Source organism: Mesoplodon densirostris, chromosome 14, assembly GCF_025265405.1.
Source record: "Mesoplodon densirostris isolate mMesDen1 chromosome 14, mMesDen1 primary haplotype, whole genome shotgun sequence".
NCBI classification, from domain to species: domain Eukaryota; kingdom Metazoa; phylum Chordata; class Mammalia; order Artiodactyla; family Ziphiidae; genus Mesoplodon; species Mesoplodon densirostris.
The window spans coordinates 66,940,980-67,081,909 of NC_082674.1; the positions used below are offsets into that span (position 1 = coordinate 66,940,980).

The 140,930-nt window shown below is 50.4% G+C and overlaps 4 protein-coding genes and 1 pseudogene across 7 annotated transcripts; 3 read left to right on the forward strand and 2 right to left on the reverse strand.

Annotated features, from left to right (window-relative positions):
- Positions 1-17,597: 17,597 nt before the first annotated feature.
- FHL2 (four and a half LIM domains 2) lies at positions 17,598-42,674 on the forward strand. Of its 2 annotated transcripts, none has more exons than XM_060117854.1 (6): positions 17,598-18,067; positions 28,858-29,035; positions 36,508-36,682; positions 39,377-39,546; positions 40,276-40,462; positions 42,440-42,674. In XM_060117854.1, exons 2-6 carry the CDS (start codon positions 28,880-28,882, stop codon positions 42,589-42,591), a joined length of 840 nt encoding a protein of 279 aa, XP_059973837.1. In that variant the 5' UTR covers positions 17,598-18,067; positions 28,858-28,879; the 3' UTR covers positions 42,592-42,674. The 2 variants fall into 2 exon arrangements, with proteins under 2 accessions (XP_059973837.1, XP_059973838.1); XM_060117855.1 differs by lacking the exon at positions 17,598-18,067 and adding an exon at positions 18,286-18,391.
- Positions 42,675-42,746: 72 nt separating this feature from the next.
- On the forward strand, positions 42,747-47,652 carry LOC132502054 (large ribosomal subunit protein uL22-like; annotated as a pseudogene).
- Positions 47,653-53,012: 5,360 nt separating this feature from the next.
- C14H2orf49 (chromosome 14 C2orf49 homolog) lies at positions 53,013-61,534 on the reverse strand. Its single transcript, XM_060117762.1, has 4 exons — positions 61,349-61,534; positions 58,956-59,122; positions 55,804-56,191; positions 53,013-53,530 (listed from the first exon to the last, which is right to left on the reverse strand). Exons 1-4 carry the CDS (start codon positions 61,448-61,450, stop codon positions 53,474-53,476), a joined length of 714 nt encoding a protein of 237 aa, XP_059973745.1. The 5' UTR covers positions 61,451-61,534; the 3' UTR covers positions 53,013-53,473.
- Positions 61,535-65,754: 4,220 nt separating this feature from the next.
- On the forward strand, positions 65,755-107,400 carry TGFBRAP1 (transforming growth factor beta receptor associated protein 1). 3 transcript variants are annotated; one of them, XM_060117091.1, is made up of 13 exons: positions 65,814-65,853; positions 71,645-71,797; positions 77,959-78,659; positions 86,294-86,488; positions 88,724-88,878; positions 93,471-93,553; positions 95,016-95,357; positions 97,055-97,112; positions 100,075-100,218; positions 101,786-101,929; positions 102,812-102,971; positions 104,065-104,498; positions 106,340-107,400. In XM_060117091.1, exons 2-13 carry the CDS (start codon positions 71,691-71,693, stop codon positions 106,514-106,516), a joined length of 2,700 nt encoding a protein of 899 aa, XP_059973074.1. In that variant the 5' UTR covers positions 65,814-65,853; positions 71,645-71,690; the 3' UTR covers positions 106,517-107,400. The 3 variants fall into 3 exon arrangements, with proteins under 3 accessions (XP_059973075.1, XP_059973074.1, XP_059973073.1); XM_060117090.1 differs by having other exon boundaries at positions 65,815-65,853; positions 71,633-71,797; XM_060117092.1 differs by lacking the exon at positions 71,645-71,797 and having other exon boundaries at positions 65,755-65,853.
- A 9,944-nt stretch (positions 107,401-117,344) lies between these two features.
- On the reverse strand, positions 117,345-118,579 carry GPR45 (G protein-coupled receptor 45). The gene has a single exon (XM_060117822.1). It carries the CDS (start codon positions 118,562-118,564, stop codon positions 117,440-117,442), a length of 1,125 nt encoding a protein of 374 aa, XP_059973805.1. The 5' UTR covers positions 118,565-118,579; the 3' UTR covers positions 117,345-117,439.
- Between the last annotated feature and the right edge of the window lie 22,351 nt (positions 118,580-140,930).

Below are 140,930 nucleotides of genomic sequence, written 5' to 3' on the forward strand. Positions count from 1 at the left end.
TTCCAGAGACACAGTTTTTGTTCTTGCAAACGGAGTATCCCACTGCCTGTTGTGAAGCCATTTTCCTCCTCTCTTTAAAAGCAATATTGAATTTTTAAAAATTTTTATTTATTTATTTTTTCTATTTTTGGCTGCATTGAGTCTTCGTTGCTGTGCGTGGGCTTCCTCTAGTTGCGGCGAGTGGGGGCTACTCTTTGTTGTGGTGCGTGGGCTTCTCACTGTGGTGGCTTCTCTTGTTGCGGAGCACAGGCTCTAGGTGCACAGGCTTCAGTAGTTGTGGCTTGCAGGCTCTAGAGCGCAGGCTCAGTAGTTGTGGCGTACAGGCTTAGTTGCTCCGCAGCATGTGGGATCTTTCCGGATCAGGGCTCGAACCCGTGTCCCCTGCATTGGCAGGTAGATTCTTAACCACTGCGCCACCAGGGAAGCCCAGCATTATTGAATTTTATTATTTAAAGACATTATTTAAACTGTCTTTGCTCTAATAAGAGATACCACGTTTTAATTTATTATTCTATTTTATTTAGTAGCTTATCAATGCACAAGGTGCAAAATTCGAAAGGTACAAAAGGAGAAATAATGAAAAGTGGTTCTTCCCCCGACCTCCATGCTCCCTTTCCTCCACAGAGGCAGCTGTGATTGCCAACTAGAGATATTCTAGACGCGTCTGGTGGGCATGAGTCCTTTCCTTACGTACATGGGGTGGCGTGCTCTGCACAGTGATTTGCACTGTGCTCTTTTCTCTCACACCCTACTTGGAGATTGTTCTGAGCACATATGCTCCATATGCAGTGAGTCTGCCTCATTCCTTACAGCTGTTGGATTCCACAGTCAGGATGAATGGTTTATGTGACTCTCCCCTACCTATCAGCATTTAGATGGTTTCCCATCTTTTGCTACCGTAAACAAGGCTTTAATATCTTTGTACATGTGTGTTTGTGTATAATAAACATATACAAGTACAACACAGGGTCTGTCATATGACATCCCTAAACTACAGTGCATCACAGAAAGTGATGTCCTAGGTCCTGAGAGTGATTGGTAAGCAGCTGCAGGGCAAGCAGCTCTTAGCTTAGTCGCTGTTAGCACAGCTCTGGGGACAGGAGGTGGTCTTCCCTTTAAAAATGCAGTGGGGCTTCCCTGGTGGCGCAGTGGTGGAGAGTCCGCCTTCCGATGCGGGGGACATGGGTTCGTGCCCCGGTCCGGGAAGATCCCACATGCCGCGGAGCGGCCGGGCCCATGAGCCATGGCCGCTGAGCCTGCGCGTCCGGAGCCTGTGCTCCACAACGGGAGAGGCCACAGCAGTGAGAGGCCCGCGTACCGCAAAAAAAAAAATATATATATATATATATATTAATTAATTAATTAAAACACAGTGGAAAGGAAAAAAAAAGAGAGAGTGGAAAGTGTCCTTCTCTGACTAGGAAGAAACATCAGGTTTTATGCTTCTGGATCTTGGAAAGCTTCTGTCCGCTTTTGCCAGGAGGGTGAAGGGAGAGAGGAGCCTTGGAGAGAACAGGGACGGGAGGGGCTTTGCCTTTCTCTTGGAGAGTTTATTCCTGTGCTGGTTGAGAAGGAAGAGGTGTGAGGAGAGGAGGTGAGCTGGCCCAGAAGGCGGCACAACGCGGGCGGAGGACCACAGGCCGTGGAGTCAACGTCTCCTGGTCTGAGTCCTGTCCACACCGTGACCTCCCATGTTGGGCACATCACTGACCCTCGGGCCTTGGTTCCTACCTGGGTGACCACCTCTGCTGCTTCTGTTTATTCCCATTGTTACTAACCCGGATTCTTGGCCTCCTTCATCAATAGAAATTGATGAGAGGCCAGACAGGAAACTCAGGCAAGGCTTTACTGGGGCCCCTGCTGCAGCATGGGGGAGTGAGAACAAACAACATCTTCCCTTGCTTGCTCCCTCCCTGAGTTGGGGACGAGCTGGCGAGGGTAGGGGTGTGTCCAGGGGTCGGGCCACCCCTTAGGTGGTGTTGAGTGCAGGGGCCATGCACAGTACCCTGTTTTTGTTCCTGACACCCTGTTTTTGCTCCAGGCTCTTCAAAAGTGGCAGTGGGGGTTTTTTGGTCTCTTTTGTATCTTTTGGGCCCAGAATTTGCCCGGACTTGCGCATGCACGCGGTTATGTTTAGTTCCATACAGTTTGTTTGTACTTTGTTGGTCAAGGAGAGGTGTGTCCATGTGCAAGCACTGCAGCACAGGGTCCCAGGTCCCAGCCTGTCTCAGTATCACAGCATGGCCACATCTTCGGTTGCATTGACTTCAGCCTACTGAGGCTTGGCCTCTGTCCCACTGAAATACAGTTCAGAAGCCGCCAACCATCTCCACGCGGCCACATCCAGGGACCCCTGGCGGCCTCAGCCCAACATCACTCCCGGCCACGACTCTCAGGGATGTGTCAGTCACTGGTGTACCGCCCTCTCTCCTGGTCCCCATCGCTGCTGGACAGCCCTCCTCAGTCCTGTGCTTCCTCTTCTGCCTGCCCCGCAAACCCTGGAGCCTCCCGGAACTTGACCTTTGACCCACCCTTCACAATCCACACCCTCTCTTGGGTGACTTCCTGTGTTTTTTAACTGCCATCTAGCCTCCCATCCACATCACCTGCTTTCACCTCCCCCAAGTGTTCATACAAATTTGGAAAACATTTCTATCTGGATGGCTGTCCCCAAAGTGCTTCCATTTCAATAGGTTAAAACCCAGGAATTCCCTGGCGGTCCAGTGGTTAGGACTCCACGCTTTCACTGCTGAGGGCTCGGGTTCAGTCCCTGGTGAGGGAACTAAGATCCTGCAAGCCACAAGGCAAAAAAAAAAAAAAAAAAAAAAAAAAAAATCAATAGGTCAAAACTGCGTTCATCCCCAACCAAAACTTGTTTTTTCTATTTTCCTGATACTGGTTCCTTCCAGTTTTCCAAGCCAAAGAAATTATCTTAGACTCATCCTCAGTATTATCATTTCTACTGAGTGGACCTCTTTAAAATTCTTGAAGCTGACACCCTCCCCCCTCAGTTACTCCCACCCTTGCTCATCACACGCCTTCTACCGAGCGAGCGGCAGCCACCGGTCGCAGGGTGGGTTTCCCAGGAGCAGAGTGTGGGCTCTGTGAGGAAGTGCCCCCCCCATAGGAAGTGGGGAAGCAGGACAGGGAAGGGGAGGGCTGAGCCAGGACGTAGTTTCAGGTCAAGTCCCAGCCTTAGCCTGATCCCGCAGGGATGCTCTTGAGTGTAGATTTTGCCTCTGGTTACCAGACTTGCAGGAGGAGGCTGGGCTTCCACATCCCCCTACTCCGGGAAATCCACACAGAAGCAGTAAAAGGGATCCAAAGGGACCCCAGGGGGTCTGAGCAGAGGATCTCCTGCACCTGCTAGATGGGCCACTGGTAGACTTCTACACCTGAGCCAGAGTCATGTGGCCCAGGGGTCCCCATCCTGTCTGCAGCCCACCGGGCCGCACAGCAGGAGGTGGGTGGTGGGCGAGCCAGCCAGGCTTGATCTGTATTTACAGCCACTCCCCATCGCTCGAGTTACCGCAGGAGCTCCACCTCCTGTCAGCAGTATGGTGAGTTGTATAATGATTTCATTATTTATTACAATGTAATAATACTAGAAATAAAGTGCACAATAAATGTAATGCACTTGAATCATCCTGAAACCATCCCCTGCCCCCAACCCCCGGTCCATGGAAGAATTGTCTCTCACAAAACTGGTCCCTGGTGCCAAGAAGTTTGGGGACCGCTGATGTAACCAATCAAAGAGCTGAGCAGGGCAGGCTCCACTTCAGCCTTTTCAGAGGCCTCCAGTCTCCCAGCAGCACCCTCTGGAAACTGGCTTTCTTCCCCATCTTAATAGGAATCAGAAGTAGACAAGGGGAGGAGTCCGTGTTAAAATCCAACATCCCCTCCTGAACATCTGCGCTGCACACCGGCTCATTAAAGGCTCTGAAAAATCCTGCAGTAAAGAGACCTATGAACCTTGTTTAACCTGGGAATGACCCCCCTTCTCTGACCTCGGCCTTGCACGCTAGCTCGCTGGTGTCTTGTGTGAGGCCCTGTTACACACTGCCGTCTGCAGACCTCGTGGGAGATGCTAGCCCACAGGATAAAGCTCCCTGACAGGGCACACGAGGTTCTCCATGGCTTGGCCACACCTCCACACCCTCATCCCTGGCTCCGCTAATGCTTGACGTGCTACAGGGGCCTTGGTGGGCCATTCATGTCGGCCAACTGGCCACCTCGTGCCTGTCTGTCAAGGCTCAGATCCAATGACATCCCTTCCAGAAGCCTTCCCAGGACCCTGTCTCAGTCAGTCAGTTAGTGTTCTCCAGAAATAAATCTCCAGAGATTGATTATAAAAAATTGGCTCGTGTGATTTTGGAGACCAAGAAGTCCCAAGCTCTGCAGGGTGAGTTGGCAAGCTAGACCCCCAGGAGAGCCTGTGTTTCAGTTCTAGTCCAAAAGCAGGAAAAATACCGATGTCCCAGCTTGAAGGTCATCACACAAAAAGAATTCTCTCTTATGCAGGGCAGGGTCAGCCTTTTTTTTTTTTTTTTTTTTTTTGCAGTACGCGGGCCTCTCACTGTTGTGGCCTCTCCTGTTGCGGAGCACAGGCTCCGGATGCGCAGGCTCAGCGGCCATGGCTCACGGGCCCAGCCGCTTCGTGGCATGTGGGATCTTCCCGGACCGGGGCACAAACCCATGTCCCCTGCATCGGCAGGCGGACTCTCAACCACTGCGCCACCAGGGAAGCCCAGGGTCAGCCTTTTTGTTCTCTGCAGACCTTCAGTGGCGTGGGTGGGATCTACCCCCATTAGGGAGGGCAATCTGCTATACTCTACAGATTCACATGCTAATCACACCCAAAAACACCCTCACAAAAGTCCCCAGAATAATGTTTAACCAAATATCTGGGTACCCCATGGCCCTGCCAACTTGACACACAAAATTAATCATTAGAGACCCTCAGGTTGGGCTAAGTGCTTTTCTTGTATTCCCATCACTTTCTACGCTTGCACTTTTCCGTAATGTTTTTTAACCATCTTTGTTTATAAGTGTACAGTTCAGTAGTGTTAAGTATATTCACTGTTGTACAACAGATCTCCAGAACATTTTCTTCTTGCAAAACTGAAACTCTATACTCATTAAACAACCACTCCCTGCTCCCTTCTCTTCTCAGCCCCCAGCACCCACCCTTCTACTTTCTGTCTCTATAAATTTGACTCCTCTAGGTCCCTCATATAAATGGAATCATGCAGTATTTGTCCTTTGGTGACTGGCTTATTTCACTCACATAATGTCCTCAAGGTTTATCCGTGTTGGATCCTGTGATGAACAGGATTCCCTTCCTTTTTAAGACGGAATAATCTTCCGCCATTTGTGTCGACCGTATTCTGTTTATCTACTCCTCCGCTGATGAATACTTGGGCTGCTGCCATTTCTTGGCTGTTGTGAATTACTTTGCTATAAACATGCAAGTGCAAATGTTTCTTTGTGACTCTGCTTTCACCTCTTATGAATATATACCCAGGGGTGGGATACACTTTCTATATCTTAACGCTGACCGATGGTATTGGGATTTCGTCTCTACCAAGCTGGCAACCTCCCTTCCGGTCGTGCTAGACTTTAAGCTCTGGGAGCAATGGCCCGAGCTTTACTCATCTCAGTGGCTTGGTGAGGATGACTCACTCAGCAAACAGCAAGTTCCTGCCTGATAACTTCCTCTGGCACGTCCTCTTCAATCCAATTGCTCTCAGAAGGATGTCATCTGAGCTTTAAATATCAAAACAGTGCCAAGTTCCAGGCACAACTTTTTCATTTCAAAGATTAGAATTCTGGGTGAGCAGGGAAAAAAAGATTCTAGCTCAAGCCAGGAATAACAGACAAGGGCTATTAAGTTGTGCTCCAAACGAATTATTGAGAAAGAAACGTTACACATGACACTTAGTTTTCTTTAAAAACTTGCTCTAAATGTGACAGCATTGATATTTGATAATACTCTTTCTAGAGTGATAATTTGTGTTTCCTTTTAAGTTACCCTTTTAAACTTTACCTCAAAGGTAATACCAGGAAATTATGCTAATGTCCTTTAATTTTGTCTACAGTTTAAGATATATTGGGTGTCAGACTGCCTTCATTTTAGGATCTGTTTTATTGACTGAAGTGAATGAGTTTAAATATCTATAGTGATGATATCAATGTGCATGTCTGTACCCCCAGAGGCCAATTTGGAATTCTTTTATGTTGGTTCACATTACTGCTTGCCCCCCAGCCTGCCCTGCCCTTTACATTTCATGAAGATTTAATAAACAAGCCATGGGTTCAGGGCCAAAATGGTGAACGTTTTGTAAATGATTAAATGGAACTTGGAAATATTAAAATAAAATCCTTCTAGGTACTGGTCCCGTGACATCTTACCTGAGGTTGGTTTAACATGCAGCATGTCAGGGCTTCCCTGGTGGTGCAGTGATTGGGAATCTGCCTGCCGATGCAGGGGACATGGGTTCGAGCCCTGGTCTGGGAAGATCCCACATGCCACGGGGCAATTAAGCCCGTGCGCCACAACTACTGAGCCTGCCCTCGAAAGCCCGTGTGCCACGTGCAGCATGTTGCTTCCTGAGATACCCAAGCATATTCATCACCTAAATTTTCTAAATACTCACCTCCTGCCTTCAGCTTTGTAGCGCTGTTAACTTTTGTCTGAAAGGATCACTCATATTTCACTGCTCCTCACCTAAGCCTCTCAGCATTTCTTTCCACCTATGTGGATGCCAGCATCACAGAAACACAAGCCGATACAAGAAGATGTGCATCCCACACTCCGTCCTTGGGCTCCAGGTGCCAAGAAAGCGTCCTGGTCTTAGTAAGACCATCCAAAGTGCTGGTTTCAGACACCAGCATCAACTCGCAGGGTAATACATGACCTCTCCCAGAGGTGAGCAGTGAGAACAGACTTCAAAAGGCCTTGTCCTCATACACCTGCTGGCAGGTAGTTTACTGCCACTCAGAGCAGTGTCTGCTGAGGACTGGCCTGCCAGGGATGTTCAGTTAAAGTGGTCGTGGCCCTGCCATGAATTCACGCAGACCAACATTCAGCTTACCCCTCTCCACTCCATCTGTCGAGACCGGCCCTGGACTCTCCAGATGCCAAGAGGAGAAAATCATTCACCCTACAGTTATTTGGGGTTATTTCCCTTCCTGGGGCAGATGCCTGCTTATCGTGAGTACCGTGGAAGGGGGTAGACAGGCCAGGATGCTAGAAGGTGAAGGATTCGTCATAAAGCTACCCTGGGTCTCCTTCCACCTGATGAGCTGCTTCCACGGTGGGGACAAAGCCCTCCTGCTCTCCTGTCCTTGCTGGTCCGGCCTCCCCGCCCCCAAATCACCAACTCTGCTTTCAGCTTCGCTGGGGGTTGAGGGTTGTCCGGGGTCCACCCCCTACCTCCCGTCTCCCCCTGGAATGTCCCTTCCCCTGGGTTAACTTGGCCTTGGGCCCCGTGGCAGGAACCAGGCAGGAGTCAGCTTGTCCTCCTGGCAGAGCTGCTGGGGAGGCCCCGCGAGCCTCGCTGAGTAACCTGCTCCAGGGAAAAGCGCAGCCCGGGTTCTTCCAGGCGGCTCCAGCCTCCAGGGGAGGCCAGAACAGACCTGAGATGCTGCAGGGTGGATTTTTTATCCCCGCACTGCCTCCTCTTTCTGAGACCAAGAGCCTTGATAGGCGTTAAACAATAATATCACCTGATTTACTAGCATCCTGAGCAGGCCTCTGTAAGAGCCGACCAAGGGCCATCAAACCTGGTTAGTCCTGCACACAGATTCATTAACCACTCCATTCAACAGAGATGTAAAGTTCACCATGAACTTGCGGCTGATCCAAACCGCCAGGTCTCGGTCCCCTTCCCCTTCCTTCGGCTGCTATCTTGCTGGGCTTAGTGTCCTGGCCTCGCTTGGGATGGCTGGAGTTGAGTGTGAAGCTAAGGGGTAGGGAGATTTGGGGGTAACTTCAGCTTCTTCCCCGGAAACCATCCCAACTGCCAGGCATCACCGGTGAACAGTGGCCTTATTTGCCAGCGTCAATTAAGCAGCCAAAGCAGCCACCTCCAGCTTCCCCAGCGGAAGCTCCCTGTCACCTGTTCTCACCACCTTCCCTCCTTCCTTCCCTCACTTCCATCTCTCTGTCTTTCCTGCCAACACCGTCTCTCTGTGCGTCCTTCCCAGGAGGCCCCTGCGGCCCCTTCACTAGGTCCCAAGGCCTTTTCTGACACCATCTCCAGCTGTTTTCTGGCCCCATCGGGAGGGCCACACCCCCCCCCGTGACGGCGGCTGCCGCGGGCTCCCACCCACGCTCAGCTCCCCCCCACCCACCGTGGATGCAGAGCCCACCTCACTCCGCCTCTCCTCCTGGGGTTTCAGGGGGAAAGGGGAAGCCAGGCATCTGCACAGACCGCGTCTGAATCTCAAGCCGAATCCGGCCTCTGTATCCTGACACCAAATTAATTTTTGGAGACAGAGTTTTGGGTGAAGTAGAAAAGAATAGCTTTATTGCTTTGCCAGGCAAAGGGGGCCACAGGGGGCTAATGCCCTCAAGACTGTGTGTCCCACCCTGGAGGGGGTCGTGAGGAGTTTCATAGAAATGGTTCAAAGAGGGCGTGATCAGCTCATGGACACTCTTCTTGGCTGGTGGTGTGGTGGTGAGGTCATCGGCAGTGGGCATCATCAACCTTCTGGTTCCAACCGGTCTGGGGTCTCCTGTGCTTGTGGGCAGCAGACAGTTAACTTCTCCCACCTGGAAGGGGTTTCAGTGTCTTAAAATAGCCCATAGATATTGTTCTGTGCATCCCTTGAGGGGAACCAGGACCCTGCCCCAAGGCTGCACTGTTATTTCCTGACTGCTCCTCCCTGGTCTCCGCATCCCCTCCCTTCCCTGATTAGCATGTGTTTGAACCTGCCCATTGGAACTCAGGGAAGGTCCTGGAGGCTGAATGAAGCCTATTTCCTATAGTCAAGAAGTGGGGGACACAGAAAGCCTTCCGTGCCCAGGAGCCCACACCTGCTCCATATCAAATCCACACCCACCTCACCTTTCTCTACAAAACATTCCGCCACATCAGCAGTCAAAAACAAACAGAAACATTTGTTGTAATGGTGATGATGAATCAGGGATGTCAAGGTGACATCCATCGACTCCAGCCTGATCAGCTCTGCCCCAGCAAAGAGAGGTGTCCTCTGTGTGCGCCCCGTGGCTGTGAGCAAGAGAGGTCTGTCCAAAATAAGCCACTTCCCTCTGCAGTCCCAGCTGGCTGTGGAGGATGTCCGTCTCGTAAGCACAGGCTGTCACTCTGCCAGTGAACGGTGCTGGTCCCAGTCCCAGTCAGGAAGGGCTCTCAGACCACCTGCTGGGCCCCCATGCTCACCTCTGGCCAGGTGTGGCTGGCCACGGCCAAGGGAAGTACCCGTTCATCACTCTGGTCCACCTTTGGGAATGTTTATACGTCAGTAAGATGAGCCGCACGACAGGCCCATGAATCGGAGACGAGGTGCTGAGGCAAGGAATGCGACTTTATTGGAAAGTCGGCAGACCGAGAAGACCGCAGACTAGCGCCTCCGATAAACCATCTTACCGGGGTCTGGATGCCAGTTTCTTTTATAGAATCAGAGAGGGGGAGGCGGTGAGGAAGTAAAAGGGCCACCAGTCTTGCAAAACACCTCCTGGAATGACCAGCCTCAGGGAGGGGATGTGTTAATGTCTTCTTTTCTGCAGCCAATCACAGGAGGGCAGGGTTCCCGGAGGCAGACCATTATGTATGATTATAATAACAAAAGCAACGAAAAGCAAAAGGGTAAAGTCAAAGAAACAGATCCAAGGTGGAGTCCCATTTCGCTCTTCCCTGTTACAAGTGAATGAAGACACAGCGGTTTTCTTTCTGAGCGATTCTGCCTGAAAACAGCCTGCTGGATGGAGGTGAACTGTGCACTCCTCTCTGGGCTGTGTCCCTGGCCTGCTCGTCAAAGGCGCTCCTCGAGGGTTGGGGCCCCTCTTCAAAGCTCCGGCAGAGTCGCTGTTGGTAAATAGGCCACTGATTTCAAAAAGACGTTCCCACAGACGGTCTGCTACCCAGGCTCGTACAGTTATGGAGGAGGGAACCTGGCTGATTTCTGTGGGAGGGAGAATTTGTTTTGTATGTTCCCATTTGTATAGATGGAGTTTGCTGAAAGCGTTTAATAGGAAATCAAAATGCCCCGAGTGTTATTTAAAGACACGAATAAGGCCAGTAGGGCGTGTGGGCAGGAGCAGGTCAGGAGGGACCGCCCTTCGTCCCTGGGGAAGAGCCGGAGTACCATCCCCAGAGAGGCCCCGCTGACCCCTGTAGCCTCCTTTTCAGTGTCCATACCTGCAGATGCTACACCCCTGGGCTTCCTCCAGGTAATGCAGGTTACAAGTCCTCGTGTGGCTATCTGGAAGGGCAGGCCCTTCTGCTTTGCTTAATTCAAGTTGTCTGCAAGTTGCATCTCAGCGCAGAGCCCTGATAACTGAGCTGCCCAAAGGGACCACGGGCCTGATTTGTTTGCTGCAAAGAGGCCCATGTGAGCCTGTGTATGGAGGCCCTTTATTATTTTGGGCATTTTCAGGAAACCTGATGTGAATTCAGCAAATATTGAAATATAGAAACCAATGTCCCTATCCTGGCCCATCAGAGGCTCACACTCTCTCCTCTGTTGTTATAAACGAATGCAAGATGAGACAGTGTGGAATGATGAAAATGAGGCTACTGATGGCACCCCACACAGCCTCCCCAGGCCAGCTACTTTATCTGGGTTATACAGGGTACACTGGAGTTTGCCAGGCAGAGCAGAGTGAGGAGAGGAGTTGCAGCAGGTCACAGGATGAAAGGCATCTTCCTCCCAGGCTGCAGGGGGACCTCTGGGCGGGGCCTCGAGACCTGCTCGCCAAGGTTCTCAGTCCCGATAACTTCCCAAACACTTTCTTAGAGAAAGGAAACCTCTCAAGCGTTTCCTTCAACTGATTTTAGCAAGTCCTGGGGACTCAAGGGACCAATATCGATGTAGGGAAATAGACACTCCACAAAAAAAGGTGGGAGAGAGAGCTGAGTCCACAGAAGGTTATAACAAGGTCGGGGAGCCCGGTTATGGTGAGGCCACCTGCCATGTAAAAAGAGAATTGCAAACTGCTGAAAAGAAGGGGAAAGAAAGAAAAGAGAGAAGGAAGAAGGAAAGGAAGGGAGAGGGGAGGGGGGAGGGGGGAGGGGGGGAAGGGGAAAGCACCTGAATGCCAGGACAGCTAGATGAATGTTTTGGACATCTGGCGGTTAACTTGCCCCTGGTCCATCCCTGCAGGAGGCGCATGAATAATCTGGTGCAGTTATAGAGTAATTGCTCAGTATCTAACTTTGCAGAAGTTTCCAAAAACTATTTGTGCAGTGAGGATGGCCCAGAATTTTAAAAGATGTTTTGAGGTACAAAGAGTACTGCCAGGAGAGGCTGAAGGTCGGACGTTTTAGAAAATCTTTTCCTGGTTTTTGAACAGTCCACTGTTGCAATGATGTAGGAAGAAGCTTGACTGTTCCAGAAAGCTCCGCCATGACTCTCGGGTTCAGTGTCAAAGCACTTTCTGAAATAGGTGGAAGATAGTCCTTAACTTGTTTTTTAGAGGAACGTAAATCAATTTAAAATACAGTTCTTCAGGGGCTTCCCTGGTGGCGCAGTGGTTGAGAGTCCGCCTGCCGATGCAGGGGACACAGGTTCGTGCCCCGGGACAGGAAGATCCCACATGCCGCAGAGCAGCTGGGCCTGTGAGCCATGGCCGCTGAGCCTGCGCGTCCGGAGCCTGTGCTCCGCAGCGGGAGAGGCCACAGCAGTGAGAGGCCCGCATACCCGCAAAAACAAACAAAAAAAATACAGTTCTTCATCACACGCAAATCCATCCCATGGTGAAGAACCATCCACAGGAGACATTCCAGAAATCTTTCAATCATTGATTAGCCATAACCGTGAGTTGAATAAAAACTAGATACTTAACCCTTTATGGTAAGAAGTGAGGTGGTACATCCTTTGTCTCACAGGTCAGGTGAGGTTGAGGTCTGTTACCTGTGGCCACGCTGCTCCATCAGAGGTCCTGGCGCCCAGGCTCTTCCTGGCTAGACAACCAGGTTTTCTGTTAATGACCCTGATTTAGGGGCAAATAGTACAAAAGGACTTTGGTGACCAGGAAGAGAGATGTTGGGATTTTAAAGTTACAGTGTTGACTCATAAAGTTACTTCACAAAGAGTAACTGCGATTTCAGTGTGGTTGAAAATCAACATCCTGAGAACTAAGTGAGGCATGAAAAGCTCCCTTATCAAGGATGCCAGGAAGGATCCAAACATGGTTCCTTTAAAACAGGATTTTGCCAGGTTTGCACAGACCTGGGACATTTACGTGTTCTTTAAATGGATTTTGGACAGGGAAAAAAAAAAAACACAAAAAACTGCTGGCAAGCAGATAAGTGAATTGACTGCTACAGAAAAGGACTGGAATCAGAGACCAAACGATCCCAATGAAAAAGCAAGAGGCAGAGTTTTTCTGGGCCCACAGTAGAAATAGTTTCATCTGAAACAGCACAGCGTTTCCTGATCTGAAACAGACCCGAAGGAGCTGCGGTGGGAACGGCTGCCTTTCATTGGACGTTAAGCCACCGGACAGAGCCGTTCCTACTGACTTAGCAAAGGCACCCTGGAAACTTGTGTCAGATGCTCAAATATGCAGGAACCGACGACGGCAGAGTCCGGGATCCCGGAGCTGCTTGTGGATTTGACTCCAAGTCAGATGTGTTTGGAGGTTTTACACACGACCGTTCGCACCCAGTTAAGTCAAAGTTTATGGAAAGGAGCACGAAGAAACGGGATGTGGAAACTCTGCATCTTGAGGAGGAAGCAAGCATCTTCCCTCCAAACCAGAGCGTGAGGGGCAGGGGCAGGAGCGGGGTTTGTCTTTTGTGAGGGCTGAGCGTTTCCTGAACGTCTACCAGGCACAGGAACAACACTTGGGTCCTTCACGAGAGAGCGATCGAGCCACTGTAACGAGACCAAGTTCTTTCTGTTTGCTCCGTGAGCACCCACACAGGGTCTCCTGCGCTTTCAGGAAAAGGGAGCGCAGGTGTCCTGAGCCCCCTCCCCTCCCCTCCCCTCCCGGGAGCCCTGCCAGCCTTGTGATCTGAGACATTCACTCCCTCTCCGATCACGAGGCAATTACGGATGATTACCTCTGAATCAGGGTCAAATCATCCACCGGCTTCCTGCCCAGGGTTGGAGTGGGCGGAACGAACTGCCTGTGAGAAATCCTCTCTGCAATGGGAGAAAAGTGTTCTGAAGATCTCCGCTGAGATGGCGGCTTAGGGTAACCAACCCTCTCCTCCTGGCGGTGGTGAGGGCCCGGGTACCCGTGGGTACCCGCCACGGGGGTCTGCAGCAGGCCCACACTCCGGGCAGCTGGCCGTCCTCTCAGGGCCGGGAAGAAAGCGTTCAGTTTCAGTTTGCATCACTGAGAGGCGTCTGGAACTTCTTGCCCTGTAAGGTTTCTACCTTGTGGCTCCCTCACAACAAGTGTCCGACAGCCTAAGTGATACTTGCAGTTGGATCTGAGTCCCTGGGCCTGCTCTGTGATTAGTCTACCCCCGTTCCCGCCCCCATAGAAGTTTCTGGTAAATTACTGAGTCCAGAGAGGGAGTCTCTGGCGGGTATTTCACCTCAAAGCACTATCAGTCATCAGAATTACCTGGAGTGCTTTGTTCAAACACAGAGCCGGCCTGAGAACATTTTCTCCTGCCACGTTTCCGGTGATCCTAATGCGTCTGGTTCCAGGTCACTTGGAGAAACACTGGCCTACCCCACAAAGCTTTCCCTTTCTTTCCTGTTCTCCCTGAAACCCCCAACAAGAGGGGAAGGAGCCATAAGGGCCTTGTTGGCTGGTGCAGGAATTTCAGGAGAACTGAAATAAACTAGAGGAACTTGGATAACCCATCAATATTGCCACTGGATCCCTCTCCCAGGAAATATAATTTCTTAATTTTTCTCCTTCTATGAACTAGACTTGTATCTATAGCAGAGAATTTTTCCCTCAAAAAGACAATCTTTTATCTTTAGAGAATAGGATCTAAACTGTAATCCTTCCTGATGAGAATTGTTTCCTGCTTTTTCTTTGTTGAGATATAATTGACTTACAACATTAGATTACTTTCTGATGTGCAGCGTGATTTGAGATTTGTATATATTGGGAAATGATGAGCACAGTAAGTTTAGTTAACATCCGTCACCTCAAATTTTTTCTTGTAAACAGAACTTTTAAGATCTGCTCTGTTACAACATTCAAGTATACCATACAGTATTGTTAACTAGTCACCACGCTGTACATTAGGTCCCCAGGACTTATTTATCTTATAACTGAAAAAAAAGTTTGTACTGTTTAACCACCTTCACATTTCCTTCTTATTCAGATTCATCTCTCCTTTACCCACAGAATAAAAGCTAATACTTACTGAGGGCCTACTAGGTACCAAGTGTGTACTAGTGGTAAGCGGTGTATATGCAGCGTGTCAAAGGATCTTCCCAACAATTTTGCAAATGATATGTCATTGGCCCATTTTACATATGAGCAAACTGAGGGTTAGGGAGGTTTTGTGGTTGCCCAGGGCCACAGAGCTAGTCACAGGTAGGACAAGGATTCAAATCTGGGCCTGATTCCAGAGATCAGCTATATAGCTGCAGATAGTTATATTTTCTATAGTATTCCATCTGCTATACCATGAAATAATCAATTACAAAATGAGAGACATCACGTATTAAACAATTCTTCTGTGACCCAACCATTCATTCAAATTCTGTATTTAATAAGCACATACTATGTGCCATGCCCTATAGTTAGGTCCTGAGAATACAGTTGGCCTTCTATATCAGTGGGTTCTGCATCTGAAAATTCAACCAATCTCAGATGGAAAATATTTAAAAAAAAAAAAAAATTTCAGAAAGTTCCCAAAAGCGAAACTCGAACTTGCCAGACTGGCAGTTAGTTACATAGCGTTTACAACTGTTTATACAGTTTATGTATTATAAGTAATCTAGAGATGATTTAAGGTATACAGGAGGTAATGCAAATACTACTCCATTTTATGTAAGGGACTTGAACATCCTTGGATTTTGGTATCCTCAGGGGTCCTCCTGGAACCAATACACCTCAGATACAAAGAGACAACTGTACAATGATGTACAAGATAGAACTTTACACAATATATTTTCCCAGAACGTCTAGTGAACTATTTTTTTAGTAGTTTGTCCTTTGGTTAAAATTGTTCAGAAAAGTACATATGTCATTAAGCTCAGAATGCATTCCGCCTTCCTCTATTTGTTTTCTAGCAAACCACTTTTGACTTTCTAAAAACTCAGTTTAACAAGTTTGTTTCCTATTTTTCTTAAAGAAGGAGCATGTGTTGCTTTAACTTTTAAAATACTTTTTATTTTTGAAGGGACAATACATACGTATAGCTCAAAATTTCAAAAAAGACAAAGGATTTACAGTAAAAATCAGTCTTCCTTGTACTCCTGATCCCCAGCCACCCAGAACTCCCCAGAGGCAACCACTATTTTATATATATATTGTCTTCCCCCTTCCATTCCTTATTAACACAAATGGTTGGTTACTATTGCCAAATTAATAAATATACTTACCTCGTTCTTTTTAACAGCATATAGAACAGCTGTTCTTTTTAACAGCTGCATGTAGAAATAATTCTAAAATGTACCATGTGATATTTAATTAGGCCCAGTTGATGAGCATATAACATGGTCCAATATTTTGCTATTACAATTCTACGATGACTACTCTTGTATGTATATGGATTTATGCATGAGCAAGTCTACCTGTAAGTTAATTTCCTTTAAGGGGAAATGCTGGGTTAAGGGCAAATGATACGTGCATTTGTAATTAAAATTCTTTTCATTACTGAATATTTCAAGCATTCAGTAAAGAAAGAGACCAGTATCATGAACTTCTACCACCTTTCAACGATTACCATTAATCTATGGCTGATACTATTTCATATATATATACCCTTCAGCCCAAATTATTTCGAAACAACCCCAGACATAATGTTTTTTTTTTTTTTTGTGGTACGCGGGCCTCTCACTGTTGTGGCCTCTCCCGTCGCGGAGTACAGGCTCCGGGCGCGCAGGCTCAGCAGCCATGGCTCACGGGCCCAGCTGCTCTGCAGCATGTGGGATCTTCCTGGACCAGGGCACGAACCCGTGTCCCCTGCATCGGCAGGCGGACTCTCAACCACTGTGCCACCAGGGAAGCCCCAGACATAATGTTTTTTCATTGGTAAACATTTTGGTATTATTTCTGAAAAGTAAGGGCTTTAAAAATATGTGTGTGTGTGTGTGTGTGTGTATAATTTCATTATCATACCTAAAATAGATTAATATTAATTTATTAATGTCACCATTTGTTAGTGTTACATTTCCCAAGATTGTCTCATGAAAACTTATTTTTCCAATAGTTTGTTCTTTGATTCAGAATCTAAGATCGATCCATCCATTCATTGCCGTTGGTTAAGTCTTTTTTTAATCTATTGGTTTCCTCCTCCATCTCTCTCCTTTCTCTGTCTTTTTTTTTTCTTTTTTCTGAGTGATATTACTGTAGAAACTGAGTGAATTTGCTTCCAGAGTCTCGATTTTGCTGATTACATCCCCATAGCGTCATTTAATATGTTCCGCTATCCTTTAGGTCAAAGGAAATATACAAAATTAAACTGTAGAATTTCTTAAAATAATAAGAAAACACAACATATCAGAGTCTGTGTGGCATAACTAAAGTAATTAGAAAAAATTTTATAGAACCAAATAACTATCAATTAAAAAATTAAAATAAATGAATTAAACATTCAACTCAGAAAGCTAAAAGAAAAAGTAAAATAAAATCAAGTAAGCCAAAAGAGAGCGAAAAGAAGATAAATGCAGAAATTAATGTTTCATTATTTTTTCAATTTGTTTTTACAAACTGAAACTTTCGGCTCATCATTTGAGAACTAGGAGATCATTTTGTAATTTGCGACTAAATAGACAACATACCTAGGTAACTGTCAGAGGGAAAGGCTTTTCTACACAGTTTGCCCTGGATTTCAAGATAGGGCCTGCTTTGACTGTCAGTGGGAAATCAGGTCCGGAGCCCACATTTCCGTTCTTGGTGAGAAGCTGCAAGGTTCAGGCAGGAAGCAGGCGAGGCAGAGTTCTGGGGTCTCAGGTCTGGGGCGAGTCTCAGCCCCTGGAGTGACTGACGGGACTAGGGGCACCTCCTCTCCTGTGAGATAACAGGGCTTGGCCTTGACAGACTCCAGGTCAGATGGCAGCTGCCATAATTATTGCTCAGCAGGCCTTGAGCAAACCTCTCGGAGCTGAAATTTCTTCACCATAAAACGGGGGAATTATTAACCCTTAACTTTTAAGGGGCGAGAATCCAATGAGATGCGCGGTAGAGCTAGATCTCAGTAGGTGGTAGCTAATAGGATGGCGCTCAGGTTCTGTGATTCCGTGTTGGAGGCCCATGGGGAGCCGCTAAAACATCACGGGACACAGAGCATCAAAGAAGGGAAAGCAATCAGATAGCTTCCCTTCTCTGAGGCCCATCGCTGCTAAACGCGACACGCCTGCCCACGGTCCTTCTGCCCACCTTGCGCCCCGGCTGCACGCGGTGGACGTTTCCATCCCGGCCGTCGTGAGCTCTCCGCCTCTGACCCACCCCACCCCCCAGGCCGGGCTCGGGGGCCTGGGCTCTGGTGTGGGAGGCGCTTTCTCCTCTGCTAGGTCTTCCTGGCCCGGAGGGGGCCACAGAACGTCCGAGCAGCCCTCGGCCTGCAGTGTGGGCGACTGGTCCTTCCCCTCCCCTCCCGAGAGGGACAAAGACCCGGCCTGCCCCATTCTTCCTGCCATCGGCAGGCTCACTTGGTGGCAGAGGGGCCGCGGGGGCCGCAGAGAGACGCTCCCCTCCGCAACCCCCGTCCTCGGCGCGCCTCCCGCTCCTCCGGACCTGGTAAGTGGCCGCCCCTCCGCCGCGCGCCCCCGCACCTCCCCGGCCGGGCCGCCGCGCGCTCGGGACCCGGCGGGAGCCCCGGAGCCGGCGCTCGCGACGCCGCAGGACGGAGGAAACGCCCGCGGCAAACAAAGGGCCGGGGTCCCCAGCGCCGCCCCGGAGCCCAGGGGCGCTCGCCCGCCCGGCAGCGCCGCCCGCGCCGCCCAGCGAGCGTCTCCTTATTTGGTCAAATGACACGCGGGGTTCTCCGGGCGGGGCGCGCCTCTCCCCGGGCCCAGCCGCCCGGACCTCCGCTGCCGTCCGCCGTCCGCGAGACGCCGCGCGGTGAGTGCGCTCCAGCCGGGCCAGGGCCAGGGGGCCGGCAGTGGGGGCCGGGGACGGGGGAGCCTGGGCGGAGGGGGACCCCGGGCCAGAGGAACCGGGGGCGGTGGGGACATCTGGGGAGGGGGTGCTGGGCAGTGGGGGGACATGGGGACAGGGGAGCTGGGCCACGGGGACACCCCGGGGGTACCTTGGGTGGGAGGGACCCCGCCCCATCCCGGAGGGAGGAAGGCAGCCGTCCTCCTGGAGAGGAGGGCCACCAAGCCAGTGGTCCCAGAGGGCTGGGCGCCCAGGCTTTTCCCTGCGGTAGGAAGGAGTGGAGCTTGCCGGTGGCCTCAGGCATCGACCCGTGGGGAAATTGAACTACTGAACCACCAGGGTTAAAAAAAAGGGGGGGGGGCTTGTTTTAGACGAACACGGTAGTAATCTTAAACTGTACTCGTGTGATACCTTAGCATACCTAAGATTGCAGGAAGAGAGAGTTAAATGTTTTATTGACAAATGAAGAGAGTTCTCTTTACTTTCGGATACCCATTTGGGTTTCCGTTCCCACTAGTCTAACCAGGTTAAATGAGCTGCACTAGGGCACTTAAATCACAATAAATCACAGCTGGGGCTCATAGCCGGGAGAACTGTGTTCAGAACCAATGCCAAATACTTCCCATCCCTTTGGCGCTAACTTACCCTGCTTGTGTGTGTTTTGTAATAATACGTTAGAGGGAGAGGCTTTGGTATCCTGAAGGTGATTTCGACTAAAAAACATTTGGGGCAAGTATGAGAAGTACAGGAATTCCTAGGCTGCCTGTTAAACTCCTATAAAACAAGCAGTGAAGAATATTTTATTGTGCATCTATATGAAATTTTTCACAGTGTTTTTCATTCTGAATTTTTAAGGCTTATCAGTTAATATATAGAATGGGGTTCAGTGTTTGTTATCCTGGCGTGCCTCAGTGCTTCTGCACAGCTGCGTGTTCAGAGGGCTGTGTTGGCTTACCACAGGCCAGGCAGTGCCAGGCACAGTGGGGTAGGCTCAGGTACAAACGTGCCACCAGGCAGGTGTGGCAGGTAGCCCGTGTGCTTGGGCTGGAGCTAGGCTGCCTGAGCTTACACATTCCCGTCCATCAGCCCCGAGCGGTGCAGTCTTGGCCAAGTCACCTAATCTCATGGTGCCTCAGTTTCAACAGCTGGAAAACACAGATAAGATGGTGGCTTGCTTTTCAGGGTTGCCTGCACATCAGAAACAGTGTATACAAATTGGATATTACCCTCATTTTTACAGATACACTGAAGCACAGAGAGATCAAAGTAACTTTTCTTAAGGTTTTCCAGCCTAGAAATGGTGACCCTGAGAGCTGACCGCAGGCAGCTTTTAACTTGAGAGCCTGAGTTCCAACCACTAAGCTATGGCGGATGCACCCGAACATTTCAGTGAGGCCTTAGTCTGCATACTTTCACCCAGGGTTGTTGTTAAACCACTTCCAGTACTGAAAAGACTCTAAATTGTAGACAAAAGGGCCCACCCAGCAGGATATTGAAAAAAATCATACTGGGCTCAGGAGGTCTGGGTTCTCTTCCTGTCTGGCCCTGGGCTGGTTCCCCAGCCTCTGGGGCTCAGGCTGCCTCGTTATCAGCAGGGGGCTGGAGTAGGCAGGTAACTTACCTAAGCTGCTCTGACTCAGCGCCAGGAGGTACCCAGTTCTGTGAGCTTCCATGAGCAGAAAGAGACATTGGATACTTCCTAGGTGGTTTTCTCAGGACAGTTTTATCAGAGCCACATTGGTCCCGTGGACTTATACTGAGCAGTCACTTCCTGAAGGTGGCCACCTTGAACTGAACGCACAAGCCCTTCTCTAGTGGCTGAGAGCCCAGTCTTCCGGAGTCCAGGCTGGCATTGTGACTTTGGGGTGAGTTAAGGGAATGGCCTCTCTTGTCCTGACTGGTGGATTTCGGTGTTAGCTCTTGTGATGGTTAATTTTGTGTCGACCTGACTGGGCCACCAGGTGCGGATCCAAGACACAAATGTTATTTCTGGTGTGTCTGTGAGGGTGTTCCTCGGTGTGGTTAACATTTTAATCTGTAGCCTGAGGGCTCTTCCCAAGTGGGTAGCCTCATCCAATCAGCTGGAGACCTGAACAGAATGAAAGGCTGAGCAGGAGGGGACACCTCCTGCCCTACTGTGGAGCTGGGACTCCGTCCTTTCCAGGCTCTGGTCTCAGACTGAAGCATCAGCTCATCTTGGGTCTTGAGCCTGATGGCTTTTGAGCTAGAACTTAAACCTCTGGCGCCCTGCTTCTTAGGCCTTCAGACTCAGGCTAGAACCACCCAGTAGCTCTGCTGGGTCTCCAGCTCGTCAGCTGCTTGGGACTTCCAGCCTCCATAATGATATAAGCCAATTCCTAATATCAATAATAAACCTCTTCATATAATATATATATATTTCTCTGGAGAACCCTGACTACTACCGTTCCCCAGTAACTTTGCTTCCCAGTTCTCCCCACCAGCTCTCAGTCTTGTTTTTTTTAAGATTCCATCACTCCTTTGCTACTGGTGGTCCTCACTTTCCTTTCGGTGTAAAAAGTGCTTGCCCACCCTCTTGGGTCTCTGATGAGAGGTTCAGGGCAGCCTCTGGTCTGTCCATCTTTAGTCCACTTCTCATGGGTGATTCTCACACACTGAGTTTGGACATCACATGTCACCCTGCTCATCCTTGGCCTTTGTCAGCCACACGTTGCCAGCCCTGATTTAGTCTGTGACTTACAGATCTCCTTTAGGTGTTTCTAAGTGTCTGTGCCCACAGGAGAAGTGGCTGCCGTTTTTGTTTTTGTTTTTTATAAAATTATTTATTTATGGCTGCATTGGGTCTTGGTTGCTGCGTGTGGGCTTTCTCTAGTTGCTGAGAGCGGGGTCTACTCTTAGTTGCGGTGTGCGTGTTTCTCATTGTGGTGGCTTCTGTTGTGGAGCACGTGTGGGCTTCAGTAGTTGTGGCTCGCGGGCTCTAGAGCGCAGGCTCAGTAGTTGTGGCGCAGGGGCTTAGTTGCTCCGCGACATGTGGGATCTTCCCGGACCAGGGATCGAACCCGTGTCCCCTGCATCGGCAGGTGGATTCTTAACCACTGCGCCACCAGGGAACTTCATCTGCCCTGTTTTTATGGGTAAATAAAACCAATGTAAAAGAGCATCCTTGAAGCCTGTAAACATTTAGGTTTCAAGAAAATAGGTCTGGGGCTTCCCTGGTGGCGCAGTGGCTGGGAGTCCGCCTGCCGATGCAGGGGACACGGGTTCGTGCCCCGGTCCGGGAAGATCCCACATGCCGCAGAGCGGCTGGGCCCGTGAGCCATGGCCACTGAGCCTACACGTCCCGAGCCTGTGCTCCACAATGGGAGAGGCCACAGCAGTGAGAGGCCCGCGTACCGCAAAAAAAAAAAAAAAGAAAAAGAAAATAGGTCTATGTTTGGTGGTACAACTTTTGGAACCAATAAGAATTAGCCAACTTAGGCAGCAAGCGAAGGCAGCAGCAGGAGGTGTGCACGCCTGTTGTGCCAGGGCCCTGATGGTTGTGCTAGAGAAACGCCATGGGGAGCAGGGTTTCGGGGACAGTGAGGGGCCAGCCTTTCCTGGAAGTTGGGATCATTGCAGATGGAAGGCCAGGCGGATGAGAGCAAACCGAGAGCTGCCTTTTGGAGATGGGAGGAGACTCCTGAAGGGCAGTGAGGGTTTTTCCTTTTGTTCTGTGTAAACAGACATGGATAACTGGACCGCATGTTCCCAGGAAGCAGAGGGAGAGAGGGTGGGGTACACGCCCGCCCTGCCACCCACACCACACACCCACCCACACCCACACCATACACACCACACACCCACACACAACACACACACAACACACCATACACACCACACACCACACACATACCACAACACACCACACACACCACACACACACCACACACACCATACACCCACACACACCACACACACCACACACACACCATACACACACCACACACACCACAACACACCACACACACACCACACACCACACACACACCATACACACCACACACACCACACACACACCACACCACACACATACCACACACCATACACCCACACACCCACACCACACACACCACACACCCACTCACACCCACACCATACACACCACACACACACACCACACCCACATGACACACAACACACACACAACACACACAACACAACACACCACACACACCATACACACACACCACACCCACACCAAACCCACACACCCACACCACACCCACACCATACACACCACACACCACACACACACACCACACATACCACACACCATACACACACCGCACACACCACACACACCACACACACCATACACCCACACCCACACACCACACTCAACCACACACACACCACACAACACAGACAACACACACCAAACACACACCACACATACCACACACACACCGCACACACACACACACACCCACACCCACACCCACACCACACCCACACCACACACCCACACCACACACCACACCACACACACACGACACCCACACCATACCCACACCACACACCCACACACCACACCACACACACACCACACATACCACACACCATACACACACACCATACACACACACCACACACACACACACACCCCACACTCACAACACACACACACCACACACACACACACACACCACACACGTGCTAGTTACGGACCTGAGGCCCATCGCCGTCCTAGCCCGTGTAATGATTCTTGTCCTGCGTAGACAGAACTGACACGTTTCGAGATTAAATATCCAGATAGTATCTTAAAGGTGATTTAAACTCTTTGGAGCTAGAACTAAACTCTTTCGGAGACTGTGTGTTTTATCTCAGTCTCCCAGGGCCTAAGACGGTACCTAGAAAAGAGAAGTTAGTTAATATATCCTTGTTGACTGGATTTAAAAGTCCGCAGGACATCAAAACAAGTGTCACTATTCTTAGTTTATGGTCTTAAGGTCAGAAATCTGACATTTGTTATTTCCCATTTTCAGTATCCAAAAGATAATTCCAAAGACAGCAGTTCACCTTATTCTAGCCTTGTCTCTCACACAAAACATTTCTTAACATGAGCATGGACAAATCAAGCTTGTTGAACGTTTTTGAAAGTTACCAGTTTATATATCAAGTTATAATACCTCCCTGATCTCTGCCTATATAGTCAGAAAAGGCTCAGTAAATGAAGCCATAAATATACAGCAATAGGCATAGTCATTCTTAGAAGAATCCCAAAATGGATTTCAAATGAATTTTAAATACACTATAATATGTTTTTAAAAATAGCAACATCCCTTAAGCTGGTGTCCCTCTCCCTTTCACCAGAATTTTTATTTAAGAGAAACAGTTCAGCTGGACTAATGGAGAGAGTGTCGGGGTAGCAAAGCTGGTTCGTGTGTTGATCCTTCTGTTCATAGAAAAACAAACTGGTGCAGAGTGTTCTCTGGCTTCCCTTCTGGTGTGAGAGCCCCTGCCTTTGGACAGAGGATCTCTGATTTATAGGCTGCTGCATCCGTGTAGGACACCCAGGGCCCCGCTGGTACCTGGAGCCTGGGTCAGGGGGGCTGGCAGTTCCGCACAGAGATGTTGGGAGCATCTCATGGTGAGGTTTGTGCGTCTTGGCCTGACCAGGCCTCATCCGGGGCTGTGCAGCTGTGTGTTCACATGGGTTTGGATCCAAACACAGTAAGAACAGTTCCACCCACTGTGGAAGCAGCAGTGTCTCTGGAAGGGGGAAGAGGCCAGAGGCGGAGGAGAAAGAATGCAGCTCAGGATCTGTTGCATTAGAAATTGTACCAGCATCGGATGCCAAGCCCCATTACATCTGGGGTTTGCTATGCAAAGTGGATTGTTCACATAAAACATTCCTCGTTTCCACTCTGGATGTTGCCTACATGTTTGTGCTCTGGGATATTTGTGTTCATCCGCCGCCCATCCATGTGTCCGTTCATTCATTCCCCAGGTGTTTATGAAGCGCCTGACCCGTGTTTGTCACTTGGTGTGGCCGCAGTGATCCTAGGGTCCACCTTTGCGGGGCTTACGGCTGGGGGCTGGGAGGTGCACAGGCAGTCAGCGTCCTGTGGTGTCATGAAAACACTGCATTTTCCAGTACATTCTTCAAAAGAGCAAGCCCACGTGCAACAGACCAATTTTCTTAATTTTCTCTAAAAAGCTCTGGATGTTGGTAAGCCATGGTGTTTCCCACCTGGGACCCGGGTGGCATTTAAAGCTGGGCATGGCTTCTTCAGCACTGACTTACTGAGGCTGCTTCCTGCCTGTGGGAAGGCTTTGGGAATGTTCACAGATTTCTCTGGAGGAATCAAGGGGGTTAGGGCGGTCTCCTGGACCCGCGTGGATAGAGACGTGTGGGTTTCGAGGGGCAGGAGGCAAATGGCATCTTTGGGGTCAGATTAAAGTACGTAGTTGAAAAAGGGAGCATTGAAGAGGGTGCTCCATGGACACTCGTGCGGCCCAAAGGGCCTCCTGTTCAGGAAACACCTGAAACTCTGCCCCTCCCTTGATTCCCAAGAAATGTTTCCGGTTAAAAAAAAAAATGCACCTGCTTCCTGGGCCGTAAACGCCCTCCTCCCATCTCCCTCCTCCTTCCTTTCTCTCCTTTTCCCACCTCTCCACTTCCTCTCCTCCTCCCTTCTTGTTTCTCTTCTCTCTTCCCTCCCCCCTACCAGCCTGCAACTCCAGACAATGACAGTTCTTAAACCTGAGAAGATAAAAATAGCCCACACGTATAAGCCTGTGGACCTTGCAGACAGTCATTATTTTCCATGGGGCAGCCCTGCGCGTTGCTGCCCACTGCGCTCTGAACCTGTGTCCTTGCCTCGGACTCAGCGCAGGGGGAGAATTGGTTTTAATCGGAGTCAACGCTCTGCACCCACCCCTCACTCCAGGACTCTTCTCTCCCAGCACCGTGGTCGGTGGCTGAGCCTTGTGGCCACATCTGCAAACCTGCCCCCTAAGATCCGGGTGCTTGTTCAGAGCCAAGGGGGATGATATCAGAGGATGACGTAACCACGAGCGAGGGGTGAGAACTCCCAGACGCTGGGATTTGGGTTTGGTTCATGAATAACAAGTCAGCAGTCACACCTGCGGTCCAGATGTCTCCTGGCTTGCTGCTGCTTCATGCTCCCAGCACTTGTGCACCAGGTGATGGGCAGGAGTGACAGGTAACTCGCGGGGAGGGATACGGCAGTTGAGAGAGGGTAAGCAGATTGTGCACAGTTAGGTTAAAAAAAACCAAGATGTTATGTTTGTTTTTTTAAAATTAACTAATTAATTAATTTATTTATTTTTGGCGGCGTTGGGTCTTTGTTGCTGCATGCGGGCTTTCTCTAGTTGCAGTGAGTGGCGGCTACTCTTTGTTGCGGTGCACGGGCTTCTCATTGCGGTGGCTTCTCTTGTGGAGCACCGGCTCTAGGGGTGCGGGCTTCAGTAGTTGTGGCGCACGGGCTCAGTAGTTGTGGCGCATGGGCTCTAGTGCACAGGCTCGGTATTTGTGGCACGTGGGTTCAGTAGTTGTGGCTCGCGGGCTCTAGAGCGCAGGCTCAGTAGCTGTGGCGCATGGGCTTAGTTGCTCCATGGCATGTGGGATCTTCCCGGACCAGGACTCGAACCCATGTCCCCTGCATTGGCAGGCGGATTCTTAGCCACTGCACCACCAGGGAAGCCCAACCAGTCATTTTATAAGATTAAAAAATGGAGTTATAGGAGGTGTCTAATGCAAGGCTATAGCTAAGTTTTTGCCATTAAAAAGAGGCTTAAGATGGATCGTATAACTTTAAGTACACAATTTTGTATAATAATTTTCTATTTGGTAGCATTTGATTAAAGAAGAATTGGTTTTAAACACCTTGTGGTGGAAGGGACGCTCTTAGTCTCCTCAGTAGCTCGTGGGCTACTGATTCTGATGCTCAGGGGTTTGTGCTTCTTGTAACTTGCCGGAAATGCGCTCAGATTTGTGTCCCTCTGCTCTGCCCCTCATTAGTGATGGCCTCAATTTCCACCCCAACTTGTTGGTTTAAGCATAAGTGCTGTCCTAGTCAATAAAACTGGAGTGACTTCTCAGAGGAGATAAGGAACCAGATGGGAGAGAGATCCACCAGCGTCCAAGACAGTTCTGCAGAAACAGGGGCTGTCGGACCCTCCGGGCCCGTCGCGGCCACACTGGTCCTCCTGGGAGTTGGTTTCAGTGATGGGGGCGTTGTCTCGGGGTCACCTCGGTCCCCTTCAGCCGATGTGGAGCCCTGTGTGTTCTCACAGTTTACTCTGTTAGATGATTTCTGTCCCAGTCCTGCAGAGTTGGAGGAGGTAGAAAGCATATCCCAGGTCTGTGAGCATCACCAGGGCCTTACCTGGGACGAAAACAGTTCCCCACTTTGATGACTCCAGAGCACAGGAATGGTGCTCAGTGGGGTTGGTGCAGTCTATGGTCTGTCGTCTCCTTTCCCCCGCAGGGCCTGTGCTTGTCCAAACCCACATGGAACCACCTTTCCATTTAGATTGGGAGTTTCTTTTTTCTAAGTGAGATGGCTGTTTGGGAATGCTCATATGAATCTTCTGTTTTCATTAACATTCCTGGCCTCCAGTTTTTCCATCCATAAAATGAGGTAGTCATAGATAATCTCCCAAATTGTTTCCAGATTAAAAAATTTTATGATCTATATATAGCCCTATCTCCTTTCCTTGTTCTTATTTCAAATCCTCAAGTCATTATTCTTAAATTTGTGTGACCAGAATAGGCAAATAAGGTTCCACAGGTAAACGGCAGCCTTTATTCGAAAAATCTACATGTTGGAGGGACGGCGCTTAACTGCGATGAACTAAACGATGGCCACTTTCAAGGCCAGTTAACTGAGGAATTACAGGAAAGCATTGCATCTTCTGCCAACATAGCCGCTGCAACCTGATGGTGGCCTTAGGACAAAGGATATTTACATGCTGTGTTTCAGAACAAAAATTCAAACGCTCAAGAGCCTCATCTTGTGATGTTATTGCAAGAATGTCCAGACAATGTTTTCTTTAACTCCAGGAAGAGCAATTCAGGGGGCTGGCTCTCGCCACATGTGTCCAGCTGCATGCTTTATACTTTTAGGAAAAAAACTGTCCTATAAACACAGAAGTAACCAAGTATGGATGCTTGAAAGTTGTCCATTTCTCTGCTTACAGTTGTCAGGATCTTATATACACAAGAGTACAAAATAAATAAACACTATCAAATTCGCTATTATCTCATAAACCAGACAGCAATATTTCATTTGCATCCTGGGGTATTATTTTGGAATTTCACTGTTAAGTGGGTGGAAATGACTGAAAATGGAATCAAGTTTAATCAGAGATTGTGAAACATCGCACAGAGTTACACAGTCAACCTGTCTCCATATTTAATCATTTATAAAGCTTTTTCACTTGTAGCAAATCAAATATTGCCACTTGAGAAGATATTTCTAAAGAAGTTGCACTGTGTTTCTAATGGCTCGGAGGCGTTTCTCTACACCTAGTCTTCCCAGGGTAGCCCGGCTCTTTCTGGGGTGGTGCTGACATGTTTGTGCAGGAACCACATGGGGAGGGGGGAGGGAGGAGGGTGAAACCTCCCGCCTTCCTCTGCCCTTTCCCTGTCCTTTCTGCTCAGACACACACCGCACTCATCCTGGAAAAATGCAGCTCGAGGTGTCGCCTGGACTGGCCATTGACTGCCGTCACTGTGTTTCCCACCGTGATCATCCCTGCCCTTGGAAGCCAGCCCTTCCCCTTCTCCTGCTCCCTGGATACCTGGGCTGAGAGGAGAGTCTTGTCCCCTGGGAGGAATGAGACCCCCCCCCCACCCCAGGGCGCCTCCTCTTGGGCAGGGGCCGGGCGTGCTTCCCAGTGAAGCCGGGTCGAGGCGATGCTCCCGTGGCCTCAGGTTTACCAGCTCTGACACCCGTCCCTTGGCTTCTGTGGTTTCTTCTTATTCAAATTCATGAATCATAAAGGGGAGCTCGCGGAAAGTCTTTTTATAGCAATGAGCACTATCCCTGCTGTGCTATTTTGGGGGCAGGGAGAACGGGAAGATGTGCGGTTGCGTCCCACGTTTGAAGCAGGCACTCCTTCCAGGGGATGAGGGCTCTGATGCCAGCTCTTTCTTGGGTCCAGAACTGGGATCACGTTTTCTGACACGGTCACCCAGAATTGGGACTTTTAAAGAAGTGGAATGTACTCAGACACAGAACTGCCCCCAGCTAAGTTTTTAAAAGTATCATTGAAAATTACACCCGCTTCAAGGGTGAGTGTCGATTGCTCACGCAGAGGATGTAGCCACCGATGGGAAAGGTGATGGGAAAGGTGGCCCTCACGGAGCAGGACGGTCACTGCCGTGTGCACGGGACATCGAGCACGCTCACTGAACCTGTCCTTTCTCTCCTCCCCGGTAGGTGGCAGAAATCTGGTGCCAGGATGACCGAGCGCTTCGACTGCCACCACTGCGAGGACTCCCTCTTCGGCCGGAAGTACGTCCTGCGAGATGAGCGGCCCTACTGCGTGGCTTGCTTCGAGGCCCTCTTCGCCAGCACGTGCGAGGAGTGCGGGAAGCTGATCGGCTGCGACTGCAAGGTACCCGCCCCTGGGCATCCTCCAGTCCCGTGCTCCCCGCCCACCCTCAGGCCTCCCAACTCCCCGGACACCCACACTGGACTCCCCAAGAACCACGTGCTTCTCAGCACAGTTGTGCTCACGTCCGGGTCCTCATCACCCTGGACACCCCAGAGGCCCCTCTGCTGGGCTCAGACCCTTCACCGGCCTTTCCCGGCCTCCTCCCCATGGACTTGGTTTCTGCCGGTCTCAGTCCCACTGCACCTGGTCGGGGCTTTTCCGGGACGTGTAGGCCGAGCATCCCAGGTCCACTTGTGATGGCCCCGTGGTCAGCATCCTTATCTAACCAGCCACCTGCCGCCCCGAGGGCAGCGCTCTCCCTCCTGGGCTGACTCATGGGGCAGGGGCGCGCGATCAGTATTGGCGCGGTGAGCGTGAGTGTGGGAGAGCTGGCGCCCACCCCCGGCTGGAGGGGCTGAGAGGCCCTGCCTGCACTGGGGCATTGGGGGGGCTTCTCTTCTTCGTGGGGAGGATCAGGATGTGTGGCTGCCAGCTGAGCAGGTAGGGCTGGCCCTGCCGGGGGCGATCCGGAGTGGTCCAGCGCGTGTCTGCCCCGTTTCTGTCGCATCCATCCTTCCCATGACGGTCAGTGAGCAGCCGGCTTACTGGCGCTAGGTGTTTAGTGACAGTCGAGGGATAATTTCCATGTTACAGGGAAGAAGCCTTTGCCCTGAGCAGAGACAGAGGGTGTGGGATGCCCCCACTTGAGCCCAGGCTGCAGCCACGTGTCGTGGCTCCACAGAGGAGTGTCACATGGAGCGGAAGGGAAATGGGACTCGGCACCTGTCCCGTGGAAGCCTTAAAACCTCCAGGGCTTTGGCTACGACCACGAGCAAAAGTAGCTGGTCTTGCTTGTCTGAAAGCCGCCTGCCCTCCGACCTCCAGCTCTGTGTGATGGGTGTCCGGGCCCTTCTGCGTTCATCTCCAGGCCAAGCACAAGAGCTCAGACACCAAGCTGTCCCGTTCCATCCTGGCTCTGCGTCTCACTGGCTGTGAGATCGTGGGCCCATGGCTTGAACCCTCTGTGCCGGTCTGCACGTTTATAAAAGGGAGCTACAACAAGGGAGCCTGCGTCATGGGTTCTCGTGGTGTATAGCTACCATGCACTCAGTGCTCTAAGGAGCGGCCGATGGTGTGGAAAATTCCACCCCCTCTTCTCTTCCGACTGCTTCCCTGCAGCTTGCTCCCTCCCCCTGCCTCTCGAAGCTTCACCCTGTCTCTTTATCAGTTTTCACTAGAGAAACGTCAATAAAAATGTCCGCTTTGAGGAAGAACTAAGAAGCAGGGAAAACAATTATTTTATAAAGGCTTTACCTGTAAAAGACATAAGTAGCTGAGAGGTTCAGATATCATTCTGACAAACAACTCTGGTTTAAAGGAGACGTTTTGGAGATTTAGGGCTCATCATCCTTGCCCGGGGGCTAAAGTAAAAACAAAAGCGAAGTCACTGATCATTTCTTCAGTATGATTTAGTGGACAGACCCTTGAAACTGGTTACCCTTCAGCACAGGCTTTAGGAGCAGATAAACAAGAATTCCCCAAATGGGGCCAAAATCAACAAGACTGCTGCAAAGTCAGGCGTCAATCACGCTGAACTTTTCAACCCGGATAACGGTTCACTCTGTGGAGTTAGGCCACGTGATTCTGCACATGTGGGAAGGAAAAAGATGTGAACTTGCAGTTAGACCTTGCCATTTGGGGCTTCTGAATGTTTGGAATGGTTTTCTTGGCTTTCAGAAGTAATTATGCAGTTGGTTTTGTGGAGGAAGTGATGGCAGGAAAAATGTGCCTGCACTTCGGGAAGAGAAGCCCCAGCCTGACAGGAGGGGCGCTGGGCAGAGCACCTAGGCTGGCGGGTCTGGTGGCTGTTCTTTTGGCTGAAAATAGCAGGGGTGCCATAAGCCCCACTTGGCTCTCCCTCTGAAGGACATTTGTGTATAACTGAAAATACTGCAAGCCACTGGGGATTAGGCTGATGTTGTGGGTATTGACTGACTTTCAAATAAGGTAGGCAGGACTTCAGGATGACCTGCTTCCATAGGTAGCTTATCTGTGTTTGAGCATCAGTTCTATGCGGACTCTCTTTCTGTTCTTTCTTTCTGTTTAGTTAACTCTGAGGAAATGCTGTGATCTCCAGGGGTAAAAATCATTCATTTTTATGGCTAGTGGAATAGTTGACAACAGGTAATACAAATAAAAATTTATGATCCTCTGACCTTATGCTCTTCCAGAAATTTTTCCTGGACACCTGTGGATACCAGCAAAAAAAATTTTTTTTTGCCTGATTACAGATGTTTTTCAGGGGATAGGTCTACCTAAGTCCCGGGCTTCAAAAAGTCAAGAAACCCAAAGAAAAGATAAGCTGAGCCAGAACTCAGAGATGGCTGCTGATCCCTCCCATCAGCAAATTGGTGCCTTTAGCAAACTCTGGGCCACATACCTGGCTCAGACTTTGGGTTTTCCGTGTCTCTGCGAGCAGTGCCATAAAGTCAGACGGGCCTCCAAACCCACCCACCCGTGTGCCTGGAGGGGGTTGCGAAGAGTAAGACGTGGTAACAGTCAAAGGACCTTCTGCAGGTCTAAAACCAGCATTGAGGGCTTCCCTAGGGGCTGTGCAGTGGTTAAGAATTCGCCTGCCAACGCAGGGGACAGGGGTTCAAGCCCTGGTCCTGGAAGATCCCATGTGCCGCAGAGCAACTAAGCCCGTGCGCCACAACTACTGAGCCTGCGCTCTAGAGCCCGCGAGCCACAACTACTGAGCCCGCGTGCCACAACTACTGAAGCCCACACGCCTACAGCCCGTGCTCTGCAACAAGAGAAGCCACCCCAATGAGAAACCCACGCACTGCAACCAAGAGCAGCCCCCGCTTGCCACAACTAGAGAAAGCCTGTGTGCAGCAACGAAGACCCAAGGCAGCCAAAAATTAAAAATAAATAAATAGTAAAAATAAATTAAAAAAATAAGTAAACAGGTCCCCCTCGAGGGCACACCTGGGACAGGGCTGCACAGCATCGTTCTTCAAGGGTTGGAAAGAATGTGCGGTTGGGGACATGGTAGCCTGACAGTCGCAAAGTGCAGGACACCTTTTCAGAGTGCTGAGCACGAACGACACGGCAGATCCACTGATGAGGTGAAATCCCGTGGATCTGAGGATTGGCTGGTTTGGGAATCAGCAGCTGAGCTTCTCCCAGCCCAGGAGGGATAGACAGGGTGTAAAAGAGGGTGAGGGACCCCCCTGCCCGGAGCTGCCCTCATTAACTAGTGGGCGGGGGGTGCCTCCAGGCCACTGACTCCCCCTGCCGCTCAGCTGAGGTCTCAACAAGGGCACATTCGGAGCAAAGCCACAAGCGCTTCCCATATTAGGAATATTTCTAAAATGGAAAAATATAAATTCTGAAAGGAAGTGTTTGGGCCTTATCTTACCTTGTTTATCAGACATTTTACTGCAATTTACGACGTTCTGTGTGCATAAGATTAGATTAGCATTGGTCTTTTTTCTGCGACGTGTCAAAGGTTTTTTTTCTTCCTTTTTTATGTTTCTCCCCTTCATGCTCTCTCTCTACAGAACCTTAAAACCAGGGTATTTCTAGAACATTCCCAAGTTCTTGAAAGTCAGTGCATCCATATGTCTTAGCCTTGAACCTCCAGCGTCTAAATGGTATCTCTGGGGACCACGTGGCGTACGCGACACAAAACAGAATTAAGTGAGACGAGACTAGCTCGGTACTAAAAACTAAAACTCTGTTTGGAGCCATGAACACCAGAGGTGGAAAGAGCCGCTAGGAACCCAGTTTTACAGACGAGCATTCAGAGCAGCCGTGCATTTCGGCTCAGGCACCGGGTCGAATCAACCTAACCTAACCTGGAGGCATGGCCTTTCTGTGCCATTTTCCGGTCCATCCCCACGAGCCCCGAGCCCCTAAAGCCAGTGGCATTTCCCACCTCCGCGCCCACAGGGCATGGACTCTGCAGAAGTGAGTTCAGGAGGAGGTGGTGACGTGAATTATCAACTTGACTCAGACTCCCTTTTCAGGACCCCACAAGAGAAGGATTACGGGAAACCCGACAGCACAGCAGCAGATGAGGGCTTCCATGTGTGGTCCTGAATGAGTTGCATGACGTGGGCTTTTCCGGGGGTGCCCGCGGGGTGGCACCAGGGGCACAGGGTCCTGCAGGGCCAGCATCACTCATGGCCACACAGGCGTCACCGAGCGGCTGGTGTCCGCGCGGGGCCTCACAGCCAAGGGGGCGGAGGGGCGGGCCTCCCAAGGTCAGGCACGGGCACAGGGTGAGTAGAGGACACCGGGGCAGAGGGTGAGGCTGGGCGAGCGCGCTGAGACCTGCCTGCAGAGATGCTCCCGGGCTGCAGGTCAGCAGGAGGGATGCAAGAAACGGGGTTCACGGCGTCTTAGCATTGTTACGTTAAACTTGCTCACCTATCAGATGGGAATAAACCTTATTCCGTGGGGTTATTGTGCGGCTGAAATCAAGTAAGAGGGGACTAAGAATTTTAGACTCAGAAGGGCTGCGGAGGCTGAAAGCACTGTACAGAGCAGTGACCGAGCCAGGAGCTCGGAGCTTAGATGAGGGCGTCCGTTCCATCCCCGTCTTCATGAGTAGATGTGATCTCAGCAAGAGACGCTTCGGGGCACCTGCTGTCACCACAAGCTGGCATCTAAGACTGACATGAATTGAGCCGTGTCAGTGTGCCAGGACCGTTGTCAGGGCTTCACCATCATCCCTGTCTCTCTGGGCAGATCTGAGGCTGGGAGAGGTCAGGTGACTCACCCCCAGCCCCACAGTGGCGGAGCCAGGGTTTGAGTCTGGAACCCTCAGCTTTAAGCACCGGGATGAAATACATCAGGCATTTTAGACACTGTGCTCCTGGGTCCCCAAGGGCACTGGTGGCACAGCAGGTGTGCAGGGCGGTGACCGGAGGGCAGTCACCGCTGGCTGCAGCTGGAACAGGGGTGGGACTGGTTCCAGTTCCCCACGGCCCCGCCCCCGACAGTGATGCTAGCTTGTTCAGAGACTGAGGCTTCTGAGAGCAGGGGCGTGGGTTGGTATTTATCTTGAGGAAAAACATTTCATCAGAAGGTTTGAGAATTATCAAATGCCCCTGAATGAACATTTCAGGGCTGCGGAGTGTTAATGCAGAAACGTGTGCGTGCGCGCGCGCCTGAGAGGGGCAGACAAGGGAGCAGCTGTGTGAGCGTCACAGTGCTCCAGGGAAGGGACAGCTGGTGACTCAGCTGAGCCGGCATCTGGGAAGGACAGAGACTAGCTCCCTGGGGCGGGATGGGGGTGGGACCAGGATGGGGGAATGTTTCCACGTGGCTGCCGTTACCAGCCTGGGCTAGGCAGAAGCCAGGGCGTGAGCAGTCCTTCCCTTGACTACGGGACTCGAGACGCAGGACAGCAAGTGACTAAGTGACCAGCAGCCTCGGGAGGGTGGAGGCTAGGAGCTGGGCCTCCAGAAGGTCTAGAAGTCCTGCCTGGGTGCTTATGGTCTCGTCAGGACAGGGCGGTGGTACCCAGATTTCTAGGAAACTTTCTAGTGTCAGATGTCTGTCAACAAATCAGCTCTTGTCAACCTAGCTAATGTGTTTTCATGCCGGAAATGTTAACCGCAGGCAAGTGGATTTCTGCAGTGCTTTTGACCCACGAGATCGTTTTAAATGAGCTTTTTTCCCCTGACCGTCCAGTCCCCTAAGCATGCGCGGCTCCATCCTCCTATGGGACTCGCTAACCAGGGCAACTGGTGACAGCTGGTGGCTTCGCTCTCACGATGTCATCCGTGGAGGGTCCCCCTGGGCTGTGTTGAAGGTCAGGACCCAAAGGCAGATGTCCTTGGACTTGGCTTCCTTTCTTCCCGGTTCACTCGCAGCCTTGCTGTCCCCTGCCCCGCCCTCCCGGCTCGCAGCTCAGCGGGGTGGGGCTCACGGAGGGGACCCGCGGAACTTCTGGAAGGGTGCTTTCCACATGCCACGTGATAATCAAAACTTATTTTTTAATTGTGGTAAAATACACATACATAAAATGTGCCATCTTAACTATTTGGAAGTCTACAGTTCAGTGGTGCTTAGTACCTACACTCTGTGTGCGACCATTTCATCTTGTAAAACTGAAGCTCTCTGTCCCCACTCACACCCGCACCGCCCCAGCCCCGGGTACCCACCCTGCTGCTTCCTGTCTCTGAACTTACCTCCTCCAGGACCTCATATAAGTGGAATGATTCAGTATTTGTCTTTTTCTGACTGACTTATTTCACTTAGCATGTCCTCAGAGTTCATCCATGTTGTAGCATGTGTCAGAATTTGTTTCCCTTGTGAGGCTGAATAATAGTCCATGTTTATCTGTCATCTGTGGACAGATGCTGGGGTGACTTCCCCCTTTGGAGCTGTGAATGTGGGTCTGCAGATTCCTTCTTTTGGTTCTTTGGGGCATATACCCAGAATTGGAACTGCTGGATCGTGTGGTAATTCTCTTTTTAATTTTTTGAGGAACTACCATACTGTTTTCCATACAAAAAAACTGTTAAATGCATTTATTCTATAATCAGTGTTATAACAGTGATCCCATGATCAGAAACTCCTCCACTTCTTAAATTAGGCTGATTATTGTTCTTAGTGGAAAGGGCATTATTTATTTAATTATTAAATTTTTTTGGCCACGACGCTTGTATCATGTGGGATATTAGTTCCCCAGCAGGAATCGAACCCGTGACCCCTGCAGGGAAGCATGGAGTCTTAACCACTGGACCACCAGGGAATTCCCAGCGGATAGGACTTTAAATGGTTTGTTCGACTTTCAAAGTCTCAACAAAGACAGTGCTGAGTTGCATTCATTCATTTGGCCTCCTTTGTCTAGCCGGGCAGGAACTCTCCCAGCCGGCTACCTGGAGCCACGGCACAGCTCCGCCCGGCGCCCCTCTGTCTTGCCCTCCTGGTCTGTGCCCTTTCTCTGCCCAGCTCACGTCTTCGATGCTCAGCTGATGGCACCTACTGGATCTCTCCTGACCTGCTTTCCACCAGGTTGACCCAGGGCCCCATCCTCAGGTTCTGTCTCTGAGCTTCCCAGCAGCCTGGCCTCCCTCCTGCGGGGATCACAGCCATCATCCAGCACAGTTGGGTTTGCCCAGCGTCCTCGCGGCCAGAGGACTCCCGGGGTCTGTGTGTCCAGGAGAGGCGCTGATGAGTTTCATGTGCCGTTTCTCTTTCTTACAGTCCCCAAGGGAAAGCCACTCGTTTTTCAGACGCATCTCTCGCACACACCCCTGTCTAAACAGTGACCCTAAGAACAGCAATAGAAACATCCTACCTGATTCATTCCAGCCCCTCGTTGCCCATTTGCCCCCCTCGCTGTGGGTCCAGCAGAGCCCACGCCCCCGGCCCCTCTCACGTCTCACGTCTCGTGTGCTCTGGGCCTGCAGGACTTGTCCTACAAGGACCGGCACTGGCACGAGGCCTGTTTCCACTGCTCGCGGTGCAGGGGGTCCCTTGTGGACAAGCCATTCGCTGCCAAGGAGGACCAGCTGCTCTGCACCGACTGCTACTCGCAGGAGTACTCGTCCCGCTGCCAGGAGTGCGAGAAGAGCATCATGCCAGGTGGGCACCAAGCCGCTGCCTCCCTCCCGCCCGCCCGCAGAGAGAGAGAGAGAGAGAGAGAGAGAGACATCGTCTGTGCGCGTGCGTGTGAATGTGCGTGTGCGCGCTTCCCCCGCCCCCTCTGCCCCCTTTGCCTCCCGCCCCTCCTCGCAGAGCTTGCGCGTGTGGGCGCGCTCCCCCCCCCCCCCCCCCCCCCGCCCTCTCCGCACTCTCTGCGCACACGCGGAATTCCTTCCCCGTCGGTTACTGCCGCAAATGGGTGCTGGGCCGTGGCTGGGTGCTGGGCCGTGGCTGGGCGCTGTGCCCTCGTGCAGGTTATGTTCCCGGCAGGCTTGGCGGCAGCTGGGTCCAGTGCCAAGGCCAGTGATGGGTGACCTGTTGGTGGAGGATGGGACTGTGTCCCTTGCTCTTTGGGGGGACTTTGGTTTCTTTGTTTTATGGGAGAGAGGGATCTTTCATTTTAAAGAACAGAGTGGACAAAAATACTTTATGGAATTTTTCAATACATAATTTAAAAAACGAATCTTGTTAGACACGCACACAGTGTGGGCGAGAAGAGCCTAAGATTTGGACCTTGGATGGTTCATCGGCTACTTAGGGTCAGTGATGTCCTCTGTGTGACCAGTAAGGGGTGGCTGGACGGTATAGCCTTGACAAATAAATAAATAAAGCAAATAAAATACAGGACTCCCAGACAAATCGGAATTTCAGCTAATCCCACCTGGGACCTCGTTAATCTGGCATCCCTACCAGAGAGCCACCTAAAACCGGGAGAGGACGCTGTCCATTGACCGTCTTTGGGGATGTGGCCCCCGAATCAGGCTCAGGCTGGGGGAGTGGGGGTCGGGCACAGGCTGGGACCCCTAGCTCTTAGGAAGCTCGATACAGCTGCACAAGGAGCCCTCAAATTGCCCTGGAAGGTATCTGTTCTCAGGACAGCTTCTTTGGTAGATACACTTCCTTTAGTCCTGGGAAGGTTTAGAATTAAGGGCACACATATAAAGAGAATCCAACTCAGAGCAATAATAGTGTGTTAAATAATCTGGTAAAGTGTGGGTGAAGTTTAGAAAAAAATTGGTCTAAAGAGTAAATTAACCTTATGATTCTGACTGAAAGTGTGCAATCAAGTAAGTGATTTAAGCTTGTGGTTTTACACTGGAATTTTCTTAATTTGTAAATGGTTTTGACGCTTAAGATATTTTAGGATTCATTATATTTATAAGTTTAATTCATTTCAACAACAATTACTTAAGAACTTGAGGGACTTCCCTGGCGGTCCAGTGGTAAAGAATCCACCCTCCAATGCAGCAGACGAGGATTCCATCCCTGGTTGAGGAACTAAGATCCCACATGCCCCGGGGCAGCTAAGTCCGAGCGCTGCAACTACTGAGCCTGAGCGCCTCAAGAGAGCTCGAGTGCCGCAGACTACAGAGCCCACGCGCCCTGGAGCCCGTGTGCCACAGCTAGAGAGAAGCCCGAGCGCACCAACAATAAGATCCTGAGAGCCGCAACTAAGACCCAATGCAGCCAAAAAAATGAAAGAAGTAAAAGAAAATAAAAATAGGGGTTACTTTAAAAAACCAGGGCTCAAACCCGTGTCCCCTGCATTGGCAGGTGGATTCTTAACCACTGCGCCACCAGGGAAGCCCCGGGAAGAAAGATATTAACTGCCGCTTTGACAAAGACAAATATATGTCTAAGAGTAGAAGGTGAATTTTTCTTGATTCTGGCAGGCTGATCTCAAGACGACGCCCTCCTCCTCCCCAGGGATGTGCATCTCACCGTCTCTGCTGTAGGGGGTTTTAGGTAAAAACTGTGGGGAAGCCTGGCTGGTACCTTCTGTGACAGAGGCACAAGCCCAGAGGAGGGCAGCCAGGAAAGGGAGCCTTGGGGCCGTCACGTTTGAGCAGTCTCAAAGGTCAAGCTGATTTTAACAGATGGAGAAGTCAGGAGAGGAAACGGACCGAGCACCAAAGGCAGGGTGTCTGGAAAAGGCCTGGTGTGTGGGGGGAAAAGAAAAAAAATGCAAGCACTAGATACTTTTTAAAAAAAAACCAAGAAAGAAAGAAACAAACAAAAAACAAACCTAGACCTGAGCGCTAGCTTCCTTCCTTGGTTTGATTTTAGAAAGTGCTACAACCAAATCAAGGTGAAAGCAGTGCAGACTGTCAGTGTGGCTTCTGCAGCGAAATCATATAGAGGACAAGAGGCCCCACTCAGTGCAAAGCTCGCCCCCCTGCCCACACCTGCAAGTCACCAACCGCGGTGCACGGCTCCGTCCCCACCCAGGGAGGCTGAGCCCCAGCTAGCAGGTGCACCACGGCCTCCAGGCAGGGTCACGCTGTCACCAGGCCTTCACCGGCTTCCTCGCTTGCTCCTTTGAATCAGAAAAAGACACCCCTTCCACCAGGCGGTGGACTCTGTCGGAGGCGCGTCCTCATCCGCAGCCCGTGAGAAGGAGCTTTGCCGCCCTCTGCTGGCGATGCTGCACAAGGACCACACGGTCTGCCCCCAACCCCCTGGGGCTGCGGGGTGCCAGCGGGCGCCCTCCCACGGACCTGGGACGGGACAGTACCCCGAGCTCTGGGGTGGACAGAAGACTGCCCTTCAGAACATGCAGAAGGCACACGTGGTCTGGCCTGGGGCCTTTAGTGAGAACCACGATTGTCCTCCTTGCTCCCCGACCCCTGACAGGCACCCGTAAGATGGAATACAAGGGTAGCAGCTGGCACGAGACCTGCTTCATCTGCCATCGCTGCCAGCAGCCCATCGGAACCAAGAGCTTCATCCCGAAGGACGGCCAGAACTTCTGCGTTCCCTGCTATGAAAGGCAGTATGCCTTGCAGTGCGTTCAGTGCAAAAAGGTACCTCTTATTCCCCCTGTCCCTTGCACACCTGTTGTCCTTTCTGAAAGAGCGTCCACCTATCCCTAAGGTGTCTTTGTTCATCGCCCTCCTTGAATAAACAAGAAACGGCCCTAGACCTAGTTGGGGTGCGGGGAGGGGAAAAGGAAACTGGAAAGGCCTGTCCCTGGGGTGGGGACAGATCCCTCGTCACTATCCAGGGCTGCGTCAGGTTAAAGAAAGAAAAGCGTCCTAAGACTACAGACAGGGTGGGAAGGCAGGCTCTGGGCTCATTTTTTCCACCCAGGAAGCCAGCCCCATGGTGTCTGTTAAGCCTCTTCCTTCCACCCGAGTAGCTGAGGAGGCTGTTGGAGCAGGTGCACCTGGTGGTAGAGATGCTACAGCGATCTGCCCGCAGGTGGGGCAGAGGAGGGGCTGCGTGACCTCAGATCCCGGCCCCTGAGCTGCGGTCTCCCTGCTTCGCCCTCCTGCCTGCCAGGAGGCAGTGCTGTCCCGGCAGACACCCCGGTACCCACGTCCCGAACGGGGATCCGGGGTCTGCAGCCGGGGCCTGGCAGCTTGGGGAAGGGGCGGCAGGGGTGACCTCGCCGTCCGGAGGACAGCATCTCTGGGACCCGGACGCCGGTGCGGCGCATCCTGGGCGAGGACCGCGCGTCCTCCAGAGGCGAGGGCCGGGACAAGGGCGCCGGGCACAGGCCCCTGCGGGAGCTGACGCCCTTCTGCCCGCAGCCCATCACCAGCGGGGGCGTCACGTACCGGGAGCAGCCGTGGCACCGCGAGTGCTTCGTGTGCACCGCCTGCAAGAAGCCGCTGTCGGGCCAGCGCTTCACGTCCCGCGACGAGTTCGCCTACTGCCTGGGCTGCTTCTGCGACCTGTACGCCAAGAAGTGCGCCGGCTGCGCCAGCCCCATCAGCGGTGGGTGTCCGTCCCCGGCCTGTACCACCCCCTGCCCCTCGTGTGGCTGCCAGGCTTTGGCTTGTGGATCTGTTCACGTGTGCAGACTCTGGGCCGCCGCGCTCCCCTCCCCCGCACGCTGGGCGCGCTTCCCTGCCTCCCCCCATCCTCTTCTCCACGGCGGCGGCGTTATTTCTGCTTTCGGCTGGATTCTCTCCAAACCGCAGGCTGTGAGTCTCTGACATCCCCGCACAGGCGCAGGGAAGCAGCTGGGATGTGCAGATGCTCCCCGGCCTCTGCTGGGGGCTCTCTCTGGGTCGGCCCTTCCCACCCCCCAGGCACTTGGTGGAGCAAGAGCCCAAATCTGGGTGAACTACAGGATGTGCCCCAAATTCAGAGTGGAGCGCAGATGGCTGGTGGGACTCCAGTCCTGGAAATGCTCCCACTTTCAACACCTCTGGGGAACTTTACACATGTCTGCTGCCTGGTCATGATTTAATTACTCTGGGGGACCACCTGGGTGTTAGAATTTTTAAAAGCTTCTCAGATGATTCATATATGCAGAAAATGCTGAGACTCTCTGGCCTGAATCACTCGTTTGGTTCTGCCTGAGGGCCCGGGCCCGGGCTGTGTGATCTGCGGGTCTCTCATAGTCATTGTGGGCCTAGGATGGGTAAAGGCAGTTTAAGATGTTTAGGGAAAGAGTTGAAAAGCTTTGCTGGTGCAGCTCCATCAGTAGCAGAGGGAGTGTGGTATCAGAAAACTGGCCTCAGTTGTACACATATAGATTCTTTGATATTCTTTTCCATTATGGTTTATCACAGGATATTGAATAGAGTTCCCTGTGCTCTAGGGTAGGACCTTGTTGTTTATCCATCCTATATATAATAGTTTACATCTGCTAATCCCACACTTCAGTAAAAAAAAAAAAAAAAGTTAAATTAGAAAAAAAAAAGTCCCTATCTAGGTTTCAGATCATTAAAAAAAAAAAAAAAAGAACTAGCCTTGGAGACCTGGGTTCACCCCCAGTCCTGTCAGTCACTAGCCCAGGGGATTAGCCTGAGGCCACCCACGTGTGAATGGATTTAATGCCAGACATCAGGCAGTTAAATTACAAAAGGAGCTAACTGCTGGGTGAATGACAGACTTCTCCTGCTACTCTGAGACCTCCAGCTATTAGCCAGTGTTGTTACTTGTTCTTAACATGGCAGATTGAGCCGTTCTTTCTGGAAAGCGTTTGTAATCGCAAATCATGATCCAAATTTCACCAAGGATTACCCCGTGTATTTGATTCCATTTTGTTTCAGGGGCCTTGGTGGCTGGACAGACCACCTGTGTTGTAACAGGTGGCCAACGTACCTTAAACATTTGTTAAGAAGTAGACATCAGACAGAGTCAGACACCCCAACTGAAACGAGTTCCTGCTTCCCTCGTTTCGATAAAGGATGGCTTTCTCCACTGCCCACACGTCCTCCTAACCCGCTCCCACGTTCCACTGGCCTCACTAGACCTCCGAGTCTCGTGCGTAGCTGAGGCTACTTCCTGCAGCAGGCGTGCCCATCCGTCTGCCCCCCGCCCACGTGGCGTCTCTTTCGTGAGGCCGTTCTGGGCAGTTCCAGAGACGGTTCACATCTTTCTCGTCTGTGCTCCCTTTGGCGCCTCATTCATTAATTGCCAAATTTCTGAGCACCAGACCTGAGGCACCCAGGGAAGGAAGGGGTGGGAGAACTGGGCTCCGTGACTCAGGCGTTTCACTCGGGTGGGAGGAACACACACACACCCCGCAGGCTTCTTATAATTACGGCGATTGTCATGTAGCTGTGGAGCCCTTCTGTCTTTCTCCTGCGATTCAGGAGCTCCCCGACCTGAGCACGGGATGGGATTTAAACGTGGAGCCCAGCACTGATCACATGGCACCAGCCGGGCTTTGAACGGGTCCACACAGGACTCCTCCCCCCCGCCCCCATCCTCATCCGTGTCCTTTTCCTCCGTCCACAGGACTGGGCGGCACCAAGTACATCTCCTTCGAGGAGCGGCAGTGGCACAACAATTGCTTTAACTGCAAGAAGTGCTCGCTGTCGCTGGTGGGGCGAGGCTTCCTCACGGAGAGGGACGACATCCTGTGCCCGGACTGCGGGAAGGACATCTGAGCCCCTCCCCGAGCCCCCTACAGCGCCCCCAGCCCCTGCTCGCGCTGCACCTGGCTCCACCAGCCACCTGGGGACGTGCCTCCGCGCTGCTCAGTGGTACTCACGTCTGTTTAAACCCTTCATCTACCCTGTGTGCTCATTCTGTTAGAGAAGGAGAAAAGCCATGGAAGCCTGAGGCGGGAAGAGGGTTTTGAGATTTTGTAATCAGGCGAGGCCAATCAAAGTGTAAAAATCCTTTTGAGTGATACCTTTATAAACGCTTTTCTTTCACTGCATATTTAATTTTTAAGTGCAATTAATGTGTCACGCACTTGAACATTTCCAAGCTACGTAAGGTAATGAAGAGTTGGCATTTACAACAGTGTAACTTCCTGTCGTGCGGGGCCCAGAGCAGGATTACATGGCTTACAATAAAGTTGCCCAGAGCAGAATCTTCTGCCAGGCGCAGCGTGTGAAGCAGTGATGCAGCATCAGGTTCTGAGTACGAGTAACACTTCACTGCGGGTGGCGGGCTGGGTGGGTGTCGACTGAAGCGGCACCACACCTTCTATTTAAGAGAAAGTCTCAGCTGGCATTTCTTTCTCTTGGAATTCAGTGCTCTGCCTTTGACGCAGTGACACAGGCCCCGCGCATGGGCTAACGGCCCCGCAGGCAGCATGGGGTCACTTTTCCGGACAGAGCTCGGTGCCCTCCCATCATCATGGGTCCGGACCTGACAGTGGCCTGCCTTCTCCTCCGTAAGTGGAGGGGTGCCGAGGGACACAGGCACCTCGAGGCCGGAAATGACATCTTGGTCGCCCGTGTAGTTATCAACACCCGAGCAACTGAGGGCATCCTAGGAGACTTCAGTGAGTGTTTCTGAAAAGAAAGACAGTAAAGAGAGAGGGGATCGCTGCCATCAGGATAACTCTTTTCTGGTAAACCTCTAAAAATGGTTCACTACTCACTTGACCCAGAAAACCCCATAAAACTGTGCAAATCAAGAGGTTCAAATCTTCGTGTTCACTTTAAGAACACGCGTGAAACTGCCCAGGCTGTTAAGGGTATGCATACCCAAAAAGCCACCAAAATATCTGAAGGATGTCACCTGACAGAAGCAATGTGTGCCATTCCGTCGTTAGAATGGTGGAGCTGGTAGGTGTGCCCAGGCCAAACGGTGGGGCTGGATGCAAGGTCGGTGGCCCAAAAAGAGTGCTGAATTTTTCCTGCACGTGCTCTAAAATGCAGGAAGTAATGCTGAACCTAAGGGCTTGGATGTAGATTCTCTGGTCACTGAGCACATCCAGGTGAACAAAGCCCCCAAGATGCGGCGCAGGACTTAACAGGGCTCACGGTGGGATCAACCCATACATGAGCTCTCCCTGCCACAGTGGATGAGCCTCACTGAAAAAGAGCAGATTGTCCCTAAAGCAGAAGAGGCGTCTGCACAGGAGAAAAAGGTATCCCAGAAGAAACAAGTAACAAAAGCGTATGGCCCGGGAATAAATGCCGTAAGAAATAAATGCAAAGAAAAGTAAAAAAAAAAAAAAAAAAAGATAAACACTCAGAGCCCCTAGCCTGGCAGTAGTCTGTAAACTTGTCTTGGAAAGGGCAGTTTACAGCTGCGAAGCACTGAGCCAACTTACGAGGTAGGGCACTGCATGCTTCTCTGTTTATAGTAACAGCTGTGACTTTTTGTCTTCCGTGTTCTAAGACAATGCAATGTGATAAAATGATAGGCTCCGCAACAGAAAAATCTGGTAGAAATCAAGTGCCATCTGTGCGGAGCGTGTGTGAAGTCAGTTTCTTGACCTGAGCGCTGGTCAGTGCGGGAAACCTTTGATCACGGCTGAGACAGGCCTCTGGATGGACAGTCAGCTGGAGGCTTTGCTTAAAACGAATAATGCCCACCATCCCTTGTGAGTTGTTTTGCCGGCTTCTTCTACTTTATGATACAAAAGTAAAAGCGTTCTTGCAGATGTGCTTTTTAAAATAAAAATAGCAAAATGTTTTTAGAACAGTAAAAGCTTTCTAAATCTTGTGATGGAACATCTTACCTGCCCCTCATGATGGCCACGGGCACACCAGCCAGCCAGCGTTCAATTACCCAACCTTAGACTAACGGTTAGGAGAGTTCCACGTCTAGTAAGTAGCTCCTATTGGAATAATCCTCCCACAAGTTAGAACCACTCTGGACAGAATATTTTTAAAAATTTGAGAACACTGGAGCATGACCCACAGCAGGAGGACTCTGGAGGGGCGTGGGCCCTGGAAGAAGAGGGCAACCGGTAGGTTCCCATTCTTACGGCTTTTAGGTCAGGGCAGGCCCCACAGGGCAGCTACAGCTCTGTTAGAAAACCTGCAGTCTCACCAGCTTGAAGAACCAGAGGCCAGAGTTTGGGACCAACAGCCTCTGGAAAGTGAGGCGGAAAATTCTAGAAAAGAGAGCCCCAAGTTATGTGTGTGAAATCCCTACAAATTGCTGGCTGAACCGCCAGACTCCAAGCAGCCCAGCCAAGCCTCAAGGAACTGACTTCTTTGAGGAGGAACTTCTGGATGGCGGTGTGCACCACCATCAGCCCAGGTCAGCTGGGCTCAGCGGATCCTCCGCCCAGTGAAACAAGCCTTTAGCTGGGGAAACTGTATACAACCTAAATAACGTAAAGTCTCTGAACATGTTCCTAGAGGCATATAGCACATGGAGAAACATTTATTCAGGAAACTCGACTGCATGTTAATGAGGCCCGTGAAGTGTGTGGCATTTGAGCCCCAGCTGATCCCACCCTACCCCCACCCCCCCAGTGTCATGTGACAGAAGCTCTGCTCCAGGTTGGTGCTGCCCGGAAGGGAAGGGCTCCACCCCAGGGGTGGCAGGCTGAGAATTCCGGGGCTCCAACCTCTCGTGGGGTGGAGGTTCCACATCCAGAGGGGCAGTCTGAGAAGACCAGGGGCTACCCCCGCACTTCCCCAGCACCTACCTGGGAGAAGGAGTGTTAACTCTAGGAGAAGCCAACACTGTCCAGCCCCAGGGGGAGGCAGGCCCTGTGAACTGGTAGTCCTGTGAACCTCTGCAGGAGGGCACTATTTCGAACCAAGAATGGAGAAATCTGCTGGAGGGGACTGTCAAAAACCCCAGAGATCTTGGTGGCAAGCAATCAAGAGGGGGCTGGTGGCTCCATGATAACAAATAGCAAAAAGCAAAATGGCAGGCAGGTCTGAAGTTTAACTGAAAGAATTGGGGAAAGAGTTGAGAAGAGCTGTCCTGGCATCCCTGGGGATCCCAGGAGACTGTGGGCATGGACTGGGCTGCAGCCACCCACTCAAGAGCAGTCAGAGTGGGACATGAACAGACTTGAAAGCATGCTCCAAGCCACACCAGCTCCTCAGCAAAGAGCAGAGGTCTTAACTAGCTCAAGGTGCTTACACAGACCCTCCAACCAAACACTGCTGAACGTGTGTTATAAACACGTTCAAAGAGGGACTTCCCTGATGGCACAGTGGTTAAGAATCCACCTGCTGATGCAGGGGACACAGGTTCGAGCCCTGGTCCAGGAAGATCCCACATGCTGCGGAGTAACCAATCCTGTGTGCCACAACTACTGAGCCTGCGCTCTAGAGCCCACGAGCCACAAATACTGAGCCCTCGTGCCACAGCTACAGAAGCCTGTGTGCCTAGAGCCTGTGCTCCACAACAAGAGAAGCCACCACAATGAGAAGCCCGCGCACCACAATGAAGAGTAGCCCCTGCTCGCTGCAACTGGAGAAAGCCCTTGCACAGCAATGAAGACCCAACACAGACAAAAAACCAAACAAAAAAAAACATGCTCAAAGAACTAAAGGAAACCACATTCACAGATTGAAGGTATGTGCGTGAGAACAATCACTCATCAGACAGAGAATAACCAAAAAGAAGATAAACATGATAAAAAAGAATCAAGTGGAAATTCTGTAGTGGAAAAGTATATTAGCCAGAATGAAGAAATTCACTAGAGGGGTCAATAGTAGATTTGAGTTGAGAGAAGATAAAAAATCAGTGAACTTCCAGATGGATCAACAAAGATGGTGAAACTGAAAAACAGAGAAGAATAAAGGCAAATGAACAGAGAAATGTGGACATCACTAAATGAACCAACATATGCATAATGGGAACACCAGGGAGAAGACAGAAAAGGGACAGAAAAAATATTTAAGAATTAATGGCCAGAAACTGCCCCCCGGTTCAATGAAAAACATTCATCTAAAAATACACATCCAGCACTTCCCTGGCGGTCCAGTGGTTGGGACTCTGCACTTCCACTGCAGGGGGCACAGGTTTGATCCCTGGTTGGGGAACTAAGATCCAGCATGCTGTAAGATCCCTGGTGGGGGAACAGCCGAAAAAATAAATAAATAAAAACACACATCCAAGAAGCATCACAAACTCAAAGTAGGAAAAATGTGAAGTGATCCATGCCCAGACACATCACAGTCAAAATGTTGAAAGCCAAAGATAAAAGGAAAAATCTTGAAAGTGAACCAAGGTTTGAGCTGTCACACCCACCTCTGGTCCCACCACACACAAAACTTGCCTCTTCCTAACCCGCACCTCCCACCTACCCTCTATCAGTGGAATCATTACAATGCAGAATATTTCTGACTGGCTCTAAAATAATACAGTTCTTTGATAATCCTTTACATTAAGCAAGACTTGTATCAAATTGTGAAATAAAACATACATAAAAGTGCATAAGATGAATGTTAGCAGGTAAAACTAAACTATGGAGATAGAAGTCAGAAACGAACGAACTGTGTATCGTTGGCCCACAGGCTAAATCCTGCCCACCACCTGTTTTCTTAGAACTTTATACTGGAACACAGCCATGGCCATTCATTTATGTACTGCATGGCCCACGAGGCCTAAAATTTTTACCATCTGACCCTTTACAGAAAGTTTGCCAACCTTGCTCTGTACCTTGATCTGGACAGTGTTTTTTTATATACATATATTCATAAATACATATATATGTAGATTCACTGAGCTGTATAAGACTTTTAAAAAGTCATAGTATTTTATGATATCTCAATCAAAATAAAATTTTTAAACATGTTACACTTTTTACAGTTTCTGTACTGAAGTCATTTTAAAGCTTGTCTTTCTTCTTTAAACACAGCAAGCCACTTGCTTGATTTCACCTGATTATTCTTTTTTTTTTTGCTGTACGCGGGCCCCTCACTGTTGTGGCCTCTCCCGTTGTGGAGCACAGGCTCCGGACGCACAGGCTCAGCGGCCATGGCTCACGGGCCTAGCCGCTCCACGGCATGTGGGATCTTCCCGGACCGGGGCACGAACCCGTGTCCCCTGCATCGGCAGGCGGACTCTGAACCACTGCGCCACCAGGGAAGCCCTCACCTGATTATTCTAACACATGACAGCTGTGGGTCAGTCTCTCCCACCTGATGCTTCTCCCTACCCCTGAAGTGTCTTCCTCCCAGAGTACAGTATGAAAAGGAGGAAAAAGACAAACTGTATTAACCTAACATATAGCACCTCAGCCAGGAGACCAAGATTCACCTCAAAAGTAGTAGGTCGTGTTGATAGTATGTACCCTCTATATGTGATGAAAGTGGCACTTTACCTCTGTGGTCTTTCCCCCAAAACCCATAACCCTAGCCTAATCATGAGAAACACATGGGACAAATTCAAACAGACGAACATTCTACAAAATACCTAACCAGTTAGCCTCAAAAGTGAAAATTTAAAAAGAGTCTGAGAAACTGTCACAGCCAAGGAATTACAATGACTAAATGTAAGGTGGTATCCTGGGACAGAAAAAGGACATTAGGTAAAAACTAAGGACATCTGGGGACTTCCCTGGTGGCGCAGTGGTGAAGAATCCACCTGCCAGTGCAGGGAACACAGGTTTGAGCCCTGGTCCGGGAAGATCCCACATGCCGTGAAGCAACTAAGCCCGTGTGCCACAACTACTGAGCCTGTGCTCTAGAGCCTGCGAGCCACAACTACTGAGCCTGTGTGCCACAACTACTGAAGCCCATGCGCCCAGAGCCTGTGCTCTGCAACGAGAGGCCACCACAGTGAGAAGCCCCACGCACCACAAAGAAGAGTAGCCCCCGCTCGCCACAACTAGAGAAAAGCCCGTGCACAGCAGTGAAGACCCAACACAGCCAAAAATAAATAAATTAATTAAAAAACAAAACAAAACTAAGGACATCTGAATAAAGCTATGGACTTTAGCCCATAATAACGTATCAATACTGATTGATTTCAACACATATACCACACTAACGTATAGCAGTAACAGGGGAAACTGGGTGTGTAGTATATGGAAACTCTCTGTACTATCTTGGTGATTTTTCCATAAATGTAAAGCTTACCTAAAATAAAAGGTTTATTTAAAAGAATTATATAGCAAGGGAGAATAGAACAGAAGGCTTAGCTAGATGATGGTGTTTTTATATTTATGAAAAATATCTTTTACCTTAACTGGTATTTTAGTCTCTCCTAAGGCTTAATTATTAGCCATATTTTTAAAATGAATATTTTGATTCAGATATGCTAAAACAAAAACAAAAACTTAGATAATTTCACTAGATAAAAAAATGCTTAGGGCTATTATATATACTTATTGAACTAGTCTTGTTTCAGTCTTCTGATTAAACTGAACGCTTGGTTAAGTCTGAACACAGCTAACAAAGAGCTTCCAATTGCTCGCAGAATCAAATCCGAAGTCCTTACACGGCCCGTTTAAGTCCTGTGTAATTTGGCTCCTGCCCCCCTGCTTTGGGGTCATTTCATACTAGCGTCCGCACTCTCTCACTGATCCTAGCCACACCAGCCTTTCTGCCATGAAATCCTGTCCAGCCTCAGGGCTCCACTCTGCCCCTGGCTGGCATCTGAGTTAACCAGGGCTAGGAGCCAAGCACTCCAACACCTAGTGGCTTCGTACACCCCTCACTCTGCTCCCTCATGACTGAGTCAGCTGCCTGGGCTGGTCTCACCTGGCAGCAAGTGGGGAAAGGTGACAAGCAGTCCTAGGTCTGGGGGTTAGTGCTGGCCACTGGCTGGGGCACGTCTCTCCAGCAGGCTTTTCCACGGCTGCTGCAGGGCTCCAAGAGTGAGAAGCACTGGTTTGATCAACGCAAACTACCAGGCCAGTCCACTCCCAGCAGTGGGACACGGACTCCGCTTTCGACAGGACGAGCAACAAAGACCACACAGCCCTTTAAAACCCACCACCAACAGGAAGCTCTTCCTGAAAGCTTTCCCAAACGCCTTCCCTAAAGCATCATCTCTTCTCGGAGGCCTTCCCTAACCACTCCCCCCTCTCCCCCCATCTCTCAACTGTTTCACCACTGATTTTCTTCCTGTCGTCACGATGATCCATCACTCGCTGAGCGGGAACTTACTGACTCACGTCTTTAACTCACTCTCCTGCCACAACAGGGCAGACAACCGAGCTCAGCGCCGCCGACAGTGCAGGGCACGTGAGCCACAAAGGGCGCTTCAGTAAAAAACGATCTGAACGGAAACGAGATTTTTTCATCTCTTCTGTCCAGACAAAAAATGGAAGATCTCCTTTTAAGTTCAAGGTATAAAGTTACCTGAGGCTTTTCCAAGTTAATTAGTTAATTTAGAGCTTCAGTCTCCAACAGTAAGATACCAGTAAAAAACATGAACTTTTTCAAGATCACTCCAAACACAAATAACCCCTCAACCGAATCTCTGGTCAGTGCCCCCCTGGGTAGGAAAGCTTCCACAGGACAGGTTCGGGGGACTGTGTCTTCATCGCACGAAGTGCAGTAGCCGCCAGCGAGTCAGCCGTGCAGGAGGCCTCCCGTACAGCAGGCTGCCCTGGCGACCCAGCACCTCCCGCAGGCCCAAGACGTGGCTGGACTACTGGCACCAGGGCTGAGCCCAACTGATCTGGGTACAGAAGGCTGTACTATGAAGAATAAATAACACTTTTTGACATAGTTTAGTGAAACAGAAAGAGATCAAATCACTACAGAGTGTGTTTCCATTTTATTTTTTTTGTGAATGAGAAACCTACTCAATAATTTTATTCCTTTTATTTAAATAAGGATAAGGCTCCTTAGAAGATTTTTTACATACAAAAATGTACATTACAAGGTTAAACTTTCTGTACCGAATTACAAAACCTACACAAGCATTTAATAAAAGAGCACACTTAAAAACATTTTGACCATTTTGGAGTCTCAGAATTACTGAGGTCCCACAGTAGTAAACAAAGGAAGCTCTTACATACATATGATTTAATCCACTGGCAGTTTCACTTAATGTAAGTTTTTAACAGGCTGTTGCTATTAAGTGAGTCTCTAGATCGGTTTTAGAACCACCTCTCAGAACCTAGTTAACCAAGACACTCTTTCAAACAATAACTGCAATCCTGAAGAATTTTAATACTAGCAGAAATACACAGCCTCCCAGCAGTAGTGAGCCAGCCTTGCCAAGTGCCTGGAAGCCGCCCAGACCAGTGAGCGGGCCCTGGTAAACCGCCCCGCCTCCAGAGCCACTGAGGCAATTCAACGCCCGGTGCCGCAGGGCCTCGAGACTCGCAGACCCCCGCAGCAGCGTCTGTGGTCCTCAAGAAGCACGGCGCTCGCCTGGCCCCGGCCCCAGCGATAAGCGGGCCGGGCAATACGACTTGTAAACCTAAGCCTGGAGCTCAGGGTCTACAGGGTGAAGGAGAAGGAGCAGAGAAAGTGAACTGTGGGGGAGAGGAGAGTAAGAACAAGGGAAACGGAACAAAGAGGGGGAGGAAGAAAAGAACGAGACCAGCTGCTACGGGCAGGAAGTGGACACGTGCCTGTTCCCTGGGAGCCGCCTGACTCGACCGACTGCCCTCCGCTGACCCCAGGAAGGACTCCAAGCCACCAGGTCAGCCCACGTTAGGGAGCGAGGGGTGGTCCAGGCGTGCGCCGTTCACACCAAGGCCTCGGAAGCTCGAAAGCCCACAGAGCACCGCCTCGGATCCCTACCGTGGCCCACGGAGCTGTGTCTGCACACCGCGAGGAGACCTAGCGCTCGGATGTGAGCGTACGTGACACACAGCACAGGGTTGAGGCTTCTCCACTTTTCAAACTCAAAATAGCTCAATAATATGCTGCTATGTGAGCACTGATTCTGAATGTTCATAATATAAACTTCAATTTGAAGCAACAATGTTACACAGTTCAGCTGTTACTACCAACCTACTCTGTAAGTTAAACATACAAATTAAAAATTAATTTTATTGAGTAACTAAAAACAAGTTTCCACTGACTTAAAACTGTCAAATGGCTAAATCTCTCTTAACCAAGAGAGAAATGCAGGTGGAAGCAGAAGAGACAACAGAATGTAGAATAAAATTTGTCATTCTACCCTGAAATCTGCACTGTTAAAATCTCCCTTAACACGCTGTTGTGTATAGGATTATGGCTGTCCTTCAACAATATTCCAAATATCAGCCCTGCAGACAACCAAACACTTAACAATTTAGCATAACATTAACAACTTATGCCACACTCGGTGTCTTTTCAGTTTCGTCTTACAGGTATGGATTTACAGTCTGGATAAAGGCAGAAAAGCTACAAACTGTAGGGTTAAAGGTTTAGTAAGTACAGTACTTACCTGCAAGGCTGAATTAATTTTTTGTAAGGCTATTCAATAGCTGAACTGAAATGCTTGTTTTAACGTATCAAAAAAGGAATGGATTGCTCTAAAAAGTGTTGAAAGGCAAACCCCATTCGAAAATCAGTCGTACAAGAGAAGAGTATAAAGTACCCTTGGCCTTGGTTAGAAATACACAGCAGGAAGCGGACACCAGAACTCGTGAACTTGAGGGCTACCCTATCTCCCCGCTGACTTCTGCTACACAACTGGAGCGACACCACTTAACACCAACGAAACCTCGGCAGCGCCTCCGCGGGTGCCGGCCCCTGCCCCCATGCTGCTCTCCAGTGACCTCCGACTCAGCAAACCCCCTTCTGCAGGCTGCACGTCATGCTGAGTTCCCCTCACTGCCAGGCTTCCTGGATTCTCAGGTTCTAGAATTCTACCCACCCTTCCTATCCTGTAAGCTTTCTGCCTTCAGGTACCACCTCTAAAGTGATCACTTCCCCTGAAGAGTCTGAAGTCGGCCTCATTTGGAAAAGATTAAGCTCCCAGGAGAGGCTGATACCGGAGCTGAGAGGGAGGTCAGAGCCACCGTAAGAAGAGGAGCAGGGCTGCCACGTGACAGGAGCGTCCAAGGGGTGGGCTGGTCTACTCACAAGAAATCAATTCACAATTAAAGGGAAGGAGCAACAGCAAGCACTGGCTTCCCTTTCGATGTTTATGGGAAGAGGCAACGTGAGCACTTACAGAACAGCAATTTTATCCGTATATTCCGCACAGTGTACTGGCAGCACTACTAACATGCTTTCCATGGGGAACCTGGAGGAGGAGTTTGGCAGAATTCACTAGAATACTGCAGTGAACTGTTATTTTCTTTTGCTTGGGAAAAGAAATGAAAATTGTGAACTTCTAAAATATCCGAGTTTCAAAAACCTCAAATTTCCCCAAAGACCAAAAGAGACTAATGCGAATAATTCCTAAAGTTCATCAAATGCTTTATACCTGACTTGCAGCTAATTATTTGAGGAGGACCAATATAAATGACTTATACTAAACCATTTGTTTAAAAAGAAATTCTTTCCTAATTGGAGCATGAAAGGCAAGATTTCTTCCTCCCAGAGGAAGGAAAAGGAGGGAAAAAGGAAAGGAAAGGACTTTATTTCTTTGAACCTAATTTAAACCTCTTAAGAAAATTCCACAATAATCAGGATCTCTGTAAATACTGTCAGTAAATGTGAACTCGTTTGAAAAACTAGTTACAGTTATATTTACATTTTTGGAAACTTTCCTTCACGGCCATGTAACATGCTGTATCTTCCTCTTTGCTTCTGGGGGCTTCAGGTTATTCTGAAAAGACATGAGAAGAAGTCAGTTTACACTTGCAGAAATGTCAGAGAACACCCCAAAGGCACATTTTAAACCAAGCCTGACCACTGAGGCAGAAGCGGTGGGGCACTGCTGCCATCTGGTGGGGAAGGCGACGAAGGAAGGCGAGGAAAGAAGGCGAGCCCCGGGCTCCCGTTTTGCCAGCTGTGGCTTTCAGATGTTTACCCTGCAGACTCACCCACGATAAAGGTGACCAACATGCCCAGGCCTGGGCCCTATCGCAGAAGTGACTCAGTCAGCGCCCACGGGAGGGGGCTGGGACGGGGCTCCGGCTCTGGCCAGGTTTTCTGGAAGCCCCTCGAGGTGACCTCAGGCACATGCAGAGTTGAGAACCACTGACTGCTCCCGACCTGCTTCCTCCCTGCCGAGCCCATCGCCTCCCAACCTCACAATCTAAGACCTTAATACAAGATTTAAAAGAGAAAAAAATCACACCTCTGAAACAGTAAAAGCTTTCTGGGTAGAAAAATGCTTTCCAAGAGACTGGGGAATGACTCCTTGAAGCTCACTCTTATCACAATATTCACGGTCTGGACCGCTCATCCCGCTCGCCCCACAGGAGTGACGGGATGAGGGCAGAGGCGGCGTGGTGCCGTCAGAAGTGCGTCCGCTGAGGCCACACAGACCTGGATTCAAAATGCAGGCTGGCCACTTACTGACTCTGGAACCTGGACAAGGTTATTTAAATTATTTAAGCTTCTTTCCCCTCATCTGTAAAATGGGAAAAGCTATTGTACCTCCTTCACAGGGTTGCTGAAAGGAGTCAATAAAGAACTAACACAAGAACTTTGGGTGGCTCAGATATGGAGCAGCTTTTTTTTTCCAGGGTCTGCTATTTTAGTTTTTTTTTTTTTTAATTAATTTAATTTTTGGCTGCGTTGGGTCTTTGTTGCTGTGCGCGGGCTTTCCCTACTTGTGGTGAGCGGGGGCTACTCTTCGTTGCAGTGCGCGGGCTTCTCATTGCAGTGGCTTCTCTTGTTGCGGAGCATGGGCTCTAGGCACATGGGCTTCAGTAGTTAATGCTCGCGGGCTCTAGAGCGCAGGCTCAGTAGTTGTGGTGCACAGGCTTCGTTGCTCCACAGCATGTGGGATCTTCCCGGACCAGGGCTTGAACCTGTGTCGCCTGCATTGGCAGGCGGATTCTTAACCACTGCACCACCAGGGAAGCCCCGGGTCTGTTATTTTAGAAGGTCTGAACCACTCAGTTTTGCTCCCTTTGACACACAACTTGAAGATGATAATAAAGCCAAAGTATACTTACAGGAATGCTATGGACGGAATGTTTGTGTCCCCTCAGAATTGTGTTGAAACCTGATACCCAATGTGATGGTACCTGGAGGTGGGGCATTTGGGAGGCGCTTATGTCATGAGGACGGAGCCTCATGAAGGGGATTAGTGCCCCCATAAGGGACCCCAGGGAGCTCCCCTGCCCCTTCTGCCATGGGATGACAGTGAAAAGCAGCTGACTCTGAACCAGAAAGTGGGCCCTCACCAGACACTGGATCTGCCAGCGCCTTGATTTTGGACTTCCAGCCTCCAGAACTGTAGGAAATAAGTGTTCATTGTTTGAGCCACCAGTCAATGGTATTTTTGGTTATACCAGCCTGAATGAACTAAAATAAGGAATAAAAGCTATAAAACTGCTGGATGTTTAAAAGTGAAATCACTTTTCTGAGAAGACTATGGGAAGATCAAATATATATAGATATGTAAAATCTCATAATTAAACTCAAAATAAACCATGCTAACTATAGAAATCTGCCGTACAAAATCCAAGCATCAAAACGGTAAGTCTAGTAGAGCGTAACAGAGGAGACTCCCGCCTTCTAAAGATAGGTGCATGTGAGGGGTAGAGGAGGCAAGAGGTAACTCCTAGAGATTCTGGTGCGATTTTAAGGTAAGTGCAAAACAGACTTAGGGTCAAGCTCTAAAATGCTACTTAATAAATGTGCGACCCTGGACAACTGAGTTAACGTTCTAAGCCTTGCTAACAAAGGACTATTTCTCTCTTTTAGTTCCAAGATAGTTAAAGGATCTAAGTGAGGAAACTCTAGGAAAAGGGCCTAAGAGACGCTCTCTTTACACATTTTAAGCAGAAATAAACTGAGTGCACTTCAAGAAACCTTAGCTTATCGTCATGGATTCCAGGGCTCAAACACACAAGAAATGAGATATACAAGTGAGACGGATCACTGACGGGCTGGAGAACGACTACATCTCCTGTCCACACTCACCGCGGCCGCGGCCTCGGCCTCGGTCTCCTCCTTGGGAGCGGCTCGCTTTAACTTCACCGGAGTAGTTCCTACAGGCGACAAAGGCGGCGACTTCACAGGGCCGGAAGGACTTTTCCTATGCGTTAAGTCATGGTTCTGTTTAGTGTCATTATTATTGTGTTCCATTCTATTGTTCGTAGGCAAATTGGAAGACAAAATTAGGGGTGAAACACCTGAAGAGGAATCTGACAATTTTCGAAAGGCATTACTGGTAGCGCCGGCCTGAGGCCGGGACTTGAGTCGGTCATTGTCTCCGTTCTCAGTCTTCTTCACTTTTATGCTTGTACTTGTTGAACTCCCATCAAACACGATGAGGGGTCTTTTCCGAAACCCGTCTGCAGTGCTACTCCTGAAATAGGAGAGATGTGTCATGAAAAATACCCTCTGGACAGCAAACCAGTTCCCTGGGACTCAAAGGTAAAACAATGACCGCAAAAGATTTATTGATAAGACTAATCTATTCTAAGTAGGACTACTGGAAATAGGGCTACCAGAAATGCAGTTTTCTATGATTACTTTAAGTGAAATGATAATTTTCCAGTGCTTTTAAGTTTAAAATATTTATTGACAAAAATTTAAAGTTACCTTTCATGAGTACATAGTTATTTTTAAAGCATCAATCCACCAACTAACCCCAAAACTTAAAACAGGATTTCCTAGTAACAAAAAAAATTTTTTTTTAATTTTTAAAAATCACCATCCTATTGATAGGGTTATCTTACCCGTGTATCAATGATTATTTAGAAAGGAAACAGATTATAAAACTATACTAAACTACCATAATGGCAGTCTACAAACAATGGGACAGGACATCCTGCTCCATTCATTAAAGGTCTTTAAAGCCATGGCATCTTCTAAACTAACTGTAACTGTAACATCTGTATAATTTTAAGCTTTTAACTTGGCAAGTCTTCACATTTAGCTTCCGAAAACCTAACTTCCACTCTTAGTCATAAAGGTTAATAATAAAAGCATTCATTTGTTCATTATTAATTATACCTCAAATGAAGCATAGACTTGTTTATTTCAAATAAACATGTTAAAAGAACTTGAGTCATCAGGAAGGACACTTCAGCTCTGCTGCTCAGGCACCAGCAGCACCAGCACCATCTCGGGAGCTCAGAAGAAATGCAGCACCTGGGCTGTGACCTGTACCGATTCAGAATCCACATTTCAGCCAGATCCTAGGCGACTGTCCAGACTCACCAATTCTTAGGTCAGCAGTGAACATCATTTGGTAGAAGATGAAAAACAAGCTCACTGTCCACCCACTGCCACCTCAGAAGGGAAACAGACAGCAGGACTGAGGGCAGGACACTCCGGCTGGGGAGAGGCCAGCCTAAGACTCAGGAGCGCGCTGAAGTTGGAGAAGCACTGCACCGAGAGCCGGCCCTGTGTGGTGTGCCCTGGGGGACATCACGGCACCTCCGGAGCTCAGCTCCTCCGGGGGAAAGCATAAGCAATTCACAAAGGCCTGATGGTCTCTTAGATCCTTCCAGCTTTAATGCTCTGATTTGAGAGTCAAACTGTGATGTTTACAAACAGTCAAAGATCCTTTCCAAAATGATATAGAGGAATTAAGAGGGATTACCATAGGAAGTAAAACGTAACAGTATTGCAAGCTTTGCCTACGACAATGTGCCTGAATGTGCAGGTCAAGAAGAAAATACTTTCTTAATAAGAGTCACCAAAAAGAAATTAAAGGTATACACAGCATAATCCACAGATTTACAACCGTTAACACTAACACACGGCCTGTAAGCACAGAGTTAAAATGACGCTCACCCTGACCGGTATGTGTTCCTGACCAACAGGGAGCCTGTACACGTATCTCTTCTCCAAAAGACTCTACACAGATGAGCACACATGTTACGTTCTTCAACTATTCTCAGACTTGGGGAACAATCTCCCTATCAGTCATGAATTTTTCTTTGTACCTAGAGATTAAAGCCACTAACTCAGAGCTTGCGTTCTCCTCACCCAGCCCTCTCACTCCCTCTTCCCCCACTTTCTCTAGTGCACTGCCTGTGACAGTAAGGCTCTAAAAAGAAATTCAGCAATTAATCAATAGCACCCACTTGTGATAAATAGACACAAGAAAAGAAATAATTAGCCCATTTAGGCATCTTAGGATACTTGGTCCTCACTAACCAGCTACACTGATTAGTTAAATGTAACTTTCTTTATAAAAGGAAATTCATTTGCTTGTGGTTTTATAAAAAATTTTCTGGAATTTAAAACTTTAAAAGAGTGTACCTGAAGCTACACGACCACCTCTTCATTTCTATTTTATTCAAAGACCTCAGAGTCTTATCTGGCTCCACTTTTTTCTGACAATTCAACCAATCGTATTGGCTCTGCCTCCAAAACACATCCAGACCCCAACCGCTTCTTACCAAGTCCACTACTTCAGTCAAAGTCACTGCCATCTGCTGCTAGGATTACAGCACAACCCCTTAAGTGGTTTCCCTATTCCCCTCCCCCAACCTTAAATCATTTCTCAATACAGCAGCCAAAGTAAACCTCTTAAAATGTACATCAGATGGTGTCACCACTCTGCTCAAAATTCTCCGATGGCTCTCATCTCAGAGCAAAGCCAAGGTTCTTACAACGACTGACAACCTCCTGCACTCACCCCTGTGCACCTCCTTCCCTGCTCTGCCCTTGACTCTCCCTGCCCAGCCTGATGGCTTCTGGGTTGTTCCTGGCACATCGTGTGGACACACTCCTGACCAGGTTCTCAGGTTCGGCCTGGGACGCTGGCTTGCCCTCTACTTTCTACAGGTCTCTCTACTGAAATGTCACTTTTCAGCGAAGTTGTTCCTGGCCACTTTACGTAAAATTGTCATCCCTTTCCCTGTTTCACTTTTCCCTTAGCATTTACCACAATGTAGCATACCTTGTATTTTACTTAGCTTTTTTATTGTGTTTCTCCCAATTAAAATATGAGCAAGGAATTCTGTCAGTTTTATTCATGCTACAGCACAGTACCTGGTACTCAATAAACAGTAGCTGAGTCAATATTGCTTACCTAAGTTTATGTGGGGAAAAAAGAAAAGCAAAATTGTTTAGTCATATAAGATAAGACGATAACCAGAAGGACGGAAAAGTACCTTTTCGTCTCATTTTTTATCTCATGTTGTTCTCTTTTCTTTTCCATCACTTTCCCCCATCTGTTCTTTGGCAAATCTCTCTGAGGCAGTGGTATTGCATGCTGAACATAAAGATCGGTAAGACTGTCTTTATTTACTCTCATGTCATTTTCAACAGTTATGTTCTTCTGTAGAAAAGGAAACAAAAGTAATTTCAAAACAACATCTCTCATTTTAATAACTAACCAACTGCCTACCTAACAGGGTAAAACATGACTGCTTAAATTACAAGTATAAAACCATTTTCATGTTTAGACATATGCCTAACATTCTATGATACTGCAAGAAACAGTATTATAAAGACGCTAAGCTCTTCAAATTTTTGGTTCAGCTTCATCTTAAAGACAGTGGTCATATGTCCTCAGTGCGACAAGGACAGTTGTCCACACTGCTCAGCCCACACAGGAGGCATAAAGACCATTTCCAGTAGCAGCATCTTAATCTATGAACAAAATGAGGGACTTTCCGGGGAGACCAGACAAAAGAAAACAAACAATGAAAATAATTACTACATCCTGTCAAAAAGTTATCTAGAGTGTTACTATCATGATCAGATTAGCGGGCTGGAGGTCTCACCCTGTATATTATTCCTCATGTTTCCCTGATAGTGCTTCTTAAACTGAAGTTCACCACCCAGACTTCAATGGCTCTATGAATGGAAGCTGCATTCCGCTTACTGATGATGGTCCTGATAACAGTACACACTAGAAAAGCGGCCCCTCGTGTCTGTACCAGTCCTTTCAATGGCTCCAGTCATCGTCCAACTATCCCTCTCTACATCACCTCACTTTCCGATTTATTCTCAACAGAAAACATATGGCAGAACGCATAGGAGCAGTTACGGATAGAGTTGGATTTAGGAAGGAAAATAAGGATGGAAAGGAGATTGTGGGCTCAACAATTCAGAAAGGCTTGGAAACGTTTGTGTTTAGAACTGACAAAACAAATCCAATCTGCCCTCTGATAAATTGATCCCCTTTCCTTTTGTTCTTCAAAATTTAAAAGCACAAATTTTACTTCTTTTATCTCTTATACTGGAGCATTCTTTTTTTTTTTTTTTTTTTTTTTTTTTTTTTTTTTTTTGCAGTACGCGGGCCTCTCACTGTTGTGGCCTCTCCCATTGCGGAGCACAGGCTCCGGACGCTCAGGCTCAGCGGCCATGGCTCACGGGCCCAGCCGCTCCGCGGCATGTGGGATCTTCCCGGACCGGGGCATGAACCCGTGTCCCCTACATCGGCAGGCGGACTCTCAACCACTGCGCCACCAAGGAAGCCCTGGACCATTCTTTATTATCAATTTTCACCTGTACTCACTCAGAAGAACGGGGAAACGCTAGGGATTCTCTTGGACAACATTCCTACAGAATGTATTCTCTTGGACAACATTCCTACAGAATCCATAGACACTTTAGTTAGGGAAGCACTGCCCCAGGACAGTGGTTCTCAAACTGTGGTCTCTGGACCAGCAGCAAGAACTCGTTAAAAATGGCAATTTCCAGGCCACACCCTAAACTACTGAATCTGAAACTCTGGATATGGAGCCCAGCAGTCTGTGTTTTCACAAGCTCCGGGGTGACTGTGACCTACCTAAAAAGTTTGAGAACCACAGGTAAGAAAGGTAACTGACATCCCTAAAATAATCTATTTAGCAGGGGAGCTTGAGGAAACCAGAGGAAGAGTACCGAGGGGGAAAAACACAAGGAAAACACAAGGAAAACAACAAAACATGCTACTTAAAACCCCTTCAAAAGCTTTCAGTAATTCTCTACCACTTTGAACAAAACTCATCCCTTCTTTGGTCTTATTTCTCTTCTGCTATCAGAGGCCACACCAGCTGAAAAAGAGCAAACGCTGCACTGAGAGCCAGTTCGCCTGTCTGCACCATCTACCGACGGTGTGACCCCACAGAAGTAATGCCACTTCTCTGGGACTCAGTTTTCCCATCTTTGAACGCGGTGAGAGTGGAGAACAGTCGATTTCTCCGATGCCCTCCAGCCCTGGCAGTCAGGGACCGCCACCCGTCATTTCCGTTCTTCTACGACCTACCCCAGCCCCTCTCTTCGGAGGCCCTTGCTTACATCCAGGCCGCGGGGGTCGCCTGGACTCCCCTTTCCGAGTCATCAGGACTCAAAAACGTAAGTCCTAACTCCCGGGAGTTCCTGATATTCTGAGGACATCTCTCTCCCGGACAGGGTAGTGAGGAGACCCGGCCGGTCCGAGCGAGGCGGAGAGAGGCTCAACTCGGCGGCAGGCGCGCCGGCGGCGGGTGTGTCCGGCGCCGCCGAGGACTCCCCGGGGCGAGCTCAAGCCCCAGCGCCTCCCCGAAGCAGGCCCGCCCGCCCCGGCGCGCCGCACCTGCTCCAGGGTGAGGAGAAGGAACTCCTGGGACAGCAGCTCCGGGTGCAGCAGCAGCTCCGAATCGGGGCAGCTGCGGCCGCCCACATCCCCCGCCATCATCGACGCCAGGAGACCCTGGCCGGCTACCCACAAGGCCCCGCGAGGAAGCGTCCCGGAAGTGACGTCCCAGCCGACGCGGCGGCCTCGGGTGCGCCGTCACTCTGGGTGCGCCGCCCGTCCCGTTCCGCCTCTCAGGGTCGGCTGGGGTGCCGAATGGGCTCTAGCCGGGGAATACCCCCGGGGGAGAAAGAAGTGAAAGGTCTTTCTGCCGAGGAAACGATTGGCGTTTCCAGTCTGGCTGGAAGAGAGGGAAAGGCGAAGTTCATGGAGCGGTCCACGATTGGTCGCGCCCGGTCGCGCCTCCTGTGACGTCAGGGGCAGAGATCAATGGGAGCCCCAGGACGGCCTCGCGGGAAGACGGCGCGGGAGGCAGATAGATGTTATCCCAAATATGGCGTAGAAAGCGTTTCGGGTTTCTTTTTTTAACCGTTTTATTGTTTGTTTCTTAATTCTCCTTCAGTATGACGTAAGGCCAGAGGGTTTAATTCCCTGAAACCCCACCGCCTGGCACATAGTAAGCGCTCAAGTATTTGTTCCCTGAAATAATACTCGGAATGAAACTGCTCAAACATGAAAGTAACGGCTGAGAAGCACCGGGGACACGGCCGCACTTTTGTTTAGCTTCCGCAGCTGTGAAATGGGAATGATAACGCCACCTCACAGTGTTGTGAGGGTGGAGCCAAAGCAGGGAAAGTCCCTTCCCTGTTACCTCTATCTACCCGGACATTTGCTGTAGCCTGTTGACTGTCATCAGGGGAGAGAGGTGGCAGGACGGTGGTGTAGGTGGGAAGAAGAGAATTTGTAAGAGCTTGAAAATGGGGTTACCGGTTCTTGCTGTGTTCTTTCTCCCTGTGGTTTTCAGGACTTAACCTGAAGCCTCAAGCTCTTCATCAGCAAAAATGCTTTATGGCAGGTGAGATCTGTGCGCTTTTTTTCTCCCGATATTTTCCAGTTTAAAGCTAAAAGTACTTCCCTGCTTAAAACTAAATCTATTAAGATAACTCTTGGTGCCTCTGAAACAAACATCTCAGGATAGAGGGAGCGTCCCCTGGGCAGAAGAAAAAAATCAAGAGTCAGAGAGGAGGGAGTAGAATTCGGTTCTAACACCCCTCCCTGCTCCAGGGAAGGAGAGACTATGTCTTTGGTAACACCTGCCCCGGCTGCATCCTGGGCAGAGGCTTAAAGAATGGCGCCTACGAGAACATGTGGTCCGCTGTGTTTTAATCAGAGTTTCTGATGTAGGAAATAGGGCAGGGAGAATTTGCGTTTCTAACAAGTTCTAAGGTGATGTTTCAAGTGTGTCCAGGCAGAAAGGCCACCTCACAGAGACTCCTGTCACATCGAAGCAAGGAAGCTACAGGTATCCCGACCTTCAAGCCAGGAATTTACCGTGATTGGAAGGGCCAGGCCTGTCAGCACCAAAACCAAAAGACTGAAAACCAAACCCCAGAGTGGCCAAAGAGCATCTCAGAATCTGTGTGGGGACCAGGGATGCGAGGATCTGACCTCTCCCGCTTCTCCTCATCTCTGGCACTTCACAAATTCCCTAACCAGACACATTCCTGAGGAAGGGGGCCGGCCTCCGCTGATAAGATTATTGTCACTGCAGCTGAGTGGGGGCTTAAAGTAGAAATAAAGCTCAGTTACAGAAAAAATTCCATTTGTTGCATATTTAAGTTTGTAGACTGAAGTTTATTCCTGCTACAGTATTATCTGTGAGTATTATATAGTAACCATGAATGCTTAAGTTTTATTATGAGAATTTTCCCTTCACTCAAATATCATGAGGTTTTCATTAACATTTTTATTTGGTGCCTGTAGTTGACAAGAACAAAGCTGAGGGAAACCAACAAACACTGCCCTGCCTGGCATAATCACCTCACTGGGTTATGAGCTCCTCTGGGACAGGGTGCATATGTGTCCTTGGAATCTTCGCCCGGTCCCTAGCATGCACAGTGCTTGTGCTTAAGTACTCAGTAAGTGTCTGCTGAATGAATGAATCATGAACAAGGTATAAACTGAGAACCTGGGGTGTTGATTCCTCTTGTTGGCAGTGTAATATTTAAGAGACTTATAAGTATTTTATCAGATGTATTGTCAACTATATCTGAGCGTCCATAAAATGCTTCAAAGTGAATATAACAAAAAACAGTTCACGTTTTGGACCCATGTTTTTAGCTATTTAGAACCACAGCTGTGCTATGTGTAAGTGAGGATGTTAAGTTTTGGGAGTAGATAGCAGCTATTAAAGTATTCGGTTGTACCTATTCAATGCTTAATCTATTAGACCATTTTTTTCAAACTCTATAAAATACTCTAACGTGTAGTATGGGCCCAAGGGATATTTAATAAATATAATAAATGAAACTAATAATTCCTTTGAAAATATGACTCTGATAATTCATAAATATGACCAATCAAAACAACATGAGAAATATTGAATTAGCCTGATGCAGATCTTTGCACATTTATGGAATAGTTACTTACATACAGCTGCCGGACATATGTGGAATAGACTTCTCAGAAAGTTCAGGAAGAACAAATGTTTCTAGATGGAATAATGAGCACATGTGGAGTTTGCCATTTTAAGAATCTTACGGCAAATCCTTTCAAACAGGAAATAATTATTTCTGAATTACCTCCTTTTACTCCCCTTTTTCGTTAACACGTTTGCACTCCTAGATTATTTAAAGCAGAACACAAATATTCCATAAACCATTCAACCAACAAAACTTAATTTTATGTATAAAAATGTTATGGTGTTATTGAGTTCTGGGTTCTTATCCTTGCTATTTTCTTCCATGGAATTTGGGAGAAGCCTTTCACTTCTCTTTGCGTCTGTGAATTCGCGTGTACAATGCAGAAATCAATAGTGCCTACTTCCTAAGGATATGGCGAGGCTTAGATGAGATCACTGCAGTAAGCCCCTTAACCCAGTGTCCAGCTGGCAGTCAGTAGGTGTCACCTCTGCACCTAATCTCACGCCAGGCCATGGTAGAGCACTGAAATGAAAAAGCGCAGAGTGGATTCAAGCCCCTGCTGGGCCAGTGATGAGCTGATGACCAGTCACATATTCTCCACAAGCCTGGGCAAAATGAGGAGATGGCTGTGTTTACTCTGGTGTTCTCCAGCTCCCTGGCTGCACTAGACCCGGGAGTCCATTCATTGCCACTTGTCCTTGAAGCACACATAGCTGTACACTCTGGGAAACCTCTTCCCCACCTGGAGGCTGGGCCAGTGACACTGGATCCATTGGGTCAGGGCTGAAGCACTGTCTGGGGCTGGGGCACGTGTGTGGCCATGAACTCAGAAGGGAAGGGCCTAAAAGGCCATAGAAAATTAATTCCTGATGCTTCTTTATTTCCTTCATTTAACTTTTTTTTGGGGGGGGTCATTTGTTTTTCTCCATTTGAGGCAGAAGTCCACAGAGTAGAATCTGGTATGACTCCTGGCTCTGGAGGACGTTTTTATTCTGTAATCCCCAGGGGCTGGAGGAAAGCTAAGGTCACAGGGGACCTCTAAAGTCAGGGACAATCATTGAGAAAATTGGGCTTTTTATAATTTATGCTGATAAGTGAGCACTGACAGCTCTGGAGGGAGTTTTCTAAGTTTTTCATCGTGAAACTGGATTTTGACTATATATTGAAGACAGGCGCATGGATTGTTCGTAACCTAGGAGTCTTCACTGTGGCTTGACCCAAAGGAATAGCTATTGATGAGCTTTCCTTAAAGAGTGGGTAAAATAGTCCCAGGACTCCCTGCTTCAATAAGGACACCTTGGAATACACTGCCCCTGGGGCTCGGGGCCAGCGGTGGGCCGGAGGCGGGCGGCTCATGCCCAGCACTACATTTCGGTTCCAGCGGGGCCACCAGCAGCCGTCCACTCCTACAGCCCGACTTCGTCAGGTGGCAGCGCCGTCCAGCCTTTCCCAGGAGTGATGGATGGGTGGATGGATTCATTCATTCCTTCAGCAGGTGCACTGCCCAGCGCCGTCGCGGTGCTAGAAGCAGGGCGGAGAGCGAGTCCGGCAGGCCGCGGGGGAGGAGAAAGCGCGGCCCCGACACGGGCAGCCTCGCCGCGTTACCGACCCCGCCCTGCGCCCGGTAGGCTCCGCTCGAGCGCCCGCGGGGATCGGCGCGTCTCCCCCCGGATCCCCGAGGCAGGCGCGCCGGGAACCCTGCAGACCCGCGGCACCTGAGACCGGAGGGGCGCCCCCGTCCCCGTAGCCCGGCCTGGGGCGGGGTCTGCAGGCGACGCGAGGCCGCAGGCCGGACGGGGCCTGGCGCTCCCGCCCTCGGCCGTCCACGTGACGGGAAGCGGCGGGGCCGGGCTGGAGCCGGGGCCGGGGCCCAGGAGCGCGCGGCCCGGGGCGCGGGGCCCGGAGCGGCCGGAGCGCGGGCCGGTGAGCGCGGGGCGGGCAGGGAGCGCGGGGAGGGTGGGGCCGGGGTCGGCAGGGGCTGCGGGGCGGCGGCCTGCGGGCAGGTGCGCGGACAGGTGCGCGCAGGCAGGTGCGCGGGTGGCGGGCGTGCGGCGCCGGGAGGGGGCGGCTGTGCGGCTGCGCGCTTTCGGGGCAGGGAAGACCCGAGACTTGGTCCGGGTTTGGGTGGGCTTTCGCTGTTCTGGAGGGAGGAGCCCGGCGGGACGACACCCCGTGCCCCTCGCCCGTCTCCCCTCCGCCCGTGCGTGCGATGGTTTTGTCGCTGTGCTTGACGTTTCCTGGAGCTCGTGGGGTTTGAGAGTGCAGATTCCGGGCCACATTCGGGCCTGTTTGGCCTGTACTGGGAGACGGGGCAGGGGTGCGATGGGAGGAGGGGAGACCTCGCCCCTGTTCTCCCCTGGGACGGAGGTGCGGCTGGAAGGAAGTTGAGTTCTCCGCTTCTCGCCTCCTGTGTTTTAAGGGGTGGCTTTCAAGACACAAGCTCCCACCTGCAGTTGCCCGCACCTGCCATTGCTTCCGCCACGGGCTGCTGGGTGACCATCACCCCCCAGGCCCTACCTGGCCGCTGGAAATGGGGGTTCACACAGCGCCTCTTAATGCACACGGACTGTACTGGGTGCTGGGGTCCCAACCTGTCGGATCAGGGTTCCATCCTTGAGGAAGCGCTTGGGGAGGGCAGGCAGCCGCGGGGACAGTGGTGGCAGGTGAAGACCCCGGGGAGAATGTGTGAGGAGGGTCCGCTGCGGTGTGAGCTGGCAGACCCTGGCCCAGAGCTCACGGCTGGAAGCGCCCCCCGAGCCCACTACCCCTGCTCTGGCCGCGCTTCTCTGTTGGTCAGCCGGAAACTCCAGCCCTATGGTCAGATAGGAAGGAACATCTGGCCAGCTGCTTCCTTTTCTTTTTCCTTCCATTTCTGACAGCCACACAGCCTCAGTGGTCACTGAAGCGGCCTCTTTGGTGTGTGGCCCCAGAGGCCGTCTGCCACTAGCCTTCGCAGGCCCCGTTCCTTTGTGAAAAGGGGCAGTGCTTCTCCATGGCGGTGGTGGACGTGGAGCTGCAGGTTCAAACCCTGACTCTGCCACTTCGTAACTGGGAGCCCAGGGCATTCACTGGACGTTCTGAGCCTCGATTTCTTCAATCAAAATAGGGGGAATATGAGAAAAGATACATGCATTCCAGGAAGAAAATGTGCATTGGGCACAGAGCCTGGCACTTAGTAGGTGCTCAATGAATTATTGTTACTAGGTGGAAATTAGGATGTGGGGTGGTAGCTTCTCAGCTCTGAAGTCCATGGCGTTGGCTCTGAGTAGCTGTTAACCCAGTGAGGGCTCTCTTCTGGGACGAGACTCCCCGGGGGCTCTGAACTCCAGTTTGCTGTGCACATTTTACAAAGACACGGGGGACAGGTGTGGTGCTAGCCCTCGCCTTCAGGTACGTCCTCTGCCTTTTCTCTTCCACTCAGACGGTGAACAGCAGTCCTTGGGTCCTACAGGTGGAGGCAACTTGCCGTCCACTGCGGGCTCCCAGGACGCTCCAGCCTCTGCCTAACCCTCCAGTGACAGGGATTTTCGTCAGGAGCCTGTTCTTCCCTCAGGCAGCTCCAGTTGACAAGTTTTAAAAGCACAGAGCTCACTGTTTAAAAAACGTGAAATTTCCAGGCCTGATTTGCAGCTAGCATTTCTGTTCATAAAAAAAAAGTAGTTATTATGGTTTATTCCTTCACGCTAATATTAAAATATTGTGATCCTTTAAAAAAACTCGAGGAAATTTGACTTAATGAGTTAAGCATCTTCATCTTGGTCTCAGTTCTCATTAGAAATACATTAATCATTGTGGCAGCCAGGTGCTTGTATACCGCCCAACAGTTTGGCCTGTACTTTATAACTCATCTCCTCTGTGGCAAACCTGACCTGTTTTTCTTTCTTAAACAATACTATCCTACAAAATGAACGTAGAAGTAACAAGTTAATTTGGGGCTACCCTGAGTGAGCTGGAGTGTTCCATGCAGAAAGGCAGGAGTAGTCATTGAGCGTGTTGTGAAATCGTGCAGATGATTTGAGATCAAGATCTTTTGATAGTCAAGTAGCTGCTGTTGGGTAAATTAAAGATTCAGGGAAAATAACATGTGAAAGAGGACCATTGCCTAGCATCCAGTAGGCCCTCAGTAATTCTTATGATGGTTTGAAGGTCCAGTATTGAGGAAGATGTTACAAAGGAAATGCCCTGGAGATCCACACTCCTCCTCTGTTCCTTATCCACCTCCCCTGCCCTGCCGTTCCCCAATCCCTGCTTCAGTTATAACTGCTGATGTTGCTGTTCCAGGACGCATATGATATATAGACACAGAGACACACAAATGCATATATGTGGTATGTGTATATATGTATGTGTACATACACTTGCGTGTGTATATTTACATATATACGTATTTAAATAATTCTGATTAGTATTGCCCAGGAAAAAGGTCCCAACTATGAACAGTTACATATAGGTACGTACTGGGAAACGATCAAGATGACAAGTTAGTTGTTCGGCCTTAGCTGTATTTTTTTCTTCTTCTGTTTTAAGATACCCTTTCAGGTCATTGAAACAGGTTTATCTTGATGTAACTAGCCTTATAATATCTCTGTCACATGAGTGCAAAAGAGAACATTAAATGGTCATCCAGTGGTGTCCTGATTTTCAAAAGGGGGGAAAGTGGTCTTTGGTGCAGGTCAGTAAATGTGTTGTCGATTCCTGGCAGATTTCAGGACCCGGTCACTGAGCAGCCGGCTGTGAGAGCTGAGAGAAGCACAGGGGCAGCATGGGCTGCAGTCCCTCAGAACAACGGACGCCACAGAAACGTGTGTCGCGTGTAGATACGATTACCGGGTTAGCGGAGAAACGTGTCCGCGTGTCACTCTGTATCTGAGGCTGAGCAAGTCAGTGCTGACTGCACTCCATTTGGGAAGAAGCGTTTATTTGTGACACAGGTTGTTTAGGGGGCGTGGGGAGGGGGCGAGGCGTTTGGCCACAGAGAAACGTAAGAAGGGAGGGTGAGGCGAGTCCTGGGGGCCCTCTTCTAGCCTCGGGATGGAAAGCGAGGACCTACTGCTGAGGGTCCCCCGGGAGGAGCCGCAGGAGGACCCCACCTGTGGGCCTCACACCATGGTGCCCCCCGTGTCTGGGGTTGTCTGAGTTCTTTTCGGGAATCCGAAGTCACACTCGCCCCCTTTGGTCAACGCAGTAGGAAGAACATGGCCTTGGAGTCAGAAACAGAAACGGGGGTGAAGTCCCAGTTTCTTCACCTGCGGCTGTGTAGCCTCTGTGTCCGCAGTGACACCCGCCTCTCGGAGCGAAGCATCCGTCCAAACCCGGGGCCCAGGGCCGCAATCAGCTGGTGCTCATCCTTCATCCAGACTCAGAGCGGCCTTGCCCCCGGGGTGGGCAGTGTGGCGCAGTGGTTAGGGGCCCGCTCCCCGTGGTCCTTCAGCCTGTGAGAGCTCCATCTCCCCCTGCGGAGTGGAGTGATGAGAGTGCTGGCCTGGTCGGCCACCGCGGTGAGCTGGAAGAGCCCACTTGATCCAGAGCCTGGCACGTGAGGAGCATCCCAGGGATTGTGGCTTCCCTAGGATACTGTTATCACTACCCTGTCCTCCACAGGAGCCAGAGAATAGCCCAGAGGGAGCGTGTCATCCACCCAGATTCAAGGAGGGGACAGGCCCAGAGGCTTTAAGTGACTTGCTAGGAATACACCCTCTGTCCACCTGAGTCCATCCCAGACTTTCCCGGCTCCCCTGGTCCAGCGTCTGCTCAGTCTTCTTCCTGGGTCCACGAGAAACTGGCCCCGAGCTTGCTTCTTAGCCTCCATGGGAGAGAGGCCAGGTGACCTGCGGTGTCGTGAGACCTGCTTTCCGGCCCCTCCACTCAGCTCCGTCCTCTGGGCCTCAGCTGTCTCTCCTGATCTTATGGGACCAACGTGATAACCTGTTGACGTGGGGTTGAAAACAGCCGGTGAAACTTGGGAGGCTGTGTATCTCCCCCCGGCCCTTTCCTGGAACGTGAGAATGTGTGACAACTCTAATTCCCTTGTAGGTTTGATATTTTCAGACCTGATTTCAGTAGAACTGCTATTTTCAGTTTTCCCAAAGATTTCCCCCTTCTAGAGTATTGGTATCTCAGGTCTTTATAAATGTGTTTACCCAGGTTAATCGAGAAACTTCTTACGAGACTTTTTTCTATGAAAGTCTGTTGTTAAAATGGCAAAATAAAAATTTTTTTAAAGTTGCATTTGTAGAAATACTGTAAATGACAGGCAGATTCAAGGAATGCAAGCTCTCTTACAGCTAACGCCTGAACTTCTCTGACCAGTGGCGGGCTCTCCGAGCGTCTCTGCCATGCTCCCTGGGCCCACTTCTGAGACTCTGACCCCCAGTCAGGGTCTTTCTTTCTTTCTTTTTCAATTTCTTGGCTGCACCCTGTGGCATGCAGGATCTTAGTTCCCCAACCAGAGATCAAACCCGTGCCCCCTGCGGTGGAAGCGTGGAGTCTTAACCACTGGACCACCAATGAAATCTATTTTCTGATGAATGGTTTCCATCCCTTGAAACGGTGCCCAGGGAGTGGTTTTTGCCCCCGATCCCTTTTGACAACTGGTGGGTTTGTAGAGAACCTCACATGCTTGCAGACGTAGACATGGCTTTCCAGCTCAAGTGCCTGAGGAATTCAAGGATTCAGAACTGAATGTAGCTTATAAAACAAGTGACTGATGTGGAATAATATGAATAGGTTAATGACTGTAACTTCTCTTTATAAGTAAGAGGAAAGGTTGGCCAAGTTTACATTTTTAAGGGTTTCGCATCTTGTGATCAGTTTGGAGTTTATCTTTTAGGCAGTGGCACACTTTCTGAAGCGCTTTAAGGGGGGTGATGATGTGATGTTTGAGATGTGAGGTCCATGGTCCTTCCCATCTTCCTGTGTTGGCTTAGAATCAGGCCTGGCTCTGGTCCAAACATTAGAATGACCGTTTGATCTCTATTCACTTATAAAGGACTATCAGAAAATTAAAAAAAAAATGTAAAACGGGACAATAGCAAATCTGCCTTTAGGTAAAGTGTCCTTTTTAAAAGGTAGGTAAGAATTAATCTTTAGCTGGTCCATAGGGAAGCACCTCCTGTGATAGGGCTGTGATACCCATTGATGGGTTTTTACCTCTAAATTGATACATCTCTGATGCACATATGCTGTGTAGGGCTCTATAGAGTTTGTTTTATTTTAAAGTGTCGATGTAATCCTCAAATGTGTGATTCTTTGCAGACACACAGGGTGCCATGCCCATCTTAAGGCTGTTCTCATATTATGTGAACGTTCTGTGACAGGAGGTAACAGTGTCCTTTGATTCAAGAAAAGTAATTGTTGGCGAAGATCCCATCTTAATAAACAGCACTTTGTCATAGCATTCTTTTAGCAGGATATATTTATTTCTGGCTCAGATTGGGAGTCTATATGTATATATATATTTTTTCTTTGTTTAATCTTGTAACCTTGGGTCTACAAGTGTCCTTCTGCGTCTAGATAATCTTTCTACTTCAAACATTGCTTTTATTCCATGTTTATTCTTTCTGCTGTGACTTTTATCCGCAGCGTGGAGCATTTCCATTGCTCCAGGTTCTTGCAAATCCCCAAAGTCATAGGACTTCAGAGGCGTTGTCCGCTTGATGGGTATGCAGCGAAGTATCCTTGTAGCTGCAATTTGCAATTCCAGGTGGTTCTGCAGGTTGATCACTCCTCCACGGCTGCTGGCCATTCACGTCTCCACTTCTATGAGAAGCCGGATCACCTTTTGCCCGTTCTTCTGTGAGATTCGTGTTATTTTCTTCCTGTGCGAGTTCTCTGGACCATCCGGGCGTGTTTTCGTCAGACGTGTGAGGTCAGTGTCTTCTCCCCCATCCTCATGTTTCTTCATCTTAACTTTTCACTTTCTTGATGGTATCTCTTGAAGAACGTAGGTTTTACATTTTAACGTGAATAAATTTATCTTTCTCCCTAGGGCTTTGCTTTTTTATCTTATTTTAGAAGTTCTTCCCTACCTTAAGGTCATTAACATATTTTCCCCTATTTTCTTCTCAAAGTTTTAAAATTATGCCTTCCAAACTTAAGAATCTTCATCCATCTGGAATAATTCTGATGTATGGTATAATGTAGGACTGTAGTTTATCTTTTTTCTTCTGTATGGATATCCAGTTGCCCAGCACTGTTTATTGAGCACGTATGTGCTCTGTATACACCCTGTGATATACAGTAGCACCTCTGTCATATTTCTAGGTTCCGTATATGCATGGTCTGTTTCTGAGCCCTCGGGTATGTTCTCTTGGGTTCGTCCTGTACCAGCACCACATTATCCTAATAGCCATCACTTTATATTTCATCTTATTTGTTGTCAAGTCCCCTTACCTTACTTTTTTCAGAAGTGTCTTGCTTTTTTTGGTCCTTCTCTGCATATGAATTTTATAGTCTTCTTGTTGAGTTATACACACACACACAGATACACACATATACACCTGTTACAATTTTATTGGAATTGCATTTTTTCCTCTAGGTCTTTTAGGGGCAGGTTTGCTTTTCATGGAAGCAGAATTTGCATACAGTAAAATACACCGAACCTAAGTGCACAGTTGAGTGAATTTTGACAAACCCATACACCTGTGCAACCAATACCTCAAACAAGATGCAGGATATTTGTGTCACCCCAGAAAGTTCCCTTGTGTCACCCCTTTCTTTCCAAAGTAACCACCGTTCTGACTTCTATCACTATAGATGAGTGTTGCCTGCTTTTGAACTTCATATACATGCAGACACACATATGAGTATGGTTTCTTTCATTCCGTGTTTTTGAGATTCATCCATGCTGTTGGCTTTAGCCGTGGTTTATCCTTTTTATTTCCAAGTTGTATTCTGCTTTGTGAATACTCCACGTATGGGTACAAATGGGTAAAACTGAGCTGTTTCCTGTTTTGGGCTATTATGAATAAGGCTGCTATGCACATTCTTGTACAAGTCTTATTGTGGGTGTTGGCATGTACTCCGGAGAAATGGAAACATTTAAGAGCGGAACTGAGGGGTGACAGGATACATGCATGTTTAACTTTGTGAAAGACCACCAGACTTCCAAGGCAACAGCATCATATCCTCCTTCCAGGAAAGTATGAGGTTTCTAGTTGTCCTTTATCCTCATTAACATTTAGTGTTGTCAGTCTCTGTTTTTTTTTTTTTTTTTGCGGTACGTGGGCCTCTCACTGTTGTGGCCTCTCCCGTTGTGGAGCACAGGCTCCGACGCGCAGGCCCAGTGGCCATGGCTCACAGGCCTAGCTGCTCTGCGGCATGTGGGATCTTCCCGGACCGGGGCATGAACCCGTGTTCCCTGCATCGACAGGCAGACTCTCAACCACTGTGCCACCAGGGAAGCCCGGGAGTTAGGACTTTTTAACATATTTGGGGAGATATAATTCAACCTACAAGAGATGATAAGGGTCTTGTTCCTTCTTTTATGTGTTTTCTCTTTTAATCTTTAAATGTGCTCAGTTAACCTGGCAGATTTTATTACCTTAAACCAATATTGCATGCCAACTTATTCATATTGTGTTCATACACACACACACACACACACACACACACACATATGTTTATTGCTTGACTCAGTGTGCTAACATTTAATACTTTTGCATGTTATTTATAAGACTGATCTATGATTTTCCCTTTTCCTATATCCTTATCTGGTTTGGATATCAAAGTTATACTTTACACTGGCTTTATAAAATGAAGTAAGATACGTTCCTTCTTTTTCATTCTCAGGAAAATGCAGTGTGTAAAGTTGGAATTATGTGATTGCCAAAGGTCTGGTAGAACTGTTAGGAGATCCATCTGGACCTGGTGCTTATTTTATGGGACAGTGTCCGTGAAATCCGAGTATAGCCCGAGGTCTCGCATTGTGTAAACGCATCAGCTCTCCCAGGCTCGGCCAAGTGCTACGAAGAGAAGTAGGGCCTCTAGAAGCCTATACGGCTGTTGTAACCGTTCTTCAAGTAAAGAACACAGAAAAACATTTTTGAAGCTTATGGGTAATCTCAGAGTCTGCTGCCCAGCTCTCTGTGTAGCAGCAAGAAGGGACTTATTGAACTGAGGTTTCCTAGGAAACCTTTAGGGACCTAGGAAGTTGCCAACCCAACAGGTTCTTTTGACAGTGGCTTCAGGTGTAACTAAAAGATACTGTGTACATCTGTAGAAGAAAACTAGTATTTTTACATTAACATTTTCAAAGACACTCAGATTCTGATTATCACTAGTGGTGGTGTGTATATTCTTAATTTGGTGGAAAGTAATCACTAATATTTAAATTTTGACCCTTAGCACATGTTGCTTTATACCGTTACTTGTGTAGTTTTCTATTATGTCCTTAATGAGATTGGGAGACTCTTGGGAAAGGCACAGTGTCTTGTAACTTTTTTTGCACACATACAGGTGCTTGTTGCATATGTAATGTTATCTTTTTTTTATTGTCCATGCATGTATTAATATTTTTCCTTTTTTTTTCTCTAGGTATATATTTTGCAATTTTGAGAAAACTGAAATATTGATCTTTTAAATTACAGCCATGCTTTTAAGGTGCAGTTCCAAGAAAAAGTTAGTTTAAATATCAGATCAGTTTGCGATCACACGATAAAGTATGAATTGTACACTTCAGAGAAATTTTTAATCTTATCACCATGTTAAAACCTCTCTGAATTCAGACCCCAATAAGTTGGACTTAATATAGGGAGGTACAGCCTAAAGTTTATCTTTCTGTGATTCATTATTTTATCCAAATAAATTTATCATGTGACTAGATCATGGAGGAAATTTTCCTGCTGCTTAAAGGAATAAATCATTTTTAAGTATCAGAATGTTCAGTGTCAGCTTTCATTTACCTCCATAAATTCTGTTTTAGCAACTTTGGAGTTCATAATACACTATTGTTGACCTTCGTGCTGTGAATTGGCTCTCCAGGACTTATCTAGCACTAGATACACACTTGCACCCTTAGACAAAATCTCCCCAACATGCCCCCAGCACCTGGGAACCACCATTCTACTCTCTGTTTTCAGGAGTTCAGCTTTTTTAGACTCCACATATAAGTGAGATCAGTCAGTGTTTGTCTCTCTGCCTTATCTCACTTAGCATAATGCCTTCAAGGTCCACGCATGCTGTTGTAAATGGCAGTATTTTGTTTTTCTCATGGCTGAATAATACTCCCTTGTATAGATGTATATGTATGTATGTGTGCGTGTATGTGTGTCCATATATCTCACATCTTCTTTATCCATTCATCCATTGACAGACACTTAGGTGGTTTCCAAATCTTGGGTATTGTGAATAGTGCTGCAGTAAACATGGGAGTGCAGAGATCTCTTCAAACTTCTTTTTTCATTTCCTTTGGATATATACTGAGAAATGGAATTGCTGGATCATATGGCATTTCTATTGTTAATTTTTTGCGGAGCCTCCACGGTGTTTTCCATAGGGGCTACACCAGTTTTCCACCGACAGTATACAAGTGTGGTCCTATCTCCACATCCTCATCAATACTTGTTGTCTTCTTGATCATAGCCTTTCTAACACATGTGAGGTGATATCTCATGGGGGTTTTGATTTGCATTTCCCTGATAATTAGTGTTGTTGAGCACCTTTTAGTGTACCTATTGGCCATTTGGATGTCTTCTTTGAAAAAAATGTCTATTTGGTTCCTCTGCACATTTTTAATTGGATTGTTTGGTTGTTATTGTTGTTATTATTATTGATTTGTATGAGTTCTTTATATATTTTGGGTATTAATCCCTTATCTGATATATGGTTTGCCAATATTTTCTCCCATTCTGTAGGTTGCCTTTTCATTTTGTTGATTATTTCTTTTGATGTGCAGACGATTTTCAGTTTGATGTAGCCCCACTTGTTGACTTTTGCTTGTGTTGCTTGTGCTTTTGGTGTCATATTCAAAAAATTATTGCCAGTCCAAAGTCAAGGAGCTTCTTCCCTATGTTTTGTTTCAGTTTTACGGTATCAGGTCTTATGTTTAAATCTTTAATCCATTTTGATTTAATTTTTGTGAGTGATGTGAGATGGTGTCCAATTTCATTTTTCTGCACGTGGTTATCCAGTTTTTCCAGCACCATTTGTTGAAGAAACTGTCCTTTCCCCATTGAGTATTCTTGGGTCCCTTGTCAAATATTAGGTGATTGTATAAGTGGAGGATTATTTCTAGGCTCTCTATTCTGTTTCATTGATCTGTGTGTCTATTTTTATGCCAGTACCATACTGTTTTAATTACTATAGCTTTGTAGTATAGCTTGAAACCAGGAAGTTTGATGCCTCCAGTTGTGTTCTTCTTTTTCATGATTGCTTTGGCTATTTGGGTCTTTTGTGATTCCATACAAATTTTAGGATTATTTTTTCTATTTCTGTAAAAAATGCCACTGGAATTTTGATAGGGATTTTATTGGATCTATAGATGGTTTGGGGTAGTGAGTACCTTTTAACAATGTTAATTCTTCCAATCCATGAACATATTCCGTAGGTATCCTTCCATTTGTGTCCTCTTCAGTTTCTTTCATCAACATCTTGTAGCTTTCATTGTACAGGTCTTTCACTTCCAGCCTTTGCTGGAACGCATCAAAGAATTAGGGGTTTGGTCTCTTATGAGGCAATGCTTTTGGATACAGGAAGTGAGAAGAAGTCCAGCCAGCCTCCCTCTGACTTCATCAGGCCCTGCAGTTCTCTTTAGAGCCGCATAATCCCCCTCTCCTGCTTGAGGCTATCAGGGACTACTGGGCGTGAGTCTGCTTTCTGGCCACAGTGGAGACATCAGGCAAAAGCCATCTTGCTCATTTCTGCTGCCTCTAACTTTGTGGAGTGTGAAACCAGAGTCCTTTCCGGAGGAAGAAGTAGAAAGCCCAGGGTTAGAGTGTGGGGCAGTCCGTCTTCTGGTGGAAGTAATCCATTAACTGACCTGTCAGTAACCTCACCAATCCACTAAGCACCTCAACTCACCACCTGCAAGACTTGGAGATTTGCAGCACATCTTTTCTTTTTTTTTCTTTTTTTCTTTTTGGCCACGCCGTATAGCATGTGGGGTCTTAGTTCCCCAGCCAGGGATCAAACCCATGTCCCCTGCAGTGGAAGCATGGAGTCTTAACCGCTGGACCGCCAGGGAAGTCCCGAGGCACGTCTTTACTGCTCCACGTGAACAAGTTTCCTCTGGGAGCCAAATATGGTGCTGGGGCAACGTGCGTACCTCAGTGGGAAAAATGCAAGGGAATTTGGGGTGTGATTCCTGCCTCTGCATCTCCTACGAGATCTGAGGGGCAGGAATTAACCACACAATATAGGTTGCTCCCCACCATTCACTTAGACACCGAGCCAAGTGGCTGGTGAGGCTCAAGGGACCATCAGTGAGGGTCACTTTTGCCTTTTTCTGAAGTGTTTTTGTTGCGTTGTCTGTGTGAACAGGTGTGCTTGTCTTCTACCCACAGGTGTGTTTCCCAGGGACAGTGTAAGGAGACTCCCTATAAATCTCAGCTCTTTTTTTGTTTTGTTTGTTTGTTTGTCTTTTGCGGTACGCGGGCCTCTCATTGTTGTGGCCTCTCCCATTGCGGAGCACAGGCTCCGGACGTGCAGGCTCAGCAGCCATGGCTCACGGGCCCAGCTGCTCCGTGGCATGTGGAATCCTCCCAGACTGGGGCACGAACCCATGTCCCCTGCATTGGCAGGCGGACTCTCAACCTCTGCGCCACCAGGGAAGCCCTCAGCTCTTTTGAGAATGAGCAGGGTGGCACGCACTTCATTAGAAGCACGCGTGTGCTCTCCTGCCAGAGTCTCTGTTTGCCTGGTGGGAGGAGACCAAGTGGGAAATCTTTTCTTTCCTTCGCTTTTTTCCAATAGTGTCGAATGATTTCCTTTCACTGAAATCAGAGCTGGCAATCAACGTATATTTATCGTGACCAGAAATGGTTCTGCTTAGTCCTCGTTCCTCTAACTTACCTTTCTTTTCCTCTCCCGCAGATCAGCCGCAGACATGATGAGCACCAAGGCCTTCACCCTGGTCCCCGCCGTCGAGCGGGATCAGCTGATGGGCGACAGGGAACGGGTGTCGTTGGAGTGTGTGGAGTGCTGCGGCCGGAACCTGTACGTGGGCACCAGCGACTGCTTCGTGTACCACTTCCTGCTGGAGGAGAAGACCGTGCCTGGCGGGTCGGCCACGTTCACGGCCACCAAGCAGCTGCACAGACACCTGGGTTTCAAGAAGCCGGTGAATGAGCTGCGGGCGGCGTCGGCCCTCCACCGGCTGCTGGTGCTCTGTGACGGCTCCATCACCCTGGTCCACATGCTGAGCCTGGAGCCCGTGCCCTCGGGTGCCCGCATCAAGGGGGCCACGGCCTTCGCCTTGAATGAGAACCCGGTGAGCGGAGACCCCTTCTGCGTGGAGGTGTGCATCATCTCCATCAAGCGCAGAACCATCCAGGTGTTCCTGGTGTACGAGGACCGCGTGCAGATCGTCAGGGAGGTGTCCACTCCGGAGCAGCCCCTGGCAGTGGCGGTGGACGGCCACTTCCTGTGCCTGGCCCTGACCACCCAGTACATCATCCTCAACTACAGCACGGGCGTCGCCCAGGACCTGTTTCCCTTCTGCAGCGAGGAGAAGCGGCCCATCGTCAAGAGGATAGGGAGACAGGAGTTCCTCCTGGCAGGCCCCGGCGGATTGGGTGAGCAGGATGCCAGGCGCCTCGGCTAACCTCGCCGACCTCTGCCCGGTCTCCTTGCGTTCCGTCCTTGAATTCACGCTGAGATCGGAGAGGGAGATTGTGGTTCTGAAAACTAGACACGTGCAAACAGAACTGCACGCCCAGTGCTTGCACAGTTTTCATTAGATTGTTTTGTGAGTGTGGGTTTAATGGAACAAAAATAGACCACTCTTAGAATCACATTTCCTTTGTGCTAAAGTAGAGCCTGAAGGTGGCTCTGGGGAGAGAATTCCACTAAGCGGCTAAGTCCACAAAGAAGAATCTGTAAGACTTCTCTATAAGACTTTCTCCTGTGGGTGGGTTTCCTAGCGGATTGTTTTTATTCTCCATTCTGAAAGGAGCTGAGGGAGCTCACTTAACAGATGATTTCAAAGGTGGAGGCTCCAAGGGTATGTCCCTGATTTTCTCTTACTGCAGTTTTGTCCCACCAAAAAGCGTCTAGCAGCTAGCTCCTTAAAAGGGCTTTAGCTGTTTGGTGTGGCCTTCCTCATTCTCTGCACTGCCTCCTAAGAATCAGAGCTGGCAATGTCATCTCCGGTCATGGTCGTGGATGGTTCGTAGTGTGTGTGTCTGGGACAAGCAGGTGCTGAGACGAGTGAGTGTCCCTTAACACCCATAGTCTTTAACCTGTCTTCCTGTCCTCCTATAACTTTGTGATGCCCGTGGCTATGGATGAGTAGTGCCTGGATCCTTTAAGTCACAAGGGGCTGCCAAAGGGCAGCATTCTGTTGCTGTCCATTCCTCCTTCCTGTCGACCGGAACCTCCTGCACGAGAAGCTTCTCATTAACTTGGTTTGCCCCCAGGATCATCGTATAAGAAAGGCAGGAGAAGGGGGTTTTCGGAAAGATGACCCTTCTGTCTTCCCTAAGTGAAGTGTCACCATGAATCATGGATGTAAATGTTTGTGGTGTTTCGGTCCATCTGCCCTTGGGGGTGGTTTATTCAGGTGGACTGCAAGCCCCTTCCCCACGCCCCTGGAACTTTGGTATCTTCCTTGCCTTCTGCTGGGACAAGGTGTCCGGGGTCCCTCTGTACGTTTCCTGCCCTAGATCTGGTTTCCGCCATTTCTCCAAGGACCCCTAATGTTTAGAGACCACAGTCTGGGTGCTGGAGGTGCTTGGGGTCCATTGTTTCTAGGCCTCTTGGGTGGACAGAGCTGGGAAGTGTGCATTATTTAAAGATAAAACCCATCATGAGAGCATATTGATGGAACAAGTTTGGGGCTACCGGGCCCTGACCCCATCTTTCTGCGTGCCTGTGTCTCCTCCCGCCCACCCCCAAATCCTAGTAAATTCCCACCGTGACGTGGTTGTTCCTTTGATCTGCCCCACAGGACACAGAGCAGGACAGGACCGACACCACTGTGCCCGCCACGTCATCACCAGAAAACGTTTGATTGTGGTTCTGTTTGTCCTCAGGGTACGGGCCGTGTAACCCACTAGGAACGTGCGGTCACATTTCTGCATTTAAAGTCACTGGGAATCGTTCCCATCCCTGTGGCTCTGCCAGCAACGGGATATTCAGTTAGATGGATGTGTTTCGTTTCACTTTCCATTTCTAGAAATTGCTTTCTCTTACTGTTTGTTTTCTTCTGTAAACATGTACAGGTTTCCACGTCAGATCCACACAGCAAGGTACATTCACCTACTCTCTCCTTCCCCCAGAGGTAACCTTTATTAGTGTTTGTCCTTTCATTTTCAAAGAAAAATTATAAATGAATATGTAGATATGTGTATCTCCCTCCTTCAGAGTTGCAGGCTGTCTCTCCCGTGTGGAGGGACCACCGGGCATCAGTCAGGCCCCGGTGGTGGGCATTTGGGTTTTTTCCAGTCCATGGTGTTAGTAGGAGCTTATCTGTTTGGATTTTTCCAGTGTGTCTATGGGAAATCTTTCTAAAGATGGGGTTGCTGAGTCCACATGTAAATGCATGTGAATCTGGAGGGGGACACTGCCACCTCCCCACCCCGACAAAGGTGGTAGGTACCATATTTTCTTCCCCTGGCGCCTGTTTCCCCTCAGCTTTGCCAGCAGCATCCATATATTGTCAGACTTTTGTGTTTTTGCCCGTCTGGCACATGAGGAATGGTATCTCAGTGGTGTTAATCACATTTCTCCTTTTATGAGCAAGATGGAACATTTTTCAAGAATTTAAGAGCCATTTGCCTTTCTTTGGATGGGAATTATCCCTTCTCGCTAGCTGTTTACTTTAGCATTTGTTATATATTTGAGATACCAACTTGTCTGAGGCATGTTTCAAATATCTCCAGTTGTTACCCTGAAAAAGCGTTTCTTACACGTTTCTATATACTCAAATGTATTAACCTTTGTACTTTATTGCTTCTTTTTTGAGTCATAATCATTAGGGATGTTTCCCCCTCTCCCAGGTTGTAGACAGATTCACCCACATTTTCTGCTGGTACTTTTATGGTTTCATTTCTTATAGTGAAGAGTGAATTCGATTTCATCTTTGTCCGTATGGTTGTCTGTTCTCCCCACACCTGATTCAGGAGTCTGTCTTTCCTCGCTGGTGGCGGTGGCTGCCTCTCAGGTACAGTCAGTTTCCTTATCCCGTTGGGCCTCGCCTAATGGGCTTCCTGTTTTGTTCCATCGGTCCGATTGCTTATTGATGAGCCAGAGCCTGCCTTAGCTGTAAAGGCTTTGTTGTGAAAACATTTGACTCCAGTATCCTTGTGTTGGTTTTAGTGTTCGTTTTAGTGTTCAGATTGAAGGGGGAAAAAAATGGTAGTCAGTCATGTTCAGGCCTCATTTTTCCTCAAACTTAATCTGTCTCAACTACCTGGCCATCATGGTAAATGAACCAACCTTCTTAATTGTTGTTCTGCTTGTAATAGGTGTGATTATAAGCAAATTGGAGCTCCCTTGTAAGCTCTGTAATACATCTCTATATGCAGGCTCTGTGTACAAGACAGTAAATCACCACCATCATTAAAAGGCTTCAGAAATTAAGTTCAAGCAAATTACTATAATGAATGCATATGCACCATCACACATATGAGCGCTGTATGTTTTCATTTTGCCCACTGCCTTCCCCCCTGAAGATCACACGTGCCCACTCCCCTGTCATGAGAAATTGCTCTTAACTTTTTGCCTTAGTTTTTTTTTTTTTTTTTCTTCTCCTTTTTCCCTTTTTTTTTGCGGTATGCGGGCCTCTCACCCCCGCGACCTCTCCCATTGCGGAGCACAGGCTCCGGACGCACAGGCTCAGCAGCCATGGCTTGTGGGCCCAGCCGCTCTGCGGCATGTAGGATCCTCCCGGACCGGGGCATGAACCCGTGTCCCCTGCATCGGCAGGCGGACTCTCAACCACTGCGCCACCAGGGAAGCCCCTGCCTTCGTTTTTGTTTTTGTTTTTTTTTTGGTTTTTTGGCGGGGCCGCACAGCCTGTAGGATCTCAGTTCCCCAACCAGGGACTGAACCTGGGCCCCAGCAGTGAAAGCCCAGAATCCTAACCACGAGACCACCAGGGAACTCCCTGCTTTAGTTTAAATTGTACTATTTTAAGCAGTGCTTTGTTGAAAATTTCATAATACAATTGATTATTGTGACTTTAAACTCTATCCTTGGATAATGCTTCTTGAAAAATGCAGATGATTCAGCTATTCTGTACCCCTCATGGCCCCCCTTCCCCCACCCAGCTCAGATAAGGGGGTCCACTGATATTTAGACGGTGGAAACCGTCTAAGTGGAAAAATAACCCAGTGGAAAACAATGGTTTTTCAAGGTGTACCATTTACAAACGCGGTACATTTGCAGGTTGACAGCACTTGTGCGCCTTTGACAATATAGAAACAATAGCGCGCGTCACCTGCTTTCAAGCATAGAATCAGTGGGTGTGTGTCCACAACGGTGCCCCTGTTCCTGAGTGGACCTGTGGCACCTTAACTCCGCCTGACCTGGACCCCTGGTTGCCAGTTACTGATCTGCTCTTTTATTCCAGTGGAATCTTCTGCTTTTCTTTTTGTGTAGAAGCCTCTGTTCTTGATCTCTGGTTTCTGCCCTTTTGCATTGCAAGAACATTCATGTCTGGGCCTCTGTGCTGCACAGTCCCTGATTGGATGATGCCCGGCCTTAGCGGGTAAGTGCGGCGACCCTGATTTAATTCCAGGGCGAGGCTGGACAGCGTTTTGGTGTCCGTGCTCCCATGAGAGCTGTGCTATCCAGAACATGGTTATTTGACCTGAAATTCACAGGCTCCTTGGGGTTGCTGTATGCTTGTCCCGTCACCAGGTTACATTTGCCAAACGCCTGGGTGCAGATGGTGTGCTTTTCCCTCCCTTCAGGCTCTCTTGCTGGCTGGTTCTAAATGCTCGGAAAATTCTAGAGAGTGCAAACCTCATTTCCTCCTGCAAAGCTCAAGCTTTGCACCTCAAGTTTCTCTCCCTCCACGTTTCACGCTCTTTGAAGACTTTGGCGATGCAGTCGTGGGGTAATTCAGACCTTAGTTATGTCCTCTCTGTGACTGTACAGTATCAGAGATGCCAAAGTCCGTGCCTTCACTCTTGTGCCCTCTCCACCCCTGGCTCAGAACCCACTGCCCTGTCCGCCCCTCTTACCTGCTGGCGCTGAGCTTTCCGCGGTTTTCCACATTTCCACCGAACTCCTTGACTCCTGGTCTGCTCTGGAAAGAAGTAAGGAGCCCTTGCCAGCCTCAGAGGAACCTCCTCTCGCCATGGCCTGGCCTCCCCTGGCTCTCCTGCTGCAGGAAGGGTGCCCTCACCCCTGAGGATGCACTGGAGCTCCAGGCGCCCCTCCCAGAGGTCCATGCCCTGCCAGCCCTGCATCCTGACCCCGGCTTGGTCCCAGACTCGCCCGATTGTGTTGGTCCTGATTCTGATGGCGCGCAGTGGCCTTGACTCTCACTCCCTCTGAGTCAGGTGCCCAGTTCCCTGATTCGCCCCAGAAGTTATCCCTCCTCGGTCAGACCCCCCGGCTGGCCTGACTCAGGCCTCCTTCCTGGTGGCTGGCGGCCACGTGGCCTCCCTCCTTCCTGGCTCCTGCCAGGCCAGCCTTCCTAAGGCCCCTGTAACCCTGTAACAAGTTCAGCCTGACTTTCCTGGTCAGCGTTTCCTGCTCTGCCCCGAACTTGAACTTGACTTTCTGACCCTCAGCATCCCAGGCAGGGTTTGCTCTCTTCCGGGGCCACGTACCCACTTCCCTGCATCCCGGGGACCCTCGTGCAGGGGCCCCACTGGCCTCCTGTCATCCTCCTGTGTCTGCTTTTTATCTGGGAGGTAGTTACCAAGGCATCTCCCTGAACCCCTTCACCGCTGGGGAGCCCCCGGGCGCGGCTCAGGTCAGCTGTCGCTCTAAGCTGATGCTCAGCATGCTGCCTTACAGCTCGTTTTTTTTGTTCTCATGTAATAAATGAGCTTTCTTTTCTGTTCGTGGTGGGTTCACCCGAAGTCACATACTCTTTCGGTGCATTATTCTCCATTTTACACTATTCTTAAAAACACCCCAGTGACCATTGTGCTTGTCAGTTGGCCATCGATTTAAAAGTAGAATCACCAGATTAACATGTCAGTGTATATTCAGTTTTGATAAAGAATTATTCTCCAGAAGTGTTCCTCATACCAAACCAACACTTGGTGCTATTAGTCTGTAGCCTTTGGCCAATCTGATGGGTGTAAGTTGGTTTTTTACTTTTTTTTTTTTTTTAAATTTCTGTTTCCCTGGTTACTAAGGAATATGGGAATCTCTTCAGGAATTTAGTAGCTATTTGCATTTTGTTTTCTGTGAATTACTGATGCATATCCTTTGTTTTTCTCTTGAGTTAGTCGTTTTCGGAATGATTTTAAGAGACTTTTAAGGGTGGAAGGGAAATACTGAAGGGGAAGGAATGTGTTTCCTTAGTAGGAGATACACTCTCTTACACACACACACACACACACACACACACACACTCTCTCTCTCTCTCTCTCTCTCTCACTCTCTCTCTAAGGCTCACTGCTCTGTCATATTGATAGGGTTTTGGTTGGTGCTACCTACGTGACAAGAGCCAATATTTTAAGTGTGAAGCAGAACCAAGCAAGTGTTGTACGTACAAGTGGCCCCTGCAGGAGGTGCCCCAGATTGTGTCAGGCAAGAGCACAGCGTGGACACGCATGTGTGATCCCACTGGATACCCATTTTCTCTTTTTATAAATTTATTTATTTTACTTTTTTGGCTGCGTAGGGTTTTCATTGCTGCACGCAGGCTTTCTCTAGTTGCGGTGAGTGGGGGCTACTTTTCATTGTGGTGGGCAGGCTTCTCATTGTGGTGGCTTCTCTTGTTGCAGAGCACAGGCTCTAGGCATGTGGGATTCAGTAGTTGTGGCGCGTGGGCTCAGTAGTTGTGGCACGTGGGCTCTAGAGCGCAGCCTCAGTAGTTGTGGCGCATGGGCTTAGTTGCTCCGTGGCATGTGGGATCTTCCTGGACCAGGGCTCGAACTCGTGCCCCCTACATTGGCAGGCGGATTCTTAACCACTGCGCCACCAGGGAAGCCCCTGATACCCATTTTCAAGAACAGCCTACTTTGGAGGAAAAGAGCTATGTTTGTACTTGATTAAGTGCAATACGTTTCACTCTTTGTAACCACTGAAAATTTAGGAGGGTCAGTGACTTCATAGGCTTAGGAATTTTGCTCCTATCATATATTTGAGATACTTTCCATTGCTTTAAAGTACTGGCTGTATTTCTCTGTCTCTCTCCCTCTCCCCGCTTCTCTGTTGTGTAATAGAAACCGTTTTTCTACTGTAGGAATATCTAATCATTTGCAGGCAATAGCATGCTGTTTTTTGTTTTTATTGAAGTATAGTTGATTTATATACCATGTCTGTAAAGGTGTTTTATGTCAAGCACTTTGAAAACTGACTTAAAATGGATTGACTTCACTGGGTGAACGTGAATTTTCATAAACCCCAGTATCTGTGGACACTATCCAGCTCATTTGGAAATGTCGTTTAGTGCTTTATGTACAAAATAGATGAACCGTGGTTGACTATGGAAGTTATCATTGACAAACACTTAACAGCTCTCTGTTTTCAGTTGCAAGATTGGTTGTATCCCTGCATCAGAGAGAATGTGTATCCAGAATTAGACTTGAACTCTGAACAGAGACAGTTCTGGATAGGAAGCCTTGTAGAGTGCCCGGCACACAGTAGGTGCTGAATAAGTATCTGAATGAATGCGTTCAGTGTTGAATGAACGTATAGGGAAGAGCTGGCACTTAGAGACGCAGACCCGTTGGAGGACCGGATATGGAAGCAAGCTTGTGAAGCTTCTTAAATTGTGTGAAAGTCACTTTTCCCCACATGTGAGGACATGAGCTGTATACACCTTCATGTGGGTACATGTACACGTTTTTAACGTCATGTTTAATTGGAAGGAAATACTGATGTAGACATCCTGGGGAAAGCGGTTCTCTTCACGAGAACAGTCACGGAGGGTCCTTTGCACACGCGCTGTTATATTATCTTTCCCGTCTTGAAATGTAATGAAGGCACAGGTATTCTGCGTTCAGACACATCTACAGAAAACAAACAAGCAAAGCCCAGCTCTTTGAAGCCCTCCTGACCCTTCCTGTTTTCCCAGGCATGTTTGCCACGGTGGCCGGGATATCTCAGCGCGCGCCCGTGCACTGGTCAGAGAACGTGGTTGGAGCGGCCGTCTGCTTCCCATACGTCATTGCCCTCGACAGCGAGTTCATCACCGTTCACAGCATGCTGGACCAGCAGCAAAAGCAGACCCTGCCCTTTAAGGAAGGTCACATCCTCCAGGATTTTGAAGGTACTAGTTTCCACGGAATCTGAACAACATTTAGCTGTCAATCTTTTATGCTTGTATTTCTTCACTAAGTGCTATTAAGGGTCCATTGGGAACTTGGCCTTTTGCTGAGCATGGAAGATCCACAGGCAATGGTAATACAGTCTCTGCGCTTCAGGGGCACCGAGGTTAAAGGGAGATAGTGAAACAAATAGCCACAGCAGCTTGAGAGCTTGATGGCAACAAAATAAGGCCAATTGGGAGAGCAGAGGAGGAAGTATTTCCTAGAAGTATCAGGGAGGGCTTCCTGTAGGAGATGGTGTTTGAGCCAAACGTTTAAGGATGAGTAGGAATCTGCCAAGTGGATGTGGTGTGAAAGAACCTTCAGGCAGAGAGAAAGGCACGCGCAAATCTGCACAAGAAGGAACTCTGGGCTCCGGGCCACGCAAGTGATTCACAGGGACTGTGGTGCCTGTTGTATGAGGAGGGCTGGCCTGGGTGAGGCCGCAGCGGACCAGGGCAGCCAGGGAGGGAGGGGTTTATTTTACTTTTCCTAAATTTTATTATGAACACCTTCCAACGTGGTGAAAAGTTGAAAGAAAAACAAAGTGAATCCCTGCCCCCCATTCACCTAGATGTTTTCATACTGGTTCACGTTCCACTGAGCAGTTTGGAAGTAAGTGGAGGAGACCGTGGCACTTAATCCGGGATATCCTTCAGCAGGCGTTTTCCCGCGTGACCACAAAGCCCTTATCACACCCCAGAAATGTGCTCTCAGCGCCTGCCTGTGGTCAGATTTCCCCGGCTTCCTGAGAATGCCCTTGATGATACTCTCTTCAAACCAGGAGCTAATCTAGAGCTGTGCATTGCCCTTGCCGTGTCGGGATTGGGGCTCCCCAGACATTGCCCTTCCTGTGTTAGATGCTGGGGACGCAGACCTGCTGAGTCTCGAGGTCCCACGTGAAGCGTGTCAGGGCTTGACGGGGGCCCTGACACGCGTGCTGGGAGAGCTCATTCATGACAGTGTTACGTGCTGTGCACACTGAGGGGTGGAGGTGGGCACGGGGGATGGGTTGCGGGCACGCAGAGGCTGGTGACATAACCCACCCCCGGCGGGAACACGGGGAGGCTTCCCAGAAGGAGGGACACCAGTGCACAGCAGGGGCAGAACCTCATCTGAGCGTGAGGACAGTGACGTCGGTTGACATGGAGGACAGATGATGCAGACAGAGAGCCGGGCAGGGAGGCCAGGAAGGGGAGATCCAGGTGGGGAGAGACCAGGCGGTGGGACTGGGATGGACACGATGATTCCCAAGGAGGGAGGAGCAGAGGGAGAAGAAGAGGCTCTGCTGACCCTGAACGACCTTCAGACAGAGAGACAAGGTCGTTCCACCGCTCCCTGGGAACAGGTGATAGTTTAGCTTCAAACGTGTCTCCGGAGGGAGCAGAAATCGCACTCGAAGCTTGGCAGGAGGGGCTGTCTTGGGTGGCAGGTCCGACTCCCCAGTGGACCATGCCAGGCATCACGATGCCGGGGGCAGTGGGGAAGGGAGAAGATAACGCCGAGATCGGGTGATTTTGGATGGCGGGCGAGTGTGAAATGTTATCTTATGGTTCCGAACGTTGCGTTGTAATCTTAGTTTCCTGTAAACTGACTACCCTGGAGAGAAAAGAATTTTTCAGAAGTTTTATATGAGGGATAGCATAATTCTTACTGCTTATTTTCCAGGACTGAGCACTATAGCCTCATCATGGACCTACTCAACTGGTTTTAAATTTATCAGCACTTCAGAATAAAAAAAAGGCCAAACATTTCAATATCCCCTACTTCGGAAATGTACTGTTAAGAGTTCGTCCTTGGGCTTCCCTGGTGGCTCAGTGGTTGGGAGTCCGCCTGCCAATGCAGGGGACACGGGTTCATGTCCCGGTCCGGGAGGATCCCACATGCCGTGGAGCGGCTGGGCCCGTGAGCCATGGCCGCTGAGCCTGCGCGTCCGGAGCCTGTGCTCCACAACGGGAGAGGCCACAACAGTGAGAGGCCCACGTACTGCAAAAAAAAAAAAAAAGAGTTCGCCCTTTTCTGATGGTGGGAAGAAGGAAAGAGAAGCATTCGTTTCTGGTTGCTGTGGGAACTCGGGGTTGGGGCGCTGTGATGACATTGGTCAGACCTCCGCTCCCGCTCCTCTTCGGGCGAGGGGGTGTGTTTTCTTGCCAGCACTGGGTTCCTACCCTTCCCAACCGTGTTCCATTTCTTCCCAGGAAGAGTGATCGTCGCCACGAGTAAAGGAGTTTACGTCTTGGTTCCGTTACCTCTGGAAAAACAAATACAGGATCTTCTAGCGAGCCGGAGAGTGGAGGAGGCTCTGGTTCTAGCGAAAGGCGCCCGGAGGAACATTCCAAAGGAAAAATTTCAGGTTCGTAATCCGCGGGCCCCCAGGCTGCCGGCTTAGAAAACGTTAGGATCTAAGTGCCCCAGGCCCTGCAGACCGCTTCCTGTCCATCATTCAAGTTTCTCTGCGTCTCCACGTTGTACAGATAAGGAAGCAGGTCTTAGAGCAGCCGGACCAACAGCTGGATGAAGTCACGCTGCCGGCCGAGGCCAAGTCGGGATTTGAGCCTCTGACATACTTCCCGTGCCTAATTCAGCAAGTTGTATTTCTAATCAGCATCCTTCTTCCAGAGGAGCCTCAGGGCACAGTGGTTACAGACGAAAAGAGGAACCTCAGGTTAATTTGTCTCCCAGTTCAGAATTTATATTTGTTGGGATGGGGTTGAATTTGTAGAGTTTAAGTTTATGTTATCAACAGAAAAAGCTTTGTGAACTGTACTGATAAACCATCTAATGTTGCCGGAATCCATCTAATTCATTTCCTTAGGAGAAAACTTTCAATGCATTTTACAAACGCTAACTTTAATATCGGTGGTATGATGAATACAACTGATGAAACAAACACAAATTATTCTTATGTCTGATGAAATCAGGTTTCCTAAAAATTTGCTCCCTGATCAGTTGCAAGGTGAGTTCGGGTTACTCTATGTATTTCAGAATAATAGAGCGAAATATTGGTGTGTGCACGCTTCATGTGAACATCTAAGTCCATCATTAAAAGTTCTAATGAGGGCTTCCCTGGTGGCGCTGTGGTTGAGAGTCCGCCTGCCGATGCAAGGGACACGGGTTCGTGCCCTGGTCCGGGAAGATCCCACATGCTGTCGAGCGGCTGGGCCCGTGAGCCATGGCCGCTGAGCCTGCGCGTCCAGAGTCTGTGCTCCGCAACGTATCGCAAAAAAAAAAGTTCTAATGAATTCATAGCGATCCCCTGCTTGTTTCTGTGGGCCAGATTTTCAGGACGATGTGGTTTGTGGAATGAAGCTGTGCTTTCTGGCCTCAGTGGCTTTATGCTGCAGAGGGTAGATTCTGAAGGTGGAAGAAGTCAGGACGTGTCACTTACGGTCACAGGATAAATATTGATCAACTTTCCATCTTTACTCCTCATTTTTAAAAAAATTTTGTTAAAGTAGAGTTGATTTACAATGTGTGTTCATCTCTACCGTACAGCAGAGTGACTCAGTTATACGTATATACTCTTTCTCGTATTCTTTTCCATGATGGTTTATCCCAGGCTGTTGACTGTAGTTCCCTGTGCTCTACAGTAGGACCTTGTTGTTCCTTCGTGCTACAGAGAATCGTTTGCATCTGCTAAGCGCACACTCTCTGTCCTTCCCTCGCCCATCGTGTTCCTCATTTTTTAGTGAGATGATCTGTGAGCATTCAGCAGGGGGCAGCAGAAGCACAAAGAAGAAGCCCGTCAGTTCAGGGCGTGTTTCTGTGCTGAGAGCGCCTGTTTCTGCCGCGTTTTCCTTGCGCATCCAGGTGGGGAGGCAGGTGCTGAGGCAGCCTTGGCCTCTGCTCTGCTGCTCTCAGCTCCTCTCCGTCCCGAGGGTGGGCCCCGGGAGCTCGTGGGTGTCTGGACGGGCACATGTCAGGGGCCCCCTCCTTGCACACACCCATGGGCACACCTCAAGTGTGTCCCATTTTCTTAGAGAGGCTGCCCGTGTTCTTGGCTTTTTCTTTCCTCCTGCCATTTTCCTGAGAGCAGCTGCGCAGTGCAGAGTGGATGGTGTTAGTGCTCGTCTGGCTCTGCCGTCTGCCATCCCAGTTGGGGTTTGTGCACCTCGCACGCTCCCCACCTTCCCCCTGTGGTATGTGCCCCAGACGTGCACCCCCACTGACCTTGAACTTGGCTCTCATTCTCATGCCCACGTGGCTGCTGGGGACCCTTCTCCCGTTGTGCCTGAATTGTTTTCACAGCCCCTTGCCTGCATGTCTGCAGTCCGTCCTCCATGGCCCCGCGGAAGGTGCTTTCTGACGTGCCCACCAAACCCTTAGCTGGAAATCCTTCCACGGGTGCCTCCCTGCCCACAGTCAAGTCTGCATCAGGTGGCCTTCGCGGCCAGGCCCTGCCCACTTCCCCGCCCCCCCCGCGACCCCGACCTGAGCTGTCCCCTGCCTGAGCCCTGCACTGTGCAGGCACTCTGGGAGCCATCCTAAAACACTTCTAATCCTGAAAGCAAGTCAAAAATAGCCGGTGCCACCATCCAAAGACCCACCGCAGAGATGGCTGGCCTCTGGGCATCCCTGGGTAAAGCCGGGGCAGCCTCGCTGCCCCATCAGCGCCACGTGCTTTCACCCACCTCCCCGCCCTCCCTGTTTTCTTTACTTGTTATTTGTGCTATTTTCTATCAGTGGAGTGAACTTCTAAACTCCACCGAGTACAGGTTTCGATACCTTGCTCACATATGCCTTTTCTCTGAGTCCCCCCCGATCCCTGAATGCTTGCTCTGGGCTCCCACAATTACACGTGTTAACCTGTGACCCAGGGCCGTTTTTTTGTTTTGTTTTGTTTTTTTGTGGTACGTGGGCCTCTCACCGCTGTGGCCTCTCCTGCTGCGGAGCACAGGCTCCGGACGCGCAGGCTCAGCGGCCATGGCTCCCGGGACCAGCCGCTCCGCGGCATGTGGGATCTTCCCGGACCGGGGCACGAACCCGCGTCCCCTGCATCAGCAGGCGGACTCTCAACCACTGCGCCACCAGGGAAGCCCCACAAAAGTAGTTTTTATTTCCCTTTAGGAAGGGGAAGAGTGGGTGACATTTGAATCCTGCAGCCACGAGGAAAAAATTGTCATTCAGTGGATTTCTCGTCAGCAAGCCTGGGTGTGAATGAGAATTCTTCTGCCACAGCTGACGGGTCCTTTTTTTTTTTTTTTTTTTTGTGGTACGCAGGCCTCTCACTGCCGTGGCCTCTCCCGCTGCGGAGCACAGGCTCCGGACGCGCAGGCCCAGCGGCCATGGCTCACGGGCCCAGCTGCTCCGCGGCATGTGGGATCCTCCCGGACCAGGGCACGAACCCGCGTCCCCTGCATCAGCAGGCGGACTCTCAACCACTGTGCCACCAGGGAAGCCCCTGACGGGTCCTTTTTATCCTTCTTGCTAAGTGGTTGGCCTTTGTTGCTTCTCCTTTCAGAGATGGAACTGGCATCCCCTCCCAACAGAACCTGGCCTCGCTTCTGTCTACCTATTGCTGGCGACGTACAGAGGCCAGTTTTCCCATCAGGCGTAGCTGGTGTTGGGGAAGAGAGTCATGAAAAAGCAGCTGCCTCTCCTGCCGTCTCTGCAGGAATTGCTCTGCAGGGACGGGAGGAGATGCTGCTGTGCTTTGGAGAACAAGCCCCTCTGAAAGCTGATCGGAAGCAACAGCCTTTAGGTGTCTCCATCTCCCTCGTTTCTTCAGGGGTAACAGTGTTAGCCGCCTGCTGTGTACCTGGGTGAGCCAGTGAGCGGGAAGAACCGGGCTCTGGAAGCAGAAAGGTCCGGGTTTCAACCCTGGCTCAACCACTTACATGTTAGTAACTCTGGGCTAAAAACTTAGCATCTCTGAACAGGATGTTCCTGTCTGTAAAACGGGCTCAGCGAGTGACAAAGTGGAGTTTCATAAAAACTGATCAGGTCAATAGGTGATTACTTAAATGGCAGGTACCCTGCCAGGGTGTGGGGATGCTAAGATGAATTATGTACATGCCTTCAAGGGATTTATGGCATATCAAACAGCGGGATGGATTGGAAAGGGGAGGAATTGAAGTCCTAGGGTCTTAAGCACAGTGAGAGTCTTTAGTTGTGAGGTGGTGAGGGCCCGGGCTGAGGTGATGGAGCCAGTAAGGACGGAGCAGAGGCGGGTCCACAAGGCCTTTCAGACAAAGGTGGACAAAGCTTGAAGCTGACCAGCTGGACAGTGACAGGGAGGGGGTGGAATTACAGACACCACAGCGCATCTTCCTTAAGTGCGTTGCTATTTCTGGAAGTTACCAGAACAAAAGGCTCTGTGGTCCAGGAAGTTTGGGTAGGACTGGATTAGACACAGATCAACGGCCCTATTATTGCAGGAATCCTCGGGCTGCGGTGCGGATGTGGCTGTGTATCACCGTTGAGGGGAGGGGATAGAATGCACAGTGACTCCCAAGCTTCGGCAGGAGAACCTGCATATTTATCTGTTTATCCTTAAATGGGTGGGCCTTGTGCTCTAGAGGGATGCTCAGAAGTGCTGGTGTGAAGAGTCAGTTCCACAAGAATGAAGAAGGATGGGCAGCTTCCGGGCTCCCAGGGACGCCGGCGATATTCACATCCGTCTGAGCACCAGAGGTGGAAGCAGTCAAGGAAGCCAGGGAGTGCAGGAGGAGGAATACGGATCGGGATGGATGGGAAATCCACGAAGAAGAAAGAACGATGCTTAGACAGAGAACAGCTTGGTCTCGGGAATGAGGGGTTGATTGACATGTATACGTGTCTATGTTGAAAATCATTTTGCATAAGCCTCGTTTTTTCCTTACCTTGTAACTTCAGGTTTCCGTGTAATAGTTAACAGTTAGCCTGGATTATGACCAGACGCTTAGCTTCTCTTCCTGTCGTGGTTCCAGGGCAGGTCAGAGTGATGAAACCTGTCTTTCCCTGCAGGTCATGTACCGCCGGATCCTGCAGCAGGCGGGCTTCATACAGTTTGCGCAGCTTCAGTTCCTGGAGGCTAAAGAACTCTTCAGGTAACCTGAGGTGTCGGTAGCGAGCCTTCCAAGCGTCCCTCCGCGGTCAGACCTCCACTGTGGCTGTGATGGGAAAGGCCGCCACGGGTGCTGTGCTCTGGGGAGAAGTAGCGAGGCCGTTGTGTGTACACCCCTCGCACCCCCTGCCCCCCTTAGCCCGAGGGTCACTGTCCTGTGTCTTGAAGGTAGCGCAGTTAAGGGGCATACAGAGTGGTCCTCTAAGAGAGGAGAAGGCAATTCTTTTTTTTTTTTTTATAAGGAACGTGGAATTTTTTTTTAATTTATTATTTCATTTATTGATTTTGGCTGTGTTGGGTCTGTTGCTGCGAGTGGGCTTTCTCTAGTTGCGGCGAGTGGGCTTCTTATTGCGGTGGCTTCTCTTGTTGCGGAGCACGGGCTCTAGGTGCGTGGGCTTCAGTAGTTGTGGCACGCGGGCTCAGTAGTTGTGGCTCATGGGTTCTAGAGTGCAGGCTCAGTAGTTGTAGCACACAGGCTCAGTAGTTGTGGCTCACGGGCTCTAGAGTGCAGGCTCAGTAGTTGTGGCGCACAGGCTTAGTTGCTCCACAGCATGTGGGATCTTCCCGGACTGGGGCTCGAACCCGTGTCCCCTGCGTTGGCAAGCGGATTCTTAACCACTGCGCCACCAGGGAAGCCCGAGAAGGCAATTCTAAAGAGCGTGTTTGATGCCCTGTGAAGGATTCCTAGGAAAACACGATGGCTCACTTTCCCTTTCCTCCAGAGATTTTACCAAAAGCTCTGAGTTTAGAGAAAGAGCAGGTGCTTCTGGGAAGACTTGAAAAACTGTTCTTCTTCTGAGGACACTGTAAACGGCATGCTCCTGGTCCACCGTCTTAGGAAGCTGAGGTCCCTTCCGCGTGACATGGATCCTGCACGCGTGGGCCGCCCCCTTCACCAGCACCCATCCCACCCCTCTCCCTCCCCAGTCCAGGCCTGTCTCAGCCCCTCCCCCCTCCGGCAGCCCTTCCTCTGGGCTGGGGGTCAGGTGCGCCCTGGGAAGCAGTGGCTCTTCGCGCTCGCTCAGAAGATGAACTTAAACCCGCTGTGATCGCCGTTCAGTGTCCCACGAAGGCATCGCCTGTAGAAGAAGTTTTCCAAATGTCCGCATAGAACAGATTCCGCACGACTCAGAGCCGTAAAGGAGGAGATGTACACGGGGCCTCCTCTGAATCTGCCTTTGATCAGAGCTGCTGTGCCTCCTGCTGTTCCCCCCCGCCTGGGTTTGCGGGGACCCATGGCAGCCCTGGAGGTGGCACGTCTGCGGCCGCCGAGCCCTCTGCTCTGTCGTGGGGTCTGGGGGTGGGCGGTGCCCGGCCCGCGGTGCTTTGCAGCCCGTGCAGCTGCGGACGGCGTGCAGACGGCACGCCCGTCCAACGTAGTCTTGTGTGCCTGCGTGCACCCTCTCTCTCTTTTTGCTGCATTTAGTTTGACACTGTAATTGCAGAAGCGGCCAGCTGGACGTGCGGGAGCTGATCTCCCTGTACCCCTTCCTGCTGCCCACGTCCTCCTCGTTTACCCGGTCCCACCCTCCTCTGCACGAGTTTGCCGACCTCAACCAGCTGACGCAGGGCGACCAGGAGAAGGTGGCCAAGTGCAAGCGCTTCCTCATGAGCTACCTGAACGAAGTCCGCAGCACGGAGGTGGCCAACGGCTACAAGGAGGACATCGACACGGCCCTGCTCAAGCTGTACACGGAGGCTGACCACGACAGCCTGCTGGACCTCCTGGTCACCGAGAACTTCTGTCTGCTCACCGACAGCGCCGCCTGGCTGGAGAAGCACAAAAAGTGAGTGTTTCTGTCCCCCGGACGCTCCCCCCACCGAACCCGGGGCTCCCTGCCTGACCCTTCCCCGTCCCCACCCACGGGAAGCTGTCGTGCAGCTTAGGCACCAGCGTGAGTTCCGAGTCCCAGGCGTTCATCACGGGACCACCCGGCACCTCGGGATCTGTCAACCTCATCACGGTCTGCAGATCCACCGCAGGGGTCTTAGAGGGCACAACTCTGGTACCAGCTCCTTCCTGACAGACCGTACAGTCATAGGCCTTGTCAGTCAATGGTGTGCTTGTCCAGTTTCCATCCTGGTGGGACTCAGCTGTGCGAGATGCCGCATGCGTGTCGGGAAAATGATAGCGCACTTCAGCCACTGATGGCCAGGCTGAACGCACAGATGGGCATCTGGATAAACAGATAGAGAGTGAGGCTTCTGGATCTTGTGGATAAAAGGTTACGGGGTCAAACTCCTTCATTACAGGCGTGAGCTGGTCGGCACCCACCCGCTTGCCGACCGGCCAGCGGGTACGACGGGGGCCCGTCTGCAGTGATGACGTGGTTAGATCTGGCAGCTTCTTCATCCTGGGGGCAGGCGGTGGTCTAACCCTTCTAGGCCTGGCGGGGGTTGAGTGCTCCCTGTGAGATTCTTTGTGCCTTTTGGTATGCATTTGACATGGCGGAGGTGCTGGTGAAATTCCACGGAGACCCAGGCTCACGACCCCAGACCCTGTTCAGATGCAGGACGTCATGGGCTGGTGACTGGCCTGCACGTGGGAAGTGGCTCGTTCAGCCGTTTCCCTCAGTTTCCCGAAGGCACTGTGGAATGGAGTGATTTATTTAGGAACTAGAAAACGCACTGACAGCTTATGGCAGTGACTTGGGATGGCAGGGTCTGGCGGAGTCAGTGGAACTTTCTAAAAGCTTTCGGGAGAAGAGAAGGGTTCTAGGGAATAGTTCAATATCTTGAGAGGTTGCTCTTTGAGGGAAGAGATCCGATGGCCCCCTGGGGCAGCTTGATCCGGTCACCTGCTGGGGAAGAGGACCAGGAGAGGACACACCTGTGAGCGTGGGAGGGTGGCAACAGCTCACGGCCCGGGCGATGCCTGTGTTGTCCCTGATCCTGTCCGCTTAAAAATGAGGAAGCGAGGGCCAAGGAAGGTAACCTACTTGCTCAAGGTCATACAGTCCCTAAGTAATGAAGCCTGGATTGAAAGTCAGGGCCTGGAACTCTGGGTCCCCCCAGCCTGACTCTCCCTGACCTTCTGTTCTCTGCAGTGCCTGCATACTGTTGGCATTTCTTGCCGTTCAAAATCCTTACCCCAGAATGGCTCAGACAGCATCCCTTCCAAACGGTCTTAATACCTCGTGATAAGTTAATAATGGTTAACTGAAGAGATGGCAAATCATACTAGTATTTGAAGCAAGTTGTAAAGCAATTCCAAATGTGATTTTCCGTAGTATCATAATAGTTTTATTTTTCAGTTCATCTTAGATGTGAATATGGTCCTTTCTGGAAATTGATAGGGAATACATTTTCAGACTATAAGTAAATAAACAGAAAGGAGGATCTTTCTGGTGCTTGAAATTTGTTGTTGAACTGAGTTGAATAGCACATGTGGGGCTGGGGGCCCAGGGCCAAGGGTGTTGCTGTGGGGGTACTGCCCGCAGTGGGTGGTCAGGAGAGGGTGCACTTACCCCGAGTTTTCTTCCAGGTACTTTGCACTGGGGCTGCTCTATCATTACAACCACCAAGACGCTGCTGCCGTTCAGGTGAGTTCAAAGGCATCTCAGCACTGTTTAAAAACCACCACCACTGTTGCTAAGCAACTAAGCCCATGTGCCACAACTACTGAGTCTGTTTGAAAAAAAATCACAAATTGATAGAGACCAGTCTTGCCTGATCTACGTTTTTTACAAAACAAAAATAGTACTGTTTTAGAAAGCGAATCCTTGAGAAATGTTGTCCAAGGATTTTCTTTTATTTATTTGTTTGTTTGTTTGTTTGTTTGTTTATGGCTGCATTGGGTCTTCATTGCTGTGCACAGGCTTTCTCTAGTTGCGGTGCGCGGGCTTCTCATTGCGGTGGCTTCTCTTGTTGTGGAGCACGGGCTGTAGGCACGCGAGCTTCAGTAGCTGTGGCTTGCAGGCTCGGTAGTTGTGGCTTGCAGGCTCTAGAGAGCAGGCTCAGTAGTTGTGGCACGTGGGCTCAGTAGTTGTGGCGCACGGGCTTAGTTGCTCTGCAGCATGTGGGATCTTCCCAGACCAGGGCTTGAACCCATGTCCCCTGCATTGGCAGGCGGATTCTTAACCACTGTGCCACCAGGGAAGCCCCAAGAATTTTCTTTTCTTCATCTTTCCATCTCTTTAAAGAACACTGTCAAGACTGAGTTGTTTAAAATGTAAGAAAAATAGGATTTCTTACTGAGCCACAAAGCCTGTGACTCCACTGCCTTATCAAAAATTAAGGCTGTGAGTAACAGGTTGTAATTTCCACTGTTAATGACAATACGTCTTGCCAGAGAGCTGAGTTGTCATGTCATCTGTGACAAAACTAAAGCTGATCAAGGCCAGTCACTTGCCCGGGTGGTACCACTGGTCAGCAGGAGAGCTGGGGACTGAGCCAGTGCTCAGGGCCCTGGCAGGGGCTCTTGCGCCCAAATTTCTCATCTTGTCTCTTGTCTTGCATCTTTTGTGAGCGGCCAAGAGCATCAACAGTGCTCACCGAACTCACCAAGCATATCTGGTTGCTTTGAGAAATTACCATGGTAACATGATTGTGGGATAGGTTAAAAAAAAAAAAAAAAGGTTCCCATCAACATACTCCCCATGGCTAAGAGCAGATTTGGGTGTCAAAGCTAAAATTTTTATTTTTTTAAAACACCATGTTCTGAGAACTTGTTATAAGTGTGTTAATAATAATCAGCAAAGCTATATAGACAGGAGTTTACAAAATTGAAATAATATGGAATAAATCACCATATATGGCAGACTTTTTTTTAATGACACATTTCAATGGCTGTGTGAATAGTTTGTTTGATTTGGGGAATTCAGCGCTGAAGAAACTAGTAACATAAAAAACATTGGTGTGCTGCTACCAGAATTACGGCTGCCTGTGACAAAACTAAAGCTGTTTACACTGCCTGCCTGTTTCCTGGGCTGCTTGCTGGTATGGTGTAGTTCAGAAGTCAGTGTGGACAGGTGGGTGAGGACCACAGCACAGACGATGATGCAGGGGGGCTCTCAGGCAGCCCCCATCTCTGCCACACCTCGTGATGCCACTTCATTCTGAGGCTCTGAAAGTAAGATTCAGTTTACAGGGACTTCCCTGGTGGTGCAAGGTTAAGAATCCGCCTGCCAATGCAGTGGACACAGGTTCAAGCCCTGGTCTGGGAAGATCCCACATGCCGCGGAGTAACTAAGTCCGTGCGCCACAACCACTGAGCCTGGGCTCTAGAGCCCACGAGCATCAACTACTGAGCCTGCACACCTAGAGCCCGTGCTCTGCAACAAGAGAAGCCACTGCAGTGAGAAGCCTGCGCACCGCAACGAAGAGTAGCCCTTGCTCGCCACATCTAGAGGAAGCCCACGCGCAGCAACGAAGACCCAACGCAGCCAAAAATAAATAAAAATTAAATAAAAACAAAACAAAACAAAAAAAAACAATAGTACATATGCACAGTGGAGCATTAAAAAAAAAAAAGATTCAGGGGGCTTCCCTGGTGGCGCAGTGGTTGAGAGTCCACCTGCCGATGCAGGGGACACGGGTTCGTGCCCCGGTCCGGGAAGATCCCACATGCCACGGAGCGGCTGGGCCCGTGAGCCATGGCCACTGAGCCTGCGCGTCCGGAGCCTGTGCTCTGCAACGGGAGAGGCCACAACAGTGAGGCCCGCGTACCGAAAAAAAAAAAGATTCAGTTTACATGGCAGGGAAGTGTCTGGATGAAATAGCAAAGGACTTTATTATTAAAATCTACCCTGAGCCCCCATGCAAAAGACAGTAGGAACACCAGGGCACAGGGTCACCAGAGGTTTTGAAAGCAAATCAGACTCTCACAGTCCCAAAAGGTCTTCAAAATCAGAAATTCCTGTGACGGAGAAGGCTGGAACAGCCTGGCTGATGGATGTAGGTGAATTTCTTCTGTGTCCCAGCATTGTCAGTGATGATTTTATTTCAGGAAGGGATGTGTGTGTGTGTGTGTGTGTGTGTGTGTGTGTGTGTGTGTGGTGTGGTGTGTGTGTGTGGTGTGCGGGCCTCTCACTGTTGTGGCCTCTCCCGTTGCGGAGCACAGGCTCCGGATGCGCAGGCTCAGCGGGCATGGCTCACGGGCCCAGCTGCTCCGCGGCATGTGGGATCTTCCCGGACCAGGGCACAAACCCGTGTCCCCTGCATCGGCAGGCGGACCCTCAACCACTGCGCCACCAGGGAAGCCCCCGGAAGAGATGTTTTTTAATGCATCCAAGTCTCCTCATATACTATATTTACTATTTGTATTACTATGATCTCATTAAAAAGGAAAGAAAAAGAACTTGGTGCTTTATGTTCCTGATTTCCTGGACCATGTCCCCTCTTTTTTTTCTCGTGTGTTTGAAAAAATTAAAATGGATTTAAGCCTCTAAAGTTTCTCCTGCCACCCTGAAATATTGAAAGGCCAGACAAATAAACACATGGCCTTTCTGAGCTAATTCTAAGAGGTATGTAACCTTCCCTACCTTCTTTTTTCTTCCTCTCCAGCTGTGGGTGAGCATCGTGAATGGGGATATTCACGACTCCACGCGCTCAGACCTGTACGAGTACATCGTGGACTTCCTCACCTACAGCCTTGACCCAGACCTTGTGTGGCAGTATGCTGACTGGGTCTTGCAGAAAAACCCGGAGGTTTGTGCTTAGTAAACGCATTCGTTCAGGGGCGGCAGGGGGGCTGGTGAAAATGGACAGAAAACTTGATTCTAGGTGGGAAAACAAGCTACACTTTAACCCTTCTCTCCACTTTCTTTCCCACCCCTTCTTTTAATACATGGCTTGAGCCGTCTGAATCCCAGCTCTCGAGGAATTTCTGCATTTCAGTGCTTCTGCACACCTGTGTCGGGGGCAGGCCACTGTGTAGGAAAGCAGAAAGCACCGCAGGTCAGGTCTTAGCATCTTCTTAAACACCTGTGTGTTGACCCCCACCCCTAACGGCATCTGGTCCCTTGTTCTCTATGGGCTGGAGCAGGACCAGACTGTTGCCCTGCAGGGCGTGGAGCTGGGCCGGGGGCACACCAGGCAAACCGTCACCCTTGCTTCTATGTGTCCCCAACCCCCTTTGGGAGGGGTGGGTTGGGGACATAGAAGGACCCTTTTTGTTTGTTTGTTTTCATCAGTCATTTTATTAATCCTTAAGGGAAATGTAAATCAAAACCATTTCATACCCAGTAGGATGGCTAAAATTTAAAAGGCAACAATAGTACATGTTGGCAAAGATGCAGAGGAATTAGATTCATTGTTGGTGGGAAAGTAAAACAGTACAGTCATTTTGAAAGACAGTCTGGCAGTTCTACTAATGGTTAAACAGTTATCATATGAGCCAGCGATTTCACTCCTAGGTATGCATCCAAGAAAAATGAAAACCTTTATTCACATAAAAGCTTGTACATGAATATTTATGGCAGTATTATTCACGACAGCCAAAAGAAAGAAAAACCGTGTCCATCACTTGATGAATAGATAAATAAAATGTATATGCAGAAAATGCAATATTACTTGGCAATAATAAATGAAAGGGGTTCTTTTTAGTATTTTTTTATAAAGTTATTTATTTTTATTTATTTATTTTTGGCTCTGTTGGGTCTTTGTTGCTGTGCATGGGCTTGGGTCCCATGTGGGTAATGCACACAGTGGGTATGGGCGTTTGGAGAATCGAGTTCACTGAATCTTCAGCCGCTTGTATCTTCTTTCACTTATGATCCAGCAAGTGACCGTCCTTGCTTTGGATGATCTAAATGTTACAGAGTTGTTGCTTCATGGATTGTCAAAACGTACCACCAATAAATGTTTGGTTCCTTACTTTCTGACCCTTTTAGAAGGAATTCCAGCTGGAGCTCTGCGGCATTTCCTGTCTCTGTCAGTGCTTCATCTGCACTGTTTTTCTGAATCGTCATGTTTTTTTGTTATTTTTTTAATGTGGACCATTTTCAAAGTCTTTATTGAATTTGTTACAATATTGCTTCTGTTTTATGTTTTGGTTTTTGGGCCGCGAGGCATATGGGATCTTAGTTCCCCGACCAGGGATCGAACCTGCAACCCCAGCACTGGAAGGCGAAGTCTTAACCACTGGACCACCAGGGAAGTCCCGTGAATCATCATGTTTTTGACAGTGGTTTTACCCAAAGCATACAGTGCTCAGAATGAAGATAAGATGGGGTCTTTGCAAAGCACGATAAATAAATTGCTATTCTTCTTTCAGGTCGGAGTTCAAGTTTTCACCAAGAGACCTGTAGACGAACAGCAGAGTAGATTTAACCCAGATGATATCATCAGTTGCCTTAAGAAATACCCGCAAGCCCTGGTTAAGTACCTAGAACATCTGGTCATGGACAGGAGACTGCAGGTGAGGCCCCAGAGCACAAGCTGAGCTGCCTGGGCTGCGGTGGCATCACTGGGACCTGAACTTGGCCCACGGGTCTCGCGTAATGTCTTGTGTTCCCGGCACTCAGTCTGTACACGTGGGAGGTCAGGGAGGGAGCCGGATGTTCAAGAAAGAGACCGGCGGCCTAAGTAGCTTTTTTTCTCACCCTCCATCTCTTGTCCCCTCCGCTTATATTTTCTTCTCTTTTCCTTCCTTGTTATTCTTTTTTTTTTTTTTAGAGTTTTTTTTTCCTTGTTATTCTTAAAGGAAATGAGGAAAGCTGTCCCTTTTTTGGAGAATACCTAAATCCCGTGGCCCTTACTTCTCAAAATGCGATATTTTCCCATAGATTGTATTTTATTTTTTAAATTAATTGATTAATTTATTTATTTATTTATTTTTGGCTGTGTTGGGTCTTCATGTCGGTGCGAGGGCTTTCTCTAGTTGTGGCAAGTGGGGGCCACTCTTCATCGCATTGCACAGGCCTCTCACTATCGCGGCCTCTCTTGTTGCGGAGCACAGGCTCCGGACCCGCAGGCTCAGCGGCCATGGCTTATGGGCCCAGCTGCTCCGCGGCATGTGAGATCCTCCCAGACCAGGGCTCGAACCCGTGTCCCCTGTATTAGCAGGCAGATTCTCAACCACTGTGCCACCAGGGAAGCCCTCCCATAGATTTCAGATTCAGCTTCTCTGTGTCGTGGTTTCTGAAAGCTTTTGCCCCAGTACGTGTATTCTGTGGTTGTCCTGTAGCCCCCGCTCACCTTGCACGTGCAGTCTCGGGCACCTGCTGGCTGGTTGGTTGGGGGACGTTCTCTGGGCTCCCCTAGCAAATGCTGTCTGTCTGCTTGTCCTCCTGTCCTGTAGAAGGAGGAGTACCACACGCACTTAGCCGTCCTCTACCTGGACGAGGTGCTGCAGCAGAGGCCCAGCGCCAGTGGCAAGGATGCAGAGGTGACCGAGACGCAGGCAAAGCTACGCCGCCTGCTCCAGAAATCCGATTTGTACCGAGTCCACTTTCTGCTGGGTGAGTGCATCTCTCTGCATAAACGTCACCGGGGGGGGTGGGGGGTGGGGGCAGGGACGGAGGCCTTGGCCTCTGTTCGTCTCTGTTCGGGGGGCAGGGGTTGGATTGTGAGCCTCTGTGGCACAAAGTCAGCCTCCTGAGGGCAGGCGAGCCTCCTTGTCCGTCCTCCACCCTCTGGAAACGGACAGGGCCCCTTAGCTGATGACATGAAGGCTGCCCTGGGCGTTGGGAGGTCTGCATGTCTGCTGAGCCAAGCTGCTTTGAACTTGTTTATTCGGCTTTGAAGCCCTCAGGTCAGTTCCTTCTGAGGCTCCAGCTCTGATCACGGCTTTGAAGGTGGCACTGCCCCCAGCAGTCCACTTGGCTGCCCCAGGCTTGGAGGCAGGCGGGGGTCCTGGAGGGGGTCTGGTTTTCATTTCCTCCAGGGCAGAAACCACACTGTCCATGTTGTGTACGAGCCTCCGAGCAGCACCTGGCAGACTGAACCTGTCTCTTGCTGTATCGGGCACCGTGGAGTTTCCAGGTTGTCCTTACTGGGTTAATATATTTCTCTTTAGCAGCTTTTAACACCGCTCTCTGACCATTAACTACACCGATTCTCATTGCTCGCGGTAGTTGTGTCCGGTAGAGTCTCCACAGCTGAGTTCACGGACACTGAGCCATCATACCTGCAGGAATGCAGGGTCAGGCTCCTGAGAACCTCTGGTCACATCATTTTCACCAACCAATCAATATATAACCTTCTTTATGTGTGTTTCTGCGTAAAGACACCTTATTTAATGTATGTTATTGATTCGATGACACTGAGCTCGTGGCCAGCAGCACGTGACTCAAGCCTGAATGATGCTCGTGTGACACGTGGACTTTGTCCTAAGGCACATGGCAGCCCTGCGGGGAGGCTACGTGGACACCCCTGAACTCTGCCACCCAGGCCAGGGCGTCCAGGCAGCCTGGGTGGCAGAGTTCAGGGGCGTCCGGGCAGCCAGGCTTGCTCTGCCCGTTCTTAAGCTCATGGCTCATGCAGTTGCGGCGTTGGATTGGCACCACCCGGCGCAGGCCCTGCCATTTCTAACCAGCAGGTCCCACCTCACAGACAGGATCCAGGACGCCGGGCTCCCCATGGAGAGCGCCATCCTGCACGGGAAGCTGGAGCAGCATGAGGAGGCCCTGCACATCCTGGTCCACGAGCTGGCCGACTTCCCGGCAGCGGAGGACTACTGCCTGTGGCGCTCCGAGGGCCGGGCCCCGCCCTACCGCCGGCGGCTCTTCCAGCTGCTGCTGGCCATCTACCTGGGCCCCGGGTCCTCTGCGCCCGAGCTGGCTGTGGCCGCCGTGGACCTCCTGAACCGCCGCGCCGCCGAGTTTGACGCGGCCCGGGTCCTGCAGCTGCTGCCGGGCACGTGGTCGGTGCAGCTGCTCTGCCCGTTCCTGATGGGGGCCATGAGGGCCAGCGTCCACGCCCGGAGGACCACTCAGGTGGCTATGGGCCTGGCCAAGTCCGAAAACTTGATCTACAAGTATGACAAGGTGAGAGCCCGGCCCTCTCGGGCGAGACGTGTGATTTCAGGTCGGTTTTACCCGTGGAAAAATAGTCCTTGTCCGTTTCTTCTCTGTAACTTCAACACACGTGATTTCTTCACACAGACACAGGTGTGCGAGCCCAGGCGGGAGCCGGGCCGGCAGGTGTACGGTTGGGGCAGCTTCCCGCCCCTTTTAGACACTGACGGTCCGCAGAGCCGCGCTCCGGGCCCTGGTCCACGCTGCACGTCACGGTGTCACTGCATCCGCACAGCGCTTCCGGGCACAATTGCGTCCCCGTCACAGAAGGGGGGCAGGGGCGCCAGGAGGTGACACAGGACACAGGATCCCGGCTGTGGACTGCAGGCCGATGCAGAGCCGCACGTTCCCCATCTCTGTCTCCTGGGCTTGCTGTGACTAATGATAACAAATCCCACAGGCCGGGGGCTCAGACGACACGCATCCAGTTCTCACCGTCTGGGGGCTGGGAGCCCGAGATCCAGGAGCCAACAGATTCGGGGCCTGGTGAGGCCCCCCTCTCACTGAGCTCACGGGGCCGGGAGCCAGCGCTGGTTCCTTCCTCCTCCATAAGGGCCCTGAGGCCGTCCTGCGGCCCCACCTCCAAACACCATCCCACTGGGGGTCAGGGCCTCAACGTTTGGTGAGAGATACAGGCATTCAGTCCATAACATCCCCAAGCTCATCCAGAGGAGGCTTCTCTCTGGTGAGGCCCAGACGCCCTGCAGCCAGCTGGGTGTCCTTCCAGAGCAGGAATCCGCCATGTTCCTCCCACTGGGAAGCCTTCATTGACTCCCCAGTGGAGAAGCCGAGGCCGGCAAGATTCAGCCTCCCTCCTCTGGCCTGTCCCCGCCCGTCCCAGGGAGCTCAGAACCTCCCAATGGACTTGCCGTTTCGTACGTACGGCCTTTGAATCCACTGTTTCCTCTGCCTGAGACGGCTCACCTCTTCCTTTTGTGCCTGGTGAACGCCCACTCGAAACCCCGCCTAAGTCTTTCCTTTGTGAAACCTTCCCATCCCTTGAAGCAGATGGGTGCCCCGCGTGCCGACTCACGTGCTGCATCCGTAGCTGTCCCCTTGCCTGTTAGGCTTTGGGTTCTCTGACGGCAGGAACTTCCTTTACTGATCTCGGTATTCCTGAGCCAACCTGGCATCTTGAAGGCATTGAATGTTTGTTGAATGACTAAAGAAACTAACGAGTAGGGTGAATTCACTAAGCCGACACTCTGTCCGGCCACTAGGCTGACTCGCTGGGCTGATTCACACACATTGCAGAAACGCTTTTAGCTTGCAGAACTCGTCCTGTTTATCGGACAAGAAATAATAAAGTTTTGTTAGTTTTGTTAGTTACATTTAAAGAAAGGAAATGACGTTTCCTAGGGCCGGTCAGGAATGTGCCAGGGATCAGCCCCGTGGGTTTGACCCAGTCTCTTATTTGGGCCTTAACTTTTCTTGTTTGCGAACGAGGGAAGCAGGGAATTCGATAGCTTTCACGGTCTTGTCGGCTCTAACGCCCCGTGATTCTGCAATAGGCCTTGCTTGAATAGATCAGAGCTCAGAGCATCTTTGAAAGAAGATCTTGGTGAGAACTTCCTCCGCCAGACAAGCAGCACTTACTTTTGTAAAATAAGAAGGCAGTTTTGTAGCTTTTTTGACTTTTCCAGTTCCAGAGGATGTTTTTGTTTATTTTCACTGCTGATACTCTGTTTCGAGAAATTGATATTAAAGCTGTTCTCACCAGTGATAAAACAACCCATGGGGTAATGCGTGTCAGCTCTGAGAACCGGTGTCACTTACATCCCAGGCGTCCCTGTCTTTGTTTCTTTTTGCAGATGAAGCTGAAAGGAAGCTCAGTTCGGCTCTCAGACAAAAAGCTTTGCCAGATGTGCCAAAACCCCTTCTGCGAGCCTGTGTTTGTTAGGTATCCCAGCGGTGGTCTCGTCCACACCCACTGTGCGGCTGGCAGGCACACGAACCCCAGCTCCCCCAGCCCCGGGGCTCGGACTTGAAGAGGCTGGGCCGAGGGCTTCTTACCAAGCTGGCTGGGTGCACAGAGCAGGAAGCCGCGTCAGCCGTCCTCGGGTGCTGGGGGGCTTCGGTCCGTGGGAAATGGGATGCGGCCGAGCCCCTGCATTGGATGGAAATGGATAATCCCCAAAATAGAGACATGCCAGATTCACCCGTCCAGGGACATCGCCACCCAAAACAGATGTCTGCTCTGAAAGGAAATGAGCCTTCCTGTGCCACCCGGACAAACCAGACCCCGCACCCTGAGCCCCGATCTGTAGACACGTATTTGCACTGGAAACGTTTGCTCCGGTGGCACGGAGGGGACCGCGTCCTGGCGGGCGAGCGGCCAGGGCGCAGAGCTCTCCATCATCACCGCCTGGCCACCCTGCGGGCTCTGCCTTTGCCCTGAGGGACAGCTGACCCCAGGGAGGTATCTTTGTTCCTTCCCACTTCCCATCTGGCTTCCAACCCCTAAAAGATCTGCCTGGGTACCCAGGCCCTCCCTTTGGGGTAAATTTCTTCGCTTCTGGCTGCCCCGCAAGTGAAGGCCCCGAGAAGCTGTGACGCGCCAGAAGGAACTGCTCGCAGGTCTGGAGCCGCCGGTGGGGACAGGAGCGCACGGCGCGTTGCCCGCCGGTTTGTTTGTAACTCCGTGATTAACATGTTCAATTAGAACTTTTAATTTGGCGTTATATCCTCTTCGTGATCCTTCTGTCTTTTGGAAATTCACCTCCATCATGTTCATTAGGGACGTTTTTCTTTGTACCCCCCCCCCATTGATTCCTCGAGAAATTAAAAGGGAAAGGTCGTGAGCACACGCCAAGCGTGTTTTCCGGGGCGGCTGGTGGTCACCTTCACGCTGGCCAGGGCGGGCCGTGGGTGACGGCTGCCCTGCGCGACGGGGATGTCGCCCCTCCCAAGGGAGCGCCGCCCCCAGAGGAAGTCCAGGCAGGCTGCCTTACCTCTAGCACTTTACACGCCTGCCCTGCGGCTTCCTGCACACACGGGACAGTCACCTCCCCGCATCACAGACCCCGCGTCCATTCCGCGTCTCTGTCCAGCATTGCGGAGAAGCTGACGCTGTTACTTCACTGCCCTCTTCTGAATTTCTTCCTGGTGATTATCGACTCTATCAGGGACTAAGAAGACAGATGCCGTGACGCCTGGCAAACGTGCATCAGCTCGTGCGTGTGACGAGGGGACCCCGGGATCCGGCCCCTCTCCTTCGGCCCAGGCCTTAACAGACGGGGTGGAGAGCTCATCCTCCCTTCTGTGAAAACGCTTTCTGTACTGATCACGGTCACTGTTCTCCTTCCTCTTGTGATTCCAAGGGGGTCCAGAAAGCAAAGGCATCCATGCACTCTTCCCTACTGTGTCTCGATTTCTAAAGAATAAATGAAGAAATTCTTGCAGCTCAGCCGTGTGCTGTGTAAGCTGGTGTGAATGAAAGCCCAGTCATGAGTCTTACCCTGCAGATGGCTGTGAAGGAATGGCCGTGTTACTGGGGACGTGACCATTATGATTCGTGAGTTTGGGGTTATCCCTCAGAGAACAAGCGACTAGGACACGGAAAACTGCACCTTTAAAAGCACCGTTTCTCTCCACGAGATGGGTACAATCCTGGAAAAGCCTTCGGATTGTTCCTTTCTCACTTGGGGGCACTGGTCTCTCTTTGCTCTGAACACTGATCAATATTTTGAAATGTTTGTTATCCTTTAGAATGATGGGAACGGAAGTCGAGCAGTTTTCTATCTCTACTCTAGAATCCTCTAATGCAGCAGAATTCTCTGACCCTGTGCAGAATTGTTAAAAACCTTTCCTTTCTCTAACTCCCACAAGGCCCTTTTCTCAAATCATATTTTTTAAAAGAAATACGTGGTTCTTTCTAAAGACCTGCTCTCTTGTGATTGTACCATTGGTTAGAGGAATTAGAACCATCACTCGGCCCTTGTCCCCCTAGGTCGCTTCGATGTCACCATCCTAGTTAAAATAGCACGAACTGGACTCAGCTGACATTCGTATTCTCTGGGGAAGACTCTTTAATTTCACGAGCTGGTTATCTGCTGTCGCTTATCCGGTATCCGGTATCCACGTGGGAGTGGCACGTGGGCTATGGAGCCATGAGCCCGCGCTCAGAGATGGAAGGCCCGGGCCTGAGCCCTGCTTGCAGTGGGGCTCCAGGGGCCCTGGGTACCACCCTTAGAGTCACTGCCTGTCACACAGCCGGGGTAACCTGGGCTTCCCCCTTGCTTGCCTATGGAAACCTGGTCCTTTCAACTTTACCCTTTGCCCCTGGTTGGATCCCAAATACACAAGGTGTACAAATGTAAACTTGTTGATTTTATTAAAATTCTTTTGATTCTTTGTCCCTACTGTAATTGTTTTTTAAATAAAAGTTATCTTGGTGATGTGATGCTTTCTGCTGCATGGCACCTATAGCCCAAGGGGCCATACAACTTAGTCATCTGCCCTGGTGGTGCCTTCCAGCTCCTGCAGGGACTTGCATTGGTCGTTCCTCAAATCCTTTGGTGTTGCTTCACTACGTTTTAATTTACGTTTAATTACGGTGTAATTTACTGGTGTAATTTCCAGGTATCTGGTGTTTGTACAAATACTAGAAAATACGTTGCTTTATAGCAGCTGACAGAGAAGCTCAGCCATTCCCAACCCGCCTCGGCCGTGCCAGGGTGCACACCCACCGGGCCAGGAGCTGAGGGGCTAAAAGACACCAAGAGCTGTACGCAAGGTGCTAAGGGGGCAGTTTTCCTTTTTGAATCCACGCATTCATTTATTTGTATATTCATTCATTCACTCATTCATTCATTCCACAAGTATATAGTGGAAGATGCTCTGTGCCAGACATCGTACTCCGTTCTGCAGAAAAACTGGTGAGAGACACATCTGGTCTCAGCCCTGCTGGAGGTAATGACAGCCCCGGGGGACAAATGCCAGAGGACGTGCAGTGCTGGTGGACCAGATGCACGGAGTTGGAGGGAGAGTGCTGCACTCAGGGTGGGGGGGTGAGCTGGCTTATGGCCCCGTGGGGATGGAGAGAAAGAGGATCCAATGACTCTGCAGCTCGGGAAGGCAGCAGGGGACAGTGACAGATGAGGCTGGAGGCCGAGGCTTTATCCCAGTTCTGGGCAGAAGAGAAACACGGGTGTCTGTGCCGTAGAGAGACCAGAAGTTCCCCCACCAGGGGCAGCCTCAGCCAGCGTGTCCATCTGGTATTGGGTCCATTCATCTTGGTCTTTACACGGTTTTTAATTATATGGGAAAGGAGTCCCGCCCCCCCAGAAAGAAACAGAATGTTGTGGCCAGTTTATTTGGAGAGTCCCTTGTATTAAATTATAGTACAGGGAGGGCTTCCCTGGTGGTGCAGGGGTTAAGAATCCGCCTGCCAATGCAGGGGACACGGGTTCGAGCCCTGGTCCGGGAAGATCCCACATGCCGCGGAGCAACTAAGCCCGTGCGCCACAACTACTGAGCCTGCGCTCCAGAGCCCCGCGAGCCACAGCTACTGAGTCTGCGCGGCACAACTACTGAAGCCCACGCTCCTAGAGCCTGTGCTCCACAACAAGAGAAGCCACCGCAATGAGAAACCCGCGCACCACAACGAAGAGTAGCCCCCGCTCGCTATTAGAGAAAGCCCGCGCGCAGCAACGGAGATCCAATGCAGCCAAAAATAAGGTAAATTAATTAAATAAATAAAAATTAAAAAAAAAATTTAAATAAAATATAGTACATGGATAAAAAATTGGAGGTATAGTAAGGCCAACAGATCAGGAGACAATTGCCACTGAAAAGATAGTTTTTGTACTCACGGATCCCGGAGACCCTCCTCACAGGGGAGGGGGCACACCAGCCACATGGGGAAGCACCAGGGCCAGGCAGGAGGCACAGGGCGGGTCGGGGAACGTGGGCAGGAGCCTTTATCGTGGCTTCCAAGGGAAGGAAGGGGTGAGGCAGCTGGGCAGGCTTGGGGCTGGCGAGTTGGAATGATATCCATGGGCTCTGGGCCCAGCGGCTGCCCCTGGCTGGCTGGCCCTGGCCCTGGGGGATTAGAGCAGGCGGATAGCAGCTCGGGGTGTGAGCACTCACAGAGGAGGCGGTGGGGTGTGGGCGCTGCTTGGGCTGCTTTGTATTTGAAGGGGCGCTCGCGGGCGAATGGTTCACTGTCCCCAGGAGCCAGCCAGTCCTGGGAGCGGCAACCTCTCCAGGGTCAGCCAGGGCCCGGATGTCAAAGCATCAGAATACAGAAAATCAAAGACGTGGTTAATACAGATGTTCGATTAAACCACTGGGGTGGCCACATTGTACTCTGCTTCCCAGGACAGAGAATTGAACGTGACGAGTTTAACGTACTTCTAACAGCAAGATAGCAAAGGCTGCCCAGAGTAGGGGATACTCATTATAGGATATTTTTTTTAATAGTGGAAAACAGAAATAAACAAAACCAAACAGGGAGTACTTAAGTAACTTAGCTTCTGGTGCAGCCGCATAATGGATGACTCCCAGCCAGCAGAAATCACTTCAAAACATGAAAAAAAAACTACCAAAGCACTAAGCTAAGTTGTGGGATAGTATGATCTAAATTTTGCAAAAGAAATACACATTTTTATATGTAAGTTATAAAGACTAGAATATCTTTACTTTTCTTTATGAGTTTGGGTAAAAAGAAAGTTTTCACTTCTACAAGGAGCAAATTACCTCTATAATACAAAATAATCAATAGATATGATTTTTAAAACTTGTCTAAGACTAGGGAACATTTATTCCTAAGGATGGAAAGTACTCCATTCTCTTACAGAATCTAAATCTGAACTTTAAGGTATAGCATCACCTCATGTCTAGTTAAGAACTTACCCATATCTGCTTATTGCATCATTTGAGAAGGAAAGATTCGAGGAAAACAGAGCAGGGGGCCGGGGAGTGAAGAGGATCTGGGGGAAGAAGAGGGTCTGCAGGTTCACACGAAGGTATAATGGAGATTTAGACTCTGGGGACAAAAACCTGGTGGAACCTCTCACTTTGGAGAGCGTCTGAGCGGACGCATCTCAGTGGTCCCAGGGCTCCCCGCCAGGGAAAGCAGTTCCTAGCAGCCTGGACTGCCTGCTTCCTGAGAGGCCCGGCAAATCCCGTGACAATCGAAGCCTTGGGGAGACAGAGCCTCCTGCTCGCCACAGTGTTTCTCCCTTCACGCCTTGAAAGCAAATTACGCTTTGCACTTTTCCATATGCATTTATAAAGTTATTCAGTCCTGTTTGTCTTTTATGGTGAGGTGAGTGACCCTTTCTTCATGGTTTAATAAAACATCCGAAGTCTTCATGACACCACAGCAAAGCACGGCCAGGAGGGGAGACTGCAGCAGCATTTCAATGAGGGAGGAAATGAGAAATGAGTCCCCAAAGGACACTTAATAAGGAACAGCAAACCTGTCTTTTCAAAAATGCTTCTGGAAATGAGCTTGGCTGTTTTTTTTCCGGCTGGATGGTTGGCAAAGGGACAGCAGCTGCCAGAGGCAGCAGGAGAGAGCGCTGGGGAGCTGGAACACGCAGATCCGTGCAAGGGACCGGCCTTATTACCCCGGCCCTGGGGATGGTCAGACGTTTACCTGGACACCTCCAGGCTGAGCTGGCATAGCAGCAGCCTCGGATTCCTGGTTGCAGAAGGTAACATTCTGGTGACACCTGTGTGTTTCTCATACAGGTGAGCTCTTTCTGTTCCTATCCGACTAAGTAGGAAAAACCCCTCTGTGCTGCAGCCCCTCCCTGGTTTCCTCTTAGCCAGGCACGCTGGCACCTCTCCTATTCTTAGATCACCTCGCCCCCGGCTCCTCCAGGAGGAAAGGGCACAGGGCGGAAGGTAAACCGAGGCTGTCTGCTACAGTGCCCTTGCCCGCCCGCCCCAAATAATGTGCGTGCACGCACACACACCATGCTATTGTGTTCCAACATCCTTTCATTCTTACACAATCCAGATGTAACCACCCCTAGGGTCCCCAGCCCTGTTTTCTTGAGCTGCCCAATCGCCATGGCCTGGCCCCGGCCCTCCTTCTGCAGGTCCACCTTGCCATCAGCAAACGGTCTGCACCTTCCAATAGGCGAAGCTTTGAAAGTATACTCTTTCCTTAAACATAATCAAATTCTTGGCAGACTCAGTCTCAATCGCTGTTGATTGCGGTTTTAAATTATAAGTTTTTTTTTTATCTTGGCAAAAGTCATCTCTTTGTGGCTGCAAATTTTCAAACACCTATTGTGCCTAAAAGGTTAAATGTGGCGACTCTCTTCTCAGCCCAGTCATCAACGCATATGCAATTTCTGTGTCTGGACGCACATCCCCAGGCGCTGGGGGTTAGAGGTAAAGAGAGAGGTACCATCTTGGGTTGATTGTGTTTATCTTACATTGAGAAGAGGCTCAGTTATGAAATTTGTACTTAGGACTTAAGAATGTGCGTGCTAAGGTCGCTCGTTTTTCAAAATCGTGCAGTCTTGGCAGAGACTGCTGGCAGTCCCCCACCTCCTCCTCTCCTGTGCTGAGAGAGGCTTGACTGGACACGTGGGCACCTGACTAGGGACTCAGTCTCCCAGCCTCCTCTGCAGCTGGCGTGATCATGTGACTCATCCCCCAGCCTCCTTTGCAGCTGGCGTGATCATGTGACTCATCCCCCAGCCTCCTTTGCAGCTGGCGTGATCATGTGACTGGGCTCTGGACCAGGGGAGACCAGGAAAGACCAGGGGAGTGTGGATGTGCCTGCACACTTTCGCCTCCTGAGGAGCCAGGACACCGACCTGGCTGCGGCCTGCACTGACCACAGAGATGAGGACGGTGCCCCAGGGACAATGCACACCGAGATGGGCGGAGCCTGAGTCCCGAACAACCCGGTGGGTAGGGAGCCCACCTCACAGCTGGACTTCCGTGAGAGTGGGCGGGGTTATTTTTTAAAGTTAGCGCTGGGGGGGTCGGTTACAGCAGCCCTGCCCATTTCCCCTAGCCCACTGCCTCCCCACCGGCCTCCCTCCCGCCTGCATCCCAGCATTCCCGGTTCCGCCACCCAGCTGTCTGCGTACCTTAGAACCACCGAGAACAGTGGGGGTGTGGCCTCAGGCTGTTTCTCCAGCCTGGGAATAGGGTGGCACTACCCACCCACCCCTACCCCTAGTAGCCCAGGGAGGCTGACTCACAGCCCTGGGAGCGTTTTGAGCGGAATGAAGTGGTCATTTCAGGCCATCGAGTCCATGCTCCTGGCTTCAGTAGCTGTTGTGTTCTTGTCAGCCGACCCTAAAATCTTACAAGCACATGAAGATAAGGAAAGGGCAGGACAGCCAGTTTCTGAAACACATTTTTACCCTTGCCCCAAGCGGACAAAGCTGGGACGTAAGCAGGTTGACAGTACAACCCTAGCGATTACTGCCCCGTTATATCCAGCCCAGGCGTGGGACTAGATCCTCATATACGTTATGTCATGTGTTTCTCTCGGGGGCCTCTGGCTGGGAGTGTCTCCCTCATTTAGGAGGCCAGGAAGCTGGACACGGAATCACTTGCTGGAGGCAAGGCTGCTGACTGTGTGAGCAAGGGGAACATAGCAACGTCGGAAATACTTAACATGGCAGATTTTTAGTCCCCCAAAAAGCGTGTACTGTAAATCATGTCAGGGGAAACTACGCCAGGGCTCAGAGTAGCCAAGTAGGAATTGATCTAGATTTTGCTCTTCATCTTGGTTGTCAGAATGTCCTAGAGAACCTTTGCCTTTATTTCACCCCAACAGCAGGGGGCCAAGAGTCATGATGACAAAGTAGTGGATTTTCCCGGGTGGTGAGAATTAGGATGACACTTCTGAGACTTACGGTGTCTCGTTTTCTGAGGCAAGGCTCTCCCACGGGCCGTCACCACCACAGTCACTGCCCAGGACCCCACAGAAACAATTCAGCGCCCAGGGTTTGGCGGAAGTCCAGGGTCAGAGAGAAGATGAAAACATAATACAGAGAAGCAGTGGTCGCCCTGCAGGCATCAGGGAAGGAGACAAGAACTTGCTATTTATGTGGTATTTTAAGAAGTTCCTTGAAGGCCCAGCGAGACTGGAGAGAATCAGGAAGTCGGCAGAGTGAAAGTCAGAGGTGAAACTCACTGTCTGGAATTATCTAGCAGGGTGGGGAGCTTCTAAAAATGTGGGCGCCCTGCTGTGACCCTCCCACTGGGCAGTCTCCCATTGTCATCAGTAATGACCTTTAGTCATTGCAGCTCGGCTAGTGGCTTACAGGTTCTGGACCAGACTTCCCGAAGTGGGTGTATCTTAGGAGGTGTCCGACCCCAGATTCTTGGTGTACTAGTCATGGCTCTGGTGCTAATTTTGGCAAGAAACACAGTCTTTTTTTTTTTTTTTTTTAAATCAGCGGCGATATTATTTATTTATTTATTTATTTATTTATTTATTTATTTATGTCTGTGTTGGGTCTTTGTTTCTGTGCGAGGGCTTTCTCTAGTTGCGGCAAGAGGGGGCCACTCTTCATCGCGGTGCGCAGGCTTCTCACTGTCGCGGCCTCTCTTATTGTGGAGCACAGGCTCCAGACGCGCAGGCTCAGTAGTTGTGGCTCACGGGCCCAGTTGCTCCGCGGCATGTGGGATCTTCCCAGACCAGGGAGCGAACCCGTGTCTCCTGCGTTGGCAGGCAGACTCCCAACCACTGCGCCACCAGGGAAGCCCAGAAACACAGTCTTATGCACCGAAAGAGCAATAATACTTTACTTAAAATATATACAAAATTATTACTTTGAAACATATATTACTATCCAACATACATCAAATAACGCTGATTGATGTACGTTTTGGTCCCTTCGTTCGTTCAGTTTTGTGACTTCTCTTTTACACGAGGCTCCTATAGAACGTTCTCTTACATGCCCGCCGGAGGGGAGGTCCCCAGAGGCCTGGTCCCCGTGGTGGTCTGGCTGTGCAGCTCTGCCTCGCGGCGGGCACTCGGGACACAGAAGTGAGGGGACCCACCTCAGTCAGTCACATGCCACTAACCATCTTCAACCAAACTCTGTGCCTCTCCTCTCTCCTCTCCTCTCTCTCCCTCCCACTCACTCTAGGTATACAATGGTCTGGGGGGTCTGGGCCTGGGTGTAAAAGGAGGGTGAAGTTGGTGAGAAAAAGTGCCAATTATTTTCTGGAAAAGCCCTCGTCTGGACTTAGGTTAATGTGAATTATGTTATCTTTCTTTTTTGCTTCTGTCACAGGAGGAAAGCATGGGAATGGGGAGCTGGTCTCTTCATACAACCTTGGAAAGGAAAGGAGAAGAAAAACACAAAGGGGAGCGTGTGTGTGTGTTACCGTTATCCTGAGATAAATCAGACACGTGCCTTTGGGCCCAAACGGGCATGACCCATCATGGTCCCCTCCAGTGCCTTGCATCTCGTAGGCACTTAATGAATGCTCACTGCATGGATGGATAAACGAAGGCAGGGGATCTGGTGACTACAAGTGGAAAACATGCACATGGCAGGGACCTCGGCAGGGATGTGGGAGACCCTCTAGGCCTGCTTCCTCGCTTGGCAGATGGGGAAACTGAGGCCCAGAGAAGTGGGGGTGAAACGAGCAAGGTCACGTGACTACTTCCTGATGGAGTTAGACTTAGAACCATATTTTCTACATTTATCCTTAAATTTCCCACTCTCTTCAGGTCTGAAGCTGTAAAGAGAGCTCCGTGGACTCGACCATGTGCCCTGACCTCAGGAAAGTCACCTCCCCCATCAGAAGCTCCCAGTGGTAAAGGAGGCCCTGGGTGTAGAGGCCGGGCGTACGAGACAAGCAGCAGGTCCCCTCTTGGCAGCTGCCCTCCTGGGATCCCAATCCTGCCTGGGCTGGGGGACCAAGGTCCCGGGGAGGTCGCCCCGACGGCAGCGGTCAGACCCCTGCGGCCCTGAGTGAGGTAGAGGAACACAGAGGTCAGTGGGAGTGGGTCGTTGCGTCCCCGCCGCAGGTCCTGGGACGGGGTGAAGCGGCAGCCTCAGCGCGTCGAGAGGAACATGTAGACAGACCCCCGACCGCTTCTGGGGCTGAAAGCAAGTCGCTCCAAGTACTTGCTGAAAAGATGGGTCACAGGAGAAGGAGTGTGGTTCCTACTCACGGGGACAGACGGAATGAGGACAAGGGGGGCCCGGGGGCCAGAGGTGAGAGAGAGGGAAGGGGCAGGGGCTGTCACGGCAGGCAGGGAGGTGACAGGCTTCAGGGTGAGGGTCCAGGTGGGCCGGTCCAGGGAGGAGGGTTGAGGATGTGCGCTGGGGTGGGCTTGTCATTTCAGCCGAGCTGCCCCCGAACATTCTCTGGGCTTCAAGCCACCAAGGCCTCCCACGTGTCACACGGGGGCAGCTGAAAAGCCCAGGGGCCCCTCTGCTTCCCGCGTGATTTTGGTTTATAGAACGGACGATTCGGCATCGTCCAAATGCACGTCTGACCACTGTAAAGAACCTGGCATGTGTCCACGACGTGTGCCACAGACACAAACGCCTCTGAAGAACGCTGGCGCCCAGCACACTGACTGAGGACCCAGAGATGAACCTCCTCGGGTTCCTCGCGTCAGAACATGGCACCACGGCTGTCTCCAAGGCAGGTCTTGAGAGAGCTCTTTAGACCTCCTGCCCCGCAGCCAACCTCCCTCCCTGCTCCCGTCGCCTCCCTAACGCTGGGCCCGACTCCTCCATCACCCACCCGTGTCCCCTTTTGTCGTGACGGCCGTCCCGTTTCCATCAGACCTGCAGGGAGAAACAAAAATAATTCATCGTGCCAACCTGGGAGCCGCAGCTCACCCGGTAACAAATGAGTCCCTTTGTGCTTAAGAGCTCCCCCCCGCCCCGCCACCAAGTGCCGAGTGCACGGGAGTCCCAGGAAGCCGAGCGGGGGGGCAGGGGGCTCAGTGCCACCCCCTACACGGCGGACTGGTTTTCGGTGCACGCGTAGACGGTGCTCGGCTGGATTCGCCTCCGGATCCGCTCAGGCACTTTGGGCAGGATCTGCAAGGTCTGGGGCAGCAGCTCCAGGCAGGCCTCGCGGAACTTCTTGATTCGCCAGCAGTAGACTATGGGGTTGAAGACGGACTTGAGGTAGCTGAGCCCCAGGATGCAAGAGCTGGTGGCGTAGAACGAGGGGCCGCAGTAGAACCTCCGGCTGAACACGGACAGCAGGCTGTAGACGGAGTGCGGCAGCCAGCACAGCGAGAAGCCCACGAAGAGGATCAGGATGGTGGTGAAGGCCTTGGTTTTGAAGCTCAGGTCCAGGCTGACCTGCTGCTGCTGCTGCCGCTGGAGCCGCCTCAGACCGGCGCGGGGCAGCCACCGCAGGTCCAGGCCGTCCGACTGGTTGTGCACGCGCACGGCGTTCTTGCGCACCGTGTGCAGGATGCCCAGGTAGGAGCCGAGCATCACGGCGAAGGGCGCGAAGAAGGCGGCGCCCAGCAGCGCCAGCACGTAGGCGCGGCCGGCCGGCAGTTCGGTGTAGCCCAGCACGCACTGCGGGGCCCGCGCCGGCACCTCCACCAGCGGCCAGGCGGCCAGCGACGGGGCCGAGACGCAGAAGGACAGCGCCCAGGACGCGGCGATGATCACCTTGGCCCTGCGGGGGTTCAGCCTGTCCTGGCGCTGCACGATGATGAGGAAGCGGTCCACGCTGATGATGAGCAGGATGGCCACGCCCTCCAGGACGAAGAACCAGTAGAGCGCGGCCGAGAGACGGCAGAAGGCGTCCCCGAAGTGCCAGCGGACGGTGACGAGGGTGACGGCGGTGAAGGGCATGCAGCACACGGACAGCATGATGTCCGAGAAGGCCAGCGTGGCCAGCAGCAGGTTGATGGCGGAGCGCATGGCCGGCCTCTGGTACACGATGACGCAGACCACGGCGTTGCCGAGGAGCCCCACCACGACCATCAGCATCATAAGGACCGCCAGGGACATCCTGAGGGGCGCTGGCGGCGCGGGGGGCCCGGGGTCCGCCACGTGGCTCCCGTTGGGCAGCAGGTATTCGTGGGTCTCGATGGACGAGCGGTTACAGGCCATCGTGGAGGAAATCCTGGAGCTGGGGCAGAGGGGGGAGGGAGGGGCCTCAGCGCCTCGGGGGCTGCAGCCTTCTGCCTGCCGGCTGCATCTACCTCCCGGTTGTCTTGGATCTGGAGGGCGCTGCAAAAGCCTGGGGGAGCCTCCCTCTTTGGGAGCAACTGGCGGGGATTTGCGATTCATCAATCACAGCCTCATCATCTCCGTGACAACCGACTGTCCGCAGCTTTCTACTTGGACGCTCTCAGTGGCCTGGAGCAAAGCAGCACGAAAGAGAATGGTGTTAGACCTTCCAAGCACGGGTTGAATAGAGCAGTTTTTGCCTTTTACAGGTATTTTCAACATCAGAGTGGCGATGACTCACTTACTTACCACATGGGACAAGGCTTGGTCTTCACAAATATGCCGAGCCTTGTCACATCACCCGGGAAACCTGATTAGACCCACCTTGTGGGGGACCAGACTTTGTAATCAACATCTCCATAATCAGCATGTATTTTATAACTTGAATTATAAACAGCCTGATCCAGTGAAGCTTTGGACAAGGCAACCCCCAGTAGAAACCCAGCTCCATGAGGGCAGGGTTTTGTCTGTGTTGTTTGCTGTGTCCCCAGCGGAGAAGATGCTCAACAGAAATTTTGTGGAGTAAGTAAATGGTAGTTGATGCCGCTGCTATTTGTTTTAAGTGTGGAGTCACATGCAGTTGTAAGAAATAATCCAGCAAGATCCCATGTACCCTTCCCCCAATTTCCCGTAATGGTAACACTTTGGATAACTGTAGTGCTGCTAGAATGTTACTTTTGGAAACACTGATGAAAGGAGGACACTCTCACCCCAGATAAACCCTTTTAAAGGGTGCTATCGGGGCTTCCCTGATGGCACAGTGGTTAAGAATCCGCCTGCCAATGCAGGTGACACAGGTTCGATCCCTGGTCCAGGAAGACCACATGCCGCGGGGCAACTAAGCCCGTGCACCATAACTACTGAGCCTGCGCTCTAGAGCCCGGGAGCCACAACTACTGAGCCCGTGTGCCACATCTATTGAAGCCTGCATTCTAGAGCCCACAAGCCACAGCTATTGAGCCCGTGTGCCACGTCTACTGAAGCCCGCACGCCTAGAGCCTGTGCTGCACAACAAGAGAAGCCACCGCAATGAGAAGCCCGTGCACCGCAACGAAGATCCAACACAGCCAAAAATTAAAAAAAAAAAAAAGATGCCGTTATCTTTCATTTCGTGTTTCTTTCACGGGTGTGGCCAAGATGGTGTTCTGTAGCTCAGCCCAAAGTCAGCTTGCCTGAGCAGGTGAAATCCACCACTTTCCCATCACTGGGCGCCTCCGGAAGGCTGCTTAACCTCTGCTGGTGTTACCTTCTCGTCTGTAACATACAAATTCCATAGCTTCCCACTGACCGATGACTTGGCAGTCTGTCCACTTGAGGCTGAAAGAATGTCCTTGCAGAGGCTGGGAGACGTCGCTCCTTCTGGCATTCAGCATTGCTGGGGTCAGGTTGGAAGTGGGTTTGATTCTGTTCCTTCACAGGTGACAAGTTATTGCCTCTTGAAGGCTGGATATTTTCTTCCTGAAAAATGTTTACAAGGCAGTGTCTAGATATGAGTCTTTTCTTGTTTGTTGTGCTGGGTACTCAGTGAGCCTTTTAAATCCAAAGCCATGTGCCCCTCAACTCTGAGAAAGTTTCCTTTTTCACGTCTTTGCTAGTTTTCTCCCTTTTGATCTTTGTGGAGAATACTTAACAGGTAGGTGCTGAACCTCACTGATTGGACCTTAATTTTTCTTTTCCCTTATTTTTTTATTTATTTATTTATTTTTTTTTTGCGGTATGCGGGCCTCTCACTGCTGTGGCCTCCCCCGCTGCGGAGCACAGGCTCCGGACGCGCAGGCTCCGGACGCGCAGGCTCAGCGGCCATGGCTCACGGGCCCAGCCGCTCCGCGGCATATGGGATCCTCCCAGACCGGGGCACGAACCCGTATCCCCTGCATCGGCAGGCGGACTCTCAACCACTTGCGCCACCAGGGAGGCCCTCTTTTCCCTTATTTTTAAAAAAAATTTCATTTAAAAAATTTTTCATTGAAATATAGTTGATTTACAATGTTGTGTTCCCTTGTGTGTGTGTGTGTGTGTGTGTGTTTAATTTGTCTGCTTTGGACTCTTTTTTACACTGTGCTCTGAGGGGTTTTTTTACTTTATGTTTAGTCCTATTTATTTTCTGACTTCGGCGTCATGGTTTTTTTTTTTTTTTTTTTTCCCGATATGCGGGCCTCTCACTGTTGTGGCCTCTCCTGTTGTGGAGCACAGGCTCCGGACGCGCAGGCCCAGCAGCCATGGCTCACGGGTCCAGCCGCTCCACGGCATGCGGGATCTTGCCGGACCGGGGAACGAACCCGTGTCCCCTGCATCGGCAGGCGGACTCTCAACCACTGCGCCACCAGGGAAGCCCATGCTAGCGATCTTGAGTCCTGATCCTGCCGAGTTCCCAAGGCAGGGGGGCCACTGGGGGCAGTCTCCCACCCACCCTCTCACTGTGTGACGTGCCCGGGGGTGGTCCAGTGCGGGCCAGCCTTGCATCAGGGTGCACAGGTGTGGAGCCAGCCCCAAGCCGAGGGCTTCCCGTGCTGGGAAGAGGAGGGCTGACCTCTGGGACCATAAACCTTCATGACCGCCAAGTGCATGGTCAGTACATTCACTGCAGTCTTCTATTCTTTGCCTAAAGGAGGAGAGATAAATATCTATCACTTGACTTCACACAGGTTGGACCTCCCCTTTTAAAAAAAGTGGTTTGAGTGGGTCTCTTTTTCCAGTGCAGATGTTAAATAAGTATTTCACATAATTTGTAAGGATTATACCAACCTCATAACTCATCTTTAAGAAGTGCTGGGGCTTCCCTGGTGGCGCAGTGGTTAAGAATCTGCCTGCCAATGCAGGGGACACGGGTTCGAGCCCTGGTCTGGGAAGATCCCACATGCCGTAGAGCAACTGAGCCCGTGCACCACAACTACTGAGCCTGCACTCTAGAGCCTGCGAGCCACAACTGCTGAGCCCACGTGCCACAACTACTGAAGCCCATGCCCCACAACAAGAGAAGCTGCCACAATGAGAAGCCCGCGCACCACAATTAGAGAAAGCCTGCATGCAGCATCGAAGACTCAACACAGCCAAAAATAAATAAATTAAAATAAATAAATTAAATAAAAAAAGAAGTGCTAAGTATATAATAGGGTGTAAGAACCCAGCCCAGGATTCAGATGGATCCTACCAATGGATGATTTTATTTCTTAATTTCTCTAAGTCTTTGTTTCTTCATCTGTAAAGTGGGGATAACAACAGTGCCCTCGGGGAGGGTTATTAGGGGAAGCACAGGAGGGGACGGGCCCACAGTGCTGGGAGCACGGCAAGCAGTGCACCGAGCTAGCTGCTTATTTGTTTTCTTTTCGTACCTGAGCTTTATTGAGATACTATTGACATGTAACATATGTAAGTCTAAGGTGTACAATGTGATGATTTGATACACGTATAATATTGAGAAATGGTGACCACAATAAACTTAGTTAACAGCTCCATGCCCTCATGTAATTATCTTTTTTTTGGTGTGTATGTGGTGATGACATTTAAGATTTACCTTCTTAACAAGTTTCAAGTGTATAATACAGTCTTGTTAATTGCACTCACCATGCGGGACATTATTCACAATAGCCAAGACATGGAAACAAGCCAACTGCCCACTGGTGGATGAATGGATAAAGAAACTGTGGTGTATATATACAATGGAAGAAGCTTTAGAATTATTAACAATATATCATTTGGTATATACTTTGTTTAAAAATTACCTAAAGGTATAATACAATTTTAAAAATGTAAGAATCCAATGAACTAACAGTTTGACTAAATTTTCTTTTTACAGGCCCAATCTTTATTTCCTTTGAGAAATAAATGTTTCATAATTTCAATAAAAAGAATGTTGCAGGGGCTTCCCTGGTGGCGCAGTGGTTGAGAGTACCCCTGCCAATGCAGGGGACGCGAGTTCGTGCCCTGGTCCGGGAAGATCCCACATGCCGCGGGGCTGCTGGGCCCGTGAGCCATGGCCGCTGAGCCTGCGCATCTGGAGCCTGTGCTCTGCAGTGGGAGAGGCCACAACAGCGAGAGGCCTGCGTACTGCAAAAAAAATAAAAAACTAAAAAGAATGTTGCAGTAGAGAATGTAGGTGACTAGAGTGGCCATGGAACCAGGAGGCTGGGCAAGCAGCTTCGGGCCGCACCAGGCCCCTGGGAAAGTCCCACGAGCCATGGGGGGGAATCACGTGGGCAGTGACCAGCTTGGGCTGGTGCAGGCAGTGCCCACCAGGAACCGAAAGAACACGCGTGACCAAGTGGAGATCCCTGCCGCAGGTGGTGGTCCAGGAACGAAAGCGTTCAAAGGAGACTGGAATGGTTTCTTCTTTCCTTTACCTTCTGCCAGAGACAAACTGTGTGAGCCAGGAGAGCAGCAGACCTGTAGAAGCTTCCAAAGACACCTCAGCTGACGTTTCTCTTTTTTGGAAGCCCTCCTGCTTTCCACTTACTCATGCCTACTTCTTCCTCTGTGCCGGCAAGAAGCATCTCTTTTTCCAACTTCCCTAGAGTCGTCCTTATCACAGAGATCTCAAGTTGAAGGGCTGGGGTGACGTAGGAATCTAGGAGGCCTCAGATCACTTAGTCCTACGGCTCTGCGGGTGGCAATGTCTTGGTGATGTTAGCTCAGGTCCACCCAGCCCCTGGCGCTCCAGGTGTAGACCCTGCCTTGGCCGAGCACGCCTGGAACGAGTTCATCTCTGTGGTGGGAAGAGTCATCCAGACTCGTGGAGCCTCGGCTGTATAATCAGAGATCTAGTGTGTTACTTTATAAGTGAGAAGTATCTCTCTGCAGACGACAAATGCTTGTGTTAGCACGATACAATACTTCTGTGCCTCAGTTTTCCAATCTGTGAAATGGAGATAACTACACATCTAACCCCAGCGTTGTAAAACCATGTGCAAGACCTGGTACAAAGAAGGGCATTAGTAAATAATTAATCAACTAGTAGTTAATACATTAATCCACATCCCTCATTGTTTCAAGTTTATGGATTTCTATCTCTTGGATTAAGGAGCAAGAACCACAACAGGCATGCGTGAAGCCCTCATGGATCAAGTCCTTCTTGGAGCACAGAATAAGGGGTCACTGAGTAAAAGACACATCCCTGTGTGTCCATGTGTCTGTCAGTCCTGGCTGAGCCCTTCACCTGCTCCCTTCTCTACGCTGTAAGAGCGGATCCTCCCTACAACATAATTACGGGGGTGATTTCATGCTTAACCAAAGGAACAGATGGTGCAAGGAATTTTTTTTTTAATGTGTGTCTTGAGGTTGAATCAGATTAAAATTGTTTGGGCTTCTGGGCAACAACTTGTCTCAGATATTTTAATTTAGCGTTTTGGTCACAGGCCTGTTGCTAATATCCAAATCAACAGCACTTTTCTTACCAAGCGCTCGGGCACACTAAAGATCAAAGTGAGAGGTAACAGGCGAACAGGAAATGTTCCAGTACCTTCTTTAGTCTGACCCAGCATGACTGCGGTTTTCACTCGGAGGGGTGGGATCCTGATGGGAATTACAAGCCGAGGAAGAAGCGAGTCGGGAACGGAACCGTTTCGAGGTACTTACTGTAGTTCCCATGCCATCAACCCCACCTTGGAGCTGGGCGGTCATGCAGGTGTTGAAGATAAATAAGCATCTTGAACTGAGGTTTCATTTATGAGCTAAGGGGAAGAGACCAGCCTGTGCTGTGGTAGGATCAGAGCAAGAGTGAACGCAGTTTCTTGTCCGTAATGCTGACGAGCATAGAGAAAAGACAAACAGTGCTTCCACCGAACCAACCACGATGAGATGCAGAGAACCCTTAGGTGAGAGCACACCTTCCAGTAGGTGAAGGGTGGAGGGTGATCATCTGTGAGGGTGAGGGCAGGTGTCTTTCTCTGCTCCGTAAGCATGACAGCTCTGCGGGGGACCACCTGGTGGTACCCTGGGGGGTTACCTGGGCCAGGGGCAGCCGCAGGATGCTGCGAGGCCCTGGGACCTGCCCTGCCTGCCTCCCTCCCTCCCTCCCTCCCTCCTTCCTTCCTCCCTCCCTCCCTCCCTCCTTCTCTCTCTCCCTCCCCTCCCATCCCCTTCTCCTCTCTATCTGTGTGTGTCTGTCCGTCTCTTTTCTAGCTTTTAAAACTTTTTATGATGGTACATTGCAAACCTATAGAAAAGTAGAAAAATTAGTATAACAGAGCCCCATTTGGCCAAGCTTTTGAGATGTGTTTTCCCCATTTCCTTCCATTGAAATGGGAGCAGCTCTGCATGTCCTTGTCACCAAACACCTCCTGTCCTGGCTTTTTAAAAAATATTATTTTATTTATTATTTTTGGCTGCGTTGGGTCTTTGTTGCTGTGCACGGGCTTTCTCTAGTTGTGGCGAGCAGGGGCTACTCTTCTTGCGGAGCACGGGCTCTAGGTGCGCAGGCTTCAGTAGTTGAGGCATGTGGGCTTCAGTCGTTGTGGCTTGCGGGCTCAGTAGTTGTGTCTCGAGGGCTCAGTAGCTGTGGCTCACAGGCTCTAGAGCGCAGGCTCAGTAGTTGTGGCACATGGACTTAGTTGCTCCGCGGCATGTGGGATCTTCCCGGACCAGGGCTCGAACCCGTGTCCCCTGCATGGCAGGCGGATTCTCAACTGCTGCGCCACCAGGGAAGCCCCTGTCATGGCTTTTGTTTCCAATGTAAAACCCGGAGATTCTGCTGGGTTTTCTTGGAGAGAGGAGAGCAGGCTGAGAGGCAGAGGAGTGTCCTGATAGACAAGGAGAGGAACGCCAGCCCAGGAGAGGTTCCTAGGGGACAGGGCCGGTGGGGAGTGGGTACACAGAGGGCTAGGGGTTCTAGAACCTCTCCGAGCTGCTCCAAGGATTTGACTGTCCTAGTAACGATGGTCCTGCAGCCAGAGATCAGGCCCTGATAGGATGTCACTGACTGTATTGCAAACGTGTAGTTTCAGGTAACAGATCTCCTCTTAGCTGATAACATGCAGCTCTGAGTTGATGGGAAGGGACAAAGTCTGAAATGTTCTTCTTCCTTTTCCATTTTCAAAGTCCGACATGAAGAGACCATCCAGGCTGTAACCTGAGATGGAGCTCGCTAGAACCCAGAGCGGGAGGGAACGCAGTGTGCAGTCAGAAGCCCCTGGACCAGGCGGAGGGTTGCTGGGAGGGCAGCAGGGCAGGGCAGAGGGTAAAGCTGAGCCAGGGGAAGACTTGCTGGCAACTAGGAGGTTAAGCACCAGCAACCTCCACAGGTTCTCAGTGGAGGCTCTTAGCTCTTTCCTTCTTGCCCCTAAAGCAGAATGGCCTGAAGGCAGGTCCACATGGAAGCAGCAAGGCGCCTCATCACCTGTGTTGTCTGAAACATATAACGCACAACCTCAACGTTGAGAGTTAGGTTTTATTTGGCGGACAAAACTGAGGACTTAAGCCCGGGACACAGCATCTCAGATCACTCCGAGGGACGGCTCCGAAGAGGCAAGGGGCGGGGGTGGGGGTGGGGGCCAGGATATATGGGAGTTTTTGCAACACAGACCAGGTAGTTGGAACATCAGAGGATTACTGTTAATTAAAGAAAACCAGACATCTCAAGTGAGGGAATTTAGCGCTTTTCTCTGTATGGGAAGATGCAAGAGTCTTAACTCACTGAATTCATTCCTTTGATGTGCACCGCAGCCATCTGGGGCCAGTATCCTGTGCTTTCTCATCCTGAGTCTCCTCAGGGTGCACCTTGCGGGTGGCTGCAGTCTGATGGCTGCTAGATGGGGGGCATCCTGTTTCTATCCTGAGTTCCCTCAGGGCTCACCATTGGGGCAGCTGCAGTGTGATGGCTTGATGGCTGCAGCATCCTTTGTTTACTGATAGGGCAGGTGGTACTTGTAGTTCACACGTTTGAGGTCGGTGCAGCCCAGAAAGCCCGCGTCACTGTTGGGTGTTCAGGGAAATGACGGCCCCTCCCCGCATGATGGCCACAGCAGCTGTTCCCCCATCTTCAGGCCCCACCTTCCATCTTCTCGCGGCTCCTCTGTGCATCTCTGTGTCCTCTGAGCAAAGGCGGGCGCTGGCCTTCCTGGGGCTGTGCTCTGGGTGCCTGGAGAGTGTCCCTGGGGCAGGACCACCGCCCACTTCGAAGAACAAACCCTCAACGCACTGGGCCGGAGACCAAGCCCTTCTTAGGGAACTGTTTTCCAGAAATACTAAAGTCAAGTACTCACTACACACAGGCACATCTACATTTCACTTCACAGACTTAGAAATATGTATTTAATCTCCAATAGAATTTGCCGTCTCTTCTGGTGGGAAAGTTGGCAGACTCTTTCTCTGAAGTTGTGGTTATTGCTTCAGGTAACCACTTGCCATCTGAGATACTGGACTTTTAATTCTTACTACGGAAAAACACAGTGGTTCACGAACACCCAACCTAGGGATGAAGTCGGTTTGGGCAGCTGGAGAAGTTTGCTGTGGAAACAGCTTGACTCTGTCCTTACCTGCAGCCACGTCACCTGCCTTTTTGATACAGACTCTCAAACAGATGGCATATTCCAATTTGAATAACTTTATTGGCAATGAAAACATATGCAAGAGCTGCCAAAAGTAATTCATCAATAGCTGTGCTTAGAAACAGGTGTCAGGCTACGTGTCTCAACTTTTAAGAAAAGTGAGCTGAGAGAGACCAGATTGTTTGATTTCTCAAGTCAGGCAAGGCTCCTGGGGGACAGTTTTTCAAATAGAACAGAATCGGGGAGCCTTTTAAGGAAGCACATCTTTACTGACTATTTTTAGCAACACCTGAAATGTATTGTGTGCGCGTTACTGCTGGCTAGGCTCCGTCCTAGCTCGGTGCTTCTCTGAACCTGCATCAGCGTCACATAGGAGTTTGTTAAAAATGCAGATTATCAGGGCCGCCCAGACCTACTGAGTCAGAACCCTGGGGATGGGGCCCAGGAAGCTGTGTTTGAACCAGCGCCCCAGGGGGTTTGCAGTTCTCAGTTGTGGGAGCTACTGACACAGCCTACCCCCTGGAACCGTGCCATTGACTCGGTTTTACAGACAGAAGCTCTTGACCTAGAAATTCATAAAAAGACACACCTGCCTTGGGACCCAGGAGGACTGGTTTAACCCTGTGCCACTTCCATAAGATGTAAGTGAGAGTTCACGGCAGTCTTTTTTTTTTTTTTTTTTTTTTTTTGCTGTACGCGGGCCTCTCCCCGCTGTGGCCTCTCCCGTTGCGGAGCACAGGCTCCGGACGCGCAGGCTCAACGGCCATGACTCACGGGCCCAGCCGCTCTGCGGCACGTGGGATCTTCCCGGACCGGGGCACGAACCCATGTCCCGTGCATCGGCAGGCGGACTCTCAACCACTGCATCACCAGGGAAGCCCCACAGCAGTCTTTTATATTTGCAACAAGTTAGTATTTCGGGGCAAGAGCAACAGAAACAGAAGAAGGGAGGAAAGTGGCTCAGAGGCTCTGTAGGACCAGCATGGCAGCCGTGGACAGGCCCCAGGACCCCGGCCGCCCTCGGGCACGTACGACCTGCACAGGTGAGCCCTCACAGGTGCTTCTGGAGTGATGTGGGTGAGTTCTCCTTGTCCCCCCAAAGTTAAACTCTGCTGGCTGGAGAGAATGTAGGATTCAACGCTACACTGGCAGGAGACGCAGGGTAGCACCGGGATTCGGCCGCTGTCCACTCTGTTGAATCCGCGGTGCCACCCCCATGATACATACAGAAAACATCCATAGGGCCCCGTGGAGTGACCAGGCTTGGGGCCTGAGAGGGTTAAAGCCTTGACATGCCCGCAGCCCATCCTACGGAACTAGCCTTCAGGATTCTATGAGTAAGACGGGGGCTGAGACAGACTGAATTTTTGCTCTGACCAAAGAAACAGTAACAACACCTAGTATCTGGATAAAACTTTAAAATATTCAAAATGTTCCCCGAATGTGCTCATTTCCTTCTCACAGCCACCCGATGATATGTTAATATTCCCATTTACGGATGAGGAAACAATCAGTACATGAAGTGATTTGCTTGAGGTGATACAAGTGGGCAGAGGGGCTCCGGTCACTTCTCGCCTCATCTCAGGCCCTGATGCTTTCTCTGTCCTGGGGGCCCGCGCAGTGGTACCCACTCAGGGTGCAGGTGGGTTTCATCGTGTGGACAAATTCCTTTCTACAGACTCAGATGCCGAGTCGGATACACTGACTGCCCACACTTGCTCTAGTTATGAGAAAGAATAGCTGGTAATATAAGTCCTGAAAAGTCCAAAGAACCCACCCAACCTTCACCAAATACCTGTTTTTTGCATCTTTATGTTCCCCTCTTTCTTTAGAAGAGGCCGAAGCATATGGCTCACGTAGGGACCTTAGTTTCCAAGTGAATCCCTGAAAATTGTATTTGTGCATGTCACTGTTAAAAGGCAACTTCCCCCCCGCCTTTTTTGTTTTTGCGGTACGCGGGCCTCTCACTGTTGTGGCCTCTCCCGTTGCGGAGCACAGGTTCCGGACACGCAGGCTCAGCAGCCATGGCTCACAGGCCCAGCCGCTCCGCGGCATGTGGGATCCTCCCGGACTGGGGCACGAACCCATGTCCCCTGCATCGGCAGGCGGACTCTCAACCGCTGCGCCACCAGGGAAGCCCTTTTCCCCCTTTCTGAACTAGTTTAGAGGTGGTGTGTCTAAGGTGGAGTTTTTAAAGTCCCGGAATCACGTATGAAGATTTTGCTAGAGGCACAAAGCCTACGGTGCTTGTTTAAAAATAGTTTGATGTTTTAATGAAATCTGAGACACTTAGCACTTTTTCAAGATGCTAAAAAATAAGACCTGCCAAGGTCAAGTTTCTCCAGGTAGATATGTGATGTCCCAAGCAGCCTGTATGGGGTTCCAAGACAGCCCACCCTGGGGCTCCCAGTGCAACTGCAGCTCCTTTAAATTCGAGAAACCCCGGGTGCCAGCCCCTCAGACTTCTCAGCCTTGCAGCCTGGCTGCTTTGCAAAACCTTTTCCCTTCTCCAAAATCACATCTGCAGGTGCCCATCCCTCTGCTTTAACTTGGCTTTCTCAAAAACTATTTTTAAACTCTTTTTTGGTACCTTTGCAATTTTTCTAACATTTTAATGCCCCTATTCTGAAAAAAGAAAACCCTGACTCTGATAAAAATATGCTTTTTCATTTGCAGTAAAGAAAACAGACACAGCTGATGTATTCAATTAAAGTGATTTTTGATGATATTTTAATGTTTTTAACAGCTTTATTGAAACACAATTTACATATGACAAAACCTGCCCATCGTAATGTTACAATTCAATGAATTTTGTACAATTTATAATGTTGGGCAACTGTCACCACAATCTACCTTCAGAACGTTTCCATGGCCCCCAAAAAAGACCCCTTGTGTCTGTTTGCAAGCAACTGGTTGCATTTTTAATAGTGGTTTTCTTTTTGTTTTTTGGCTGCACTGCATGGCTTGTGGGATCTTAGTTCCCTGACCAGGGATTGAACCTGTGCCCTTGGCTGTAAAAGCATGGAGTCCTAACCACTGGACCACCAGGGAACTCCCGATTTTTTTTTTTTTTTCTTGCAGTACGCGGGCCTCTCACTGTTGTGGCCTCTCCCGTTGCGGAGCACAGGCTCCGGACGCACAGGCTCAGCAGCCATGGCTCACGGGCCCAGCCGCTCCGCGGCACGTGGGATCCTCCCAGACCGGGGCACGAACTCGTGTCCCCTGCACCGGCAGGCGGACTCCCAACCACTGCGCCACCAGGGAAGCCCTGAACTCCCGATTTTTAACAGCGTTTTAAATTCCCAAAAAAGTGTTCCTAATACCACCCAAGAGCTTGACAGTTGTATGGAGGGCTGTTAATCTGGCAGCCCCGCCCTGACATTTCCCCCCTGGGTCCCCAGCAGGAGGAGGGAAGTGGTATTGAAATTTGTGATAAAGATGAAATAGCATTGGAATCATTTTAGTCCTTCGACCAGGCCCATGTGGATATTCGTGACTCCGAGTGAACAAGCATCAGCTGGGCAGGGAGCAGGGCAAGCTTAACTCCTTCACCCCTATACCTCCAGCAAACCCCTGCCCAACCTAGAGTCACGATAGACCAGTGAAGTGCAGCAGGTCGTGGGGCTGGGCTGGTCAGGGAGCTCCACAGCCAAACCACCGTCCTGCCTCTGCTTCTCAGCCTTGGAACTTGAGGACCGTTAGCAATTCTTCAGCCTCTGCTGCTGCTGCTGCTGCTTCTGTACTAACCCCACAGGGTGGCAGCAAAGATTAAACAGCATCTTGCAAGTCACAAGTCAGGCGGAGGACGGGCCTTCATCAGGGCAGAAGGCAAGTTCAGAGACATCATGCAGCAGAGCTACTCAGAAACACCTGCCTGGCTCTCCAGGAGGTGGATCCAGTGTGGATAGCCCTGGAGAGCACAGGGGAGAGAGGGGCTGGATGGAGAAATGGCCGCTAGTGCTCGGTCGAGTTCTTGTTCTGGAGAAACATTGTCAAAAGGAAGCTACACTCCCAGAAGCCCCGTCAGACCCAAGATCATTACTGCTTCCCGATTAACTGTCATGCATGTGTTCAATGCTATCCACGGTCCCTCTGAGCACCTGGAATGACTTGTTCAGACTTGTTTCATTTACAACGCATTACAGTTTAATTGTCACATTAAAAGAACTGACCTAGAAATTCCACCTCCAGGAATTGGTTCTAGGGAAACAATTATTGATGGTCACAGAGATTTGGCCACACGAATGCTTAGGACAGTGTTGTTTCTAAGAGGGAGACTGAGTGTAAGTTCGGTGACAGGAAGGCAGTCAGGAGACGCAGGGCCTGTGGTCACAGCTCTGGGTTAAATGCTGACTCTGCTCTTGGTGAGCCTCTTGGTCTCGGTTTCCTCATCTGCAAAATGGGCAAATGAGATTCTCTCCCTCACGTGCTCTGGCAGGAGCAGCACCGTGCATGGGACCCGGTGAGCACTGGGCACGGGCTTCTGCTTTGCCTACGACATCCTACAACAGAATTGCGTCCCGCAGCAAAAATAACCCTGCAGGCCGATGCTTGGCAGCTTGGAAAGATGTTCACGAGATAGCAAGGGGAACATGAAGGTTAGAGCATAGTTTGTAGAGTTTGAACCCTCGCCAATAAATGCACGTGTTAAAAACGAGCATGGGGGGGCTTCCCTGGTGGCGCAGTGGTTGAGAGTCTGCCTGCCGATGCAGGGGACACGGGTTCGTGCCCTGGTCCAGGAGGATCCCATGTGCCGCGGAGCGGCTGGGCCCGTGAGCCATGGCCGCTGAGCCTGCGCGCACGGAGCCTGTGCTCCGCAACGGGAGAGGCCACAACAGTGAGAGGCCTGCGTACCGCAAAACAAACAAACAAACAAACAAAAAAAGGTTCAACATATGCACCTTGTTCCCATGCTGGATTCCGAAGTTCTAGCTGTAATTCACCGGAAAGGTTGAGAATCTAAGACAGGCTGGGGTAAGGGGAGGTGTCGACTCCGGAGCCCCTCACGGCCCCTCCAGAGATGGCCAACAGCTCCGGGGTTCCCCAGAGGTCCTCAGAGCAGCTCGGGGCCCCTCATCACCCACAAGTCTGCAGAACAATCCTCTCCCCTGAGGTCAAAGTCTCCGCTGCTCTGATTGTCATCTCTTCTCACATCTCTCAAAGGCTTCCCTGCCCGATCCACCTTCATGCTCTTCTCCTTGATACAAGGGCCCCTCAGCAAACGCCCCACGCCCACCGACTGCAAGAGCCAGAGACCCTCGAGGTCAGGCTGGACACCACCCTCCCTGCCAGTTCCTCACCAGTGCCTGCTGATTTCACCCCTCTTTCACCATCCCTTTCTCTCTAGACCACGACCCCAGCATGAGTTACGACCTGAATCAGCACATCGAGATCCTGACAGGTCCTGCACAAAAGAAACCCTTGGCTCGGTGAACCCAGCCTCGCTGAATCCTTTGTGGCCCAGGAACACTTGGTCCCTTCATCACGTCTCCCAAGACTGCAGCGTGGGATACTCCTTGGGAGACACCCTCGACCTCTCCTGGTGGGGGAACCTAGCATTTCCACCCTGTCCTTATCACGAGCTGCTTCCTTCTCTAAAACCCCAGGCATCTCCATCACTCCCAGGGATGGCCTGGGGCCACCTCTCCCCCTCAGGCGTGTGGCTGCAGGTGTGAGAGCAGAGTCTCTCCCTCGGGACCACTGGGATGTGCTTACAGTGCAGACTCGAGGTCACCAGGTCTGGGGTGGGACCTGAGGTTACGCCCTGCGTCCAGGCTCCCAGGTGAAGCCCAGCAGCCTTCGGACCCCTGCCCGGAGCAGTGAAGGCAGGAGGTGAAGGTGACTTGCAGGTGACAGACCCCGGCCCCATTCGGCTCTGCCCTTAACTAGGCAGCCTTCAGCTCTTTAAACCCTGCTTTCTTGACCTAAAATGGGCATAAGTACACGGTGAGATTGTGGACAGTTGCGGTTGTCCACACTGTTTTGTGGTATTTGATGAGACGGTCAGTCAGCTGCGCCCCCAGGAGACAGAGGAGGGGCTCGGAAACTAAATGTATTCCACTTGCAGGAGGCCCGGCCTCCCGCAGGGCCACGTGGGGAAGGTGCCCGGGGTCCAGGAGCAGAGGTCGGGGTGGGAAAGTTTTAAGGCACAGCCCTTATTGGGGTTTTCCAGGAAAGGCCGGGCAGGGCTGGGGAGCATCAGAGGATTGGCTGGTTTGGATGATTTGGTCGGGCTTCGGGGAGGGAGGGGTGGCCTCTGGTTCTCTGGTCCCTCTGGGATCACGGAGGCAGAGGAGTATTGCCTGCTGGGGGTCAGGGGCAGAGGGAGGAGTCTGGCGCTGGGTTGATGAGTCTGAATGTCAAGGGCATGATCCTGGCTGGCCCTGGGAGGGACAGACAGTCTGCCACCCTCTGACCCTCGCCCAGGGCGTGCTGGCTGATTGGATGAGGCGGGGCACGTGTGTGCACGCGCGTGTGCGTGCATGCGGCACCGCCCGGCACACGGCACTCCCCACGTGGCTGCGGTTGCTGTCATCGTTTTTGTTAGTTGCTGTCATCGTTTTTGTTATTCTTGCTCAAAGCTTTTCAAACCCGCGTGACTAACAGAAAAGAACTCCTTCCTACCCCGCACCAATGTGAATTTCAGAGCAAGGTGCCGAATCCTTGAGGATGGAGCGGGCGTCCCCACGGGCTGCTTCCGCCCTGGAGAGCCCGAGCTGAACCCCGGGCCCCTCACCCCCGACCTGGGTCCCAGCCCTGAGTCCATCCTCCCAGACCCTCCGCCGAGAGGAACAAATTGTGATGATCTCTGAACTTCCCTTCCTGTTTGCTTGTAAATGAACTCGCTACCCGAAAGGCTGAGAATCTCTGCCTGTCAGATATTTTCTTCCTAATTGATGAGAAAGTGCTCAAAAATAGAGCTGTCACCTGACACATCCTGGAGCGAATTGCCTTATACACAGCAGGCAGCTCAAGGCATGTTCACGGCTCACCTTCGCCTCGTGGACCCCAGTTCACAGCAGTGGGCAGACAGCAGGGTGCGGGAGGGCTGGGAACGCCCTTTCATGCTCCCCCCCACCCATCCCGGCTTCTGCTTGAACTGCGAACGTTTCAACCAAAGACGAAGCAGGCGATCGAGCCACACACCAAACCTAATCAGCAGGTCCACTGACCCCAGACTTTTTAGCGCCTGCCTGCAGGTTCCACCGGTATCAAAACGCGAAGACATTCAAAATCCCCACCGAGGAATTTTAACAGGGCGTCACCCATAAGTTACAAGTGGCTACCTTTCCCTTGGGTGTGTTTTGGGACAATTTTCTTCCACGGACGTGTGTCACTTTATTTTTTTTTAATACTATGAAATATTTCAAACTACAGAAATATTTCAAACTTCTGCTTCTCCTGAAGCAGAAGCAGCTAGTTTTCCCATCGTTTCTAGAAGTTCTCCACCGTCACGTCATCGCATTTGCTCTTCCCTCCTTCTCTTTCTTCCTCCCCACCTGATTAGACATGGAGGGACGTTCCCACGTTCTTCTCTGCGTCCCCTAACCTCTCATATTTTCCACAACATCATCTCTCAGTTTGTGCCTCCTGGGTGATTTCTTCAGGTTTTTCTTCCAGTTTACAAAGTCTTTCTTTTGCTGAGTCTATTCTGCTATTTAGTCTGTTCAGGAAGATTTAATTATGATGGTTTTCATTCCCCTGTTCCTGGCACAGAGCTTTACAAGCCCTCAGGATTTGATAGGAGTGTCTTTGTGATGCTAAGGATGCAGCTCAAGGTGGGTCCCTAGATGGGTCGGGATGTGGCTGGCCACTGGGAAGGCAGACCATGTGATTAGAGGTAGGGGGTTTTGGTCATCCCACCTCCAGGGAGGAAGGGAGCTGGAGACTGGGTTCAATCACATGGACAATGACTCAATCAATCGTGCCCACCTGTGAAACCCTGATAAACACTCTGGACCCTGTGGTTTCCTGTTGGTGAACACATGCCTCAGAGCTCACCTCTCTGCTCCTTTTATCTCGCTGGTTCTCCTGACCTATGTCCTTTATAATAAACTGTAAATATAAGTGCAGCACTTTCCTGAGTTCTGTGGGCTGTACTAGCAAACTATTAAGCCTGAGGGGGTCATGGAAACTCTGGAACTATAGCTGTCAGGGGTCCCAGTGGCCTGTGAAACAAGAGTGTCGTGTTGGGGACCAGGCCTTGACTTGTAGGGCCTCTGCTGACTCCATGTGGTCAGTGCCAGAAGGACACTCGTGTGTACAGCTGAGGTTGGAACGGAATAGAATCCCAGTCCTCCTACTTGCTGTGTGTGAGACTCTGGGCAGGTCACAGAGCCGCTCTGTGCCTCAGTTTCCTTGTCTTAAAAATGAGGGACTTCCCTAGTGGTCCAGTGGTTAAGACTCTGAGCTCCCAATGCAGGGAACACGGGATCGATCCCTGGTCAGGAACTAAGATCCCGCATGCCGCATGGTGCGGCCAAAAAAAAAAAAAAAAAAAAAAGATCATAGCAGCACCTGCCACATAAAATGTATGAACAATAAACGGGACACTCAGCGTCTGGCACATCATGACTCCCCTGACAAGTGGAATGCCCCGACTCCTGCTCAGATGTCACGTATCCAGAAAGGCTGCGGCGCGGGCTGCAGTGGAGGTCTCTCCTCTTTCCCTGCACTGTGGGTACCCCCATCCCTCTCTCTGTTTTATTTCTGTTCGACCTGACACCTGTATTAGGCAGCTCTTCCAGTGACAACGCTCTGTAACAAATCACCCCTCAGACTGTTACGTCCAGGAGCAAAGCCTTTACACTCACGCTCACGGGTCCACAGGCTACAGGACTAGTTGATCCCGGTGGGCTCAGCTGAGCATCTCTGTTGCCACCTTGGATCTGCTGGGCGGGTCTCTAGGCTGCAGGTTGGGGTCAAGTCGGTGCCACAAGTGTCCCATTATTCTGGAACCAGAAACCACTCGGGGCGTGTTTTCACGGCAGTGGCAGAAGTACAGGAAGCAAGCCAACACCCATGAGCACATTTGAAGCCTCTGCTTACGTTGCCCACCAATATCCCACAGGCCCAGGTGCATCACCTTCCACGCCCAGTGTCCAGAGGCCGGAATGGACTCTATTTCCTGGCAAGGAGCTGCACGGTCCATAGCAACGTGTGATGCTTAATTCTAATATGAGCAGGCTTTGGGGAATCCGGGAACAAGGCTCCAATCTACCACTCTCCTTGGCATATTGTATTTTTACTGGTTTTTATCAAGAGTACTTTTCCTGCCATGTAATAGAAGCTCCACGAGAGCAGGGACATGGGTTGTTCTGTACACAGTTCTCTCCTGGGCCCTTAAACAGTCACTCTGCAGCAGGTGTTTGTTGACTGAATGCGTGAACAAAGGAATAAATGAGCCAGGTGAGAACAGTAGTGATAGCAGTCACACTGCTAACCTTCTATGGTACAGCTGGGGATGAGCCGTGAAACGGCCAAAAAGAGGTGGGCAGGTGGGGTTTCCTTAACGCTGAAGGGAGGGGCCCCACAGTGCTGTTGGCCAGTTGCCTCCTTGCACCAGAAACTGGCCATGGGACAGTGGAGTCACAGGTTCCGGGCCAGGCCATGGTTCATCCATGTGGATCACTTTATACTCATCCTCAAAGCCAGATGCTAGAGCAAGAGCCGCACCACAGGTACCCAAAGCCAGGGATGAGACGTCACTTCAGCATCTCAATGCACCTGTTTCTCAACCATTTGTTGTAAGAAAAAGCTCTAGTACCGAGAGTTAACGTCCCTAAAGTAATACTTAGCAGCTGGCTGACCACAGAATTACCAGCCTCATTCACTAAGTAGGATTCTACACCCAGAGGTGGAAACATTGAGTTCAGCCTACTTTTATATACGTATTTTTTAACTTTCCTTGTTGAGGAATGACACCATGAATGGAAAGGGCCCTAAAAATACAAATTCTCTACAATTTAGCGAATGCAGGGACAATGAAAAGTCTAATAATAAACTTGAGACAGACTAAATACCACATAATTAGCACACTCGAACCAGAGGCAGAAGAAAAACATGTAATTAAATCTGAATACTTTACGAAGAAATAAAAGTGGTGCAATAATAGCTAAATCAACCAGAATGAGAAAGGTTATAAAAAGAAACCTCCGATTGATTTCCCCAGTAAGAAGATGATTTGGGACCAAACAGCACAGGCTGGAAGAAGAGGGGGAAATTCACTACAGATACAGAAAAATGAAGCTGATGTAATTTCCAAGAGCAAACGGTTGCTTCTCCAGAAGCACCCTGAAGGCTGCGTTCTCTTATGGTTGGTGAGAACAGAAAACACGGATGTGTAAAACTCCGTTCACATGTAAGTATTAATTAAATAAAAAATAAAGCCCTATGGTTCCTGGAACAGCCAAGAGCGTTTCTACCCCAGGGCCTTTGCACTGTGGTTCCCTGCCTGGAGAAGTTTCCAGATTATGGCATGACTCACTCCTCACCTCACTCCCAGCTCTGCTCAGACGTCACCGTAGCTCCCAGGTGCTCTTTCTGCTTCTACTTGGCTTGATTTTTCTTCAAAATAAAGCACAACCTCCACTCAACACTGGATTATACATCCGTTTATTCGGTTTTTTTTGGCCTCACCACGCAGTACGTGGGATCCTAGTTCCCCAACCAGGGATTGAACCCGCACCCCCTGCATTGGAAACACAGAGTTTTAAACCGCTGGACCGCCAGGGAAGCCCCTACACTTGTTTGTTCTTTGACCTATCCTCTGTCTCTCTGTATGCACCACAGTGGGGAGAGCTTGGTCTTTTATTACCCACCATCCCACCCCACCCCAAGCACCTGGCTGGAAGTACATGAATGAGAAACCTTCACTGACTGACTAAACGAGCACAGCAAGCACCCCAGAGGACCACACAGTAAATCCTCCCAAAGGTGGGAACAAACAAATCCGTGGAATTTGTTGACTCGGCGGAAGGAAATCACGCCTTCCTCCTCAATATCACTGTTATAAAAGCTGTCGTTGAACAGCAGTGCTAAGTATGGCTGCCCTCAGCCTGCTCTCGGCACTGAATGGCACTGGCATTGAATTTGTTTCTCACAAGCACCTTTCTGGGGAGGTCCACGTCCGTGGGGGAGAAGGGGGCCCCGGAGCCCGGGATGCTTAGTGCGAGGCCGCTGCGGAGCAGACTCAGGACCGCCCAGGCTGGCGGGGGAGCCGAGGGAGCCGGCGGGCACCACGTCTGCAGGAGGCTTTCCAGGAACCAGCAGATCTGGGACTGAAAGAATGATTCCTAGTACTCTGGCTTGTCTCCAGTTTCTGTGCAGAAAAAATGCAATTACTTTCTTCCCCCTCTTTCTGCTAAGAACCCGCAGAGAGAGGATGGCTGGCTTTCCAGGGACCCTCCGGACTCTGGCAGTCACAGTGATTCCCAGCCCCGGGCACATGAGAACCACCCGGGGAGCTTAAATTGTAAGATGCTCAGGCCTCACCCTCTGGCATTCCGTGTGCACTGGCCCGGGGCTGGGCCCAGGCATCTGCATTTCTTTTTTAAAAAGTGCAACAATTGTTTCCACTGTGCAGGGGGTTGAGAGCCCGCTGGGGCCCCAGAAGAGGTGCAGGGTGTGGAGGATGGGGTGATGGTCGGGGAATGAGGTGCCTCACTTTGTATATAGACACAGGATGAGAACGACTACTTTTCCTTTTGCCTCGGGCTCTGATATGGCTCCACACTGGTCACAGTCCTGTCTTTATTTAAACATTTTGCTATTTTGCTTGTCGTGGGTTTTTTGCATTAATTTTTATTTTTTAAAAATGCATGGAAATTTTATTTATGTTGATTATGGAGGTGTTTTGGCACCTAGTTAAACTTAGTGCCTGAAGCAAGTGCCTCAGGGCTTCACCCTGGGGGTGGGGGGAGGTGGGATGTGACGGTGCCCGTGGGAGGGGGCAGAGACCTGCCAGAGGGCGCATTTCCTGATGGGAACATCTCATCCCGTCACCAGAGCCTCCCTCGGGGAGACACCCAGACCTCGGCTCTAAACGCCATCTTCATGAACATGGTATCTCCGTCCGGCCCAGACTCCTCACCTGACTTCCTGACAGTCCCACTTGAGTATCTGAACACGTCTCAAACTTGTTCAAAGCTGGCCTCTGCGTTCCAAATCCTTCTCTGGCCCAAAGCAAAACAACGGCAGCAGCAAACCCCGGTCCTCCTAGACGTGCCTCTCAGTTTTGTTGGGGCCCAGGGCGGGCTGCCCCGAAATGTGCCTCCATGGCATATTGATTAATCCGAGTTAAAGTTACTGAAGAAACGGCCGATGCAGGAGGGTCACTGTGACCCTCCTGTCTGTCCCCGTGAAAGCAGGAGCTAAATCCTCCGTGTGAAGGGCCATCCCTGTACGGGAGGAAGAGGCATCCTCATCCTTATCACCAGAGATGGGGATTCAGGGCTGAGCAGCCTGGATAAACAAACCTTGTTCCTTCTTTACTAATTTAGTACCCAAGCGCAGAGCTTAAATTCCTTGCTACTTAAGCACCCAAACCTACGTTTCTTTGTCCTGTCAATTCCTCCCTGCGGCTTCTCAGGGCCCATGTCTATGAGAATTTAGATCTGTGTGCATGAATTGAATGTTTCTCTTTCTCCCACTCATCTGCATTGTGTCGATTTTTATTACTGGTCCCGCCAGAATTCAAGAGGGATCAGAGGGGGAATTTCCCCTCCTCCACAGCACCGGTTCACAGGCCAGATGCTCTGGCATCTGTCACCGCCCCGCCAGCCCCTCAGCATGTCCAATCCCCCAGCAGTCTGTGGACTCTGCCTCTGCACATGCCCAGAAGCATCTCCTGTCCGCCCTCACTGCCTCTCTCCTGTCATCTCCTTCCTGGACCCCTGTCAGCCTGTCTCCCCCCAGCCTCCAAGCAGCCCAAGCGATTGTTCTACACCCAAGATCCATCACCAAGTTCTGTTCACACCTTGCCATCAAAAATAGAGCAAACCCGGGGCTTCCCTGGCGGTCTAGTGGTGGAGACTCTGCGCTTCCAATGCAGGGGCCACGGGTTCGACCCCTGGTTGGGGTACTAAGATCCCACGTGCCAAAAAAATTAAGTAAATACATACACAAAAGATTAAAAAAAATAGAGCAAACCCCTTCCCACAGCTTTCCCTGACAAACAGACACACCCTTTGCCTCGGCCCTTGAAGCTCGGCCTGACCAGCTGTCAAGCTGTCCAACCATGCTGTCCACCACCCTCCTCCCCGCTCACTGTCTGCAGCCGCACTCTGGCCTCCTTCCTGGCTCTTCCACAGGCCCAGCTGGCTTTTGCCTCGTGGCCTTTGCACCTGCAGTGTCCTCGTATGGACTGCTCTCACCCCTGGAACCTCCCATGGGGGCCCCAGCGTTTAGGTCTTTGTTGAAATGTCATTTCTTTAGAGGGGACATCCCTGACCACCCCACTGGTCACTCTTTTTTTTTTTTTTTTTTTTTTTTTTTTTGCCGTACGCGGGCCTCTCACTGTTGTGGCCTCTCCCGTTGCGGAGCACAGGCTCCGGACGCGCAGGCCCAGCGGCCATGGCTCACGGGCCCAGCCGCTCCGCGGCATATGGGATCCTCCCAGACCGGGGCACGAACCCGTATCCCCTGCATCGGCAGGCGGACTCTCAACCACTGCGCCACCAGGGAGGCCCCCACTGGTCACTCTTTATCTCACCTCTGCTTTCTGTATCACTCTTGTCTATCTCCAAAATCATTTTAAGGTACTAATA

Excerpts from the sequence above, each read along its gene's own strand:
- C14H2orf49 (XM_060117762.1), bottom strand. The coding sequence starts at position 61,450 with ATGATGGCGGGGGATGTGGGCGGCCGCAGCTGCCCCGATTCGGAGCTG. Across the intron at positions 56,192-58,955 it reads ATAAAAAATGAGACGAAAAG|GAGTAGCACTGCAGACGGGT; the intron begins GTACTTTTCCGT and ends CTCCTATTTCAG. Across the intron at positions 53,531-55,803 it reads AGGCCGAGGCCGCGGCCGCG|AATAACCTGAAGCCCCCAGA; the intron begins GTGAGTGTGGAC and ends ATGTCTTTTCAG.
- TGFBRAP1 (XM_060117091.1), top strand. The coding sequence starts at position 71,691 with ATGAGAAGCCGGATCACCTTTTGCCCGTTCTTCTGTGAGATTCGTGTT. Across the intron at positions 86,489-88,723 it reads CATCCTCCAGGATTTTGAAG|GAAGAGTGATCGTCGCCACG; the intron begins GTACTAGTTTCC and ends ATTTCTTCCCAG. Across the intron at positions 104,499-106,339 it reads TGATCTACAAGTATGACAAG|ATGAAGCTGAAAGGAAGCTC; the intron begins GTGAGAGCCCGG and ends TTCTTTTTGCAG.
- GPR45 (XM_060117822.1), bottom strand. The coding sequence starts at position 118,564 with ATGGCCTGTAACCGCTCGTCCATCGAGACCCACGAATACCTGCTGCCC.
- FHL2 (XM_060117854.1), top strand. The coding sequence starts at position 28,880 with ATGACCGAGCGCTTCGACTGCCACCACTGCGAGGACTCCCTCTTCGGC. Across the intron at positions 39,547-40,275 it reads AGTGCGTTCAGTGCAAAAAG|CCCATCACCAGCGGGGGCGT; the intron begins GTACCTCTTATT and ends TTCTGCCCGCAG. Across the intron at positions 40,463-42,439 it reads CTGCGCCAGCCCCATCAGCG|GACTGGGCGGCACCAAGTAC; the intron begins GTGGGTGTCCGT and ends CTCCGTCCACAG.